Genomic DNA, 144,179 nt, shown 5'->3' on the forward strand with positions numbered 1-144,179 from the left:
GTTTTGAAAATACTTAAAAAATATTTTGAAATTGTATTTCAAGTGAATTTCGAAATTGGTTTAGAAAATATTTAGAAAATCTTTGTAAAAAATGCTTTGAAATTGACTTAAAAATTTTCAAAAACACTATGAAAAATCATTTTCAAATAAATTTGAAAATCACTCTGAAATTGCTTTAAAAATATTTGGAAAATAAATTGAAAATAACTTAGAAAAATGTTTGAAAATGAATTTAAAAAATATATGAAAATTGAATAAAATAATCATTGAAAATATTTTGAAATTGAACTTTGAAAATCACTTAGAAATTAAGATTGAACTTGAAAATGAAATTTGAATGTGAAATTAAAATGAAAATTGTTTGGCAATTGAAATTAAAATTGAAATTTGATTCTGAAATGAAATTTGAAATTGAATTTTGAAATGAAAATCAGAGTTTGAAATTGAGATTTTGAATTGAAATTGAAATTGAAATTGAAATTGAAATTGAAATTTAAAATTGAATTTGAAATCAAAGTTTAAAATTGAATTTTGAAATTGAGATCAGAATTGAAATTGAAGTTTGAAAATGAACTTTAAAATTGAAATCAAATTGAATTTAGAATTTTAAATTAAACTTTGAAATTAAGATCAAAATTAAAATTTGGAATTTTAAATTAAACTTTAAAATTGAAATTGAAATTGAAATTGAAATTGAAATTGAAATTGAAATTGAAATTGAAATTTAGAATTTAGAATTTAGAATTTAGAGTTTAGAATTTTGAATTTTGAATTTTGAATTTTGAATTTTGAATTTTGAATTTTGAATTTTGAATTTTGAATTTTGAATTTTGAATTTTGAATTTTGAATTTTGAATTTTGAATTTTAAATTTTGAATTTTGAATTTTGAATTTTGAATTTTGAATTGAAATTAAAATTAGAAATTAAAGTTAAAGTTGAAATTGCTTTGAATTTTGGAAATAACTTTGACAGACACTTTGAATGATTTTGAATTTTGGAAATGATTTTAACAAATAACTTTGAAATTGAAATTGAAATTCATTTTCAAAAATAACTTTGAATTTATTTTGAAAATAAATTTTTAAAATGGAAAATAAATTTCAAAAAGTACTTGAAAATACTTTGAAATTGAGAATATTTTGAATAATTTTGAAAATAGAAAATATTGAAATGATGTAATTCTATCCTAAGTGATGAATGTATTATTTTATAAAAGATTTTTGAAAGAATTTTATTGAAAATCATTTAAAATTTATGTTAAAAGAGAATTTTGTGCCTTTATAGAATTAAAACAAAAATTAATTTTTCATATATCCATGACTATGGCCACAAATATACTTTGAATTAATCTTTATTTAAATTTTAATAAAGAAAGAAAAGAAATAAATTTTGAAATATGATGATTTTAGAAAATGACCCAAGAGTGTAGGTTAAAATTTTCTTTAATAGAGAATAATAATTCTAAGTATTATTCGTATTCTAATTATGACTATAAATACAAATTTTACTTAGTTTTATTATCTTTTATTAAAGCGGTGCACGTGCCATTTGTGTTTTACCATAGTGTAATTGAAATAAAAATAAAAATGAAACAATTTAATCATGAAAATTTGAAATTAAACTATATGCTCATTCATTTTTAAAATAAGAATAAAATTAAAATTCTTATTAATTGTTTAATTATAACCCTTGAATTAATAAAATAATTGAAAAAAGAAATAACAAAATAAAAATTCTTGCAAAATGAGCAAACTTGTTAGAAATAAATATATGCTTTAATGAAATTTCCTTCAATTATTGAGAAATTAAAGAAAATAGCTAAAATTAGCCTTTTATGGCTTAAAATCAAATAAAAAAAATGCAAATGATGCATGACTTTGCAAAACATTTGAAAATGATGTTTTGGAGTAAAAAATTTTGAAATTGATTTTTGAAATATATAAATTTACTTTAAAATTTATATTTTAAATAAATTTAGTTTTGAAATTAAAGATTTTATAAAGTATAGATTAAAAATTATTGAAAATAAAGGCAAATGAACACCAAAACTTGATTAAAACAAGCTAAGGCATTCTAAGTTGATGAAAAAAATAATTTATAAATATATGAATTGTATTTGAAAAATAAATTTTAAAAGGTTAAAATGCTCAATTTAACTTTATTTTAACAAAAAAATTATTTTTTATAAAATTAGTTTTGAAAAATGCAATGAATGAGGGATAAAATGACCATAGAAATTTATAAAAATTGATATAGAGACTCCTAACAACCTTAGAAATACTCTATAATTGAAAAATGCAAGAAAAGATTGAAGAAAAACTTGAATTAGGGTCTTTTGTCCAATTAAAACAGGAATTTATAAAACCAATATTTATAAAGAAACCTGTCATAGTATTTGGGGTGAATGGAGGTCTAAAACAACTCAAATGAAGCTCAAAATGCATCCATAGATTCAAAACACATTATAGAAATATCTCTTTTTAACAGATCTTTAAAATCAATGTTTCATCTAAGGGAATGAACTTGTTATAAATCTTGAAGCTCTATAACCAGTCCTGGTTTTTAGTAGAATTGAAATATCAAATGAGCATAAAAGTTTAAAAAAATTGACTGGAATAAACTAGACACAAAATAAATAAAAAACCTTTTTACAGATTTTGAAAATGATTTTTCATTAAAAAGAGCTAATCTAAACAAGATGAGATAAAATCTAAGTAATGCTCAATGATGCAAGATAAAAGGGTTCTTACTTTCGATCGAAATGAAATATGAAATATCTATAAAAATGGCTAAAACTTTGCAGAGGTAAACTAGACATGCAGAGTAAGAAAATCTATTTTATAGATGTAAAAAATGATCTCCCATTAAGAAGATCAAATCCAATCAAGTTGACTCAAAACCTGTGTAAATCCTGACAAAGAAAAACGATAGGGTTCTCATTTTTTATCTAAATAAGATATGAAATGTCAATAAAAAATTATGAAAATTGGCACATATAAACTAGACATTTTAAGAAAAAAATTTATTTTTACATATTTGGAAAATGATTTTCCATTAGAGAGATACGACTGAAACAAGTCGATCATGAGTCTGAGCAATGCCTGAGATTGCCTGAGATTGCAAAACAGACAGGGTCTTGGTTTTAAATGCAAATAAAATAAAAATCCACTATAGAAATTTCTAAAAATTTGCAGAGATGAATTAAACATAAAGACGAGAAAACTTCTTTTTACATATTTAGAAAATGATCTTTCATTAGGGAGATATGACTCTAACACAATGAATTAAAATTTGAGCCATTAAAATGACACAGGGTGACAGGGTTATGGTTTCTAATAAAAATAGATGTTAAATGACCATAGAAATTGATAAAAATTGGCATTATTAAACTAGATTCAATGTCGAAGACACCATTTTTTACGGATTGGAGATATCATCTCCGGTTAGGGAGAAATCACTCTGATAATTAGGTTCAGTTTTAGGTAAAATCTGGATGGTTCAGAATGACAGGGTCCGAATCTTGATTTTTTTAGTGGGTCAAACGACCTCAGAATGCAATAAATTTTTGTGGAGATCCCAAAAACATATGAAGTAAAATGTAGTAAAAAATCAGATTAAAATGATATTTAATTATATGCAAATTGATGAATCTAAAATTAGATTATAATTGAAAATATCATCTAAATATGATTGAATTAGACAGAACCCCATTAATGAATTGATCAAATGATCAAGAATGAGATCTATTATTTTAGATCGTGGATGATGATGAGAATGATGCAAAAATAGAATTAAAACATCTAAAAGCAAAATTGAAAGCATTGGGGCATAAATTGAAATTGATTTGCTCAATTGAAAGTGAGATTTGATCTATTGAAGATCAAATGTCAACAATTCTAATGGCTAGAATGAAAATGCAAGAATCAAATAGCAATTTGAATGGATCAAAAGCATAAAATGAAAATTAATACAGAAATGAAGTAGATCTACATTGCTACTTATGAAATTAAAAAAAAATGAAAGAAGAAAAAGAAATCTAACTATGAAAAAAAAATAAAGAAAGAAAAAATCAAAAGAGGGAAGGAGGCTTACCTTGGGCTGAAGAAAGAGACTTTGTCTCCCTAGTTGGCACCAATCCCACGGAGGAAGGAGATAGAGAGAGAATTCCAACTTTTAAAGGAATTCTCCTTTTCCAACTCTCAAAATTTTCAACTTATGAGAATAGGCCCTCCTAAGAGATCTATTTATAGTTGAGCTTGAGGGTAATTTGGGTATGAAAAGTTAGATATTTTATTAGGCTTAGGGCTGTTGTGACATCCATGGAGCACACATGAGGTATTTTTAAAAGGTTTAAATGGGCAAAGTAGGTAGTTTGAGAAAATTTTTACACATGGCACCACTTTGCAAGTGGGTGCCCACGTGGGTTTTTTAAAAACAAAAGGGAGGTTAAAATGAGTTTTAAAAACAAAGGTTTTTAACAAAAAAAAGAGGTTTTTTTAAAAATAAAAATTGATTTTAAATTAAAAATGCTAAGTGGCGCCCCTTTAGAAGAAGATATTTTTTTTAAACTAAAAAAGAAAGATTTGAAAATAAAAGAGGAATAAAATGGTGGAAAACAAAGAAGATTTGGAAATTAAAGATAATGGATCTCAATTGGATCTAAGATCCAATTGGATTTTTTTTCGAAACCCAAATTGAATTAAAATTGGATCTAGATTGAATTTTGAAAGATTTTGTAAAAACATGGAATTTGGATTTAAAATTCAAGGATTTTTTTTGAAATTGGGATAAAATTTGAATTTTGAATTTGGATATGGATCCATTTTGATATTTGAAATCCAAACAGAGTTAAAAATTGGATCCATATTGATTTTTGAAAGTTTTTCTCAAAGCATTGGATTTGAATTTTGAAATGCAAGGATTGGTTTTGAAAATTGGATAGAAATTGGGTTTTGGATCTATTTTGGTTTTTGAAACCCAAATCAAAGTTTAAAAGTGGATCTAGCTTTTAAATATCAATTTTTGAAAGAAGGAGGATACTGGATCTATTTTGAAATAAGATGATTAATTTTGAAATTGAATTTTGAAAAGGATATGGATCCGAGGTTTTGAAAAAGATTAAATTTGGATCTCGAAGGAAGATAAAAAATGAAAGAAATTGGTTCGAAATGATGTTCGAACCCTGGATATGGGTTTTATGAAATGAATTGAAATAAAAGATCCAGGCTTGTGGTGGATATGGGATTTAGATCTTGGATTTGGATATTGAATCAAGCCTGAAAATGGAATTGGATCTTAGATCTGGATCAGAATCCAAGAAGTGAAATTGGATCTCAGATATTAGATGAATCTGAGTTCAAATTGAGAAATTGATTCAACTGTTCTTCTGAATGGATCAGAAGATGGATCCAAAAGGAAGTGGATCTGAAATGATTAATTGGATCCTAGATATCCAATGAGATATTTTGGGTTCAAAAAGATAAATTGGACTCTAAATATGAATTATATAATGAATCAGATGAAAAATCCAGGTTCGGAATGAAAATGGACATCAGATCCAATATCCAAATTGAAATGTGGATTGGATCTCGGATATTAATAAGGTATCACATAACAGAATCGATCCGAGTCCGAATTGGGACTTGTCCTAGTTTGCAAAATTGATAGAAACGATATTTTGAAGAAATTTTTATTTTTTTGTTTTGCCCTACAAGGGTAGAAAACACAGTATTAGACTGGTTTGAACTGACTTGAACTAGATAGGATTGAAATGAATTGAATTGGAAGTCAGTTATACTCAGGTGAATTAAATTTGAAGCTAAAATACTAGCTCAACCGACTTGAGTTAGCTCAATTCTGACTTAAATGAGCTAAAATGAAGATCTCGGGATATGGAGAGTGACTCTGAACTAAAACTCGATCATTCAAACTCAGACTAGACTTGTGGGGATAGGATCTACTGGGTTTAACTGACTCGTAGACAGCTTGGCTAAAATTTGAGTTAAAAATGAGCTCATTTCGCCTGAAATGAACTAAATTTAGCTCGAGAGAACTGACACAGCTTATCGCAAGCTCAGTGGAGCTAGAAATGATCGATATTCTAACTTTTCTGAACTTAAGGTGAGTTTAGCTAAGTTTGACTGACGAAGGACTAAGGGTGACTCAGGGGTAAAATGATAATTTTATTGACCAAATGGGGGTAAATTGACCTCTAGACCGGGATAGACCTAGGGGTGAGACTCTACATCGCCCTACAGGAAGTTGGCATCTGTGAAATGAGGGTGTCCAAAATGAACCTAAAAATTTTGGGGTGTTTACACTTACGCTTTCCCCTACCCTGCTCTGTCCCCGTCCTGATCTCTGCCTTGCCCCGCCCCACCCCATCCTCAATCCTTCTAAGGGATGGCAATAGACCGAGGGGAAATGGGGCTCCACCCCCGTCTCACCCCGTTTGGATCGGGGATGGAGGACATGAAACGGGGATTGAGGCCAGGGTGGAAGTGGAGGTTAAAATTCATCCCTGTGCAAGGATGAAGATAGGGATGGAGGTTCGAATTTTGAGACCGGGTGGGGGTGGAGACCTTGTCCCCCACCCCCACCCGGTCCATTGCGATCCCTATTTATGGGCATAGTCAGGTTTGGTCTACCAAGAGTCCAAGACAGAATAGGAACTAAACCCTAGTATCCTTGACCCGGTATCCATCGAGTGCATTCCTCAACATATTGAGTCAAGCATAGGCCTGCACAAAGTTCACTGGGCCACAACCTGTTTAAGACCAGCCCGGGCTGTTCCGTGAGTGTAAGTGAGTCCAGCTTAGGCTTGACCATTTAAATGAGCTGAACTCGATTGAGCAAACAAGCTTGCTTAAGCTTAGGGATCTCAACCCGTTTAAGACCGGGCCGGGCTGTTCCGTGAGTCCAGCTTAGGCTCGACCATTTAAATGAGCTGAACTTGATTGAGCAAACAAGCTGGATTAAGCCAAAATCATATCTGATTATAATTGGATGTGGATATGGTTTTGATTTTTTGTGACCCAATATAACTGATATCCAAATCCAAATTACATCTAAAAAAACAGATTTGATATGAGCTTTTCATCAGCTGTGCCCAAATCCGAATACTAGTCTAGTTAGGCAACATCTGATTAGTTGGATTTGTTGTTGGCTACATCGGACAGGAATCCAAAGCGTTTACATCCCTAATTAAACGTCGGCCCATTTTCAATTCAATGTAGGGACCGATTTAGACCTATAAAATCTGTTGATCCAGGCCCGATTCAGCATGAATAGGGTCTGAATCGGCTATATACATACATTTTCTGAATTTTACGTTTCTTAAAATTTATTAAAAAATGTTTTAATTGACCGTTTCAAACTGATTGATTCGGTTCGATTCGGATCAATTCACGCTTTTTTTTAGGAAACTAATCATCGTGTTCAAAAAACGTTTCTGACAACATTAGGTCCGACCGTTGAAGGAAGGATGCTTTGCTTTTAGGCATTGCATAGCGGATTCGGATTGACGCCTAGCCCCGTTTGGACCGAACCGAGGATGGAGGTTAAAATCAAAACCACTGCAGGGATGGACTTAGGCTTTTTCCCACCCCGCCGCGTCCACTGCCATCCCTAGTTCGGATCCTCAGTAGAGCATTTTTTTTTTCTCAATAAAACCAACCGAGCTGAGCTCGCCTTGATCATGCCTTGGCCCAAGCTAGAGCCACGTAGCTGGGCTTGTCTCGGCACATTGTGCAGCCTTAAATTTATACAAATCCGGTGGTCTTAAAGAAGAGTTTGGCATAGTGGGGTGGGGCTTTTTTTGTTAGACAAGCGGTCAAGGTTCGATTCTTATGGGTGTCTCCCTTTTGTGCAAGCCGGCACTAAGCATAGGCCTTAAGGGCAGGACTCTTAGCCTCCGAGTTTTACGCCATTGGCTAGGTATGTGACATAGGACGGATCCACGATTTTCGAGATTTTGGATTCTAGGATTCAGGATAATGAACTGAGGTGTAGGATAGTCACGGTGATCCAAGTTCTGAAGTAGATCCCAGTACCAATCCAGAGCCTAGACAAGAAGAGCATATTGGCAGGAGGTCATCGAGGCGGACAAAAGATCAAAAGCGGCGTGCCGGGTTATAAATCACAAAAAGATTAAAATACAAATCCAGCTAAAAAATACCGGGTCTGTCACGGAACCGACCCGTTTCTTACCAACGGCTACGCTACAAAAAGACGTTATCCTCTCCTGGCTGCACGTGTGGGTGAACGTCTGCCACTGCTGCTGCCGCCGCCCCCACCACACCACCCAGAAAGAGGGAGAACTCCCTTCGGCGCTGCATCCATGGCGTCAATCCCGGGGCTTCACGTCGTCGCGACCAAGCACTTCATCCCGCGCGCGTCCGTACAGGGTTCTCTCTCCGATCATTCATCGTTTTCCTTTGTTTTCGTTCGTAAGAGCGTCTCTTTTCGAGTTGTGTTTTTTTTGTGGGTACAGGGGAAAAGAAGAGCTCTGGGAAAGTGAGGGAGGACTGGAGGGAGAGATCCAGACCAATTCCGCCCGGTGGTGTTTATCCCGCTAAGGACCATTGCAGGTTTTTTTTGTGGGGTTCTCTCTTTTTACTGCTGGTTTTCTTGGTGGTTTTGCGTGATTTTGTACTGATGGTGTTGTGGGTGGTGTTGTATATGCAGCCGTTGTGGGTTGTGTGATACTTATTACATTGCCCATGTCAAGGACGCTTGCGCTTTCTTGGGGGATGGCATGTCTAGGATAGAGGTAACCTTTCATCCTCTGATTTCCTGAGTCCATGGTTAGTTATGATGAATGCTTTAGTTTCTTTTTGCTTTTTTATGGGTATGAGGATCTATTGCACATGAGATTTTCTGTTTTAGTATGCTGGAAAGTCATGGTGATGGTAAGAAATGGTAGATTTCGGTGCGAATAAATAGCATAACGAGCAACTTTCATGAGTACCGGAGATACATGTATTCTCTGATAAGGATATTGCTATTTCCTAGAAGAGATTGAGCGGGAGAGATCATGATAACTTCTTAGGGAGTTGGTGACTGACTGACTGTGCCATTAGTGAGTTCAAAGATTGAGAGTTACACATGCCGTTCAATCGGTTGCTCCAAGATTCATGCCCGCGGCACTGAAATAACTGAATTCTTCTCCTAGAAGGGGATGGAGACTTAACCTTTTTTGTGCATACATGCGCCATGCGGATTGGCGTATCTGTCATTAATGGGCACCTCGCTAGCGTATCTGTCATTAATGGGCACCTCGCTAGCGGAAACAGCATACTGCTGTGATAATCCGACATAATATAATAACCATGGATTCCTGCTTTTAATTATATATCTAACCTGTATGCGAGTAATAGAATTTAAAAGAGCCATTTGTGAATAATCAGTATTAGTTTTAAATACGATTAATGTCATTCTTTTTTTTCAGTTTCTTTTACCTTCTAATTGTCTTGCTTCAATTCTTTTAGGCTCTGGAGCCATCTGTGCATGGTAGAGGGAGGAACTTGGGCTCATTGAATGATGTTTATTTCGGTGTGCATGAGAAGTTGTTGTATGCTAAAAAGAAGGAGCCTGTTGAAGGTACTCAAATAATTTTTTCCTACATAAAACCGACTTGATGTACGAGAACATAAATTATTTAGTTATTGAATGGCTAATTGTGTGCCATACTTGTAGCACTTCAATTCTGCTGAAGTTGATTTTTTAACACATTAGGAATTTTTAAATGTACTTCTGTGCAGAATGTAGATTGTATTGATGCTATTAGAATGGCATGCTCCTCCCCATGTTAGGGGTTCCAAAATCCTAGATCTCAATAAAAAAGTTGTAATATGTATAGCTTAGAGTTGATCTGGAAATTACCATTGTTTTCTTTTTCCTTCATGGTTCAACTTTTTGTTAGTATTTATTTCTGCTTATTGTGTATTTTATTAAATGGGCTCAGCCAACTCACTGTCATCAAACTATAAGACAAGATGGAAAAACATAGGGCAAAGAATTTGGGCACATGCTTCTGATACATGAAGCTTAATGGTTCATCTCTCAATCAGCTCCACTGTATGGCTCATGGATGGAAGGTGCTTGATTAGCTTCAAATATGTTAAGGTGCCTAGGACAATCAAAATTGTCATTTATACTCAAGTTTAGTTTTACGAAGAACTCTCTTCTAAAATATGTTTTCTGAGTGCATTAAGTGCATAACATAGAGGTGATGGAAGCAACATTCTCCACCTTCTGTCATCACGCTTGCAACATGATGTTGCTTCATGATAATTACCTAAATGTACATGTGAGGAGAATATTTTGGTTGCAAGTATGATTTGTTTTTTGTGTTTTCCCTACTAGATTTTATTTCCAATAGCCAAGATTTAAGCCCATCAAATATTATCTTTTTGTCTTTGGACTTGAGCAATTAGGTTTTGAGGTAGGAATCATTTAAAGAAGTGAATAGGTTCATCATTTTTTTGTTTTGAATCATTATTTGTTCAAAATGTCGGTGTTAAGTGGTTGAAGACTGTAATGCAGGAGCACAGTGGACTGGTATCGTCACAACCATTGCAATGGAAATGTTGAAGGCAAACATGGTTGATGCTGTAATTTGTGTGCAGAGGTATATACAGAAAGAATCTTTCTCGTGCAAACAGAACTCCCTTATTCTTGAACCTTCTCTTGCTTCTCCTGTTAATATTGGAGATATGGCATGGGTTTTCAATTTAAATGCAGTGATCCAGAGGATAGATTGAGTCCAAGGCCCATTTTAGCCAGGTACTTGCTCACATGCATGTTTTATCAAATTTGAGCGATGATAATATTGGTAAGGTTTTATTGTTTCCTAACACAACCCTTTTGAGTAGGACACCTGATGAGGTTCTTGCGGCAAAAGGAGTCAAGCCAACATTGTCTCCCAATTTGAACACCCTTGCCCTAGTTGAGGTGTCTTTTCTGATGAAGCATAAATACTTTGACTTTAGAATCACAACTGTTGTTAACTATGACATTTAGTTTCTCATGTTTCTTTTAATTCAGTCCATCTTGTTGTTTTGATATTTATGAACAAATAGAAGACATATGTGGACAGAACTCAGATAGAGTTGCCGTTTTGTCAATATGAGGGATGTCAAATCTCAAATTGGATGACAAAGTCCCTGCAGCTATATCACGTAGACACTGAATTTGCATTTTATGTGAAGAGTCTTTTGGAACCTCGGTTCTCATTTCCTTTTCTCTGGGAAGGCTTAATTGTGTGTTCGGGAGTAACTTGCAATCCTTTTTTTTCTACTTCTCATCTTGTGCACCTTTTTTCCTTTGTTTATTGCATAGTTTACTCTGTGAGTGCTTTTTATGTAGTATGATGTGTCTTTCCAGTGGATTTCTTGTAAAAAATGTAACAACGATTTATACCATCATCAGAAGTATATATTCCATAGGTCAAAGCATGTTGAGGTTGACTGATGCTGTGCAAGTCAGGAGCACTTAGATGGCTCCACCAGGCTACTTTTGTTAGTTCTAGCAGATGGATCATTTAGATGCTGTCTCTAAGCCTCCCATGGATTGTGTACCTTGGCTGGTGTTATTGTGTTTACATATAGTGAATATATGCTTATACTGGACTTTCTTGTTAGAAAAGGAAACAAGATTGTACTCCATTTCAAGAATGCATTCCACAGATCAAAAGCTATTGAGGCACATGGATGTTATGCTAGTCAAGAGCTATAAATGACTGATGGACTTTTTTTTTCCCCGACTTTTTACAAAAGACTAAATGTAACCCATATGTTATTAATTTTGCTTGGGGGAGAACTTTAAAGGGTTGAGATTTTTCTTATTTTCCCTTTTGAGACTTGAGTGGTTAGTTTTTGTTGAGAAAGGTGAACAGAGGTGTCACGGTTGGTGCTTGAAAATTTGGACCATGTTTAGGGAAATGAGAACAGGCTCTTTGCAGCAATCCAAAATCATGAATCTACACATCTAATAACCTTGTTTCAGTAGTCTATGATTTTGTTGGATTATGTGGGAGCAACTGATTAGTACAGCTTCTTTTGAATTCATCTAGTTGTCTCTTTCCAGTGTCTTCTTTCCTCTCTTTTTTTCCACGGAGGATATTTTCTTCCAGTCATTGACCTCTTTTGACATATGCAGGCAGCAGGTGTGAAGCGTCTTCTTTTCTGTGGTGTGGGTTGCCAAGTGCAAGGTTTCCTATCTTCTTATCAGGCATTTGGAGATATAATACTTGCTTCTTTGTAACTTCTACTATTGTAATGCAGAATCATTTCTGAAACTGCAGCATTACGATCTGTAGAGCACCATTTGAATTTAGATAAGCTTTACGTGCTTGGCACCAACTGTGGTGAGTGGAACATTGCTTCAAATTTTATTAAGTTAGAATATTTTATGTGGTCAATTTCAATATTTCTGACTTGTTTAACCAATTTGGTAAGTCAAACTATTGAGAATAAATGAGCATAAGTTACAGAATCATCTGTCACATGGTAGGATCATATTGGATCAATCCAGTCGCGAATGCTAGTCATGGTAGTCAAACATCCAAGAGCCTAAGACCGACCAGTGATCAAATGATCCTGTTTGCCATTTGGAAATGACTCCAGTACCATCTGTTGGGTCACCAAATATTGAAAAATTAATGGTCCAGTTTATCTTTTTCCAGATGAATTTTTTTGGAGATAATTCTGTTTGGTTAAACATTTTCTATTTTTAGTTGACAATGGAGCCCGGGAGGGGCTGGAGAAATTTTTAAAAGCTGCGAGCAGTGATCCTGAGACTGTTCTACATTATGAATTCATGCAAGATTACAAGGTACTGTTGGCTTCTTATTTTAAAGAGAGTTAGCTTTTGAATTGCTCACTTGGCATTCTTTTCTTTCTGATATATGATTCATATAAGTCTAGTTACTTAAGCACAGGAATTACTCATATCAATTTGTTCATTGAATTGCCATTCTTGAGTGCTTCGTTTGGGCCTTTTACTTATGAGTGCTTCACCAAAATGAAGTTTTGTCCTTTCACTGCCATTTCCCCATCTTTTTCCTTAGATTATATTGATTCCAAGTTTGCAATTACAAGAGAATTCCTATTTCCTATAGGTAGAAAAGCATTTAACATCTGCAGATGCAAAACCATAAAGATATCCATCTGAAATGTTCCAAGTAAAGAGAATGTGATTTGTAATTAGCTGCCAAATCATGAACAATTCTAATCTTTTTTTTTCTAATTTATTGGCCCTTTGCTTGTTAAGATGTCTTACATGAACATCCACATTTGTGATATTATATAGCGATATTATGAACAATAGATAAGTTTGTTCCTGCGAGAATCCTTCATGATCATCTTTAAACTTTAATGAATTTCTAGTGAACAGGTCCACTTAAAGCATTTGGATGGCCATATTGAGGAGGTATAAAAGTTTGCATATACTTGTTTCCAACAATTAGTCATCCTTCTGTTTTTTCTTCAGTATTTTACTATATTAGTTCATCTTAACTCCGTTCTCTCTCCAAAACAGGTTCCTTATTTCTGTCTTCCGGCAAGTGAACTAGTTGATGTTATAGCACCTTCTTGCTACAGGTTAGATTTTCATTGTTTTTGCCCAGTTCTAATTCTGAAAATTATTTTAAAGCTTTATGAACTGTTATTGAATACTCTGCAGATCAATCATTGTTACATAATGCTAAGCATCGTTATCATTTTTGGCTTTCTTTTCCTGTAATTGTTTCACATCTCTAAGATAGTCTTTTGTGCATGGGTACTTTTGGCTATTTTTTGGCCTAAATGTTCACATTAATAGATATGCCTTTATGACCCCACGTCTCTCTGTTAATCCTCATTTATTGTGCGAGGAATCCAGAGAATCACCTGATTTATTTGGGTGTTTTTATTTTTCTTGGGTGACTGAGGCATTAAGCATGCTAAAATAGCTCCCATCAGATATTCTGCATCTCAAGTACATGTAATAAACCCATAAGATCTATGAGTCCCTGGTGGTTGTCATAGAAATTCCATCTTAAACTCAATTTGATGTTAGAGTGAAGTATTAAAGGAATTTTATCCTTCTATGTTTATGTGTGCATTCTGATTCCTATCTTATCCAACTCATATTGGCACTCCCTATAATAAAACTGCAACAGTGTGCCCAGAGTTTTACTATTTAATAGGGCAATACATCATCGAATGAACATAATGGTTGCTTGTGAAGACGATCTTCATCCCCAGTAAATTTATGATTTGCTCACATACCTCATCCTGTCTTTACTTTAGATTTTACACTAGGTGTTGGTCTGTTTGATGATGAACAATAGCTTCCCTTCACAAAAATATTGTCCATTGTCTGTTTGATACACACTTTCTGATGTTTGGTCACTTTAAACTGCCCTTTCGTTAATTGCATTTTGGATTGCTGTGTTTGCTAAAAATACATGTTTTTTTTCCAACTTGTATCCCGTCTCATTTTCGACCTTGTCCTAACATGTTTGCTTCTTGGTGATGAGTCGTGCAGCTGCTTTGATTACACTAATGCATTAGCGGTAAGTTCTGATCTGATTTCAATAGAAAAAAATGCATTCTTTCATTCTTTGTTATGAGAAATAATGACTTCAATGATATTCTTTTCCTTGTCTTAATCAGGCTTCTCATTTTTCTTTCCTAGATCACTTATGTTGTGGCATAATGAAGTAAGCGGAATTATTAGAACAAAGTGCAAAAGCACATACGGGCCAAGAGTGGACAATACAAAGGCACAATACAAGAACCAAAGTCCATAAGCACAAGTCCACTAAGGGACAATACACAAGCAATTACAGAATAAGAGATTTATTGATAATATGCTTGGAAAAAGCATAGAAGAAAAGGGGGAAGCACATCCCCTATTTATATACACAACAAAGGAAGGAGACCATTGGGAGCTCCCCACATAGAGTCATTGGAGAGCTCCCAACGACTCTATGGTTGGGGCAGGGCCAAAGGTTACACAAAATACAAAAAGTAAAAAAGAAAATTAAAGAATATAAAAAATACATTAATAACTGTTTTAATAAACAATTATTATTACAAGTAAAAAGACTAAAATACCCCTATATAGCATTAACTATTACAATACCTAAAATATATGAATATATATATACATACATATATTTTAACACCCTTCTCAAACTTATGGTGAAATGACCGAAAGTTTCCCTACATAGAGTTGTTGGGGAGCTCCCAACGACTCTATGATGGGGAGGGCCAAAGGTTAGACAAAATACCAAAAGTAAAAAAGAAAAATAAAGAATATAAAAAATACATTAATAATTGTTTCTAATAAACAATTAATATTATAAGTAAAAAGGCCAAAATACCCCTATATGGCATTAACTATTACAATACCTAAAATATATGAATATGTATATATACACGAGCATATATATATATATATATATATATATATATATATATTTTAACACTCCCTCTCAAATTTACGGTAAAATGATCGAAAATTTGCTAAGGAGAAAAATAAAACGAGGAGCAAGAAGAGCTTTGTTAAATAAATCTGCAAGTTGGTATTTCGATGTGACATACGACAACGTAATAGTTCCTCTCAGATACTCATCACGCATATAATGACAATCCATCTCAATATGTTTGGTTCGCTCATGAAAGATGTGGTTACTCACAATGTATATTGCACTCTTATTATTGCGGCACATCTTCAAAAGTATTGAGATGATTACTTCCATATCTCTGAGAAGGCTTCTTAGCCATACAAGCTCGATAGTTGTCATAGTCATTGCAAGATATTCAACTTCTGTTGAAAATAAGGATACTTTTTGTTGCTTTTTGCATATCTACAAAATCAAAGAGTCTCCTAAAAATACACAAAAACCCGTAGTTGAGACTCTATTATTGAGATTTCCTCCTCAATCAGCATCAATATATGCATGTAAATCTAATGAAAAAGATGAGGATAAGAAAACTCCCTTTGTTATAGTACTCTTGATATATCTAACAATTCTTAATACAAAACTCATGTGCATAGTGGTCAGAGCATGCTGAAACTGGCTAATAGAGTGAATTGCATGAGCTATATCTGGCCGAGTGATAAACATGTAAGTAATAACAAATTGGCGGTAAGGAGTAGGAGCTTCGAGCAGAGTATCATCTTTCAGCTTTAATTTAGCATTAATCACTTCAGGGGTTTCTATCTTCTTGTCATCTGAAATATCAGACTTAGTTCAAATATCAGCAACAAGTTTTATTTGAAAAAGAATATACCCTCTGAGAGAGTACGTAACTTCAATGCCTAAGAAATATCTTAAAAGGCTTAAGTCAGACATATCAATTTTTTTTTAAATATTCTTAATATCACTAACTCTCTCTACTTGTCAGTTGTTGTGATTATCATATCATATACATAAAGTAGAAGAATAACAACCTTAGAACCTGTACTTTTGACAAAAAGAGCAGTCTCAATATAACAATAATGAAAACCCAAATGAGTCATTACATTACTAAATTTATCATGCCAAGCTTCAAGAGCTTGTTTAAGACGATATAAAGCTTTCTTAAGTTTAAGAATTTTTTCTTTTTCAATATAAAACTCTGGCGAAGGATCCATGGTAAACCTTTTCATTTAGTTCATCATTTAAAAAAACATTTTTAACATCTAGTTGGTATATTGGTCATTTTTTAATAGATGCAACGACTATGAGTGTCCTAACAGTAGCCATTCTAGCTACTGGGGCAAAAGTTTCTTCGTAGTCAATTTCATATTCTTGAGAGTATCCTTTGACCACTAACCTAACTTTATATCTTTGTAGAGTCCCATCACTCTTGGTTTTAACCTTAAAAACTCATCTACGTCCTATAGATTTCTTCTTTATGGGTAATAAAGTTATTTCCCATGTTTTAGCTTTTTTAAGGGCTTTAAGTTTTATATTCATTGCTTCAACCCATTGTGAAAGATTTTTAGCTTCATTATAATATGATAGTTCATGATAGGAATGTAATGCTATTAGACATGATCTATAATATGGTGTCAATATGTCATAAGATACAAACCTACTTGGTGGGTTGGAGACACGATTGAATCTTCTAAGAGAGGTTTTTCTAAAGACGAATTTTGTGAAAAAATTTCTAAAGCATTTAGAGGATTCTTTTGCTCATGCCGGGTATATATTTGTATGGGTTTATCAACAATATTGTTATTTCTTATAGGTGATTATGCATTCTATCATTTGAATTCACATGATCATGATCATTATCATTTAAGGTATTATCTCCATTATCATTCAAAGAATCTTCACAAAAGGTCAACTCTTCTTGTGGCAAGAGGTCAAATAAAAAAGTATAATCTACTTCATTGTTTTCCTTAGTTCTCTCAAAACCATTTTCATTTTCCAAAAAGGTTGCATCTTTATAAATATATAGTTTGTTACTCTTATAGTCAAAACATCTATATCTTTTTTTGTTTTCTCCATAACTCATGAATATACTCAATGACTTTTGGAGACAATTTATCTCTTTTATGTAAGAGTACAAAACACATAAAACCAAAAATTTGCAACCGCTTGAAATTTGGGTGTTCTTTCAAATAATTTTTCATAAGGAGATACATTTTTTAAGAATGATGAGGTCATTCTATTTATCAAATACGTTGATGTTAGAGTGACCTCGGCCCAAAAACTTTTTTGAATATCTTTAAAAATAAGTAGTGTCCTAGTGGTTTTTATAATATGTCTATGTTTTCTCTTGGCTAATCCATTTTGTTGGGGAATTCTAGGACATGACTTTTGTTGACAAATTTTATTTTGTTCTAAATAATTTTGAAATTCATTTGATAAGTATTCACTACTCAAATCAGATCTAAGAATATAAATGTTGCTTTGAAATTGATTTTTGACAATCATATAAAATTTTTTAAAGAAAGAGAACACGTCAGATTTAAAGTTAAGGAAGCAGATCCTGTTAAAATATGTACATATAAATATATATCTATACATATACTTATATATATACATATGTATATAGATATATATGTATATATATATACGTATTCTCTTTTTTTGTACACCCAAAAACCCGATAGGGGTATTTTGGTAAAATCCATGTATTTTTTACTTTTTAGGTTTTTCACTTTTCTTTCTTTTTACCTTTTTTTTCATAATGTAGGACCACAAGGGGCCCCACTCTTCTAGTCGTTGGGGCTCCCAACGACTAGAAGGGAGCCCCCTTGTGGTCCCTCTCTCTTGCTTTTGATCCTCTATAAACAGAGGGCTTTCCCTCTTGTAATGTTATGGGTTTTTCAACCCACTTCTCTTCTTCTTCAATAATATTTATTTTTGCCGTTTAGGCACTTTACCCCTTAGTGGGTTACGTATGCACTTTAAGTGCTTGTGTTCTTGGCTCCTCGTCTAAAGAGTGCTTTGCATTGTTTGGCTTCCGCTAGTTTCATTACAGATCCATACATATCTAGTGAAATCATCTATTAAAAAAATGTAATATGAATATCCTCCTTTTAATATGATGGGAAAAGGTCTCCAAACATCTGAATGCACTAATTTAAAAGGTCTCTTAGAGACAAAAGCTCTATTAGGAAAAGAAATGGATTTAATCTTTTCAAAGATATAATTTTTGCAAATTAAATCTTTTCATTACAAAAGTTTTCTCCAAAAGGAAGAAGATACATCTTTGAGTAGCTTGGGTGTCCAAGTTTTTTATGCCAAGTTTCAATATCCTTATCTTGAACATAATTACAAAAAGAATCTGAAGGAAAATTTAGATAATCCATGAAGTATAGATCTCCCCTACTATGGCTTTATCAAATATGCTTCCTGAACCAGAGATCCTGCACAGAGCAACCCTTAGATCAGAAGGAGATTTCACATTCATGATCAAAAATTTGAGAAACGGAAAAATGATTTAAATTTAGTTGTGGAACAACCCTAACTTTTGGTACACAAATTTTTTGAAAAGAATCTAAGATTCCAATATTTTTAATTTGCAAAGATGTTCCATCGGCCGTGAAAATATAAGTAGTTTTTGAATTAGTGCATAAATTGGATAGACCATTCTCATGAGGTGTCATATAAAAAGAGACTCCTGAATCAAAGATCCAAGAAGACATACCTGGAGGAGAAGATGAGGCTATCGCAACACCCGATGTAAATGGAGATTTGAGTAATTTTTGAAGTGCCTCCGATAATTGAGCAAGTGAAAAAAGGGTTCTTCCCTTACTTAGTTCATCCTTCTTTGGTGTGGATTCTTCAATGAAAGCCACCTTGTTCTTTAGAGAGTCATTCCACTTGGGGCAATTAGGTCTTATATGCCCCAGTTCATGGCAATGATGACAAATAGTCTTTTGTAGTTACCATTATGGCTATTTTGTCTTTCAAAGTGTGGAAGCTTGTAAGATTTCACATGATTGTCGGGTTTAGAAACAACCAACACTTCATCTCTTTCCTTAATCATACCAAGACGAGTTTATTCTTGGCATATTTCGGCAATGACATCTTTTAAAGAAAGAGATTTAGATCGATGGAGGAGAAAAGATCTTACTTGTTCAAATTTGGGCCTAAGCCAATGTAAAAATTGAAAAAAATGCTCTGTTTTCATTTGTTCCCTTCTTAGCTCAACATCCTCACTAGCAACCCATTTGGGTTCAAGTACCAAAAGTACTAAAATATTCACAGAGATTCATGTCCCCTTGTTTGATGGTACGTATTTTTTCTTGAAGAGAAAATTACCTTATAAGGTCTTTTTTAGTATACATACCCTTTATAAAGAATCATGCATCATTAGCTTTCTGAAACTTAGCAATGTTGGCACATATTTTGAGCTCAACATTGTTCATGAACTATGTAAGAATTTTTGCATGTTTGCTTTCCCAATCTTCTACCTTGATTTAATGATCTTCAATGACTTTAATTTGAGCATCTCCTTCCAACGTTGTTTCTTTACTTGCTTCCAACTTAGTGAGTTTGAGTTGAGGCTCCAAAATAGAGTCCATCACGTATCCCGAAAACTTCTTGCCTTTGAGGTTATTTTCCATAACGGATGCCCACATCATATAGTTGAAACCATTTAATTTGAAGGAGATATATATTTTTTGTTCATTCTCTATTTGGACTTGATAGAAGAAGGAAGAAAAAATATAGAGAACTGTAAAAAGAGTTTCTCTAGCTTGAGTTTCACAAGCATCATGAACATTTTTCCAAAGGACCAAAAGCACTATTGCTCTGATACCATGTAATGAAGTAAGCAAAATTACAAGAACAAAGTGCTAAAACACATACAAGTCCAAGAGTGGACAATACAAAGGCACAATACAAGAACTAAAGTGTATAAGCACAAGTTTACTAAGGGACAATACAAAGACCTAACTAGGGGCAACACAAGCAATTAAAGAATAAGAATTTTATTGATAATATGCTTGAAAAAATCATAAAAGAATAGGGAGAAGCACATCCCCTATTTATATACACAACAAAGGAGAGAGACCATTGGGAGCTCCCAACATAGTCATTGGGGAGATCCCAACTGGCATATTTATGATTGTTGGGGCCCCAACGACTCTAATGGGGCGGGGGAGGGGGGGGGGGGGGGGAGGGCAAATAGACAAAATACAAAAAGAAAAAAAGAAAAATAAAGAATATAAAAAATATATTATTAATTATTTCTAATAAACAATTATTATTATAAGTGAAAAGATCAAAATACCCCTATATGGCATTAACTATTACAATACCTATATATATATATATATATATATATATATATATATATATACAACAACAACTACGCCTACATCCCAAAACAATTGGGGTCAGCGATATGAACCAAAAAAGAAATTCATTTTGGGTCTTCCACATGAATCCTTTTCCTCCAATCATTTCTATCCAACGCCATGTCCTCGGTGAGGTTCAAAGCATTCATATCCTTTCCTATCATCTCCATCCAAGTCTTCCTAGGCCTACCCCGACCTCTTTTAACTAATATATTTTCCCATTTCTCCAACCTTCTAACTGGAGCATCATTAGGCCTTCGCCGAATATGTCCAAACCACCGTAAACGATTCTCTCGCATCTTATTTTCAATGGGTGCAACACCTACCTTCTTACGTATCTCTTCGTTCCGAATCTTATCTTTTATTGTATTTCCACACATCCATCTAAGCATCCGCATCTCAGCTACACTCATTTTTTGAATATGATGTCTCTTGGCAGCCCAACATTCCGTACCATATAGTAAAGCGGGTCTAATAGTCGTCCTATAAAACTTTCCCTTCAACCGCAATGGCATTCTACGATCGCACAGCACTCCAGTAGCACTTTTCCATTTCATCCACCCAACCTTTATCCTATGATTTACATCTCCATCAATTTCTCCATACTTTTGAATGATGGATCCCAAATATTTGAAATAATCATTCACCGGTATATCTTGCTCACCAAGCTTCACTACACTCCCATCACTACTTCGTTGCTTACTAAACCGACATTCCATATATCGGTTAATATATATATATATATATATATATATATTAACAGTGGCTTCCCTTCAGACTTCTTGTGGTTAAAGTGACTAATATCATAGTCACAAATATATGCCATATTTTGAAAGTGTCACTATAAATTCATAAAATGATATTAAAGAAAATATCTCATCATATGTTGAAAATATTGGCAATTTATCTATATGTCACGATAATATCACAATATTATCAGTTAGTTTTACCTTTTTACTTCTTTTCTATATCTTATTTTTTTCTTTTTAAAATTTTAGGTGCCTAGATTTTTCAACTAAACCTATATTATTTCAAAAAATTACCTTGCCGAGAACGATATTTGTGACTATGATTAATGTAGAGACTGTAAACCTATAGGGTAACTTAAAGATCCATTACATATTGTGCCTAGGAAATACATATTAGAAATGTATGATAGGCATACCATGCATAATGTAACTGTTTATTGATACACAGTAGTTTTGTAGCTTATTAATGTGTTAATTGTATAGTCATTTGAAAGTAGAAATGTTAACTTTTGTCTTTATGCCTTTTGAGTGTTGAAATCCCTGTAGGCGCATGTAATGCAGTAATAGTATGAAGTCTCTCTCTCTCTTTAAACAGAAAATAAAGAATATACTTGACCTAAGAATTCTAACAATTGTGACTAAGCTATACGAGAAGCTTGTCATAGTAATCTGTGATAGCACAGAATCACATGCCTGGAGCATGTGTGTGTGTGTGTGTGTGTGTGTGAGAGAGAGAGAGAGAGAGAGAGAGAGAGAGAGAGAGAGAGAGAGAGAGAGAGAGAGAGAGAGAGAGAGAGAGCATGTTAATCTATGGTAGCATCAAAGCACTGCAGCTTATGCTGCATCTCATAGACTCATACAGATATAAAAGGAAATTGTTTAAATTGGATATTTGTGTACCGATATGTTACCTTTTAACTGTCCAATTACTGCACCAAACCCAAAAGAAGTCTTCTGCTTCTTCTGTTCCGTGCTCTCTCACTGCCCCTAAGTCGTCTTCAGCTAATTTGTGAAGTTATGCATTCTAAGTGTTACCTGAAAAAGTTAAATCCATTCTCCTCCTTAATAGTGAGAAAACTGGTCGTCCTGTAGTTTTTTTTTTCTCTTTTCATCTTTCGTAACAGATAAGGATTAGGCTTCTGTTGCGATACTGCATATATGTACTTGGTAATAGCTTGAAAATATGAATATTTGTGACCATTGGTCAAGTTATTATTAAAGAAACTCGAATACCACTTGGAACCTCAAAGTTACTAGAAAAACAGTTAGTGATCTTATTATGGTAGCATCAATCCAAACTCAACGATAATGATCTTCAGTCAATTAGAATATATGTAATGACAAGGAACACATTCTAGCTATGCTACTAAGACTCGCTCTGCTGAAGTTCTTGCTTATACAGATCTTAGATTTTGGGGTCCGAAGCTCCAACTTGACCACAGATGAAAACTCAGAAAAAATCATATTTCATTCAACTATGGCTGCATCCTAGAATGAAGTCTTCATTTGATAAAAATCCTACTTTAGAAAAAGTTCATCTGTGAATTTGACCTATAGAAACTTGTTCCAGTTGATTCACTACGAGTTCATCCTGTGAAGTAACTTCTTTATTCCACATGGATTATAAAAAATAAAAGGCAAAACATGATTTTTGGAATTTCAAAAAACGAGAAAAATGGTAAACAAGAACAACCATGTGGCGTGCTAACATGCCTGAGAACTACACTGGCAAGCCTTGGGCAAGTTCACCTAATCATCATTATCGTCAAGCCTTATGCCAGCTTTGTGGGTCATCAAAACACGGTATTTCTGGGATATTTAAATCAATAGGAGGCATGAATAGACCATTTTTTGCCACATAATATTATATGCAACCAAGTGAAATATTGAGCTTATAAAAAAACAAGTGAAATATTGAGGATATCCCACAAGGCACTCCTTGGACATATTCCCCATATTACTTTGACATCAATGATTTTCTGAGTAAAAGCATGCTAGTGATTTTTGCAGTATTTGAGATGCTTATATATCTTATCATATTAGGATTTTAAACCTGCAGGACTTAGTAGTTGGGTACATGGGAGTACCGAAATATGCAGGTGTTAGTATGAACCAGCATCCACAATATATTACTGTTAGGTGGGTTCCACATTCCTTCTCTGGCCAATTTATATTCTTCCGTTCACAAGGTCATTGATGGTTCGTAGTTCATGATAGAAATGGGTTATTGATTTGTATTGACAGGAATCAACGTGGAAGAGAAATGCTTAGTTTGATAGAAAATCTTTTGGAGACCACTCCTACGGTTAGCAGTGTACGTTCAATACCATTCTTTTATTTTCAGTTTCTGAACAAATTACGTCTCTCTCTCTCTCTCACTTATAGGTCAATATAACTGTTGCATTCCAGGGAAATCGACGTCCATATGTTATGCAGACTGTCATAGCAGATGACCAAGCAAAATCAGGTATACAGTGTTTAGTTTTTAACTGCTTTATGCTTGTATCTCCTATACTTATGCCGAATTGAAGCCAGTGATCATCCAGATGCATACCTAAACGCAAGTGGGACTCTCACGCCAAACTCAGGATGTTTATGGTTAAGCTTGCTAAGATTTTCATTGTCTTATACACATCCTTCTCTGAAGAACTTGTTAAAATGCATAACCAGGTATATAAAATGAAAACCTCCCCAATGAAAACCCTCCCGGCCAATGGAAAATTTTTGGTGTTTTTTTCAAAATTCTGACCGTACAGATGATTGATTTACTATAAATTGACTCTTGGATCATGAATTTTGGATAAAAAAATGGTATTTAGAGCCTCAAAAATTTATGAAAATTGCATGCCGTTGATTTTGAAACATAAAAACCTATCCATACATCGGAATCAAATGTTCTAAGAACTGATTCCTATAAAAAACAAGCATATAGATCACATCTGACTTTTTAAAGTTCTTTCGTGAGCTAGTTTAGAAAGCTGAGTTTGACAAATAAATGGAACTCCAATAATTCTTGGGGAGCCGAACTCCACTAGTTCAGGAACTACTAAGCTCATTGCCACTGTTTTTTACGACAGCTTATGTTTTATTCTGGGCCTGCATTTGGTTATTTGTGACCAAACTGTTTCTTTTCTGAGCTTGGTCCATCATCTACAATGTATTGGTCTCTGTTTTCTGCAACAAATGAAGTCGTTAATCATAACGATGTCTTGGCATTTGCAGGGAAGATTTCTCCCACTCCGAAGTTTGTTGGTGATTTGATCGCCTTCATACTTAATCTGGTGAGTAATCCTTTAGTTAATCAGGTAGATCAATCCATTATACTTCTTGTTGTGGATCCGATTTATGGAATATATATCAGCATGTTGCTAAATACATGGCTAACTGCAGATTGGGCCAAAAGGACTTGAATTTGCACGTTACTCCTTGGACTATCACACAATCCGCAACTTCCTACATGTATACCGTACATGGGGCCAACGCAGGTACGCAAGATTTCAATTATGGACTTGATCTTATGAATGCCATCAACTCTTTGAGAGTAAAATTGCTTTGGTGCGTTTCATGAAACAGAGCAGAGCAGCACATGCCATCGTATGCCAAGAAGCTCGTAGACATGTACAACGACAATGGCCAGATCGATTCAATGCTCTCAAACAAGTAATGGGGAACATCTGCCATTCTTCTGGTGCAACATTAGCTGAAGGCTATTTATATGTTGAGTGCTATAATTCGCCAAGAGAAGGCTTAAATCCCTAGGGAGAATTAGCAGAAGCTTGAAGTGCAAATGTGTAAAGTAGCAAACTTTTAAGTTGCAGAGGTGGTTTGTCCAAGTACTTTCAAATATTTGGTGGTATCAAAGGCATTAGATGTGATTCTGTAAATTTGCAAAACTTATTGCATTCTCAAAGAGTTTTTTCCATGATAGTATTCTCAAAGAGTTGGATGTTTGGTTTTTACATTATCATTGAAATGTGCCTACCACGAAGCAATCCTCCATAGCATCTGGTGATTGAATTTTATCGTACTTGAATTTTATCATACTTGTGGCCTTCCAATTGGAAGTGATTGCCTCAAAGAACAAAGTAATTCAAAACTTCCCAATAAGCTCTCTCTCTCTCTCTCAGTTTGATCGAACGGTAACTATGGTAAACTCTCCCTAAAAAAAACTATGGTAAACAATTTTTTATAGCAAACTGCTTAGGCATAGGTTTTTATCCACAAAATGGACATTCAGACAGGGATGTGCTACACGTGCATATTTACAGTCATCAATGGACAAACCATCATCACATATGACATGAGTATACGACATGCATATCTATCAAACTACACGAGATACAACCTTTTTTTGGAGTCACCCACATCCTCCAGTTCAAAATATACGAGGCTGTGAGCTTAAGCGCACCAACCTAAGTGCATGGGATCGAAGCTCAGCATCTCCTCCCCTTTCCCCCATTCAAAAGATGAGAAACGGTTGTCTTCTATACTCACAGGGAAGCCCTTAGGGCATGTCAACCAACCGGCATCCATCCCCTCCAAAGAAAACCTCACCGCATCGTTGCTGCTCCATAACTCACCATTTCCATCATCTCTAAACACTTCACTACCAAACTCAGGAAAGCTAGCCAGTGAATTGGTGCTGTTACTGTTGGTTGTGGTGATAGTGGTGGTGGTGGAGGTCTCTGAACCGTTGGAGCCTTCATGGTGAACTTGTGAATTGTCTGAATTTTGCGGCTTTACCCTTCGATGCGAAGCTGGCGAGCAAGAGGATGATGAAGACAGAGGATTGTGAACACCCCCTTGTTTGCCATCCTGTGAAAGCCCTGTGGTGAACACACAGGTCTCAGGGAGGTTCAGCACTGCACATGCACCATAGAGTTTGCGGGCTGCAGCATCATAGGCCAAAGCAGCCTGGTGAGAGGTGTCAAAGGTGCCCAGCCACAGGCGTGAGCCTCTGTTGGGCTCACGTATCTCAGCCACCCACTTCCCCCAAGTCCTCTGCCTCACACCCCTGTAGTAGCACAGTGCATTTTCAGGCCCTCCCTTGCCTTTCATGCACCCTTTCCTTGAACTCCTGTTGTTGGTCTTCTTCACCAAATTGGTCTCTCCATTCTCCATTGCCTAGAAGATGAGTGGTAGCTGCAAAAGTGAGTCTTTTTTCTCTGTTGGTGGTGTCTCTGGTCTAGCACTGTGGTCTTCTTTTGCAAGACTAAGATTGGCATCAGAGAGCTAAATAATAAGCAGCTGTTGGTACACGTATAAAGGGACGTTAACTAGTTTTAGAGGTGTGACTTACCACGTGACAAGGGTATGTACACATGGCTAGTTAGGGAATTGCATGGATAACTGTTGCTTCTACGTGGCCTGTAGAGTGCTGAACACTAACTGTGTAATGAGGCTCTCCAAGTCTTGAGAGTGCGAGAAATGATAAGGTGGCGTGCTCCTAGGATCCTGGGGCTTGCTTTCCTGTGGCCCTTTAAAGTGGCCTGCTGCACCATCTATAGGGTCACTGGTGATTGAATCAGCTGACAAAGGGTGTCTGTCTCTTGTTGCAGTGCCTTGTCATCCTTGGCTTTTCAAGTGCCTAATGGGGGTAGCATTTGTGTGGACTCCTGGGGGCTTCATGGTCAGTGTGTTTGTTTGGTTGTGAATGGAAAGTTAAAGAGGTCAGCCCAGGATTTTTCCTTATTGTACTAGTGGTCTCCATGACGTGTAATGGAAAATTAGTAAAAGGTTGTTGCACGGGGTGCATTTTGAGGGCTATAACAATGCTTACAAGATCGTTATGACGATGAAAGTATGATTAAAGTGGTAGTTATCTCCATGCAAACTGCAAGTTTCACTGTACAACCTTTCATTTTAAGGGCACTTGTTGGGTTATATAGGATCAAACACTCTGAACCACCTTCAGTCAACTCTCTCTCAATTTATATATGGTCCTCCTCTGTGTCGCATACCTAAACAAAGAACCCTTTACCAAAAAGCCTCTGAAGTTGAATGCTCTGATAATATATTGCTTGAGAATTCCAAGTCGACAGGAATTGCTTTGTTAGCTTTCTTGGCCATCTGCTAAACATCATCACATATTTTGAATTGATGAAGATAGAGTTCTTATAGATTTGGTCCTGCAGGCTTCTTGGTCATTAATCTCCTGATTGGAATGATGTTGGCCCCACCATGAAATGATCACTCTTGGGTAAGGTGTTCTCTCTCTCTTTTCTTTGTTTTGTTTTATGTGGATTGTGGTTGTTGATCAGATGCGTGTCCGATATCATCTATATACTTTAATTGTATTATTCATGCATTGTTAATTTTTTTACTTTTAAAAAATATTGAAAAACTGTTTTCTTTTTAAGAAAACCCTCACTGAGAACTGGGTCACTTAATAAGCCGCCTTTCTCAGCAAAACAGGTTATATGTTACCCCCAGAAGAGGGCATCTCATGCTCGGGGGTCCCAAAAAGCACCATATATTTAAGCAATCCCCATGTTTGTCAGCATTAATTAGTGTTGGAGTTTGATGCGATTGCAAAGACTTAAGTACCCTCTCCTCCATTGGTGCAAAAAAAATGACGATTCTAGAAAATGAGTGGTCGTAAAGACTTAAGTGCCCCGAAGATGATTATTTAAGACCCAGTCCCTGCACTGCAGGATTATCCGAGAAAGAAATCTCCCTAGAAGAGGCCATGAACATCAACCCTCTCACTCTCTCTCTCCCTTCTCTTTCTGCTTCTGTGCACATCCAGCAGAAGATCCTACATTGCTCCATCAAGCACCGACTGACCTGCACATTGACTGTTGTGGAGCCTGATTCAGAGTTTTTACCCTTACAGGAGGAGGGTTTGGGGGCTCCTCCCAGCGTGGGTAGCATCATTCAACTAAATGAGTTGTGGATCCTGATTCAGAGTTTTTACTCTTACAGGAGAGGGGTCTGGGGGCTCCTCCCAACGTAGGTAGCATCATTCAACTTGAAGAGTTGTGGAGCCTGATTCAAAGTTTTTACCCTTACAAAAGAGGGGTCTAAGGGCTCCTCTCAGCGTGGGTAGCATCATTCAACTTAATGAGTTGTGGAGCTTGATTCAGAGTTTTTGCCCTTACTGGAGGAGGGTTTGGGGGCTCCTCCTAGCGTGGATAGCATCATTCAACTTGATGAGTTGTGGAGCCTGATTCAGAGTTTTTGCCCATTACAGGAGGGGGGTTTGGGGGCTCCTCCCAGCGTGGGTAGCATCGAAACGAACCTTAATCGTTTCGCCGATAGTGATCCGGTGAAACGATTGTGAGTCGACGATCCGATGGTGAGCGGGCGATCCGATGGTCATCTGGCGAAACGAACCTGAGCCATCAAAAATGTTTGTTTAAACTTTTCATCGTCATCTTCTTCTTCTTCCTTCTCCGTAAAATATTGTAAAACCTTTTCTCTATCTAGAGAAGAAATCAATGGAGGCAAAGAGTTCCCCCTGGAGAAAGCCATGAACATCAACCCTCTCTCTCTCCCTTCTCTTTCTACTTTTGTGCACATCCAGTGATTTGAAATATGACCTTCGATTAGGGAGATATGGCATTGACAAGTTGATCCTAATTCGAGTAGCGATTTACAACAATTTGCTTACTGAATAACACTATAAATCGCTATAGTGATTTGTGGAAGACACTACAAATCACTATAGTGAGATCCAACAACACTATAAAGCGCTGTGGGGCTCAATGAAAACCCCAAAACACTACAAATCGCTATAATGATTTGCGGAAGACACTACAAATCGCTGTTGGAAGACCGAATAACACTATAAATCGCTGTGGGACTTGTTGGAGACCCGAAAACACTACAAATCGCTGTAGGAAGGCCTGCCAATACTACAAATCATTGTTGAAAGGCCGGATAACACTATAAATCGTTGTTGGGCTCGTTGGAGACCCAAAAATACTACAAATCGCTGTGAAGACCCAACAATACTACAAATCGCTGTTGAAAAACCAGACAACACTATAAATCGTTGTGGAGCTCGTTGGAGACTCGACAACACTAAAAATCGTTGTAGGGGAGTCATTGAAAAAATCGTGGGAAAGAAACAGAAAAAGGAAAATAGAAAAATCGTGGGAAGAGGTGTTACGAAAACCTCAAGCAAGAAACAACCAAAGGAAACATGAGCCCCACGGTTAAACAAAACGCTTTATTGCTCTTTTTCGATAGTTAAAAGAGGGAAAGAAAATAAAAAAATTATACAAGGCCCCAAAAAAAATTGGTCCGGGGGACGCTACCCCCCGAGCTTCTCGCTAGGGGCGCCCCCCCTGGACCCCCGCCCGCTGACCGCACAGCGGGATCCGCGTCGGGAGGAGCCCCCAGACCCCCCTCTTGTAATGGCAAAAACTCTAAATCAGGCTCCACAACTCATCAAGTTGAATGATGCTACCCACGCTGGGAGGAGCCCCCAAACCCCCTCCTGTAAGGGCAAAAACTATGAATCAGGCTCCATAACTCATCAAGTTGAACGATGCTACAGTTAGTGTGCAGGTCAGTTGGTGTTTGATGAAGCAATGTAGGATTGTCTGCTGGATGTGCACAAAAGTAGAGAGAGAGAGTGAGAGGGTTGATATTCATGACCTTCTCCAGGGGGAACTCTTTGCCTCCCTTGACTTCTTCTCTAGAGAGAGAGGATTTTACAGTGTTTTACGGAGAAGGAAGAAGAAGAAGATGATGAAAAGTTCAAACAAACATTTTTGATGGCTCAGGTTTGTTTCGCCGGATGACCATCGGATCACCGGCTCACCATCGGATCGTCGACTCACCATCGTTTCGCCGGATCACCATCGATGAAACGATTAAGGTTCGTTTCGTTGTGTAGACTTTGAAGAGTCAACATCATTCTCGACTTTCTCGATGGAGGACATGTTTGTCCTTTTTTTGAACCGTTTGTTTTTTCTTTTTTGAATGAAGAGCATTTTTGTCATTTTCTCAAACCATCGTTTTATGAGAAGAATAACAAGAAAGGGTACTTAAGTTTTTGCAACCACACCAGACTCTAATGCTAAGTGATGTCAACATACACGGGAATACGAACCCCATGTGCTTGTATACGTGGTGCTCATTCAGACCCCCGAACACAGACGTGGGATTCAGTGAATCATTGGGGGAGAACATACACCACCCTCCCCTTTCTCAGAGTTGAAACTTTGGGCTTGAGGACACAACCACCCAACCTTACGTACCCCAACTGTGATAAAGTTACAGTAACCCCCATGGGCCAGCAGGATTTGAACCTACTGGGCCTTCTGCTTGACACAAACCCCACTATGAAATGATAGATTATGGTTGGCACCCAACCAACCTAACCATATATGCAAGCTTCACGCTTGAACACGTATGGGGGAGCAAGGATGTAAATGGTTCAGATTTGGGTTAGACATGAACAATCTCAGCTTAAACTCATTAGATGCTGGCTAAATGAATTCAGATTTGAGTGGTGAAAAACTCGTACCAAATCGACCTGCTTTTCTACAAGGTAAAAGAATCCATCAAATCCAAATAATTGTAGGATTCGGTAGTAAATATTCAAAACCATGCCGCATTCAATTATAATCAAATAATGTTTTGGCTTACCAAACCTGACTAAACGGAATCGAATTCGTTCAGATACTGGATAAAATCAGATCTGTTGACATCCCCAACGAGGGCGCATAAACTGGATGAACCACCCAGTACATCACTTAGGGTTCAGTGGGTCCCAGCTCGGACTAAGGAACCAAACTGGTTAGAGTATATGGATCCAATTTTCCATAAACCATACAGAGACCTGCCAGATCAGCATAGAATCCAGATCCCCCAGTCTCCCAACTTCACATCCCATGCACAAAATCTGAAAAAAGTAGATAAAATTAATTGAACAGAAGATTACTGCAATATCCTTGCAAAATGGAGCGCTTTCAAAAAATTCACCCCTATGTTCAAAATTTTGATTCTCGATTTTTTTAGGATATTTTTGTTCCTCCGCAAATATAGTACAATATTTGCAAATCATTGTTGCAAATGTCTCGAAAATGTATGAACCTCTTTTTACTAACAAAAATTGCATAAGAGAGCACAGGGGCAAGAAGACATTCACAAATATAGTATGACCTTCGCAACTCATGGTTGCAAATATATGAGGGCATTCGTAAATGTATGAGTATTTAGTTAAAAGAGGTTCACACATTTTGGGGATATTTGCAACCATGAGTTATGAATTTTCTTTTACTAAAATCGTATAAGGGACACATGCAGAAAGATGCTCACAAATATGAGAGTATTTAGTTAAAGGAGGTTTACACATTTTGGATATGGCTTGCAAAGCTGGTACTGTATTTACAAATGTCCTCATGTTTGTGCCCCTTATACTTTTTTTTTAGTAAAAGAAAGTTCATACATTTTTAGGGTATTTGCAATACTAATTTGCGAATGTCGTATTATATTTATGAAGGGGCAAAAATGTTCTAAAAAAAGTCGAGAACCAAAATTTTGGACATAGGATGGATTTTAGCAAATTGTGAGGCTTTTATGAAAGCTTACAATTTTGCAAGCAAAAAATGATCATAATGCAAGACAAAATGATACATTTCTCAAAAAACATTATAATTTTTTAAAATTCATCGGATGTCTAAAACCACAACTTTTTGGCTATAAAATGACCTTTTCACCCCTTCACACATGCAAATTTTTTCTAATTATGTGAACTTCCCTCTCAAATATCCAAATATTTTGAATTTTCTTCTTTATTTATGAATTTTCTCTCACACATTTGCAAATGTCCTCCTTGCGAATATCCTAACCTTCACATGCAAATGTCATACATTTGCGAACATTCTCCTGCTTGTGCCCCTTATGTGTTTTTTAGTAAAATGAGCTTATTGAAAAAAAACAACACTTCAAAAGTGTGATGGGCCTTTAGCTACTTTTATGAGGTATATGCATTGAGCACTGCATATATGTGACTTTAATCCAATATTTGTGAAGTTACCTGGTTCAATATAACTTTGCATATATTTTTATGTAAACTTCATGAGGTATATGCGAATTAAGTGGGATATTTGCAAGGTTATGAAGTTCAGTTTAACATGAGGTTCACACATTTTTTGTATGAATTTTGTATTATGCATGCAAACTTAGTAAGGTATTTGCAAAGTTTCAAGGTTTGGGTTTAACAAGATGTTCACAAATATGATTATGTGAACTTCGTGATATCTGCAAAACAAACAAACATGCGGACATCCCTTTAAGTGGGAGTTTGAGATACCCGATGAGCATAGCGATATATTACATGAATTTCTCACTTACGAACGATAAAAAAAGTTATAATAAAGTTGGCTATTTCCAATGGATATGAAGTAGATTTCAAAAATTGTGAGACATTGTAGGAAACATGTCATTTTTTGCATAGAGTGGACCTTTTTATATCCGGGTATGGTTTCTCTTATTATAGGTCCAATAGGACCTTTGAGTCCAGATACCATACCAACATCTCAAATCAGATCTGGATTTGGTCTCACCTAGGTCTGAACCAAACATGACCCGTTGACACCCCTACCCTAGAGTAGGGGGGAGTTAATACCCTTCAACTTATCCAACACCCATGATCCAAACAAGCTTCGTTACATCCCCACGCCAAGATGCATGGTTGAACGGATCCCGAGTTGATGATTTGCGCAATGAATCTCTTCCTAAATAGCATATGGATCCCATTTGCTTGGACCACCATTGACATTGTCTGAATTTGGATTTTAAAATAGAATCCTTATACGCCCCCTTCCGGTTGGATTTGGATGGGTATGGACTGTTTTAAGTTGTGTTTAGATTTCAGATTGACATTTCTGACGGATCCGGATCAAATTCGTTTCCCTTGTATTTGATTACGTGTAGAAAAAATCATGTTCTCGACGTAATGCAGCCGTAGTACCATACAAAATTCGGATCTGAATGCACTTTATCAGATCTGGTTTTTGGATGTAGAAAAAGCTTCTTTTTTGAGGAATTTGGATTTCAGAAACACCACTTTTGCATATAAAATGCATGTTCTTAACCTACTTTCTCCGACCAGTAGTACCATATAAGATTCAGGTCCGTACCTGAATCTGCACCACATCTACTTTGATTCGGATCCAGGTCGATTTGATCCGGTTCATATCCGACCTGCACCCTTAATTAGTAGCTTGGTACACAAGGCCAGACGCCACCAGAGAAGAGGTTCGCGGTTCTGCTTCACACATCTCTCCTTCTCTCTCTACATCCCAACAAAAGAGAAACTCTAGAGAGAGAGAGAGAGGGAGAGAGATGGCTTCCTTTGCTTTAGCTTCAACGACTACTTCCTTCGTCAAGGTACCCTCTCTCTCTCTCTCTAACCATCTAAATTCTTTATGTGCTTATCTTCTCTTGCAGAGAGAAATGGATATCTCAACCTCCCTCTCCTCAATTCTCTCGTTTGGCTCCGGTCTGAAGATGGGTTCCAGGAGGAGAGTCGTAAATGCCGTCATGGCTCCGCCACAACCGCAGCAGCGACCCCCCGCCACCACCGGCTCGGTGAGAGGCCTCAACGATGGTTTTTTCGTTTCCGTGGGGTATTCTTTTGGGGGGTTTCGTGGATTGATTTTGTTTTGATTAGTGGGGTTCGCTCAGGTGAAGCATGCGATGACGATGACGGAGAAGATACTGGCGAGGGCGTCGGAGAGGACCAAGGTCGAGCCTGGGGAGAACGTCTGGGTGAACGTAGACGTCCTGATGACCCACGACGTCTGCGGTCCCGGAACCATCGGCATTTTCAAGAAGGAATTCGGCGAAAATGCGAGGGTACCGATGCTTTGTTGTCGAAATTTTCAGTTTCTGATCATTGCCACCATAGTCTTTAAAGTTGTTTGATCGTTTTCTTGCTTTAGTAGGTATTGTATGAGAATATGAATTGTAAATTTAATTGTTGTGGGCAAACTGAATTTTGGTTTTGTTGGTCCTGTTGTTATGTGTTTTATTAATACATGGACACACTTTCGATCCAACAAAGTTCTGGTGTAGAATATCCCAGTTCTTATTCTATCTTTCCTAAAATTGAGATGTTCAACTTTCATACTCATATCTACATTCTCAGGTATGGGACCGTGAAAAGATAGTCATTATACCGGATCACTATATCTTCACAAATGACAAACTTGCGAATCGTAATGTGGATATATTGAGAGATTTCTGCTTAGAACAGAATATCAAGTACTTCTATGATATCACGGATCGAGGGAATTTCCGGGTATTATTCTGATTATTCAGTTAATATTGGGTGATATCCTACCTAATAGTGGGGATGTTTTTTTGTTTTATGCCTTGCAGAGGACGCCTTTTGTCTTGTTTTGTGTATGATATGTTTGCTTACATACAGGCAAATCCTGATTACAAAGGTGTTTGTCATATCGCTCTTGCTGAAGAGGGTCACTCCAGGCCTGGGGAGGTGCTCTGTCTGACTGCGTATAATTTCTTTATTTAAATATATTGAACTCTTCTATCATGGTCCCTGTTGAGTCTTTTGGTTTGTTACCAGGTCCTGCTTGGGACAGATTCCCATACGTGCAATGCTGGAGCGTTTGGGATGTTTGCTACTGGTGTTGGGAATACAGATGCTGGTTTTGTAATGGGCACAGGAAAGCTTCTTTTGAAGGTATTTTCTGATGTCTTGTAAATTTCAAATGACCAGTTTGCCTTCACCTTTAATCTTCTTATTGGAATTGTAATTTCCTGTTTGGTATTTTTTTTTTAAGTTTAATATTGCATGAAGAAAATCCTCTAATTAGAACATTAATGATCTTTTCAACATTCAAAATAGCAAAATGTTATATACCCATCCTCTGGATGATCACATACTCTTGCCTCATCCCAACTTTTCCCTTAACCTTGAATTCATTGCAAATGCTTATAATTTCTTGGTTTATCTTTTATATTTTTAAGATAGCAACTGTAACCTACTTTAAGACTACATCTTAGTATATCACTATATCTTGAATCCATATATTGATATATTTTGGTTGGATGAATTTGACCTGATGCTACCAACTTGTCCTGTTTTTACTGTTTCTCACACACAGAAGAAATGGTAACCCATTCAACCTGGATGTCAACCTATGTTAACAAGTATGGATCATAAATGGATTTGTGTTTCACCTGGTGGTCTGCACACATTGCACCCCAGCTTTCTACATCTGGAAAATGCCAAAATGGAAATAAGTGGTGTCCAATTCGACCTGTGATCCATTTGCATATGCATAACTCAATGTCTTTAGTCTGGATTAGAGTGGTCTAATCTAGTTCTAAGTTCTAACCCAAATATAAAACAGTTAGGAAAATATGGATGGCTATTCAGTCAAAATCTACTTGCATCCTGTATATCAGCACAAAATTTACGCTGTTATGTAATATAAGGGAATTTAGGAATAGAGAAGAATGGCTTGAAGGGAACATTGATAGTGGAGTGAGACTAGGGGATGGCAATATTAACTGTAATAGTGGTCTAAAAGACCAAAGAAGAATTAGTAATTGCCAATTGAAACAAGGATTGCAGACTTGCCAAGTATGAATGACTTACCTAGGTCCTAGATGTAGTGATCTGGGCCTTTAGGAGTTTTGCTTATTTCTCCCCAGTAAGGTTTTCTCTGCCCATTGAGTATACAAAACCCTACTTGCTCATGCATCTTAGCCATACTTCAATATGGTCTTGCATCAATCTTGATGTTGAAGTCCATATTGCTTGAGTGAGACATTTAACAATAAAGATGAATGGAAATTGCTGAAAAGATGGGGCATATGTTAACCTTTTTCCCAGATATTGGCCTGAATGGTGTGATCTGACCAACTAATCATTTTTTTTTTAAAACCAAATATGATACCATTTTAGTACATGATAAGATCGGAACCATTTTGGTGCTACGGAGTTTTGGCTGTCCAAAATCCAGATCCAATCTAGCATATTAGATAATCCGAGGCTTGTCAATAAACCATATCTGATCCACTTGTCTACACCCTTGTCTTGTTTGATCTTCCCTAAAGGGGAAGGTGTTTGATTTTATTGAAAAATAAAAAATAAGCAACTCAGTGGATCTGCCCTGACAATTATAGTGATTGATCCAGTTGCAATGCAGATCTTGGTAAATAAAAGAACCATATATAACACTTATCCAACATTAAAAAGAAAAAAAAAGGACAGTTCATTGTGCTGGTCCCAGTCCATAAACTAAGGAGTTCTGACCCGAATCTTTTCATGTCATTTAAGTTGTTACTCCCACCTAACTAGGGCTGAAAACAGATTGGGCCTAAGGTGCACCTGCGCTAGTTTGAATAGGACCTGATTTCCAGACTGCCACCATCCTCTTCTTCTTCTCCTTTTCTTCTATGTGTGTATGTGTGTGTTTGTGTCATAGTCACCTGTTTCGTTAAAGGTAATTTCTTGGCGAGGTATTTCTCAGAGAGATTTTTAAAAGTTGATAAATCTCGGGAATATCTTGGGAGTTTAAAAAATTGAAAAAAATATAACAACAAAAAAACTAAGAAAATAAGTTTTGCATTATTTTTCTTCAAAAATATAAAGAAACATGTTTTAAAGGTTTTAAAATATAAAAGAAACAAAAAATAAGAAATGCAAACTTAAAAAGAGTTTTTTCCCAAAAATATCACTATATTTTGAAAATATCGTGAGATATTACCTTTAATATCGGTATTTATCTTGATATTTTCCAAATATCACTGATATCGGTGACAGTGGTTTGTGTTGTTGCGGGGAGTGGGTGGGTGTGAGGGCGGGGTGAATTAGGGATGTAAACAGTTCGGATCTAGAACAGCTAAATACATGGGGGAGTCGGTTCTGAAACAGCCAAAAATTGCAAAACCTCCATCCTGGATCCAACCCATTTGCATCCCTATGATGAATAAGATTTATATGATCAATCTGACCCCACAGATGTGTTTCGCACAATTCATTTATAATTTTATATGAAGCACATTTTGGATCAAGTGGTTTCGGCATAAAAGTGCATTTTTTCTGATCATAATATCTTCATGCATGTGTACTGTTGATTTTGTAAGCTCCTAAGAAACCCTCTATAGGGATTGATCTAGCAAAAAAAATGAAAAACCAAGTTGTTTCTAGAGTATAGCCAATATTTTCCACATATATTTATATATGTATGTACACTCTCTCTCTCTCTCTCTCTGATTCTGTCCAAAGGAAGTTCCAGATGCATGATAGAATAATTTTCAGGTACCACAAACTTTGAGGTTCGTCATGGATGGAGAAATGCCCAGTTTTTTGCTTGCCAAGGATTTGATTTTGCAGGTAAGGTTAATGGTTAATAACTTAATACTTTTTCTATGTTATGCCTGATGTATATATATATATATATATATATATATATATATATATATATTTATATGTAAAATCTTTGTTTATTATTGATGAAATTTTTTCCTAGGGTATCTACATAAAATTCAACAATAGCATTAGCTGCCGATGCAGTTTGTTTGAAACATGTCTTAAGATAAATTGCCCAATGACAAGGGTTGACTCTTCATATGCAGATTATAGGTGAAATCACAGTGTCAGGTGCTACATATAAATCCATGGAATTCACTGGCTCAACTGTTGAAGCATTGACTGTAATTACCCTTCCAAGTACTTTTGTATAGCTATAGCTACAGCAGCTTGTGTTTGTGCACACACACACACACACACACACACACACACACACACACACACACACACACGGGCGCATACCGATCACTGCTTGGTGCTTCATTCTTGAGTTTCATCATATGTAATGATTTGTTCTTATAAAATAATTTGTTTCTAATGGAAAGATGGAAGAGCGAATGACCCTCTGCAATATGGTTGTTGAAGCCGGAGGCAAGAATGGTGTTGTTCCTGCCGACCAAACTACATTCAACTACCTCAAGGTAATCTTCAAAGTTTTCTGTACATGGTCAGACAGACCTATGTTTTGTTATTTAATGTCATAATGGTATTAGCTGGCCTGGGGAAAAGGTTCTGCCACCTTCAGGTTCGACTCCCACTGGGTGTGCAGGTGCCTTTCACTGGTGGGCTCTACATGGTCTTGGGTGTCGGTGACCCCACCCAGAGATTACCTGCTTTGGCGGGGAACTTTGTCATCAATATATATATATATATATATATATATATATATATATATATATTGGTATTGATAAATGGCTGTGATGTCTGTCATGATAAATCAGTATATGGATATTTTCAGTATCTGTGTTTACAAAATCTTATTAAAATACCTCAACAGTTTCGGAATGTAGTAATATCAGAGTTTTTAGATCACAGTAGCATTTGTTTATCCTAAAATTATTGATATACTTTTTTTGCTCAGGGTAAGACTTCAAAGGAGTTTCAACCTGTTTATGGTGATGAAAAAGCCAGGTAATAGATATGATATCACATGTTTCATGCATTCATTTACCTTGGCAAGACCATTCACTTGATTCTTTCGGATTTTTATGGTACCTGTTATCGTCGCAAAATTTTTCCGTCTTTCCTTCCTTGCGGAAGAGAGAGGGAAATGCTTTCGCGATTCAAACTTGACCGGATTTTGGAAATTGTTTTGAAATACTCGCCTCCGTTTTGAAAATTGCGGGAAAATTTACGGGATGGGGCTCGACCTGTCGGTACGAGGTTCGACCGTTCCTGCCGCCTTTAACAGGGGTAATCGAACCAAGGACCAAAATTATGCTTAACTTAGTAAAATCATCGGAATTGTATTCTATCCTAAGTGCACAGAGAATTCAAGCATGTGTTATGGGAATTTTGGAAAATGTAAATTGGAAAATATGATGTATGTTTAGAAAACATTTGCAGTTGAAAGCATTTCTCAGGAAAATATGGAAATTAATCTCTCAGGAAACTCAGGCGAAGAAGGTTTGAAAATCTCAGGAAAGTTTATAAAGACTTAGAAAATCTTGAAGAGATGAGAATTTCAAGAAAGTCTGGAGAAAGTTTATAAAGACTTAGAAAATTGAGAATCTCAGGACAATTTTGAGAAAGATTAGAAAGACTTGGAAAAATGAGAATCTCAGGAAAGTTTTAAGAAAATTTATAAAGACTTGGAAAATGAGAATCTCAGGAAAATTTTAAGAAAATTTATAAAGACTTGGAAAAATGAGAATCTCAGGAAAATTTTAAGAATTCTTGAGAAAATATGAACTTTTGAAAAGGAAAGCACTTGTTGAGAAAATGCAGACTTTAAGAATTTTCTTAAGAAAATGATAAGAAATTTATAGGAAAGATTGATTGGAGAAGGAAATTTAGAACTTAGGAAATTGAAATCCTGAGAATCTTGTCTTTGAAATGTCTGAAAATCGACTTTGATTTTTGAGAAAGATGAGAAATTCCTTTTGAAAAGAACCTTAAGAAAATAACATTCCAAGGAAAATCATAGGAAAAACTTTGATTTTGGAAAATCCAACTTCAAATATCATCATAGTTTCTTGAGAAAATCGATTCCATGAAGTGAAAATCTTTTGAGAAAATCATGAGAAAAACAAATGATGCAGATGATATGAATGAATGAATGCACTTTTGAAAAGATTTCTGAAAATTTTATTGGAAAATGTGGATTAAGCCAAAGTAAATCCTTCATATATTCTGACTGTGGCCATGAATATATTCAGGGTTTATTTGAGTTAATTCACAATATTTTGAAAACATTGGAAATATGAGGTGCATTTTCAAGATAGCCTAAGAGTGTAGGCTCAGTGTGACTGGTAGAAAGATGATGGATCTGGGTCTCGTCCATATTCCGACTAGGGCCGTAAATATGGACTCCACCGAGTTCATCAACTCTCTAAGAGTTGGTGTACGTGCCATTCGTGTTCATCCACGGTGAATTTTGAAAATTTGAGATTTATGCATCATAGAATCAGGATATTACTGAAATCAAACTATATGAGATGCGACCTAATCTAAGCAGTAAAAGTAAATCTTATTCCAAAGTTTACATTGGATTGTTACATTGCATAACATAAAGTAAAAGAAAATTGAAATGGAGCCAAGGAATCAACATCTTCTAGATTTTCCTGCAAAAAGAGAGTTAGTACCAGATAACCGAGGGAATGGACATATATACTATATGTAACAAGGATATGCAAGTAAATGTAGAAATACTTGAATTTATGATGAATGATATATGATAATGAAGATATATTCACAAAGAAAAGAAAAGAAAAGAAAATATATGTGATAATAAGTGTACATGAAGGGATATATATATATATATATAAGTGCATATATACATATATATATACATATATATATACATATATATATACATATATATATCCATATATACATATACACGTATACATATAGGTAAATATACAATATATATACATATATATAGATATATATATGCATATAATGAGAAAATATATATGTTTAATGGAAATTCCACATAATGGGTAAAACCAGAAAATACGGGTATATACATTTTCTGTAGGCAATTTTACACAGTCATATTTCCCAAATTACAACATATTTCGCAACAAAATCGAGTATAGAGCTTTTCTATATATCAATAAAGAAGCATGCAAAATATGGTTTATAGACAATGAATGGATATAAAAATATCCATCCGCGAACATGGACAATTATCAAGAATGGGTACCTGCAGCAGAAGAGGGGACAACTTAAAAAAATTGCTTACAAAGGGTTGATGGATTTCTCCTTTTTTAGATATCAATGAATAGTTATATCTACCAATCAACCTATGCAATAGATCCGAGGTATATCTTCTTGAGCACGCGCATATCGGCCAGACTTAGCCTTCAAAAGAAATGCTTCACTAAAAAAAAATAATTTCCATAGATCCTTGAAACAGATTTTCAGCAACTTAAACAACTTTCTGTTAAGACAAGATAGAATGGCAGTAGCTATACCTATAAGATGGGTAATATCTAAGGATAACATGAGATGAGATTGACTATCAAGATAGTCCTTTCAACAGTGAACAAAAAAAATGTGCTGTGTGAAATTTCAGTGAATACCAAGGATTGGGAAACTAAGTGAATACAAAAAAAAGAATATGCTGTGTAAAATTTCAATGAATACAAAGATTGGGAAACTAAATGAATACAAAAAAAAAAATATGTTGTAGGTGATAAAACATATATTTTACAAGCATTACTAGGTAATCAACTATATCAGAGAAAAGTAATTCATCACTAGGAGAATAACAAATAGATGAATATCTTAAGACAATCCAGCTTTGGATTACAACAAGCTAAGTTATAATAAGATCTACAGTAGCAGTTACTGAAAAAGTTGGTGAAGAATGTAAATATAGGAGAGATGCTTCTTATGCTGAAAATGAATCTTCAAATGGCCCTTCATCTTTCATCAAAATCCCACTAACATTATGCAACCAGATTTTATTTTTAACAACTCAGAACAGACATACGTTACCTGTATATCCCCTGTTTCAGACACCCTGCAGAAAACGGATTGGGGGTCAACTTTTGCAGCCTGGCTGAAAGGAATGTACAGCAGTTTTGCAAAGCTTATGCTGGTGGAGCTGAAGAAAGGGGAACTTCCTGCTGGTCCTCTGCTGGCTGAAGTGAAGATGGATGGTATTCAATCGGCTGGTGAGCTAATAAAAAAAAAAATGAATCCGCTGGATTGAATGAAGATGGGGAGCAGCAGTTGCTGGAGGTTCCTGCGGCTGGGCTGAATGAAAGGGGATGGACAGTCATAGGTTGGGCTGTGCTGTGGCTGGAATGAAGGAAGACACAGCCACTTGCTGGAGGTGCCCTGTGGCTGGGCTGAAGTGTAGATGGGGAAACGTTGGCTGGAGAACAAGTTTGGGAAGTGGAAGGTTGAAGAAGGGGAAGAACAACTGAGATCTTTTGTTGATGGTCTGAAGAAGGAGGCGTCAGCTGGCTGGAAGTGGAAGACCTCTGCGGTTGGGCTTGGAGGCAGATGGGAGCAACAGTTGGCTGGAGGTGGAATGTTGAAGAAAATCTGCTGAATGGCTTCTCCTGCGGCTGGATTGAGGGAAAGGTAGGCTGAAGGAATTGTAGATCTCTCTGCTGGTGGTGGAAGACCCTGCTGAAGGTGGATGATGGTGGAAGACCCTGCAAAACCGAAAATCCAACCTTTCTTCAATCGGCTCCCCCTTTGCCCCCAAAACCCAACAGAGCAATTTCCCCTTTTAAATCCCCCCTTGCCAAAATCCAAAAAGAAGACTCTCCCTTAATCGGCCAGGCCCTCCCCCTCGTTCAATGGTTACTCTTTTCTTAAAACTTTCAGCTCCTAAAAAAAAAACGCAGCCCTTTCATTTATGAGGTTCCGTTAAAATTTTTGAAATTTTTTTCAAATTTGAAACTTAATGCTACCGTTTTAAAAAGGGCGCATCTTTGTGATTTTTTCAAATTTTTCATTTCATTTACCTAAGTTTTAGGTAAAATGAAATTTTTATTTTTTTGGAAGTTCGGCTGTGCCATTTAAGGTTGCCTCCTTCTAAATTTTTTTTTAAACAAATAAATAAAAAGGAAATAAATGAGAGGCTTTTATGGAAATGCCACCTCAATCCACTTTTAAAATCCTTTTTGAAAATAAAGCTTTTTTTTTTGTTTTGTAAATCTTTTATTTTCAAGTGGGGTGCCACATGTGTGTGGGCCCACTAAAAAAATAAATAAATAAATAAGAATTTTAAAAAGAAAATTTTGCAAATTGGTATGACCTCCGGGTGGGTCCCGCTTGAGAATAAACAACTTACCTGAGAGTCGGAGTATGATGCTAGTTCAAAGGCGGGTCCCGCTCCATTTATTCGAAAATACGAGATAAAACATTATTTATTTTCAAGAATTTGGGAAAAATTGGGTTTTCAGGGCAAAAAAAATATGGATAAATGTAAAAAAAATTTGTAAAGAGATTTAAAATCCTTTTTGCAAAAAGTTTTGAGATAAAATCCTTAAAATCAATATCCAAATATCCAGATTGTTTTTCTTGAGAAAAATTTTTGTAATTCAAAGTCCTGGGGGTAAAATGGGAAAGACTGGCAATTTTAAAAACCCAGGGTTTTAAAAATCAATTTTGAAAAGTTTAAAAATCAAATCTGGATGGACAATTTTGAAAATCATGAGTTCTGGATCTCAAAATGACATGCTGTGCAGTGAAATGATGCAATGCTATGCAAAGACATATTCTATGAAATGTCACTCTGAGCTCGAACTTGGAAATTTTAGCTTTTTGTCCAAAAAAAGGATTTTGAAATTTTGCCATTTGAAGATGTCTCTGAACCTAAATATGGAAATTTTGAGGCTCAAGAATGAAATTTTGGACTTTCTGCAAGGTTTAATATCGGAAAATAACCATTTTGCCCTTCATTGCTTCAGAAGAACTGAAATGTGCCGATTGAGGGCGATGTCAAGAAGGTGAGTGAAAATTTGGGGTGTTTACAGTATCCCAGTTCAATCAACTGCATTCTATGTCACATGGATACTCTATTTTAACTCCCGTTCTCTACCCCTTATATACTAGTCATATTGGAAACTGAATAGAAAAAAGTTGTATCCCTGTATCCACAGCCGTATCCATGTGACATTGACTGCATGCATGTGAACCTTAATCATGTCACTCTCTTGAGCATAATGCGTCTCAATCCAGTTGCAATAAATTATTATTGAATCAATCGAAGAATAGTCATTGAAGTCTATATTTGATTGTTCAATAGTTGTTATTAGCTTATCATAGGGCTTAGAAATAGTGAATCGATGGGCAAAATAGCAATCCTCATCTTACAAATCATATAAAAAATGGTACTCTTACTATATTGAACCTTCTATTTTGCATCTAATAGCGCCCTTTCTTTCAAAGAAAACACAACTAGTTCCATTTTTAGGACCGATTATATGATACAGAATGTGTTAATTCCTCTCTTGTACTGATTAATTTGAAATATGGATGATCTGCAGTTTTTTGCTAGTTTCTTAGTATCTGTATTTGTTTCAAGACTGGGATAAATGTATTCTCTAAGTCATCAAGTCACACATATGACTAGGGCTTTAGAAGTTTTCTTTGCCTTTTATATGAAATAGATTTCTAGCTGGCGTTGATGTTGATGAACTATAGTTACTAAAAACATGATATTCGCTATGGTAGGCACCAAATGATGCTTGGTGGGCATACCTCTTGGTATAGGGAAATAATTATAATGCTCTTATATAACAGAAAATAGCACTAAAGTTGGTGTTTAACCCTCAGGATATCACCTTGATGCATCCAGAGGTAATCGCCTAACGCAACCAAGGGAAAACAGTATCATTAATATTTTCACATATGCAAAACCAGTTCTGTGTATATCCTATATGACACATCTCTTGGTTCTAAAGAAAGAAGAATAAAAACCACTATTGATGTGCATTTTCTTAATCTATAATAAAAACTAATAATGAAAGCAAAATAAGCCTCCAAAAGCTGCTTAACACTAATGGATCCAGACTTGGTCTGCATCTTCTTCACGAGTAGGAGAAGAATTGTCCTCGAGTCTCTAAGGGATCTTTATCTGGTCAAGGAGACTGTACCCTGACCTTGCATATGGCTGGAGAAAACCACAACCCCTGTATTATGGGAGCCACGGGTTGTTTCATCAAGGCACATGTTGGAATTAGATTCATCAAGGTTTGGTTTGCTGGACCAAGTTCAACCCATTAAGCATGTACGGTTGTGATTTTGGTTGCATATGTCCCCTGGTTCATGTTTAAAGAATCCACCTAACTGAATGTTAACTCTAATCTGATCAAATGCCTGGCTTGACTGATCCAGGTAGGTTAACCTGTGGTTATCTAGCTCTCTACTTTTGGAAAGCTGACCATACTGATGAATATCCCAAATCCCTTTTGGTTCAATCACGACATACTAGGGTCTATCGGACTTGGCAACCCCTGATGGCCTGACCTGCAACCAGCAAACCTAGTGACTATGGGTTGACCCACCTACTGCAACTGATCTGGGCCTGTTCAGTCTGAACAGGTATGTGGCACCTGTCCTAACTCCTCTTGGGTTTGTTATTGAACTATGGAACCTGTTCTCGTTCTGGGTCAGGTTGTGTTGGTCCAAAACAAACAAGTTGCACTCAGCCTAAGTGTTCCTCCCTTCAGCTAAGAACTGGAGCTACCAATCAGCCAGTGGTGTTCTTTCATCCAACAAGGGTATGTTGGGTCCATACATGAATTCAATCTGCCATATGTCAAATCCGTCCAGTATTGATGGGCAAACATGGCCCGACTTGGGCCAGTTGTCTTCACTGATCTGCCTCTTCACAAGGCAAAGGACCAAAACCAAACATGATAAGTTAGATCTAAATAAGGAACGCATTCTGAAAATCACTGGTCAAATAAAAACAGTAAGGACCATAACAAAAATGATGTAAATGAATGTTAAGTTCTCAATAATGAAATTAGCCTAGAGATCGGTTTCATTATCTAGCTTTGCAAACATTAAAAAAAATCAAATATTTGCAAAAAATTTATGAAAATATATAAATCTGAATCATAAGTAACATTCTAACTCAAACCATGGTTAAACCTGTAGTACACCAGACACCTTTACTGGATGGAGGCCACCTAGGCTTGCTTACGTTATTGTCTTAACGAATAAATCTGTTGTGGCATTACAAATCCTTGGTTGATACAAATCTTTTGTGACACTCCTGTTGGATGAATTAGCCATGACCCTGCACAGTCAGAGCCATTCCAACATTAGCTTGTTCCTGGCTCTTGGCCGATCAGATATTAGAAATGGCCTAAACCCCTTTATATTGGATTTTGATATTGGGGATATGTACTTTAACAGCTAATGAGAAATGTTGCAGTTTCTGATTTTGCCAGGGCAGGGAGCAAGCTGAATAGTGGATACAGAACGTCCATAACACTAGACAAGTTTTGCAACTCGACTGATGTGGAAATACTGATTTTTTAGATTGATTTACATTAAGATTGTGAGAAGTTTTTATCTGCATTTGCACCTTGCTCACCATCAGGATACTCATCATACATTTGTTCTGTGTCCCAAATTCGATTTCCTTTGTTTATGTTCAGACCTGATTCCCCATATAATTATATCATGGATTTACATCTTTATGAGAATCAAAGTTACCCACCTATTGGCCTTTTGCAGTATCTTGATTGGTGGATCTGATACATGTTTTGATGCTGAAGAATAAAATGAGATCTTGTTGGTCCTCTTCAATAATGATAATATCTGTTAAAATGTATCTCTTATATATATATATATTACATCAATACCCGATAGGGGTATTTTTGTAATTTCACATAGTTGTTTTAGAAAACAACTTTTTCGATTTTTCATAAAATGTATTTTTTCTTTTTTATTTTTACAATTTTTTTTTGTTATTTTTGAGGTCCAAAAGGGGCTCCAACTATAGAGTCGTGGGAGCCCCCAACGGTCTCCCCCTTTTGGGCTCTCCTTTTTAGGCCTTTGGCCTCTCCTTCTCTCCTCTCCCTCTTGTATATATAGGGGTGAACCCCTTGTATGTTTTTCATTCTTGAGAGCTTTCTCTCTTCTCAATAAGAGGCTTTTTATATTGTTGCCTTCTTAAAGGCTTGTGCTTGTATTGTCCCTTTGTGGACTTGTGATATTGTCTCTTTTATTCATTGTTGTAAGTGCTTGTATGCACTCTTTATATTTCCACAATATCTCATTACATGGTATCATAGCCACTCAATTCTTGAAGGAAAGGTGTGGTTCGTGTATCTCATATTTAGTGGATATCTTCTCACTTCTTGGCAACATCATGGAGGCAAAGATTGACCTATCTTTCAAGCTCAATAGAAAGAATTATATGATGTGGGCATCGGCAATGGGAAATAATCTCAAAGGAAAGAAGCTTTGGAGTTTTGTCATGGGTACCGTTCCGGAACCTAAGCTTATGCTCACTAAGGACGAAGAAGGTCAAGAAAAGGCTCTTGAAGGAGATGCTCGCCTCAAGGCCATTGAAAATCATCAAAAAAAAGTGGAAGATTGGGAAAGCAATCACACAAAAATCCTTGCGTGGTTTATGAACAATGTTGAGCTTAAGGTATGTGCTAATATAGCTAAATTTCGTAGAGTCAATGAGGCTTGGTCTTTTATGAAAGGTATGTATACCCAAAAGGATCTTGCGAGAGCATACTTATTGCATGAAAAGATTAGAACCACCAAGCAAGGTGATTCTAGCATTCAAGACTATTATAGTGCCCTAAACCCACTATGGGATGAATTGGCTCTTTTGGAGCCAAAATGGGTTTCTATGGAAGATATTGATTTAAGGCAAAAACAAATGGAACAAGAGCGATTGTTTCAATTCCTTTTTGGGCTACGTCCCGAATTTGAGCAAGTGAGATCCTCACTTCTCCATAGATCTATTTTTCCTCCTATTGATGATGCTATTGCCGAAATCACTCAAGAGGAGACAAGGCTTGGCATGAGTAAGCATGTTGATGAAGTCCTTGCCGTATCAAAACCGAGTAACAATGTTAGAACCTATAAGCCTCCTCATTTTGGGAAACAAGGAAACTACATTAGAGGAAGAAAAATGATTGTTTGTCATTATTGCAATGAACCGGGTCACATTAAACCCGCTTGTCCAAAGCTTATTGGAACCTTCAAGCCTAAGGTGGCCTCTCTTGAAGAAACCACCACCAAAGAAGATGAAGGCAAGAACAATGACATCAAAGAAACTCTTGGACAAATATCTATGGCTCTCCAACAAATACTAAAAGTTTCTTCCTCCACATCGGGTGCGGCTATTGCCTCGACATCATCACCCGGTACGTATTCTTGGATCCTTGACTCCGGAGCTTCTTTTCATATGACCCCTCATGAAAATGCCCTTATTGATGTTTGCACCAATTCAAAGGACTCTTGTGTCTCTACGGTCGATGGAACCTTTTTAAAAATTTCAAGTATTGGCTCTTTTAAAGATTCTCAAAATTTTTGTGTTCCAAAAGTAATAGTTGTTCCCAAACTAAATTTAAACCTATTTTCGGTTTCTCAAATTGCCGACCATGGATGTGAAATATCTTTCTCATCTAATGGTTGCTTTGTGCAGGATCTCCGGTTCGGGAAGCGGATTGGGCAAGGCCATAGAAAGGGAGACCTCTATTATATGGACCATCTCGATCTCCCTACAAATTATTTTTGTTCTTATGTCTAAGAAAAAACCATGGAAACTTGGCATAAAAGACTTGGTCATCCAAGTTATTCCAAAATGTATCTCTTTTCTTTTGGAAACAAATTTTGTAAGGAAAAAGAAATTAATTGCAAAGATTGCATTTTTGGAAAAATGAAAGTCTATTCCATTTTCAACTAGAACTTTTCTTTCATCAAGACCTTTTCTTTCATCAAGACCTTTTGAATTGGTGCATTCGGATGTTTGGGGGCCTTCTCCGGTTATGTTTAAAGGGGGCTATTCATATTATGTTACGTTTATTGATGACTTTACTCGGTATGTTTGGATTTATTTTCTTAGTCATAAATCAGAAGTATTTACTTTCTTTAAAGATTTTCATAAAAAGGTTCAAAATCAATTTCAAAATAACATATCTATTTTAAGATCCGATTCCGGTGGCGAATACTTATCTCACGAATTCCAAAACTATTCAACCCAAAATGGCATTTGCCATCAAAAGTCATGTCCTAGGACTCCTCAACAAAATGGCCTAGCGGAAAGGAAACATAGGCACATTATAGAAACCGCTAGAACATTACTTGTTTCTAGGAATATTCCAAAGAAGTTTTGGGCCGAAGCCGTTCTAACCTCAACCTATTTAATCAATAGAATGCCCTCTAAGTTAAAAAATGCTTCTCCCTATGAAAAACTCTTTAAATTTTAACCCGATTTCAATCGTCTTCGTATTTTTGGTTGCAAATGTTTTGTCCTATTACATAAAAGGGATAAGTTATCTCCAAAAGCAATTGAATCTGTTTTTCTAGGATATGGTGAAAATAAAAAAGGGTATAGATGTTATGATTTTAAAAACGATAAACTATATGTTTCAAAAGATGTAACATTTCTAGAAGAAGAGAACAGTTTTGATAAAATAGAAGAAACAAATGAAATTGATTATATATTCTTATATGATCTTATTGATGACATACAAGAAGATTTCCTTGGAAACATAGACGATACACGTGAGGTATCCCCTCTTGACATAACACCCTCAAAAGATAGTGATTCAAATATAAATGTTTATGATAGTGATACCAATATAAATGTTTACTCAAGAAGAAATCAAGAAAATCCTATTAGTGCCCTCGAAAAATACTCTCAAATTTCTGAATCCACTAAGGAACCACAAGTTAGACATTCTTCTAGAATATCAATACCCCCAAATAGGTTTGTATCCTATGATTCCTTAACCCCCAACTATCGGGCGTGTTTAATAACCCTACATTCTTATTTTGAACCGGCTCACTATAATCAAGCTAAATCTATACCACATTGGGTTGAAGCAATGCAAGTTGAACTAAATGCTTTAAAAAAGGCCAATACTTGGGAAATAGTTAATCTACCCTCACACAAAAAACCTATTGGTTGTCGTTGGGTCTTCAAAGTTAAAACTAAAAGCGATGGCTCTTTAGAACGATATAAAACTAGATTAGTCGCTAAGGGATACTCCCAAGAATATGACATTGATTATGAAGAAACATTCGCTCACGTAGCTCGAATGACCAGTGTCAGGATCTTAATAGCTGTCGCATCAACCAAAAAATAGCCTATTTATCAACTTGACGTAAAAAATGTTTTTTTAAATGAAAGTTTAAGTGAAGAAGTTTACATGGATCCGCCACCCGAAATTAATATTAAGCAATGTCAAACACTTCGGCTTTTGAAGGCATTGTATGGTCTTAAACAAGCTCCTAAGGCTTGGTATGATCGTTTCAGTGATATCATGGTAAAATTAGGATTTCATTCTTGTTATACTGACACTGCTCTTTTTGTTAAAAATGCATGTACTAGTATCGTAATATTGTTGCTTTATGTTGATGACATGATTATCACTGAGAATGATCAAAATAGTATTATTGATGTTAAAAATATGTTAAAAAATAATTTTGATATGTTTGATTTAGGTTTTCTTAGATATTTTCTTGGAATTGAAGTTGCATATTCTTCTCGAGGATATATTTTGTCACAGATGAAGCTTGCTGCAGATATCTGTTCTAAGTCTGGGATTTCTGATGACAAGAAAGTAGAGACTCCCGAGGTTATTAATGCCAAATTACGGTTGGAGGATGTGGTTCTTCTGGAAGACCCCACGCCTTACAGACAACTCATTGGGTCTCTTACCTATTTAACCATCACCAGACCAGATATCACCCATGCGGTTCACTCTGTTAGCCAATTTCAGCATGCTCCTACAACTGTGCATATGAGTGCTGTTCTCCGAATCATCCGCTACATTCAGAATACCATCAATAAAGGGATTTTTCTATCCTCCTCTTCTTCCTTGAATCTTCTTGCTTATACTGATGCTGATTGGGGAGGTAATCCCAATGATCGAGTCTCAACTACTGTTTTTTTTGTCTTTTTAGGGGACTCTTTGATTGCCTGGCGATGCAAGAAGCAGCAGAAAGTTTCACTATCATCCACTGAAGCTGAGTATCAGGCTATGGCAACCACGACAATGAAACTTGTATGGCTTTGCAGTCTGCTTAAAGACATGGGGGTTGATATTACCGAACCCTCAAAATTATGTTGCGACAACAAGAGTGCCATCTACATTGCGAGCAATCATACCTTCCATGAGCGTACAAAGCATATCGAAATAGACTGCCACTATGTTCGTGACGAATTCTTACGAGGAACTATTGCTCTACCATATGTCACTTCAGAATATCAGTTGGCGGACTTCTTCACTAAAGCTCTTCCGACTCCTCGCTTCATGTTTCTTCTCGACAAACTTTCTGTCATTTCCCCGTAAAGTTTGAGGGGGGTGTTAAAATGTATCTCTTATATATATATATATATATATATTACATCAATACCCGATAGGGGTATTTTTGTAATTTCACATAGTTGTTTTAGAAAACAACTTTTTCGATTTTTCATAAAATGTATTTTTTCCTTTTTATTTTTACAATTCTTTTTTTGTTATTTTGAGGTCCAAAAGGGGCTCCAACTATAGAGTCGTTGGAGCCCCCAACGGTCACAAATGTGACCGTTGGGGGCTCCTAACGACTCTATGGGAGCCCCCTTTTGGGCTCTCCTTTTTAGGCCTTTGGCCTCTCCTTCTCTCCTCTCTGTAATGAAATATGCGGAAAAGAAATGCATGTCCTACAATGGACATTCACACATAGAAATAAAAGAACAAGTCCAAAAGAGGACATACACAAAAGCCAATAATGGCTAGAAAGCATAAAATCTTATAAAGGCACTAAGAGGCTTGAAGAAGCCACACAATACAAAGGGGGAGACCCCACTTATTTATAGGCAAGAGAGGAGTGAGGAAGAGTTAGAGAAAAGAAAGAGAGAGGGACCATTGGGAGTCCCAACAAGGAGTCGTTGGGCTCCCAACGGTCACAATTGTGACCGTTGGGGGCCCAACGACTCTTTGTTGGGGCCCCCAATGGCTGTGCATTTAATGCACAAAAGGTACAAAAAAAACAAAAAAGAAATAAGAAAAAATAGGAAAAGAAAAAAGAAAAAAAGAAGAAAAAGAAAAAGTCTACAATGCCCCTATTGGGCGAGTTTACAGAACTACCCCTTTCGAGTAGTGTATGATAAATATATTTATATATATATATATATAAATATATAGATTACATATATTTTAACACCCTTCCTCAAGCTTTACGGGGATACAACGAAAAGCTTGTTGAGAAAAAACATGAAACGAGGAGCAGCAAGAGCTTTGGTGAAGAAGTCCGCCAACTGGTACTCGGATGTGACGTAGGGCAGTGCTATGGTTCCTTTTAGGTATTCATCTCGAACATAGTGGCAATCCATCTCAATGTGTTTAGTACGCTCATGGAAGGTGTGGTTGCTTGCAATATAGATAACACTCTTGTTATCGCAACACATCTTCGAAGGAATTGAGATGACGATGCCCATATCACAGAGGAGACTTCTAAGCCACACAAGCTCCATGGTTGTGGTGGCCATTGCACGATATTCCGCTTCAGTTGAGGATAATGACACTTTATGCTGCTTCTTGCATCTCCAAGAAATCATAGTCACCTAAGAAAACACAAAAACCAGTGGTTGAGACTCTATCATTGGAATTTTCTCCCCAATCAGCATCTGTATAAGCAATTAAATCAAGGGATGATGAAGATGAAAGAAAAACTCCCTTAGTTATGGTGTTTTTAATATATCTGACAATCCTTAAGACTGCACTCATGTGCACAGTTGTAGGTGCATGTTGAAACTGACTGACGGAGTGAACTGCATGAGCTATGTCTGGCCGAGTGATGGATAAGTATGTCAGAGACCCAACGAGTTGACGGTAGGGAGTAGGATTCTCGAGAAGTGTCCCATCTTCCAGCCTTAGCTTTGCATTGATAACCTCAGGGGTTTCTGTCTTCTTATCATCCGAAATTCCAGACTTGGAACAAATGTCAACAGCAAGTTTCATCTGAGAGAGAATATACCCTCGGGGAGAATATGCAACTTCAATACCTAGAAAATATCTTAAGAAACCAAGGTCAGACATGCCAAATTTTTCTTTTAAAATTTTCTTAATATCATGGATTCCTTGCTCATCACTTCCAGTGATGATCATATCATCAACATATAGTAGTTGAATAACTACAGAGGACCCTGCACTTTTCACAAACAACGCAGTGTCAGTATAACATGAACGAAAATTTAAGCTAGTCATTACATTGCTAAATCTGTCATGCCAAGCCTTTGGAGCTTGTTTTAACCCATACAGTGCCTTTTTTAGTTTAAGAATTTTATTTTCACCAATAGATACTCCTGATGGAGGATCCATATAGACCTCTTCACTTAGTTCGCCATTAAGAAATGCGTTCTTAACATCCAATTGATAGATAAGTCATTTTTTAACGGATGCAACCGCAATAAGAGTCTTAACACTAGTCATTCTAGCTACGAGAGCGAAGGTTTCTTCATAGTCTATTCCGTACTCTTGAGCATATCCTTTGGCTACCAACCTAGCTTTATAACGTTCTAATGACCCATCACTTTTAGTTTTAATTTTGAAGACCCATCTACATCCAATAGACTTCTTTACAGTGGGTAATGAAGTTATTTCCCAAGTTTTAGCCTTTTCAAGGGCACTAAGTTCTAGTTTCATGGCTTCAACCCATTGAGGAATGTTTTTGACTTCATTATAGTGTGATGGTTCATGATAAGAGTGTAATGCAATTAGGCATGCCCTATATTTAGGTGTTAGGGACTCATAGGAAACAAACCTATTAGGAGGATTGGAGATTCAGCTAGATCTCCTTAAAGAGGTTTCTTCTATGTTGGAATCTTGAGAATATTTTTCTAAGGCACTTATGGGAGCTTCTTGACCACGCCTAGCATAGGTTTGAATTGACCTATTCTCAAAATTATTGCTTCTATTTTCAACATTACTAAGAGGCGTATCCTCTAAATCATTAGGAACTTCCTCTTCGTGAGGAGTTACATCTTCTTGAGAGAGAAGATCAAATAAGAAAGCATATTCGCTTTCATCAATATCTTTATTTTTCTCAAAGCTGTTCTCATTTTCTAAAAAGGTAACATCTTTGGATATATATAGTTGTTGCTTTTGGGGTCGAAGCACCTAAAACCTTTTTGATTTTCTCCGTATCCTAAGAACACACATTCAATAGCTTTTGGAGATAACTTATCTTTTTTATGTGTAAGGACAAAACACTTACACCCAAAAATTCTTAATCTATTAAAATCAGGTGTTCTTTCAAAGAGTTTTTCATATGGAGATATATTTTGTAGGGATGAGGATATCATTCTATTTATCAAATAAGTGGAAGTTAAGGCGGCTTCGGCCCAATAGCACTTTGGAATTCCTTTGGAAATGAGAAGAGTCCTAGTGGTTTCCAAAATGTGTCTATGTTTTTTTTCGGCTAGACCGTTTTGTTGGGGAGTCCTAGGACATGACCTTTGATGACAAATGCCATTGGTTTCCAAGTATTCTTGAAATTCATTTGATAAATATTCTCCACCGGAATCGGATCGAAGAATGGAGATATTACTTGAAAATTGATTTTCGACAATCATATGAAATTTTTTAAAGAAATTTAAAACTTCGGATTTTAGATTGAGAAAATAGATCCACACATATCGAGTGAAATCATCAATGAAAGTAACATAATATGAGTATCCTCCTTTTGATATGACCGGAGAAGGACCCCAAACATCCGAATGGACTAATTCAAAGGGTATTTTGGACACAAATGTTCTCTTTGGAAAAGGGGTGGATTTCATTTTTCCAAAAACACAACTCTTGCAAACAAAATGTTTCTCATTACAAAATTTCTTTCCAAAAGGAAAGGAGTACATTTTTGAGAAGCTTGGATGTCCAAGTCTTTGATGCCAAGTTTCAATATTTTTATCTTGGACATGATTACAAAATGAGTTAGTGGGAAGTTTCAAATTGTTCATGTAGTAGAGATCTCCCCTCCTATGGCCTTGCCCAATCCGCTTCCCGGACTGAAGATCCTGTATAGAGCAATCCTTGGTTGAGAAAGAGATTTCACATCCATGATCACATATTTGAGAGACAGATAAAAGATTTAAATTAAGTTGAGGTACTACTCTTACATTTGGCACAAAAAAATCTTTTGAAAAGTCTAAGGTTCCAAAACTTTTAACTTGTAAAGAGGTACCATCGGCGGTGGAAACAAAAGAATTTTTGGAGTTGCTACATACATTAGATAGTCCATTTTCAATAGGGGTCATATGAAAAGATGCTCCAAAATCAAGAATCCAAGAAGGTGTACCTGAAGGAGAAGAAGAGGCAATGGCGGCTCCCGAAGTTGACGGCGATTTGAGTAGAATTTGAAGTGCTTCAGATAGTTGAGCAAGGGAAAATGACTCTTTCCCTTTCATTGGCTCCTCCTTCTTTTGTGAGATTTCTTCAATAATAGCAACTTTACCTTTTGGAGGTTCATTTATCTTTGGACAATTAGGTCTTATATGACCCGGTTCTTGACAATGATGGCAAATGGCTTTCCTATAATTGCCATTATAGTTATTTTGCCTCCCAAAGTGTGGAGGCTTATAAGCTTTCATATGATTGCCGGGTTTAGACACGGCAAGAACTTCATCTCCTCCTTTAATCATGCCAAAACACGTTTCTTCTTGGCATATTTCGGCTATGGCATCTTCCAATGGAAGCGGTTTAGATCTATGAAGAAGGGAGGACCTAACTTGTTCATATTCAGGCCTAAGCCCATGTAAAAATTGGAAAAAATGTTCTTTTTCCATTTGTTCTCTTCGCATTTCCACATCTTTACTAGATACCCATTTGGGTTCAAGAAGGGATAGCTCATCCCAAAGGTCCAAGAGTGCTATAGTAATCTCTTACACTCATTTCACCTTGCTTAATGGTACATATTTTTTCTTGGATAAAGAATTGACGAGCAAGGTCTTTTTGGGTATACATACCTTTCATAAAGAACCATGCTTCATTGGCTAGGCGGAATTTAGCAATGTTGGCGCAAATCTTTAGCTCCACATTGTTCATGAACCATGCAAGAATTTTTGCATGCTTACTTTCCCAATCTTCTACCTTGGATTGGTGATCTTCAATAGCCTTCATGCGAGCATTTCCTTCTAGAGTTTTTTCTTGATCACCATCCATTTTCGTAAGTTGAAGTTGAGGTTTCCTAATGGTGCCCATAACATATCCCCAAAGTTTTTTACCTTTGAGGTTGTTCTCCATGACGGCGGCCCACATCATGTAGTTAGTACCATTAAGCTTGAAGGAGAGATCAATCTTTTGTTCTCCTTCCATCATATAATCAAGAATGGAGGACAAACCAAGAGAGAGGTAAAACTAGATAACTAGCTGTATGAATCAATAGCACAACCAAGGCTCTGATACCATGTAATGAAATATGCGGAAAAGAAATGTATGTCCTACAATGAACATTCACACATAGAAATCAAAGAACAAGTCCAAAAGAGGACATACACAAAAGCCAATAATGGCTAGAAAACATAAAATCTTATAAAGGCACTAAGAGGCTTGAAGAAGCCACACAATACAAAGGGGGAGACCCCACTTATTTATAGGCAAGAGAGGAGTGAGGGAGAGTTAGAGAAAAAAAAGAGAGAGAGACCATTGGGAGTCCCAACAAGGAGTCGTTGGGCTCCCAACGGTCACAATTGTGACCGTTGGGGGCCCAACGACTCTTTGTTGGGGCCCCCAATGGCTGTGCATTTAATGCACAAAAGGTACAAAAAAAACAAAAAAGAAATAAGAAAAAATAGGAAAAGAAAAAAGAAAAAAGAAGAAAAAGAAAAAGTCTACAATGCCCCTATTGGGCGAGTTTACAGAACTACCCCTTTCGGGTAGTGTATGATAAATATATTTATATATATATATAAATATATATAGATTACATATATTTTAACACTCTCCCTCTTGTATATATAGGGGTGAACCCCTTGTATGTTTTTCATTCTTGAGAGCTTTCTCTCTTCTCAATAAGAGGCTTTTTATATTGTTGCCTTCTTAAAGGCTTGTGCTTGTATTGTCCCTTTGTGAACTTGTGATATTGTCTCTTTTATTCATTGTTGTAAGTGCTTGTATGCACTCTTTATATTTCCGCAATATCTCATTACAAATATCACCTTCCCAAGTTCTTGTCATTAGGCATCTGGGGTGATTACTTATGCATCTAAAAGAAATTTCCTTATGATAGCTAGTAGATATTTGATGCTAATAGTTAAAAGTATGGATGAAATAAACCTTGTTAACCTCATTGGGTTTAGCAGTAATGGATCCAAACCTGCTTTACACCAGATATTTTGGATATTCCTGCACATACAAGGCAGCCCCAATGTACTCAAACAGAAATGGTGTGTATTTCAATCATTTATGGGTCTCTTCAGTATCCATGTTTACCATTGTATGCATGTGAAGGCACTACCTCTGGCATCTTGACGGTATAGGCATAGATTTGTGGACTTGTGTCCTGGAAGCTCCAAAGATGGTTCCTGGAAGATGTAGGAAAGCAAACAAGTCTAAGATAATTTGCTGCAGTAGTTGACTGCTGCAAAAAAACAGTACCCACCTGCTACATTTTTCTTTTTCTTGGAAAGATTCTGCATTGGAGTTCTGGCCGTGTTCTTGGCTGTTAATTGAATTCTGGTTAAATTGTTTGTTATGTATTAAGTAATTGATAACATTTTTAAGGATTATAACTTCTATCTGATCTATATTGGTCTGCAGTTACCTTCATGAGTACAGATTTGATGTATCCAAATTGGAACCTGTGGTGGCAAAGGTTACTTATCCATATTTTTAATCTTCTTGTTCTTTGTCTGGACTTTTATTTGCAGTGACATTCAGTTACCTTATTCACCCGATTTATCTATGGAATATCTTTCATTTGAAAAGTGAAAAAGAAAAAAGGATTACTTTTATGGCATACGACCCATATCTTATGCTCACAAAATTTGTATAATTTGAACTTAAAAATCTCCCATTTATCTTTGCAGCCTCATTCTCCAGATAATCGTGCATTGGCAAGAGAATGCAAAAATGTCAAAATAGACAGAGTATATATTGGATCCTGTACAGGTGGAAAGACTGAAGACTTTATGGCTGCGGCAAAGGTTTTCTTGGCTTCTGTAAGTCGTAATTAATTTGGTTGTAGCTAGCCTAGGATGTTTTCAATTTTCTTTTCTTGCTACTCAATATTGGTTGAAATGATTGTACTATAAAAATTGATGTGTCAATCAATATCTGTTCTCCATTTCTTTTGTTCCGTTTTACTGTCCAGTAATATCATCCATAAAACTTTGTGAGACTTGCATCTTCTTCCACCAAGAATTCCCATGCTTATTTTTCATTTAGATATTATTATTTGTTGTCATAATATGTATTGTTCCTATCTTCAATTTATGAATCTGCCTCTACATCACTTACACTTCTTTGCATTTTTAATCTTAACTGGGGGGGCTTTTTTTGAGAAAGAACAAAAAAAAGATACGAGTGGGTGACAAGGAGTCACCAAGTACAAAGGGAAAGTTTCTGGCTATGGTACCCAGACACTCCATTTTTCCCTCCGAACCCATTTCGACACGTGCATCCATGTGTCGACACCTAGACACACCATTTTACCCTTTGTACATACAAGTTTGTATTTAATTTATAATTTATAATTATATTTTCAGTTTATGACTTTATATTTTCAGTATATAATACAAGGTTGTATGTATCGTATTGTAACCCGTATCATTCGGGCCCAAAATAAGATACCTATCGTATCGTATTGTAAAAAAACATAAATTTTGAAAAAATTAGCAAAAATTCAAAAAGATCATAACACACAAAACAATGAAGAAATGCATAAAATGCAACTATAAAATCACATGTGAAGCATTTATGTCTCTATGAGCTACATAACACATCATCAATCATCAAATCTCACAAGAACAATGCAAAATAGTAATATCTTCAATTAAGAACATGCCATAAGATTCATTAAAAAGCAAAAAAAAAAAAAACAAGTTTATGAATACTAAAAGTTACAAATTCTAATGCATAACCAAGTTTTTAAGAAGTATACTATCAATAATCATTATCTTCTTGTTCTTCATCTTCTTCTTTTCCTCTTTCAACATTCAAATCATCTTCAATATACGTGGGGGTCTTCGTCATCTACGTCTTGAGCTCCCTCCACGTTTATCCATTGAATGTCCTCTTCATTCAGGATGTCTGCTTCTTCTTGAACCCATTCATCCAATACATTGAAGTTCTCTAAACTGATAAGATCAAATTGTTCTGTGTGCCTCCTTGATGCCAACTTTTGTATTTGCCTAAAAAGATAACATGAAATTTTAAAATTAGTTGAGTTTTGTATGCATAAAAAAATATTAAATGCACATGAATATGATAAATAAACTTTATAATTTTAAAATTACCTTTGCCTCGGTCATAGGTTGTAACGAATGTACACGAGGTTATTGAGTCTTTTGTGCTCTAATTTGTTTCTTTGCTATGTATGAATCTACTCAAAGATGCTCCAATTTCTTTCACATTCACTTGCACTGCATGTTTGACTTAGGATACAAATAGCAAAAGCTCTTAGGTTTGGAACACCACTTCCAAACCTAGTCCACGACATGTTTGAAAAAAAATGATAAATTAAAAAGACAATAATTGATACTGAAATGAAATGGGGATCTTCGAAACACGAGCTTTGATTAACAAGAGCAAGTGTCAAGAATGACACTAAAGCATAACCCTTAAAAAGGGTATAACTGGAAACAAAATAAAAATAAAAATGTATTCTTTATTGATATGAAAAACCAATTGCTTAAGAAGCATTGGAGTGAAATACAAGAGGGGCTGCACCCCTTTATATACACAGCTGAAAGAGGACTCAATAGAGCTGTTGGGCACAGTCCAACAGCTCTATTAAGAGCTGTTGGACTGTGTCAGTCCAACAGCTCTATTGCTAGTCAAGTCTGGACAGGACTTGACTAGCAACAGTCATTCTAGTTCAAACTGAACTAGATGACATAAAGACAAAAAATAAAAATAAAGGAAAAAAAATACAGAAAAGAAAGAAATTAAAAATGTATTTATATATATATATAATAATATAATATTATTATATATACATATATGTACAGTTTTACATTTTAACACTCCCCCTCAAACTTACGGTACAATGAGCGAAAGTTTGTCTAAGAGAAAGTGAAATCGGGGAGCAGCGAGAGGCTTTGTAAAGAGGTCTGCTAACTGATATTCTGAAGTGACATATGGCAGATCAATTATCCCGTGTAGATATTCCTCTCTGACGTAGTGACAATCCATTTCGATGTGTTTGGTGCGTTCGTGGAATGTTCTGTTACTGGCAATGTAGATCGCACTTTTGTTGTCACAACACATTTGTGAAGCCTTTGTTGCTTCAACTCCCATGTCAGCAAGCAGTCGTCGGAGCCAAACTACTTCCATGGTCGTGGTTGCCATGGCTCTGTATTCAGCTTCGGTGGATGAGAGAGATACCTTCTGCTGCTTTTTACACCTCCACGAGATTAATGATTCCCCTAAAAAGACACAAAAGCCAGTGGTTGAGTGTCTGTTATTGGGATCACCTCCCCAATCAGCATCAGTATATGCAATTAAATCAAGAGAAGAGGAGGAAGATAAGAAAAGTCCTCGTGAAAGAGAGGACTTGATGTATCTGATAATACGCATGACTGCTCCCATATGAACAGAAGTAGGAGCATGTTGAAATTGACTTGCTGTATGAACAGCATGTGCTATATCTGGTCTGGTAATGGATAGATAGGAAAGTGCCCCGACAAGCTGTCTATAAGGAGTAGGGTCTGCAAGAAGTTCTCCATCATCAATCTTCATTTTAACATTAACAACTTCTGGAGTGTCAACTTTCTTATCATCAGTAATACCAGACCTGAAAACAATATCAAAAGAAAATTTAGTCTGAGATAATAAATATCCTCTAGGAGAATAAGCAACTTCAATGCCTAAAAAATATCTCAACAAGCCCAAATCAGTCATTTCAAAATGAGATTTAAGAAGTGTTTTGATTGTTTCAACTCCCTGTTTATAGCTTCCGGTGATGATCATATCATCCACATAGAGAAGAAGCACAATGATCCCTGCATCAGAATTCTTAATAAACAAAGCAGTGTCAGTTAAACAGAATTGAAAACCAATATCAATCATAACACGACTAAACCTATCATACCAAGCTTTTGGTGCTTGTTTAAGTCCATAAAGAGCTTTTTCTAAGCGAAGGACTTTACCCTTAGGAATACTTAGACCAGGAGGGGGTTCCATATATACCTCTTCAACTAGCTTTCCATTTAAAAAAGCATTTTTGACATCCATTTGAAAAATAGACCATTTTTTGATAGAAGCTAAGGCAATTAAGGTTCGGACAGTAGTCATACGAGCCACCGGAGCAAAGGTTTCTTCATAATCAATCCCATATTCTTGGGCATAACCTTTGGCTACTAAACGGGCTTTATATCTTTCAAGAGTACCATCACTCTTGGTTTTAATTTTATAAACCCATCGACATCCTATAGTTTTCTTCCCTGGAGGAAGATCTTGAATATTCCATGTAGAAGCCTTTTCAAGTGCATCTAATTCAACTTTCATGGCTTCTATCCATTTGATATCATTTTTTGCTTGAAAATATGTGGATGGTTCTTCATATGAGTGAATTAATGCAATAACTGCCCTATATGTGGGTGAGAAAGACTCGTATGATACAAACTTTTCTGGAGGCCTCGAGATTCGGGATGATTGTCTAGTTGGAATGTTAGAATATTTCTCAAGTGCACATAGAGTATTAGACTCTTGTCGCCTGGAATATTGAATACTAGTATCTCTATGAACTTCTTCATTTTCAACATTAAGATCAATAATTCTTGGATCATCATCAAAGTTACAATCAAGGTCATATTCATCAGATGTTGATGTTAGATCTAGCAAAAAGGAGTACTCAGTGACGTCTTTTAATTTTCTAAAATCAAAGAAGCTCTCCTTTTCAAGAAAGGAAACATTTCTAGACACATATAGTTTATTATTTTTGAAGTCAAAACATCTATAACCTTTCTGGTTTTCAGCATATCCTAAAAAGGCACAGGGAATCGCACGAGGGGAAAGTTTATCATTTTTGTCAGTAAATATGAAACATTTGCACCCAAATATTCTTAATCTAGAGTAGTCTGGAGAAATGTTCATAAGTTTTTCAATGGGAGTGATATTTTGTAACGAAGAAGATGGCATCCTATTAATGAGATAGGTGGCAGTTAAGGCAGCTTCTGCCCAAAAGTCTTTAGGGACTTGATTTGCTATTAATAAAGTTCTAGTGGTTTCTATAATATGGCGATGTTTTCGTTCTGCCAGTCCATTTTGTTGAGGTGTATAAGGACAAGATCTTTGATGTGTGATGCCATGCAATTTAAGATAATTTTGAAAATCTGTGGATAAAAACTCTCCCCCTGAATCTGTGCGAAAAATAGTAATATCATTTTGAAATTTGTTTTTAACCATATTATGAAAAGTTTGAAAGTATGAAAATACTTCAGACTTATGTTTGAGAAAGTACATCCACGTATGTCGGGAGAAATCATCGACAAAAATAACATAGTAAACAAATCCTCCTTTAGAAATTACTGGTGCAGGACCCCAAACATCCGAGTGTATTAATTCAAGTGGTCTTAAAGAGAAAAAGGTTCTGTTCTGAAATGGTAATCTTTTCATTTTGCCGAGAATACAATCTTTACAATCAAATGATTCAGAGTTACAAAATTTCCCTAGATTTGGAAAATGTTGGATTTTGGCTATATGTGGGTGACCAAGTCTCTTATGCCACAGTTTCAACTCTATTTTTTGAATATTATAACAAAAAGCTTTCTTCGGCATTTCCAAAAAATCCATGTAATAGAGTCCTCCTTCTCTATGGCCTTCCCCAATCAGCTTGCCTGACTGGCGATCCTGTACCCAACAACCATGAGAAGAAAAAGAAATATTACACCCATAATCAGAAATTTGAGATACAGATAAAAGATTTAAATTTAATTTGGGAACATGTCTAATTTCTGGAATAAAAAAATTTTTTGTTTTATAAATTTTTTCAAAATCTCCTATTCCTTCTATTTCAAGAGAAGTCCCATCAGCAGTAAAGACCTTTGACACACTTGTTTTATTTTTAACACATTTGGATAGACTTTGATTATTTGGGGTCATATGAAAAGATGCACCAGAGTCAAGAAGCCAAGAAATTTTACCTAAATCAGAAAAAGATGAGGCTGCTGCGCCGGTTGAAGCTTCAGATGAGGAAGAGGCACCTTTGATGAGAGGCTGAAGGATCTCCATTAGTTGGGCCAGGGAAACTGGTGCATCCTGATCTTTAGGCTCCGATCCAGCAATTGCAGCTCTTTTTTCTCTCAGCTCCTTAAGTTTGGGACATTGTGGCCTGTAGTGTCCCGGTTCATGACAGTGATGACAAATAACTTTCTTCTTATCATAGTCACCATTTTGTCGGTTAAAGTGAGGAGGCCTATATGATCGAACATGATTCCCTGGTCTAGACACGGCTAAAACGGAATCATCTTCAATTTTTAAAGAACCTTTCCGGAGACGATTTTCTTCCATTGTTAACTCTTCAATAGTTTCAACAATAGAAGGAATTTTTCCTCGGTGAAGTAGGGCCGATTTAGTGGTTTCAAATTCCGGCCTTAATCCAGTGATAAACTGGTAAAAATGTTCAACATCGAGTTGTTTCTGACGAAGCTCGATGTCTTCGGCACAATGCCACTTTGGTTCTAAAAGGGAAAGTTCTTCCCAAAGTTCGGACAACCCATTGTAATATTCACGAATAGTTTTGTCTCCTTGTGTCATCATTCGAACTTTTTCTTGGAGGTTGCACACGTGTGCAATATCTTTAAGGGAATACATATTCTTAAGGTATTCCCATGCCTTATCGGCATGATCAAATTTGGCAAGACTTGAGCATTTTTTAATGTCAACGCTATTGATAAGCCATGACATTATCTTCGCATGAGATATTCTCCATTCTTTCCATTTCTTCTCGTATGAGGCAATAGCCTTGATTTTCTCTTCTTCCGATAGAGGGACGTCTTTATCTCCCTCCTTTTTAGTAAGAGATAGCTTAGGTTCCGAATCGGAACCATCCACAATCCCCCATAAGCCTTTTCCCCATATATGGTGCTTCATGATTGAAGCCCATGTTACATAGTTCGTATCGCTTAGTTTCATAGGCATGATGGTGACTTTATCATTGTCATCCATCGATTACAAGGAGAGAAAGAATAGGGATAGAAGAGAAACAAGAAGGAAAATGAGAAAGAAAGAAAAAAAAAACAATACAACAAGATGTGAAATCTTCTCCAATGAAGTGATAAAACACTTCTCTTCAAGTGGCGAACACTTTTGCAAACGGGCACGGAAACCGAGGCAGCTTTTCCTCAAGATTTAGTACTTCCGCGGCTCTGATACCATGAAATGAAATGGGGATCTTCGAAACACGAGCTTTGATTAACAAGAGCAAGTGTCAAGAATGACACTAAAGCATAACCCTTAAAAAGGGTATAACTGGAAACAAAATAAAAATAAAAATGTATTCTTTATTGATATGAAAAACCAATTGCTTAAGAAGCATTGGAGTGAAATACAAGAGGGGCTGCACCCCTTTATATACACAGCTGAAAGAGGACTCAATAGAGCTGTTGGGCACAGTCCAACAGCTCTATTGCTAGTCAAGTCTGGACAGGACTTGACTAGCAACAGTCATTCTAGTTCAAACTGAACTAGATGACATAAAGACAAAAAATAAAAATAAAGGAAAAAAAATACAGAAAAGAAAGAAATTAAAAATGTATTTATATATATATATATAATAATATAATATTATTATATATACATATATGTACAGTTTTACATTTTAACAGATACAAATCATAGAATCATACAAAACATTATAACTAAATAACAATATGAAATTAAAATTGAAATAGACAAATAAATTATCCAAGCGCATCGTGGTATGGTTTCTCATTGCTGCAAGTCTCCCCATATCATACAATGCATTGTCACAAATTTTTGTTTCCTTATGAATATGATCTTGAATACCATAATCAAGGTTCAACCTATCAATTCAATCTAAGAGACCCTTGTTGACTTCCCTGTATATCTTAAATGTAGAAGTCTATCTAAATGCAGGATTTAAATAATATGATGCAACATGAAGAGGTTGATGAAGCTGCCCAATCCACCTATGGTCAATGATGTTCCATATAGACAAATACAATTTTTTTTTCATTTAAATTATTTTTAATGACCTCTTTTGCCTTATCCGTGGCCTCATAGAGATAACCCATAGTTGGTATGTCTTCACTGTCAACCAATCAAAGCGCCTTCACCAAAGGTATAGTTAACTTCACTTCTATTCTTTACAAGACTCTGCATTGTCAAAAAATTTGTAGCAAATCTAGTAACTGCATTACAAATCAACTCAACACCATTAGTATACTTCCTCATTAAGTTCAAAACCCATGTATGATTATAAATAAATTTTATAATTTCTTGATAGCATTCAACTTATGTCGTATCACATCCATGTTACCAATCTCCTCAAGCATGAGGTATATGCAATGGGCAGCATACGATGTCCAAAATAATAACCCATAATTTTTTGTCAGTTCTTTATTTGTTATCAGTAATGAATTGTACAATGTTTTGAGACTGAATCTCTTCCACAACCTGTTAAAAAATCTTCAACAATACATTTGTTGTCTTGGGCATATCAGAAAAATTAATTGATTTTAAAAACATGGTTTCTTTTAGGATAATAGACAAGAAAATTTATCTAAGTCCTCGACTTTTTGTCTATCCACCCATTTGCCATGATGCTACACCCAGTCTCTCTCCATGACTGCCTTATCTCATCACAATAGTCATTCACTTCATTCACATTATTAGCATCTACATTTTTTCTCTCAAAACATCTTGTATCCAAGCCCAATACTGGTTACGATATCTGCCACGACCTGAAAATGAAATTAATTTGTCGCATTGAAATGAATGCAACCATCATAAAACCATCTCTCAGCTGCGACATTTGCGTACTCGACTAAATGCTGAGTCATAGCAGTACGAATGTTGGGTTGCCCCACAAGAGCAGTCTTAGGAGGGAAAAAGCTCCTAATAGAGCTTCTAGCTCTACCTCCTCTCGAAGAACACCCTCCTACTCTTCGTTTTGTGCCCGCGACACTACCACCTAGCACCAACCACACCTTTTTCCTTCACTGCAAAACTTCCTACTTCTGATGTTACGCTAGTGGTTGTAGGATCAGAAGCAAAGAGTTCATCTTCGTCCTCTCAGGGCTGCGCATACCTCATTTCTGCCTCACTCATATCTTTTTCTTGTCTTTTTTCTCTCAAACAAGTAATTGTTGACATTGTCATTTCACGGCATTCGACAGAGTCTTTGACGTGCAAGCCACAACATTTAGACGTGTCCTAGTTAAATGGTGCTTCAATCGAGAGATACCACCTGAAATAATAGTTTGACAATAGTTGCACTTAATTTTCAACTAGTTTTCACTCATTATTCGAGTGCCTCATTGCCATGCTGGATCATTTGATGCCATCTTGCCCAAAAAAAGTTCAATAAGAAGCAATGAATAGTTTTTTTTTTACCTTAACCCACTTGAGTGAAAAAAATAATGAAAATGTACTTTTGATGAAATCGCAAAAGGCCTGTCCCTTGCGCACGGATCAACCCCCAAATCGCTTTCAGGAGTCTTAGGGTGTGTGGATACCTCTCTAATGGCCTCTACACAAATAAGGGAATCGACCTTCAAGAGTTTTTTAAAACCCAAAAATGAAAAAATTATTTTTCAGCCCTTTTTAAGTGTGCCACACCCGTATCGTAGGATACATACGATACAAATACAATATGCATTCGTATTGTGATATGAGTGCATATCGTATCGTTTTTTCATATAGTAATGATATGTATCGTAATGAACAACATCGATATAATATATTTTTTAGATATTGCATATATATTTAGATTATATTTAGTTTATTTTGAATTTATTTTGTATTTATGTGATATATATGTATATATATATGGCTGTGTCCCTGTGCCCACATTTTTGGAATTGCCATGTCGTACCCTCCGTACCCGTATCCATACCTGCACCCGCACTTGTACCCAGGTGACATAGGTTCCTAGAGATAAGAAACAAAATAACCATGATTCAGTAAATCTCCGAACAACAACCAGGCCTATTCTATCAGGGTCAGCCTGCTTTGCTCTTAGTTTGGCCATCTACTAATATCACACTATGGATCACATGTTGCATTTTAATATGTACAATCTCCACCAAATTGCTGGTTCCTTCAAAGATCCTCGAGTTTCTCTTCAATCAGGTAAACCATCATGTATTAAAGCACCAACAGCTTTAGCTTGGAAGACTAGCTAAACTTGAGACTATTTTTCTCTTCATGGATTTGCATCCAGTCTACAAGAATATATGTGGCACTGGATACCATGTTGCATTTTCTAATCATTTGTGAATGCTTGTGAATTAAATCCTGGTCAACAAGAGTCTTGGTTCACTTTTTACTTTTGTTGCTTATGACATGGATAATGTGCCAACTGTTCATTCTCATGAGGATTGACCATGAAATGTTTTGCAAACAGGGAAAGAAAGTTAAGGTGACAACTTTTCTTGTTCCTGCGACTCAGAAGGTTAGAAGTATTGTACTTTTTTTTTGTCTTTTTATGAAAGCTGGAGAACATGCTTCTGAAGTAAAATGTTTAATATGTCTTGCAGGTTTGGATGGATATTTATAGTCTTGAAGTTCCAGGTTCTGGTGGTAAGACATGCTCCCAGATATTTGAGGAAGCTGGCTGTGATACCCCAGCTAGTCCTAGTTGTGCTGCTTGTTTAGGTGGACCTCGAGATACTTACGCACGGATGAATGAACCTCAGGTGAGCTTGCTTGCTCTATATAACATGCAACTTTTCCGAAGTACATGTAATGCATTTTTTCTGTTATTGCTTTGTTGTTGTTATTGTTCTTCCTCTTCTTGATGATTGATGATAATGGTCTTGTTATATTATTATCACTGCTGCTATTGCTACTACTGCTACTAGCGAGTTGGGTTTAGAAGTGTCTTTATTTTCTAAATTTAAGTGGAGAGTAAACGAAATGTAGCTTTGTGGAACATACAAATGATATAACTGGTTTTGCCCTTTTTGGGGGGGATAATCAAGTTGAGATTGGGCAGGCCCTTAGTAGTTCACCAAAACTGTCTAGAAGCTACATATGGTTGAAATTTGAAAACCATTCTTTAGACTTGTTTTCCAGAAGTAATCAGAGTGAAGTCAGCTTTATTGGCAATATACTCAGAAAACCTCATTCATCTCATTGGGGATCTTCGTCGAATCCATCTTCCTACGTGAGAATTAGCTTTTGGGTATATCTTGTTTCTTTGTGTTTGCTTCTTAGAAACTTATCGATCACTCTTTGTGGAGAATTCATGATAGCTAACAATGAAATATGAGATTGCAAAAAAAGCCACCTCTGGCACTTGGAGCTGATTAGTGCTCACATATGCTACAATTATATGGAGGACTGCCTGCAGCCTACTGGACGCCATATAGGACAATTTTTTGTTAATGTATTTATGTAACCATAACAGTCATCTCTTGGTAAGATATGATCCTATGCAGATGCATAAGATTGGACATGCTTGTGCATATTTTTTCTTTGCACATCATTTTGGATACTATTATCTGTTGGGGCTGTAATGGAGGCAGGATTCATCACAAAGGGTAACAATATGCCGATTTTGTTGAGCAGGTGTGTGTATCTACCACCAACCGGAACTTCCCAGGAAGAATGGGGCACAAGGAAGGCCAAATTTACTTGGCTTCACCATTCACTGCAGCAGCATCAGCATTGACTGGATACGTTACTGACCCTAGAGAGTTTTTGCAATGAGCATCAAAATTCAAAACCATCAGATGCCTCCAACAATTGGTGGTGAATGGGGTAATAGCTACACGTCTGTTTTTTGAGAAGCTAGTCACATCATATGCATGCATGAGGAAAAATGTTAATCGTATGTCCCATGAAGGTTGCTATTCTTGAAGTCTCGGGATTTTTTGTTCTTGAAATATGGTTTAATGTATGTACCATGAGGATATTGTTGAGATATTTGGATTCTGTTGTGATTGTGTCTTTTATAACTGCAACTTGCAACATTCGATTATTTAAATTAGTACACAATCCAACAAAAATAAAAACCTTTTCGTTTGCTCATGTAAATGGCAGCAGCTTGCAACATTCAATCATCTTGATTAGTGCAATCGTACAAAATAAAAACGTTTTTAATTAGTGGGTGTTGAAAACTTACAAGTTTTAATAAATCCACTGTTACTGGGGTGCTCTTGTGATTTTCGGAAGCAGACAATCCTGTGATTCTGATTACAAAGCTAAATTAGAGAAGTTGATTTATTGGGAACTAGGCTTATCAACTCAGCTGTGATAATATTGCTGTCTGATCGTCCAGTTTCGAAGCAAAGCACTGTTTGATCCAAGCTAATTGATGCAGATGCCAGGTAAAGAATCCCTTATAAACATCAGTGCATTTTCTGCTACTGCTGATGCCTGTGTTTTACACGGTTTGCAATATGGTCCTGTGTATGGCAGAAAATGAGGTGAGCTGCTCGTTGCTTGGCTTAGCTTGGTTAAGTTATGAGCTTGTAAAATAGGCTGATTTTGAGTTATGTTTAACATGTGAGCATAAACAGAGAGTCTTGGCTCAGCTCGATCCAGAAAGTTAATGCCCCTAATGAGCTGCTCAACTCATTTTCACAAGAGTCGGCTTGGCAAATAAAGAGCTCATGAACAATTTGGCTCATCATCAATCAACTTAATTCGGTGCAAAATGTGTAAAAAAAAAAATTGCTACCCTCGTGGGTAAGGAACCCTTTAGTTGTAACTCAGAGAGAGGCTGTTTTGACCACAGCTGACCTCATGGATGGATGTGTTCAGCATGTACAAAATTGTAGGTTTTGACCCATGAATTGTATTCTTTTAACAAAAGAACATGTTTTTTTTTATGGTTGGTTGCTTGTAGGCCATTGATTTTTCAGCCATCAGAAGATTTTACATATGCATTGAAAATACATGATCTGGTTACCATTAAATCAAACATGTAGATCACATCTGGAGGATTAAACGTGGAAACAAATTAAAAAAAAAAATTACACTAGAGGGTGTTTTACTGGTGTGCTTGTCAGGTATGTTCTTGTTCTAGTGGCACAACATATTATGACCCTTCTTATCCCTAAACATGCTTATAAAAGATTGGTGGAAATTATGCAAAACTTTATTTGAGCTGGGTCGAGAGGGGACAACAAGAAATCATTAGAGAGATGGGAGATCGTTGCAACCCCACAAGAAATTGGTGTTTTGGCATAAGAGATCTCAGGAGGTTTAACGAGGCACTGCTCACTAAGTGATGGTGGATTTTATGTTCATAAGACTATGATTGCTATTATGGTCAGATCAAAATACAAATTGCAAGTATAGCCATGGCAGTGGGGGAAGACACAAGTTGGATAGAGGGTCGGGAATGAAAGTGCAGTAGGATTGAGGCAACGAGCACTAGAGGGGGGGGGGGGGGGGTGAATAGTGCTTTTAAAATTTGTCTGCGGAATTTTGACGAATTTTGCAATTTGCAAAGCAAACACACAAAGAACATAATAATTTATCCTGGTTCGGTCTTTCCCGACCTACATCCAGTCCCCAAGCAAAACTCGCTTGAGATTTTCACTATCAACCTTGTGTAACTACAAGATCATACAGACCAAATCCGGTCCCACTTTCAGTAATAAACCTACTGAAAGAAAACAACTCCTTTAAACCAAGGAGTCCTGCCTTTTACAGAAAATTGAAACAACAACTTACAATACAACCTATGAGCCCTTCTTATGAATGCAAATGAGATGCAATTGGCTTTTGAGGTTGTTGAAATACTCTACTCACGAATTCACTATCTCTCAAAGGAATTTGAGTGAAAAACTGAAGTGAAAAATATCACGTGAGTGAGAAAATGAAGATGAGTGAAAAGCCAAGAGTAATTGATTCAAATTGATTGAATTGCAGTGCTTTTGAGTGTATAATGCACTCATATTTATAGTTGAAAGATTTCATACATTGAGGGTATGAAAGAGTGTCAAAACAATCCATTTTGAACGATCAAAACGTTTGAAAAATGAAAAGACACGCCTTTTTAAAGTTTCAGAAAAAACGACAAAATTAGTCGACTGGAACAGTAGTTAGTTAACTAATAATTAGCTATTAATAGACTGACAGTTATCGTCAGTCGACTGATCTGTTAATCGGGCCGTTTGAAAATCTGATGTTTTGAAACTTAGTCGACTAGAGAAAAGGTTAGTCGACTGATAATATCATCAGTAGACTGAAAAATCTTTCAGTCGACTGCTGCTAAATTTTTCTGAAAAACACAAGTTCTGTCCGGTCGACTGATAAAAGCATTAGTCGACTGCTGCTAAATTTCCAAAAAACACATGTTCTGTCCAGTCGACTGAAAAAGTCATTAGTCGACTGCTGCTAAAATTTCCAGAAAACAGACATTCTGTCCGGTCGACTAATAAAACCTTCGGTCGACTAATTTTGATAAAAATGATATTTTGCTTAGAAAATATGGCGCGAAAGGGTTAGTTGACTGGTGAGTCTATTGGTCGACTAATAAACACAAAAATTTAAGAAAAGAGTTTTCTAAAAAGATTTTCATGAAGGGTTCTTTTAGAAAAGTTTTTCTAAAGACTTTTTAGCTAAAATGCAACCGAAATATGCACTCTAAGTAAGGCTCTTACAAGAATCTAAGACTTTTAATGAATTTTACATTTGCACATTAGTCTTCAAAGATTCTTCATCGAATTCTTCAATGCTTGTCATATTTCTTCATTGCCTTAGCTGAAATGCAGTTGATTCACTTGTTGATCATCAAAACCTTGTACTTGAAGTATCATGTATGACTTCATTGTCGTAACAATCTCCCCCTTTTTGATGATGACAAACTTAATCAAAGATGAAACATTTAGATGCATAGATGGAGATTTTACTCCCCCTATCAATATGTTGCACAACATTAAAAGTCAGTACATTCAAAGCACATATATCACATATTGATTGGTTTGCATTTCCATCATTACTTCATGCATTTTTAAAACTTTTTCATAAATGCAATTTTCAATGCTTTCTCATGATGTAATTTCCATGTCATAATGCAATATTCAATTTCTATCTTTTTCTCTTAATTTCTCATTTATCATGCAAGGTCTATCTTTTTCTCCTGCAATTTCCATGCATGTGTCTATCAAATTCTATCTTTTTCTCCCCCTTTGTCATAATAAAAAAGAGTAAGGGCAGAAATAGCATAAGCAAAATGTAAATTCAAGTTCAAAATATTACAACCCATAAAGTATCAAAGTTCAGTAAAGACAGAAAACAAAGATCAGAAAAGTGAGTTGAGCACGTCCTTGATTGCAGTAATATCTTTCTGAATCGAAGAAAGTTGTTGAGTCACATCTTCACGAAAAGTGTGCTGATGCAGCTCCAAAGCTTCCAGTCGCTGCAAAACTTCATCATTGTCTTGACTAGTAGAAAATTTCTTTTATTTTGCTTAAGATGAAGGTGTCACAGAAGATGGTGAGGGTTCAAAAATTGATGGTTCAGATGGTTCAGTTTGATCAAAGTTTAAAGGAGGCAAATATTTGATTTTCATTCGTTTAAAAATAGTTTGATCAAAACTTTTGCTCAATATATTTTTCATTAATTAAGGGAACTTTGAAATGTCTGAAAATACGAGTAAGAAGACATCCATGAGGAAGAAATGGTTTTTGTTTCCATAAATTAGTAAAATACACGTTGGCCCAATTTATAGAAATATTTCCAAATAAGACATAAAGAGCCATAGATAGATATGTGGAATAGTAATAAAAAGAACCAGTTTTAGGTAAAACATTGTGGGCAAGGATTCGTCCAGCAATGCGTGCACGAGTTTGAAGATTGATATTTTTGAAAGGAGGACAATGAGGTGCACCGGGAAGAAGAATTTGTTCAAAAATTCTTTCATCATTAAGTTCAATAGTATTGAAAAGAGTATCTGAATGTGGAATTTCTAGGATTTGTCCAAGCAGTTTAGAATCAAACTCAATTTCAACATCGCGAACAAGAGAAGAAAGAACTCCAATTTCATGATCAATTTGTAAATTTGTGTAAAACAAGTGGATCAGAAAAGGATAATGAAGGGGGTCTGCACAGGCATAAAAAAGATGTGAAATACCTGAAAATAATTCTCTGATTTTGTAACGAGAAAATAGGTGAAAGAGGACATTTCAGCCTAGTAAAATAGGAAGTGCAGAAATCGATCCAAAAGTATCATATAAAAGAGGATTTCAGAGTAATCTGAGAGAAAATCCATATCGTGCTGGAGGTGTAGGAGGAGGAGAACCTTTTGTGGATGCAGTCTTCGAACGAGGCATGGTTGAAACAGATTCACCCAAAAAAAAGTTCAGTTGCAGAGAATGATTGATCAACACAGTTGTTGAGAGGAACAGTTGAAGATGGTGTTGATGTCGGCTTCCAAATGACGTCCGACGGGAGGAAGATATCCGTCGTCGTGCAACAGAAACACTGTGTGCAAAGTGAACGATGTGCCTTCAAATTTGTTGGTAGTGGCCAAAATAATCAACAGTAACAACCCATTGAAGAGGGATGTTGATTCTCCACATATTTTAGGCAAGAGGGAAGAGACGAGGAGGAGTCCGCGGTGGATGACGGCAGATGAGAAGAGGCTGCCACAAGGGGATTCCGGCGAGAACTGAAGATGCACCGCTCATAGCAAGAGGATTCCGGCGATGAGAGATTCGAACGCCACTTCGAGGGTTTTTTGGAAGAGAGAGAGAGGAGAGAGAGAGAGAGGGTTTCATTTAAGAAAAACGAAAAGGTGCGTAAAAATGAAACAATGCGTTAAAAAAAACCAAGGGGTATCGGGTCCTTTAAAATTTTTTAAAAATATCAGTCGACTAGAATTTTATCGGTCGACTAATAAGGTGTGATTCCTTCTGTAAAATTTTTAAAGCATCAATCGACTAAAAAATTATCGGTCGACTAATATGGTGCGATTTTGAGATTTTTTAAAAAAACCAGCATTTTATAAATCCAAAAACGAGCAAATGCCTAGTTCTCTCCTAATTCTCATAAAATCTTCATTTTTAAGTGGTTTAGTGAAGATATCAGCATGTTATTCATTAGTGGAAATAAAATTTAACGAAATATCTCCTTTTAACACATGATCTTTTAAAAAATGATGTCTAATTTCAATATGCTTAGTTCTTGAGTGCTGAACAAGATTTTTCGAAAGATTTATAGCACTAGTGTTATCACAATAAATAGTTGTTGTGGAGTAATTCAAACCAAAATCTTTTAAGGTCTGTTTCATCCATAGTACTTGTGAACACGCTAAACTAGTCGCTATATATTCTGCTTCAGTTGTTGAGAGTGACACTGAATTTTACTTTTTACTAAACCAAGAGACTAAGGAATTTCCTAAGAAATGACAAGTTCCGCTAGTACTCTTGCGATCAGATTTACTTCCTGCAAAATCTGCATCACTATATGAAACTAAATCAAAGGAAGATGATTTTGGGTAAAACAAACCAAAATCTGAAGTATCTTTCAAACTACGGAGAATTTATTTTACTACAGTTAAATGAGATTGCTTTGGATTAGCTTGAAATCTAGCACACATTTAAACACTAAACATAATATCAGGTCGACTAGCAGTTAAGTATAATAGAGATCCGATCATACCTCTGTAGAGCTTAGTATCTACATTTTTACCATTTTCATCTTTATCAAGAGAAGTAGTTGTACTCATAGGATTTCTTCTTGATTTCGATGAGTCCATCCCAAATCTCTTAAGAAGTTCTTTTGTATACTTAGCCTAATTGATGAAGATTCCTTCTTCAGTTTGCTTTATTTGAAGTCCAAGGAAGTAGTTTAATTCGCCCATCAAGCTCATTTCAAACTCTTCCTGCATAGCTTTAGCAAATTCTTTACAAAGAGAATCATTAGTAGAACCAAATATTATGTCATCAACATAAATTTGCACAACAAGAATATCTGAATTAAGATTTTTAATAAATAAAGTGGAGTCTACCCGACCAATGGAAAAACCAGATTGTTCTAGAAAATTTCGTAGTCTTTCATACCACGCTCTTGGTGCTTGTTTAAGTCCGTACAAAGCTCTTTTTAATTTGTAGACTTTTTCTGGATATTTCTCATTTTCAAAGCCTGGAGGTTGCTCTACATAAACTTCTTCATTGATGTGTCCATTTAAGAATGCACTCTTAACATCAATTTGATATAACTTAAAGTTCATGTAACTAGCAAAAGCAATCATCATTCGAATTGACTCCAGTCGAGCCACCAGTGCATAGGTTTCATCAAAATCTATGCCTTATTCTTGATTATAGCCTTGTGCAACTAGTCTTGCTTTGTTTCGAATGACTTCGCTATTTTCGTCCAGCTTATTTCGGAAGACCCATATTGTTTCAATTACTGGATGATCCTTTGGTCTATCAACTAGATCCCATACATCATTCCTAGTAAATTGGTTAAGTTCTTCAGTCATGGCCAAAAGCCAAAATTCATCATCACAAGCCTCATTGATATTCTTTGGTTCTATTTTAGATATGAAAGCAATATTTGCAATATATTGCAATTGCCTTCTAGTTTGGACATCACTCTTTATATCTCTAATAACCTGTTCATGTGGATGATTGGGAACTTCTTTTCAAACTGGTTGAAGAGGAACATTTTCTTGAGAAGTACTCTCTATCAAAAGTTCTTCTTGAAGTATTACTTCTTCTCCTTCGCTTAGAGGTATAACCTGCTCACAATTCTCATCAAATGCAATATGTAAAGATTCTTCAATGCAAGATGTTCTTTTATTAAAAACACGATAAGCTTTACTTCTAGAAGAATATCCAAGAAATATTGATTCATTTGATTTTGAATCAAACTTATCAAGATTATCTTTGGTATTTAACAAGAAGCATTTACTACCAAAAATTTTGAAATATGAGATCTTTGGTATACGATCATAATATAATTCAAAACATGTTTTATGTAAGATTGGTCGAATAAGAACACGGTTTAAAACATAACATGCTGTATTTATTGCTTCAACCCAAAAGTATTTTGGTAAAATTTTATCTTGAAGCATGGTTCTAGCACATTCTTTCAAAGTTCTATTCTTTCTTTCAACAACTCCATTTTGTGGAGCCGCTCTAGGAAAAGCAAAGTTGTGAGATATACCATGTAAATCACAATACTTTAGAAAAGATTCATTTTCAAATTCACCACCATGATCACTACGAATTTTAATTATAGATGTAGATTTTTCATTTGTAATTCTTCTACAAAGTTTGGAAAATTCAGGAAAACATCATTTTTGCTTTTTAGAAAAATCACCCATGTAAATCGAGAATAATCATCTACTATAACAAAAGCATACTTGCTACCATTCAAACTTTGAATTCTAGATGATCCAAATAGATCTAAATGTAAAAGTTCAAGAGGACGTTTTGTTGAAACTATATCTTTTGCTTTAAAAGAACTCTTGATTTGTTTACTCATTTGGCAAACATCACATAAGTGATCCTTCTTATATGGTATTCCAGGTAGGCCTCTTACAAGATCATTCTTGGATAACTTGGAAATAATTTTAAAGTTAACATGTCCAAGTCTCTTGTGCCATAACCATTGAATTTTATTTGAAACAATAAGACATTTTTCATTAAAAGTGGGTAACTCATCTAGATAAAGTTCATACACATTGTTCCTTCTTTTACCTTTAAAAATGATCTTTTTAGATTGAAAATCAGAAATTAAGCATAAATCATGTTCAAAAGAAACAAGAAAACCTTTATCACATAATTGACTAATTGATAATAATATATGCATTAAACCATCTACTAAAAGAACATTTTCTATCAAGGGAAATTTTGGATTACCAATATTACCAATACCTATTACTTTTCCCTTGTTATTGTCACCAAAGGTGACAGTTCCTCCATCCTTATTTTGGAGAGTGAAAAATAACTCCGGCCTTCCAGTCATATGTTTGGAACAACCCCTGTCCAATATCCATTTGCTCCTTATTTTGTGTACCTACAACAAGATTAGAAGATAAAGCATTTGACCCCTTTCTATTTTTGGGTCCATGAGAGTTAGTCTTAGGAACCCTTATCCATTTGGATTTTGGTTTCGTTTGATAATAAATATTCTTTTTATAAAAAGATTTAGCATTTCTAGAATAATCATGTCTAGACTTATAAACATTATAAGTTCCATGATTAGATGTATTTCTATTATAACTAGAAAATTTAGTTTTATGAACAAATGATTGAGAATATTGTCTTTGATTCTTCACCACATAGTTTGGTCTATTTTGAGTATCAAAGAAGCTATATCCCAATCCGGTTTTATTAACCGAGCATCTTTGAGAACCAAGAAGTCTTTCTAGATTCTCTTGACCATTTGTGAATTTGGTCACTATAGAAAGAAGATCATTTGATTTTTCTTTTAGACTCATTATTTCTTTTTGTAAGAGATTGGTTCTAATTCCAATTTCTTTTATCTCAAATGCTTGACAAGAGTTTTCCTTCTTGAGATCTTCTATCTCTTGAAGTAACACTTTATTTTGAGAGTCAAGAGTTGAATTTTCAGTTTTTAACTATTTGTTTTTAGAACTTAGACTCTTAAATTTAACATATAAATCATTGAATGCTTCTAATAAATCATCATAGTCAAATTGACTTACCGAGTCTTCTTGTGCTACAAAGCACATGTTGGCGACTTCTTCATTTGATTCTTCATCGGAAGAGGAGTCACTATCAACCCAACATGCTTGAAATGCCTTTTTCTTCTTGAATTGGTCCTTGGGCTTGATTTTGAGAAGATGACAATCTTTCTTGATATGTCATGCCTTTTTGCAGTTAAAGCACTTGACTTCATTTGGATTGGAAGAATCCGCTTTCTTTACCTTTCTTTGAAATCTTCCCCTTTTGATGAATCTTTTGAATTGCCTTGTGATGAGAGCAATATCTTCATCTTCATCTTCTTCTGAATTTTCAGAGTCAGAAGTAACCTTAAAAGCAAGAGATTTCTTCTTGGGTTCTTCTTGTCTGTCTTGAAGTTGGACTTCATATGCCATTAAGTTACCAACAAAATCTTCAAGAGTGAGAGTGTTTAAATCATTTGCTTCCTCAATAGCAGTGGTTTTTCTCTCCCATTCAGGAGTTAAACACCTTAGAATTTTTCTGACTAAATCCACTTGTGAATATTCTTTTCCAAGGGATTTCAGAGTGTTAGTGATATCGGTCATTCTTGTTACCATGTCCGATATAGATTCATTTTGCTTCATTTTAAACAATTCAAATTTATGAACTAAAGAAGCGATTTTAGATTCCTTTACCTTTGACGTACCTTCGTGAGTCACGAGAAGAGTATGCCAGATTTCATTTGCTGTAGAGCATTGAGAGATGTGATTGAACTCTACCTTGTCAATGACACAATACAATGCATTCATAGCCTTGGCATTAAGTGAAGCCGTCTTCTTTTCTTCATCGGTCCATTGACTGAAATCAATTGATGACATTTGGTACTTTTCTGAAACAACTCTTCAAATTTCAAGATCCATGGATTGTAAGAATATTGTCATTCTCACTTTTCAGTATCCATAGTTTGTTCCGTCGAAGAGAGGAGGATGAACAAAGGAGCATCCTTCTTTGTGCTGAGATGTTGTAGTTGCCATGCTAGATGATGGTCAAATCAAAATAATAGCAAACTTGCTTTGATACCAAATGAAAGTGCAGTAGGATCAAAGCAACGAGCACTAGAGGGGGGGTGAATAGTGCTTTTAAAAATTGTCTGCGGAATTTTGACGGATTTTGCAATTTCCAAAGCAAACACACAAAGAACACAATAATTTATCATGGTTCGGTCTTTCCCGACCTACATCTAGTCCCCAAGCAAAACCCGCTTGAGATTTCCACTATCAACCTTGTGTAACTACAAGATCATATAGACCAAATCCGGTCCCACTTTCAGTAATAAACCTACTGAAAGCAAACAACTCCTTTAAACCAAGGAGTCCTGCCTTTTACAGAAAATTAAAACAACAACTTACAATACAACCTATGAGCCCTTCTTATGAATGCAAATGAGATGCAATTGACTTTTGAGGTTGTTGAAATACTCTACTCACGAATTCACTATCTCTCAAAGAAATTTGAGTGAAAAACTGAAGTGAAAAATATCACGTGAGTGAGAAAATGAAGATGAGTGAAAAGCCAAGAGTAATTGATTCAAATTGATTGAATTGCAGTGCTTTTGAGTGTATAATGCACTCATATTTATAGTTGAAAGATTTCATACGTTGAGGGTATGAAAGGGTGTCAAAACAATCCATTTTGAACGATCAAAACGTTTGAAAAATGAAAAGACACGCCTTTTTAAAGTTTCAGAAAAAACGACAAAATTAGTCGACTGAAACAATAGTTAGTTAACTAATAATTAGCTATTAATAGACTGACAGTTATCGTCAGTCGACTGATCTGTTAATCGAGCCGTTTGAAAATCTGATGTTTTGAAACTTAGTCGACTAGAGAAAAGGTTAGTCGACTGATAATATCATCAGTAGACTGAAAAATCTTTCAGTCGACTGCTGCTAAATTTTTCTGAAAAACACAAGTTCTGTCCGGTCGACTGATAAAAGCATTAGTCGACTGCTGCTAAATTTCCAGAAAACAATGTTCTGTCCAGTCGACTGATAAAGTCATTAGTCGACTGATGCTAAATTTTTCAGAAAACAGACATTCTGTCCGGTCGACTAATAAAACCTTCGGTCGACTAATTTTGATAAAAATGACATTTTGCTTAGAAAATATGGCGCGAAAGGGTTAGTCGACTGGTGAGTCTATTGGTCGACTAATAAACACAAAAATTTAAGAAAAGAGTTTTCTAAAAAGATTTTCATGAAGAGTTCTTTTAGAAAAGTTTTTCTAAAGACTTTTTAGCTAAAATGCAACCGAAATATGCACTCTAAGTAAGGCTCTTACAAGAATCTAAGACTTTCAATGAATTTTATATTTACACATTAGTCTTCAAAGATTCTTCATTGAATTCTTCAATGCTTGTCATATTTCTTCATTGCCTTAGCTGAAATGCAGTTGATTCACTTGTTGATCATCAAAACCTTGTACTTGAAGTATCATGTATGACTTCATTGTCGTAACAGGGAATAGGGCTGGGAAACAAGCTGAGCCACTTGCGGTTCATCTCGGTTCATCTCGCCATGAACTCGTTTGTGTGCAATTCATGTAGCTGGAAAGCTTACCCATGATCAGCTCGTTAACCAAAATCAAGCCGAGCACAAACAAAGGATGCTCAGCTTGATTCAGCTAGTGTAAGCTCGTAAGATTAAAATACATAAAATTTTAGTGCAATATCTATCGCAAAATGGTAGTTTTGTGTTGTTGGTAATGACATGGCATGTAAAAGTTGGGTCTGCTGTTCAAATTGCAATGTTGTCATTATAAAATACATGATATCTTTTAATGAGCCAGCTGGTGGCTCGGCTCAGTTGACTCAAGTGATTCATCTCAGCTCATCTAGTTATGGACACGAGCCGAGCTCGAGCTGACCTAAATGATAAACAGACCGAGCCTGAACAAGCTAGGCTCGGCTCGTTCAACTCGTTTACCAACCCTAGTAGGGAATATGGAAAAGCTTAATGCATGTCTTCAAAACCTTTCTTTAGGGGTTAAAAATCCAAGTTAGAGATGGTGAGAGCACGTTATTCTGGTGGGATGTTTGGGAGGGTGAGTTGTGTTTCAGAGAGCAATTCTCAGCTTTGTTCCATTGCATAAGAGGAAGCAATAAGTCAGTCTCATCAATACGGTATATGTTTGGTTGGGAGATCCTCTTTAGGCGAAATCACGATGAACATGCTATTTAGGAGTGGTTCACATTAATGAGTAGGCTCGACATATCAATCTTACTCATGGCCAAGACAACGTTCAATGGAGGTTCTCTAAAAACAAACATTTTAGAGTTTCCTTGTGTTCTTGATTCCTATGTTCGTACAATGTTCAATGGCTTCCAAACGGTTGTCTTTGGTGTTGGATATTTTATATGGCCTTGTATAACTTTTGCTGAAATACATGAATATTCAAATATAACTATATGATTATGTTCATGAATTGTTGTTATGATATTATATAATACTATGACTAATGCAAGATCTTATTATGGTTTTACCAATTTGGTTGCAGGATGAGTACATCTAAAAACTTATATATCAGTTATGAACAATTGGACAGAAAAAAAGGTTAGGGTTATAAGTCTAAGTGAGTTGGGATGATACAATGCATCTTTTTTTTTTGCAATAGGGTCTCTTGAAGATTAGGCCTTCAAGAGATAGACCCACTCATGGTGCGAATATGAAGAAATCACTCAAAGACTCAATATAAACTATGAAGCATGTGGTACACATGCTTGCAGTTAATCCGACATTGTCTCTTTGCAAATTAGGCAATTTGATATGTGTGTGAGCATGTAGACCTATTGAGAGGCAATGGTTAAAAATCATACTCATTAGTAGTCTTCGATATAAAGATTGACTATGTTAACTTTGGTCTTACACAATCAACATATCCTATATTGATATTGTATGTCTATGTATTGGGTGAGCAAAGCTTTTCTTACGCTCATAATGGTAATAGTGTGAGCGCATTATATTAAAGTCAGGCATCTAATATAAGTTTTAATGTGGTCTAAGTTATTATACTAGTGAATGCTTATATATTGAGCCAAAGTTGTGATTTACCAAACAAGTTTTTTGTAAATCTTATTTTTGAAACATGTTTATAATTATTGTGTTTATTAAATTTTATTTTTGTTATCCCTAAAATCCTTACAACTGTTAGAGTCTTATTTTAATTAAAAATGTTACTTAATGATAGATGACTTTGTCAATTAAGAAAGTATGGTTGGAGGTTGAAGCCCTTGTACTCTATAAATAGAGGGTCTCATCTTATAAAAAAGTAATGAAGAAATCTTTCTGAGTAGCCTTATATCATATAGCCAATAAGCATGCTCAGGTCTACCTCATTTAGTGTGCTCTTAAACTTAAGGTGGATACAAAAGCTTAAGCCCAAATATCTTTTGATGGTAGTTCAAGTTAAAGTAGGTTGATCTAGCCTTGTGCTTTATTTTTTTTTCAATCAACATGGATTTATGAGCTTTAGTTGGTGAAAAGTACACTTTTTCTTTCTCTTTATTGATATTATTATTAATTTATATATATTATTTATTCAAATTTGTGCTTGGATCATATATATATATATATATATATATATATATATATATATATATATATATATATATATATATATATATATATATATATATATATATATATATGGGTCGGATCATACCCGAAATCAAATAACACTTGACATAGTTAGCTTGTGAAAGCCATAACTTTGCAACTATATATCAGAATTCAGTGATTTTTTATGCATTGGAAAACTTGTTTAATTATCTAAATTTGTGTCTTTTTAAAACAAAAGCAAATTCCTCCTATTTTATGTCTGAAATTTCATGACAATGAAGTTGTTTCTATTTTGACAGATTCGATTACTTATTTAAAAAAGTTTAATCTTATTTATGATCTTAACTAAAATCATATTTATGATTGTTGATTTCAATTACATGTTTGTTATTTAAAATTTGATCCATCTAGATAAGCTTAGATATTTCAATTCATTATTTATGATTATATATACTAATTTAGAACATTGATTTGGTCATGAAGATTTTATTTTGCATATTTAAATTAACATATCATATGGATCATGTATAAAAATATATAGTCTATCTCATTATTATGAATATTATAAATAAATAAAAATAAAAAAATAATATGATTGTTTTTCATAAAACAAAGTAATAAAATGACATACTCGATTGATAATATTCCTTATATTATTTAAATTTCATAAAATTTGTAAGTTATTTTTAAATCTTGATCTACCACATTTTTCGACATTTGGGGAGGTGTTTTACCACTAAGATAGTCAATTTTTGGTTGGCTTGTGCTCTATGATCGGGTTAAATAAAAAATATTTTTTAAAAAATTGGGGATACATTTTGGTTAGCATGTGCCACTTGTGCGGATTGAATGAAGAATCGGTGGACCATTTATTTAGAACATTTTTTTTTCAAAAGGTTGCTGGGGGAGTCATGGTCAAAGTCTGCAGAATTTTGGGAGCATGTAAATTCTATCAGAGATCTTATTCCTGCTACTAAAATGTGGGTCTGGGGACAAAAATGGTTATTTGTATGGAGGTGTTGGCTGCTACTGACTTGGAGAGGGATCTGGATCCAAAGAAATGGCATTGTGTCTCGAGAAGAAAAGCCCAACTGGAGAGCTTTGCAGTCAAGAATACTGTGGGAATTGAAAGAAAGGTTGAATCTGAAATGGCCTAACCAAAGCTTAATCTGGGTGGGCCAGTCAAAGATTAATGTATGATATTACAGGGCAAACTTTGTATTTCCTTACTTTCTCAGTTAGGAATTGACCTCTCATCAATTCCTATTATGTTCCAATTCTTCCTAATTCAATTTTCTTTAAAAAAAATATTAGTTAGTGTTGTATACCAATGACATTAAGAATCAATGGTCTACAACCTCAAACCATAAACCCTTAGATATCAAGCTCATGGGCTTCAAAAGCTTAGAACGAGATCACAAGTTGTTTTCGGAGTTTGAAGTGATCCAGGATGTAAATGAGTTGGATCCGGGTCAGATATAATCGGATGTCAGATAATCGAACTTGAAGTTGGATGCTTGGAGCATATGCAGAACCCAGATCTGATTGGAGTATACACCTTAGTATATCTGGCACACGTATAAATGAGTCAGACCTTGTTGATGCTTGCAGGATATGCGAAACCCGGATCTTATTGGAGTATACACCTTAGTATATCCGGCATATACTTATAAATGAGTCGGACCATGTTGATGTTTGGAGCATATGCGAAACCCGGATCTGATTGGAGTATACACCTCAGTATATCTGGCATATACTTGTAAATGGGTCAGACCTTATTGGACCTGGGTTCGACTTTAAACTCAGATGCACGAATGTTGCAACCTAGTCCATGTCTGAATCCCACTAAACAGACTTAGATTCTATCGAATATTCAATCCAACCCGAACTGTTTTCATCCCTAGAAGTGAGCAAGAACAAGGTCAAACTTTTGTCACGGGGAAATCTTCCCAGTTCCCACAGCTGGCATGCGTGCCCGAGACCACCGAGGGATCATCATTTGCATGAGCCATGTTCCTGATCCAACTGATCGATCTTATCATGGAAAGGAGAAAAGAGGAACTGCAATATAATCCCACTAATCAAGGAAAGAATATGAAAGAGGAGTTGCAGATCCAGGATAGACTCTATCCATCATGAAACAAAAGTTGTTGAGTTTTCTAAACAGAATGGTCAAGATAATACTGGAAGCATCAATCTCGTGAAGGCCTCTAAGAATGAAATTATTCAATCTTTCCCTATGACTTACTTTATTAAAAGTAAGAGACTCTTTAAGAGTGTCCTGTAATGTTAAACCAGTACAAGTTTTAAATAGTAGAAAGCTCTACTGTAAATAGCGTTGAGAGTGGAGTTATCGTGGATGTAGGTAAACCCTTCACCAAACCGCATTAAAATTGTGCTTATGTGTGTGAGCGTTTTGTTTTCATGGTATTAGAGCATCTCGACCTGAGGAAGGGTGAATCAGTGGCCTCGACATCCAGTAAAAATCCCATCAAATTCTCTTACCCATTCAACTTAAACGTGGCAAACTTTATCACGATTAAGCTGAATCACTTCAACTGTTCCCTTGCGACTTACAGTGTACAGTTGCACTTAGAGTCTGTTTTGCTTTTGTTGAGTCTGATGTAAGCTGCCCGGTTCAGGTGAATCAATACCCCGAAGGGGCAACCCGTATACTTGAACTGTAATAGCCTGCGGGCAAAATTGTGAATGAAGTAAATGCGTTGAGCTTTCTTTTGTTCACCCTCGTTGTGATTGCTTCTTGTGATTGCAATTTCTCTCCTTCTATTCTCTCTTGCTCTCTTGCACTCTGATTACAAGCTTCCGCGACCGGCAAGCGAGCTGACGAGTAGGCTTGCGGCGGTAAGGGAGGACCGTCGCGCCGCGCTGGCCCATTGAAGGAAATAGGCCCGTGACAAGTGGTACCAGAGCCCGTTCTCGTGCTGAGGAAGGAACTCCGAAGTCGATGTCGACAGACACGCCGACAGACTGCGATTTGTGAGCAAGACATCGTGACGCCTTATCAACACTTGCGCAACACCAAAGGCAAGGCAGTTGCCGAAGCTGAGGAGATAGGTTCACCTCGGGGCCAAGAAGAGTTGGCTGCAACTGTTAACAAGTTGGTGGAAGATGTGACTTCACATGATGAAGCGATTTCACGCGCATGTGAATCATTCAATGGATTGAATGATGTGGTGGCGAGCCTGCAAGAGTAGGTGAACTTACTAATGGGGCAGGTCACTTCATTGACGACTACAATGACCGATCTTGAGTTGAGGAACCGTACGTTGCAGCGAACGGTGACCCTGAATGGCAGAAATGGTGAGAGACCATCAAGGATTGATGTACCTAGACCCGTAAAATTCAATGGTTCTCGCGACAGTAAGGCCATTGAGAACTTCTTGTTCCAAGTAGAAGACTACTTGGATATCCAGAATGTGACCCTCGAAGATCTGAGGATCAAGGCTGCAGCGGCCTTACTTGATGGTGATGCTATTGCTTGGTGTAGGCGGAAGCGCAATGACATGGAGAGGAGTCAATGTGTGATAGACACCTTTGACGACTTCAAAGTAGAGTTGCACAACTACTTCATGCCAAGAAATGCGCAGAGACAGGCTTACCGGATGGTTCGTGAGCTCAAACATACTGGTTCGTTGCAAGACTATGTCAGAACGTTCCAGAACCTTATGCTGGAGATACCTAACATGCCAGAAGACCACATGCTCAACTGGTTCATTGTGGGACTTCAACCATGGGCACAGTCTGAAGTGGAAAGAAGCAATCCCCGTATTTTGGAAGATGCATATGTGGCGGCTGAGCGCTTAGTTGACACTCAGCACAAGCCTTTTACCCCATCAACCAAAGTTGGGAAGAAGCCTGACCACAGAGGCAAGAAGGATGAGCAGCACAACGATAAAGGTGAGGCGTCAACATGCCATCAATCCGAAAAGAAACAGAACTACAGAAAGCATAACAACAGCAACAAGGGTGCGGTTGTGACATGTTGGTTCTGTGGTGATAGACATATCGCCTGGCAATGCCCAAAGCGCCTTGTAAAGGACGACGGGCAAGCCAATGCTGCACAGGAAGAGTGCAGCGATACTGAATGCAGCGACACTGAGACCATGCAACCGAGGATGGGCGCCATGCGATCGATCAACACAGCCAGAAGTTGTGCAGCTAAAAACATGCAGGTCAGTAAGGAACTCATGTACACTGAAGTTATTATGAATGAAAAGTCTACTTCAGCAATGATAGACTCCGGGGCCACACACAACTTTGTCTCGCGGGAAGAGGCAGAGCGGTTGGGCTTGAAGCATGGGCCAAAGCAGATGACCATTAAAACGGTAAACTCTGAGGCCAAGCCCATTCTTGGTGAAGCAAAGGATGTGGCTATTCAAGTGGGAAGTTGGGTCGGTAAAGCCAACTTCTCTGTGGTGCCCCTGGACGATTTCAAGATGATTTTGGGTATGGAGTTTCTGCGAAGCCAGAATGTTATGATGTTGCCAAAATTCAACACGCTGACGATCATGGAGTCAGACCTGTCCCACACAGTGCAGTGCCTTACGCAGAAAGGCAAGTCTTCAGTGTTGTCTGCAATGCAACTAAAGAAGGGTGTCAAGCATGGGGAGCAAACATTCTTAGTGGCAGTGCGCGCAGAGGAAGGGAAGGTGGAAGCAACAGTGCCACCGACCCTAGCCCCACTATTGGAGGAGTTTCGGGGGGTGATGCCCCCGGAATCGCCAAAGCGTCTTCCGCCAAGACGCGAGGTCGACCACAAGTTTGAGTTGACCCCGGGAGCGAAGCCTCCTGCAATGGTTCCATACCGCATAGGGCCAGCTGAGCTGAAGGAACTGCGCAGGCAGTTAGAAGAGATGTTGGACGCAGGCATTGTTCGTCCATCAAAAGCCCCATTTGGTGCCCCGGTCCTTTTCCAGATGAAACATGATGGCTCTAAACGGTTATGTGTGGATTACCGTGCCTTGAACAAGGTCACGGTGAAGAACAAGTACCTATTGCCATTGATAGCAGACTTGTTCGATCAGCTAGGCAGTGCCCGTATCTTTTCCAAGCTAGATCTGCGATCGGGTTACTGGCAGGTGAGGATTGCCGAAGGTGATTAGCCGAAAACAACTTGCGTCACCCGCTAAGGTGCTTAGGAATTTCTAGTAATGCCATTCGGGTTGACAAATGCTCCAGCCACTTTCACGACTTTAATGAACCAGATCTTCTACCCTTATTTAGACAAGTTTGTGGTAGTCTACCTGGATGATATCGTGATCTACAACAGCAACATGGAGGAACAAGTCGGGCACCTGCGAACAGTGTTTCATGTACTGAAGGATAATGACCTTTGTGTCAAACGAGAGAAGTGTCTCTTCGGGCAGGAGGAGATCAGCTTCCTTAGCGACGTTGTGGGGCGTGGTGTGCTGCGTATGGATGGGCAGAAGATAAGGGCCATCCAGGAATGAGTTCCGCCAAGCAAAGTGCCAGAATTTTGGTCATTCCTTGGTTTGGCAAACTATTATCGGCGTTTCATCGAAGGTTATTCTCTCATTGTTGCGCCCCTCACAGATTTGTTAAAGAAGAATCGGGTATGGCTCTGGACAGGAGCGTGCCAAGATGCCTTCGATGGCTTGAAGAAAGCCTTAGTGAGGGAGTCAGTGCTGCGACTGCCTGATCATTCGAGACCCTTCGAAGTCCACACTGATGCCTCAGACTTTGCCATTGGAGGAGTTATTATGCAAGATGGTCATCCGGTCGCATATGAGAGTCGCAAGCTGAAGGATGCAAAGAGGCGTTACACAGTGCACGAACGTGAGATGACCGCCATTGTGTATTGCCTCAGGACCTGGCAGCACTACCTTTTGGGTGCCGAGTTCGTCGTCAAGACGGACAATGTGGTCACGAGCTATTTTCAGACGCAAAAGAAGTTAACGCCCAAGCAAGCTCGATGGCAGATGTTTTTGGCTGAGTTCGACTTTGCCTTAGAGTACAAGGTTGGAAAAACCAATGTTGTGGCGGATGCCCTGAGCCGTAGGGCTGAATTAGCTGCTGCGCGCGCAGAGCCTTCTGAAGTGCATTTGGAGGGCGCATTGCTGAGCCGCATCCGCGAGGGTACGCAGCAGGATCCGACCGCACAACACCTTGTTTCTCTGGCGCAGGCAGGGAAGACTCGGCGATTTTGGCTACAGGATGGCCTCCTCGTAACAAAAGAGGGACACATCTTTGTACCACGGTGGGGAAGCCTTCGCCGAGAGCTACTCAAGGAGTGCCATGATACACTATGGGTCGGCCATCCTGGTCAGGAGCGGACCTTAGCACTCCTTGAGCACGGCTACTATTGGCCATAGATGAGAGACGACGTTGAGGGGTATGTGCGGACATGCCTCATCTGCCAGCAAGATAAGGGGACAAACCAGAAGGCTGCCAGTCTCCTTGAGCCTCTACCAATTCCAGAACGTCCTTGGGATAGCATCTCCATGGACTTTATTATTAGTCTGCCGAAGGTAGAGGGCCTCAGTTCTATTTTGGTTGTGGTGGATCGTTTCTCAAAGTATGTCACCTTCATCCCAGCTTCCAAGGAGTGCCCTGCAGAGAAGACTGCAGAGTTGTTCGTAAAGCATGTGGTGAAACACTGGGGCATACCAAAGAGCATTGTGAGTGATCGCGATGCTCGCTTCACGGGCAAGTTCTGGCGTGAAGTATTTCGGCTACTTGGCTCTGAGTTTCTGTTTTCAACTAGCTTCCATCCGTAGACAGATGGGCATACAGAGCGTATCAACGGGATACTGGAGCAGTACCTGAGACATTTTGTTAGTGCCAATCAGAAAAATTGGGTGAAGCTCCTTGATGTGGCACAGTTTTGTTATAATCTGCAGGAGAACGAGTCTTCAGACCACAGTCCGTTCGAGATAGCCACGGGGCAGCAGCCACTGACCCCGCACACTCTTGCCACACAAGAAAAGGGAAGGCCATCATTCGCCTATCAGTTTGTTCGCGACTTGCACGAGCAAAATGATTTGGCGAAGGCATTCTTACACAAAGCGACAAAGAGAATGAATAAGTGGGCGGACAAGCACCGTCGGCCCGCAGGGTTCCAAGTTGGGGACCAAGTGTTGGTGAAGTTATATCCTGGTCGCACAGGCATCTTCCACGGGCGGCACCGCGGACTACTCAGAAAGTATGAGGGACTCTTCACCATCACAAAGAAGGTGAGCAAGCTGGAGTTGTCCTTAGACTTCAAGGTGCACCCGGTGTTCCATGTGTGCAACCTCAAGCAGTTCCATCCAGATGATGGAGACCCGGAACACAATGTGTCGCAACGCGCTCTCATCATGCAGAGGGCCCCGGCAGCACAACGGGCCGAGAAGCACCTCAGTCAGATCCTTCGCCACAAGGTCAACTACTTGGGGCAAGCGAAGAAATACTTGGTGTAGTAGGAGGAAACAACGGAACCAACGTGGGAGCCTGCATTTCGAATGAACAGCCGCTACCCGGCTGAAGTCAAGGCTTACCACAAAACAGATGGCGCCGAGGACGGCGCATGATTTGAAGGGGGGAACATGTTCCCTTGCGACTTACAGTGTACAGTTGCGCTTAGAGTCTGTTTTGCTTTTATTGAGTCTGATGTAAGCTGCCCGGTTCAGGTGAATCAATACCCCGAAGGGGCAGCCCGTATACTTGAACTGTAATAGCCTGCGGGCAAAATTGTGAATGAAGTAAATGCGTTGAGCTTTCTTTTGTTCACTCTCGTTGTGATTGCTTCTTGTGATTGCAATTTCTCTTCCTCTATTCTCTCTTGCTCTCTGATTATAAGCTTCCGCGACCGGCAAGCGAGCTGACGAGTAGGCTTGCGGCGGTAAGGAAGGACCGTCGCGCCGCGCTGGCCCATTGAAGGAAATAGGCCCGTGACACCAACCTTCTTCTATGGAATATATGAGTGGTTTTATCAATGGAGAAACACTTGCACCACCTCAGAATTTGAATGGCCTCCCTAATTCTGACTTCATTGTTTGGAGGAAGTTAGATCGTTTCCTACGTGGATAGCATGGATAATAACTGGCGCTCTGTCTCAAGACTAAGTGTTGGGCTTAATTGTTGGACTTCATACACCATTTGTGGTATGAAATATCTGTATCAAGTCTTTTTCTCACGTTTCTAAGGAACGTGAGTTTACGATGATGCAAAAGTTGTAGTCTTACCATAAAAAGAATCTTTTGGTGACCGACTATGTTCATGGATTTAAGAAGATCTGTGATGAACTTGCTGCAACTGGCAAGCCTGTGGAAGATGAAACTATGGTGTTTTGGTTGTTAAATGGTCTAGGCAATGCGTTCATAACCACTATGCTAAAACTGCTGATTCCGTCTTATGATAACGTGGTTGGCCTTCTCCATGGGCGTGAGACTGCGTTTTATGCATAAGGCTTGAACCAAAACTCTGCTTTCTTTGGGCAAAGAATGAACAATCAGTGAAACTGCTCTAATCCACAATTCCAAAGACCGGGGATTCACTCATGCCAGTAAAGTCGGTCCAATCAAAACAAAGAAAAATCAAGTCAGAAGGGAGTGATGTGTCAGATTTGTAACAAAATAAACCGTAGTGCTCTCAATTGTTGGCATTGATTTAGTCATGCTTATCAAGTTGATGATGTTCCCCAAGCTCTTAATGCCACGAAGCTTGCAGATAGCCAAGACCAAATTCGGTTCCCCCACACTGGTGCAATATCTCATATTACAGGTGATTCAGGTAACCTCAAAACTTATTCCAAATATTTTGGATCGAAAAAAATCATGGTAGGTAACGGTGCTAAGTTGAATATTAGTCATATTGGATCTACTAAAGTCAGCAATGGTATCAAAGTCTTCAACTAAAAGAAGTTATTGTTGTCCCTGAAAAAAAAAAAGAATCTCGTATCTGTTAGCTAGTTAACATTTGACATGCCATACTTATTTGAATTTTCTTCGGATGGTTTTGTGATTAAGGACAAGAGGACAAGCAAAGTGGTGGTAACCGATAGTAGAGTAGGCAATCTCTATGATTTCGACAACTTGCAGAATAAGGACTTGAGAGTTCATAGCGTTTTACTCATCAGTGTTTAAAGACTCTAGTTGGGATGTGTGGCACCAACGACTTGGACATGTTCATGCCCAAGTTGTTGATTTATTTTCAAAGAATAAGTTTATTTAAATAAAGTTCAAACTAATTAAAAGTTCTATTTGTGTGAGTTGTTAAATAGGAAAAATGCATTGTCTCCCCTTTCTTCCTATTGATGATCATTGTAAGGAGTGATTTGGTAAGGTTCATTGTGACTTATGGGGTCATGCACCAATTATGTCTCATTAAAAGTTTAGATTTTATGTTGTGTTTATTGATGAATATTCATGATTCACTGGGTGTTTCCTCTTAGACACAAATTTGAGTTATTTTCAAAATTTGTTAAGTTTTACAAATATGTTTAAAATCAATTTAGAACAAACATAAAAAACTTTCAGATAGATGAAAGGGGTGAGTTTGGAAGCAATGAACTTACTACGTATCTAAAGTCACATGGGATCCTACATTATAAAAGTTGCCCTAAGACCACAGAACAAAATGGTATGGTTGAGCGTCGACATAGATCTATAACATAATTGGGATTGGCAATGCTTTTTCATGCTCAAATACCTGTTCATTTTTTAGTTGAAGCATTTTTAACTACTTCCTAGCTAATAAATCGGCTTTCAACACCAAACTTACTGATGAAATCCCCTTATGAGATGTTATTTGGAAAAAGGCTTGATTATACTAGCCTACGGGTGTTTGGGAGTCGTTGTTTTCCTTACCTTTGAGAATATGCTACAAACAAGTTCGAACTCAAAACACTTTCGTGTGTCTTTCTAGGCTATAGTGACCAACACAAGGGTTATCATTGCATATTTTCTGTGTGTATATATCGAGACATGGTATTTGATGAGAACATATTTCCCTATTCCAAACTAGATTCTTTGTTTTCATCTAGCCAGCATGCCAATGAATTAACCAGTCTGCGGGAATGGACAGATCAACTGATTAGTGTTGGGTCTGACACTCGATCCAATCTTGAGCCAAATTCAGATGGATCAGTTTAGACGTTATATGATCAGCAGTCTGGTGAAGATGCTATTGCTCAGCTCTCTCATATGACTAGCATCATGAGACACCCAACCATAGTGAAACTAATCCTGATCAAGATGAGGAGCACCTCATTATCCAGCCCACCAATGAGTTGCATGATGAAAACATTGTGGGTAACACCTCTAGTGAGTCTAATACTGACATACAACCTATGGTTACCTGCCTAAGAGATGGCATTGTAAAGCCTAATCCTAAGTACTTCATTGCCCTAACTGTACCTCTAGAACCTCGATCCCTCAAAGTTGTTCTTGCTCATAGAGGATGGCATGATGCTATGCTCAAAGAAATGAAAGCTCTGCATATAAATGAGACGTGGGACCTTATTCCTAAAGAACCTTGGATGCATGTCATCCGCAACAAATGGGTTTACAAAACCAAATTAAGAAGTGATGGATCTATGGAAGACTAAAGATCCATCTGGTTGCTAAAGGCTTTGACCAAATCTCTGGCATTGATTTTATAGAGACCTTTACTCCGGTCATCAAAACGACAACCACACAGATTGTCTTCACCATTGCTCTTGCCTTTTACTGGGACATCCATCAACTTGATGTCGAGAACACCTTTCTCCATGGGCACTTAAATGAGAAAGTTTATCTTGAGCAACCTCCAAGATTTCTAGATCCCAATTATCCCGACTATGTTTGTAAACTAAACAGGGTTGTATATGGACTGAAACTGGCTTCTCAGGCATGGTATGGTCGGTTTGGTACCTTCTTTCTATCTCTTAGACTTTTCTTAAGTATTGTTGATCCATTCTTATTTATCTGCAGAAATGGGGCACCGGTGGTTATTCTTTTATTGTATGTTGATGATTTGGAATGATGTGAATTTCTTAGCAAAATTTATTACACAAGTAAGCCAAGAGTTTGCTGTGAAAGATCTTCGATTTTTACACTATTTTTTGGGTATTGAGGTACAACCCTTTTTAGGGAGACTTTTCCTAAACCAGAAAAGGTATGCCTATGAACTTCTGAATAAAGCTCAAATGCTTAATGTTAAACCTGTGGCCACTCAAATGGTGACTCATGTCATGAACTCTGAATATGGTAAACGTCATTTTCATGACTGCACATTATAGGAGTCTTGTCGGTGGACTCACCATGACTAAACCTGACTTGCCCTTTAGTGTGAATTTTGTTAGTCAGTTTATGCAGAATTCTACTAATGCTCATTTTTAAACGGTTAAACGGATTCTTGGATATGTTCATGGGATCATTGATCATGGCATAAGATTGTTCTCTCAAACAGACTTATCTTTACATGCCTTTTTTGATGTTGATTGGACAGGGTGCCATCTTACCAAACGTTTGACCTCCGACTTTTTTTACCTTGGTGCCAACTGCAAGTGCCAAAAAGAAACCTACAGTTGCCGGATTTAGCTCTTTCACTATTGCAGAAGTGGTGGCTCACATTTATTCTTTATGATATGAGAATCTACCTTCGTCAACCCCCAGTTTTGTTTTGCGACAATATCTCAACTCTCCAAACCACCATTAAGCTTGCATTCCACTAATGTATGAAGCATGTGAAAATTGACTACCATTTTGTTCGTGATGGGCAATCTCATTACTAAATATGTGGCATCATCAAAGGAGCTTGCCCACGGCGTTACCTTGCACACAATTTATGGATCTCAAAATCAATCTGGGACTCTTTGCTCCACCCCCATGCGGTTTGAGGGGGACTGTGAATGATCCAGATCCAACTGATTGATCTTATCATAGAAAGAAGAGAAAAGAGGAACTACAACATAATCCTAGAGTATGTTTGATGCGCCGTTCCCAACGGAATTCAGACGGAAATCTCGCTGGAAAGAGCGATTTTCAACAAACGTTGGATGTGGCGGACGGCGTTCTGCGCATCCGCCGCATCCATAATAGTATGTAATTTTTTATCCACCTCCTTCCCTGTTACAAAATGAACCTGAACGGAGGGGACGAAAAAAAAAATGCATCGACGAGAGCATCGTGTCCATCGATGCGTCTCTCTCTCAGTGTGGAAAATGGCTCAGGCCATTATCCTCTTCTTATCCGTTTCCCTAATTTTGATCCTCCTCTCCGAAATTTTGCCAGAATCCAACGCTGATCTAGTCGCCGACCTCCTCACGCTGCAGCAGTGGTCCCCTTCAGGCGTCATCCATCTCGATGACCACATCCTCCGCAACATGCCCATGTTCATCGTCGATCGCAACGACCCCTCAAAGCTGATCTTTTTCTACCAGGGCTTTGGAATGCAGCTCGGGGCCGAAGGATTTTAGGTCGGGTTCCTTTACACCATCGTGGGGGTGCTCTTGGCGCTAGTCGTTAAAATCCTCGTTTACGCGAAGAACAGAAATTTGTAGAGGGCATTAATGTTCGTTGCGATGTTGGTGTCATTGTGGGCTGTGAAGAAGGTGATTATCTAGACAATTGGAAGATGGGGTACACGATTCATGCTTTCTGGCCTTCTCCGAGGCATTAAAGGTTATTTTTGCTTGCTTTCAAAATCCTTGTTTCTTGTTTCATCTTTGGATTCAGAATGTTGTCTGAGATTGTAAACAATCTTATGAAGGATTCAGTGAGACGATTTTGTGAGATTTAGTAGCCTCAAAGTTGTAATTTTTATATTTGATGTGCCTTTGTTTGAGGGGGATGGTTTCTCGTATTGAGCTATTGAAATAGAATATACTTTTTCTAGATGGTGTTTGATATTGAATTAATTCTTAACGCCTTGTCACTTAAACATAGTTCCGATCAACGATTTGACTGTCTACTTGTTTCAGCAATATTTGTGGCATCACAATCTTTTCTGACCATTCAGTTGGATCAGAGCATCATGTTGGTGATTCATTCTTTCTTTTTCCTGTAGATTCTTTAGTCTACACTGCTTTCTGAATCTGATCCAACTCTCCCTGTAGTTCAGTTATTAAATTTTTAAATACCCAAATCTGGTGGTCAAGTGTTACACTATATGTTCAGGTTGTAATCTCCTGATGATGAGAATCAAATTGCCAAAGAGGTGGATGCAGCTCTCTGTGATATTGATTAAAGGGAATGAACAAGATTGGATATAGGATCCACAGGAGTAGAGGCCTTTGCTGGGAGCGCTGGGATAATTAAGCATGGTAACCCTTAATTATTCTTACCATGAGTTTATTCTTTATCCAATTGGTGCAGTTCAGATCAGTAAAGAAATAATTGTACAATATAACTAGTAAATTAATCAAAATATATGCAAACAAAGGAATAGCCACTGTAAAATTTTGAGATGTGTATTTGGGTGAGGAATTTCTCTTTTATCAAAGGATTTTGGCTTTGGATGCTGAAAATAGTTGCCTTTTTTCTTTTATTTTGATGCTTCCTTATTTGATGAAAATATCATTGCTCTTGTCTAGGGAGCCTATTATCAATTAGTGAAAAAAAAATTATGCATATAGCTATATACCATAGGCTAGCCATGATCAATGTGAACAAGATTGTTTGAGAAATGTCACCATCTCTTATTTGTAGTTGTGACATTGATTTTTTTTAGTTTTGTAATATGAGAATTGCATCATAAAAAAGAGAACAACAAAAGGTGAATTGCAAACCAGATTTGTTGTCATCAATTGCTGTCACGGGCCTATTTCCTTCAATGGGCCAGCGTGGCGCGACGATCCTTCCTCACCGCCGCAAGCCTACTCGTCAGCTCGCTTGCCGGTCGTGAAAGCTTGTAATCAGAGTGCAAGAGAGCAAGAGAGAATAAAGGGAGAGAAATTGCAATCACAACGAGGGTGAACAAAAGAAAGCTCAACGCATTTACTTCACTCACAATTTTGCCCGTAGGCTATTACAGTTCAAGTATACGGGCTGCCCCTTCGGGGTATTGATTTACCTGAACCGGGCAGCTTACATCAGACTCAACAAAAGCAAAACAGACTCTAAGCGCAACTGTACACTGTAAGTCGCAAGGGAACATGCTTCCCCCTTCAAATCATGCGCCGTCCTCGGCGCCATCTGTTTCGTGGTAAGCCCTGACTTCAGCCAGGTAGCGGCTGTTCATTCGAAATGCAGGCTCCCACATTGGTTCCGCTGTTTTCTTCCACTGCACCAAGTATTTCTTCGCTTGTCCCAAGTAGTTGACCTTGTGGCGAAGGATCTGACTGAGGTGCTTCTCGGCCCATTGTGCTGCCGGGGCCCTCCGCATGATGGGAGTGCGTTGTGGCACACTGCGTTCCGGGTCTCCATCATCTGGATGAAACTGCTTGAGGTTGCACACGTGGAACACCGAGTGCACCTTGAAGTCTGGGGGCAACTCCAACTTGTATGCCAGCTTGCCCACCTTATTTGTGATGGTGAAGGGTCCCTCATACTTTCTGAGTAGTCCGCGGTGCCGCCCGCGGAAGATGCCTGTGCGACCAGGATATAACTTCACCAACACTTGGTCCCCAACTTGGAACCCTGCGGGCCGACGGTGTTTGTCCGCCCACTTCTTCATTCTCTTTGCCGCTTTGTGTAAGAATGCCTTCGCCAAATCATTTTGCTCGTGCAAGTCGCGAACAAACTGATAGGTGAATGATGGTCTTCCCTTTTCTTGTGTGGCAAGAGTGTGCGGGGTCAGTGGCTGCTGCCCCGTGGCTATCTCGAACGGACTGTGGCCTGAGGACTCGCTCTTCTGCAGATTATAACAAATCTGTGCCACATCAAGGAGCTTCACCCAATTTTTCTGATTGGCACTAACAAAGTGCCTAAGGTACTGCTCCAGTATCCTGTTGATACGCTCTATCTGCCCATCTGTCTACGGATGGAAGCTTGTTGAAAACAACAACTCAGAGTCAAGTAGCCGAAATACTTCACGCCAGAACTTGCCCGTGAAGCGAGCATCGCGATCACTCACAATGCTCTTTGGTATGCTCCAGTGCTTCACCACATGCTTTACGAACAACTCTGCAGTCTTCTCTGCAGGGCACTCCTTGGAAGCTGGGATGAAGGTGACATACTTTGAGAAACGATCCACCACAACCAAAATAGAACTGAGGCCCTCTACCTTCGGCAACTAACAATAAAGTCCATGGAGATGCTATCCCAAGGACGTTCTGGAATTTGTAGAGGCTCAAGGAGACCGACAACCTTCTGGTTTGTCCCCTTATCTTGCTGGCAGATGAGGCATGTTCGCACATACCCCTCAACGTCGTCTCTCATCTGCGGCCAATAGTAGTCGCGCTCAAGGAGTGCTAAGGTCCGCTCCTGACCAAGATGGCCGGCCCATAGTGTATCATGGCACTCCTTGAGTAGCTCTCGACGAAGGCTTCCCCACCGTGGTACAAAGATGCGTCCTCCTTTTGTTACGAGGAGGCCATCCTGTAGCCAAAATCGCTGAGTCTTTCCTGCCTGCGCCAAAGAAACAAGGTGTTATGCGGTCGGATCTTGCTGCGTACCCTCGTGGATGCGGCTCAACAATGCACCCTCCAAATGCACTTCAGAAGACTCTGCGCGCGCAACTGCCAGTTCAGCCCTACGACTCAGAGCATCCGCCACAACATTGGTCTTTCCAACCTTGTACTCTAAGGCAAAGTCGAACTCAGCCAAAAACATCTGCCATCGAGCTTGTTTAGGCGTCAACTTCTTTTGTGTCTGAAAATAGCTCGTGGCCACATTGTCTATCTTGACGACGAACTCGGCACCCAAAAGGTAGTGCCGCCAGGTCCTGAGGCAATACACAATGACAGTCATCTCACGTTCGTGCACTGTGTAACGCTTCTCTGCATCCTTCAGCTTGCGACTCTCATATGCGATCGGATGACCATCTTGCATAATAACTCCGCCAATGGCAAAGTCTGAGGCATCAGTGTGGACTTCAAAGGGTCTCGAATGATCAGACAGTCGTAGCAATGGCTCCCTCACTAAGGCTTTCTTCAAGCCATCGAAGGCATCTTGGCATGCTTCTGTCCAAAGCCATACCCGATTCTTCTTTAACAAATCTGTGAGGGGCGCACCAATGAGAGAATAATCTTTGATGAAACACCGATAATAGTTTTCCAAACCGAGGAATGACCACAATTCTGGCACTTTGCTTGGCGGAACCCATTTCTGGATAGCCCTTATCTTCTGCCCATCCATACGCAGCACACCACGCCCTACAACGTGGCCAAGGAAGCTGATCTCCTCCTGCCCGAAGAGACACTTCTCTCGTTTGACACAGAGGTCATTCTCCTTCAGCACCTGAAACACTGTTTGCAAGTGCTCGACATGTTCCTCCATGTTGCTGCTGTAGATCACGATATCATCCAGGTAGACTACCACAAACTTGTCTAAGTAAGGGTAGAAGATCTGGTTCATTAAAGTCGTGAACATGGCTGGAGCATTTGTCAACCCGAATGACATTATTAGAAATTCGTAAGCACCATAGCGGGCGACGCAAGTTGTTTTCGGCTCATCACCTTCGGCATTCCTCACCTGCCAGTAACCCGATCGCAGATCTAGCTTGAAAAAGATACAGGCACTACCTAGCTGATCAAACAAGTCTGCTATCAATGACAATGTGTACTTGTTCTTCACCGTGACCTTGTTCAAGGCACGGTAATCCACACATAACCGTTTAGAGCCATCGTGTTTCATCTGAAAAAGGACCGGGGCACCAAATGGGGCTTTTGATGGACGAACAATGCCTACGTTCAATATCTCGTCTAGCTGCCTGCGCAGCTCCTTCAGCTCAGCTGACCCCATACGGTATGGAACCATTGCAGGAGGCTTCGCTCCTGGGGTCAACTCAATCTTGTGGTCGACCTCGCGTCTTGGCGGAAGACGCTTTGGCAATTCCGGGGGCATCACTGCTGCTTTTACCTTCCCTTCATCTGCACGTACTGCAACTAAGAATGTCTTCTCCCCATGCTTGACACCCTTCTTCAGTTGCATTGCCGATAACACGGAAGACTTGCCTTTCTGTGTAAGGCACTGCACTGTGTGTGACAGGTCTGACCCCATCATCGTCAACATGTTAAACTTTGGCAGCATCATAACATTCTGGCTTCGCAGAAACTCTATACCCAGAATCACCTTGAAATCGTCCAGAGGCACCATAGAGAAGTTGGCTTTGCCGACCCAACTCCACACTTGAGTATCCACATCTCTTGCTTCACCAAGAATGAGCTTGGCCTCAGAGTTTACTGTTTTGATAGTCCTCTGCTTTGGCCCGGTTTTCAATCCCAACCGCTCTGCCTCTTCCTGCAAGACAAAGTTGTGTGTGGCCCTCGAGTCTACCATTGCTGAAGTAGACTTTCCATTCATAATGACTTCTACGTACATAAGTTCCTTACTGACCTGCATGTTCTTAGTTGCGCAACTTCTAGCTGCGTTAATCGATCGCATGGCCCCCATCCTTGGTTGCATGGTCTCAGTGTCACTGCATTCAGTATCGCTGCATTCTTCCTGTGCATCATTGGCTTGCCCGTCGTCCTTTACAAGACGCTTTGGGCACTGCCTGGTGATATGTCTATCGTCGCAGAACCAACATGTCATAACCGCACCCTTGTTGTTGTTGTTATGCTTTGTGAAGTTCCGTTTCTTTTCGGATTGATGGCGCGTCGATGCCTCACCTTTATCATTGCGCTGCTCATCCTTCTTGCCTCCGTGGTCAGGCTTCTTCCCAACTTTGGTTGATGGGGTGAAAGGCTTGCGCTGAGTGTCAACTAAGCGCTCAGCCGCCACATATGCATCTTCCAAAATACGGGGGTTGCTCCTTTCCACTTCAGACTGTGCCCATGGCTGAAGTCCCACAATGAACCAGTTGAGCATGTCGTCTTCTGGCATGTTAGGTATCTCCAGCATAAGCTTCTGGAACGTTCTGACATAGTCTTGCAACGAACCAGTATGTTTGAGCTCACGAACCATCCGATAAGCCTGCCTCTGCGCATTTCTTGGCATAAAGTAGTTACACAACTCCATTTTGAAGTCATCAAAGGTGTCTATCACACATTGACCCCTCTCCATGTCATTGCGCTTCCGCCTCCACCAAGCGATAGCATCCCCATCAAGTAAGGCCGCTGCAGCTTTGATCCTCAGATCTTCGAGGGTCACATTCTGGATATCCAAGTAGTCTTCTACTTGGAACAAGAAGTTCTCAATGGCCTTGCTGTCGCGAGAACCATTGAATTTTGCGGGTCTTGGTACATCAATCCTTGATGGTCTCTCACCATTTTTGCCATTTAGGGTCACTGTCCGCTGCAACGTACGATTTTTCAACTGAAGCTCCCCTACTTCAGTCTGCAAGTCGGCCACTGTAGTCGTCAATGAAGTGACCTGCCCCATTAATAAGGTTACCTGCTCTTGCAGGCTCGCCACCACATCATTCAATCCATTGAATGATTCACATGCGCGTGAAATCGCTTCACCATGCGAAGTCACCTCTTCCACCAACTTATTAACAGTTGCATCCAACTCTTCTTGGCCCCGAGGTGAACCCATCTTCTTAGCTTCAGCAACTGCCTTGCCTTTGGTGTTGCGCAAGTTTTGATAAGGCGCCACAATGTCTTGCTCACAAATCGCAGCCTGTCGGCATGTTTGTCGACACCGACTCCGGAGTGCCTTCCCCAGCACGAGAACGGGCTCTGGTACCACTTGTCACAGACCTATTTCCTTCAATGGGCCAGCGCGGCGCGACGATCCTTCCTCACCGCCGCAAGCCTACTTGTCAGCTCGCTTGCCGGTCGCGAAAGCTTGTAATCAGAGTGCAAGAGAGCAAGAGAGAATAGAGGGAGAAAAATTGCAATCACAAGAAGCAATCACAACGAGGGTGAACAAAAGAAAGCTCAACGCATTTACTTCATTCACAATTTTGCCCGCAGGCTATTACAGTTCAAGTATACGGGCTGCCCCTTCGGAGTATTGATTCACCTGAACCGGGCAACTTACACCAGACTCAACAAAAGAAAAACAGACTCTAAGCGCAACTGTACACTGTAAGTCGCAAGGGAACAATTGCAATGTTGGGCAAAAATCAAATTTCAAATTTATATTTAGGGCAAAAATTCATGATTTTAGATATAATTTCGTAATTAGATCCATATCCGGACAAAAAACCATAATAAACTTGTTAAAATATATAAAATGGTGGATGGATCGGGTCATATGATCCAAAACAAAGTAATTCGATCCATTATCCATGATTGTCGCACATCATCATCAAAAACATACATTTGGAACATAGCATTTTAGTATGGTCCAAACAAACATTGGACTTAAAATAGTTGTTACATAACGTTATTTTTGTTCATTTAGTCCAACCCTGGAGAAGCCATCAAACATACCCTTAAGTTCGATAGACAAAGATAGCACAACTAGGTCTTTCATCCTGTGACAGTTTCTCTTTGTAAATATAAATAAATAAAATACGATTATCGAGTTTGGCATCAAAAGAAAAGAAAAATCTATTCTTATCTCTCACACCTTTTGGAAATGGAATTTTCAAAGTGGCGCCTAAAATTTTAAGACAATTCATAAGTAATGTTAACGTTTGTAACATTTAAAAAAAGGCGCTAGAGTTTGTCTATGGGAATAAAAAATAAACTATTAATGGTTACTTGCGTTTACTAGTAAGTTACTAACCTACTTGGTTGGTAAAAAAAAAAGATTACCCTTTTCTACCTTTCACCAATTAGTTTTTATTAAAAAAAAATGTCATCCATGCTAACGTGGGGTTGGGAGGTTGATGAGTCAGGCAAATATTGTTGTGATATTTTCCTCCTACAAACTTTTTATTTTTTTGCTTTCTATTGATCTTAGATCATTGTTGTCCTCGTACCCCAATCATTTGTTTCATTCATAGAAAAGAGAGATTGCCCTTTAGAGGAAATTAGTAGATTTTTAAATATCATATTTGAGATTTGATACAAATTTAATGTCAAAACTCTTCACTATAACAAAATTTAGTGTGGTTTCTTTGGGTTACAAATTACAAAAAAAACTATAACAAAATTTAGGTTTCTTTTTGAAAAATTTCAAATTATAGTTGTGTTGAATTATGCTGCAAACTCCGCCTGTGTAGTTATACACTGCCGGTCCCAAGCCCGGATAAAGGAGGAGGGTTGCGGTAGGCCTGTGACAGCCAGCATAAAAACTTTGTCATATCCTATGAAAATGAACCAATATGAGAATTTCGTTGGGGCGTTCCCTACTGAGCGACGCGCTGTACTCTCTAGGCCCAGAGGCAGTGATAAATGTGCAAGGGTTGCTAGGTCGTCGCCCAGAAGCGACGCGTCACACCGGCGCCCGGGTGTGGTGTCAAATAGGCAAGGGTTCCCTCACTTTGTTGGACGGGTGGGGGTAAAGAAGTTAGTCCAAGACCATAAAATTAGGTTAGCCACTTGGAACATAGGGTCTTTAACTGGTAAGTTGGTAGAGTTAGTAGATGTTATGTGTAGGAGAAAGATTGATATTTTATGTCTTCAAGAGACCAAATGGGTAGGTGAGAAAGCTAAAGTGATAGAACCTTGGGGATATAAGATTTGGTATACAGGAATAAATAGGAATAGGAATGGAGTAGGGATTGTTATGAGTCGTCAGTTTATAGATAATGTAGTTGAGGTCCGTAGGAAGGGTGATAGAATTTTACTTATTAAATTAGTATTAGGTACGGATATTATTAATATTATTAGTGTTTATGCACCTCAAGTAGGTTTAGATGATTCCATTAAGCATCAATTTTGGGAAGATTTAGATGGAGTAGTACAAGAGACATCTTATGGAGAAAAGCTTTTCATCGGCGGTGACCTTAATGGACATGTAGGCATTAGTAGGGATGGATTTGAGAATATCCATGGAGGCTATGGTATAGGAGAAAGAAATGAAAGTGGAGAAAGGATTTTAGATTTTTGTTTGTCCTATGATATGATCTTAGCAAACACTTGGTTTAGGAAGAGGGAGTCTCACCTAGTAACATTTAAAAGTGGGGTTAATACGAGTCAGATAGATTTTTTCCTACTTAGAAAGAGAGATAGGGGTTGTTGCATCGATTGTAAGGTTATACCAGGAGAAAGTGTAGCTACACAACATAGAGTCTTAATTTTAGATCTTAGAATTAGACAATGCCGCAAAAGGGATAGACATAGGATAGATCCTAGAATTAAGTGGTGGGCACTGAAAGGAGCTAAACAAGGAATGTTTGTAGAGCAGGTAGTTAAGGAAGTTGATTGGTGTCTCGAGGAGGATTCAGAATCAATGTGGAATAAGATAGCGGGTGGTATGAGAAAAGTAGCTAAGGAGGTATTGGGTGAGTCTAAAGGCGGTGCACCACTAGGTAAGGATACATCATGGTGGAACGAGGATGTCAAATTAGCTATTAAGGTTAAAAGAGAGTGTTATAGAAATCTAAGTAAGAGTCGTGATAGTGAGAATTTGGAGAAGTATATGATAGCAAAGAAGGAAGCTAAAAAAGTTGTTCGAAACGCGAGGGCTAAGGTATATAAGGAGGTTTATGACAAGTTGGATACCAAAGAAGGCGAGAAGGATATTTATAGGCTTGCAAAGATGAGAGATAGGAAATCAAAGGATTTGGGTATGGTTAGATGTATCAAAGATGAAACGCAAAGGGTTTTAGTCAAAGATGAGGAGATTAAGGAGAGATGGAAAGATTATTTTGATAAGCTATTTAATGATAGTCATGCTCAAGATCTTGGAGACTTCTCCATTCCTTTTCATGAGATAAATCGTGACTTCATGCGCAAGATTCAAAAGAAAGAAATTGCAGAGGCTTTGAAGAAAATGAAATCAAGAAGGGCAGTTGGCCCAGATGGTATACCTATCGAGGCTTGGAAATGCTTGGGAGAGAAAGGTTTAGAATGGTTGACAAATCTTTTTAACTTGATTTGGCGAACAAATAAGATGCCTAATGAGTGGAGGAAGAGTACTTTGGTGCCTTTATATAAGAATAAGGGTGATATACAAGATTGCACAAACTATCGTGGTATAAAACTCATGAGTCATACTATGAAACTTTGGGAGAGGGTGATTGAGTCTAGGTTGAGGAAGGTTGTCATGATATCGGAGAATCAATTTGGTTTTATGCCTGGAAGATCAACTATGGAAGCTATACATCTTCTTAGACAACTTATTGAAAGATATAGAGAGAGGAACAAAGATTTGCATATGGTTTTTATTGATTTAGAGAAGGCATATGATAGAGTACCTAGGGACGTTCTCTGGTGGACAATGATGAAGAAAGGTGTTTCTCTCAAGTACATTAGTATAATTAAAGATATGTATGAAGGAGTAGTAACCAATGTCCGCACTTGTGGAGGGGTGACAACCAATTTTCCGATAACGGTTGGGTTACATCAAGGATCTGCTTTAAGCCCTTTCCTATTTGCGATAGTGATGGATGAGCTTACGAGATCAATTCAAGAAAATGTACCGTGGTGTATGTTGTTTGCTGATGATATTGTTTTGATTGATGAGTCTAGAGCTGGGGTTAATGCTAAGTTAGAATTATGGAGACAGACATTGGAAGCTAGAGGTTTTAAGTTGAGTAAGAGTAAGACTGAATATATGGAATGTCGGTTTAGTAAGCAACGAAGTAGTGATGGGAGTGTAGTGAAGCTTGGTGAGCAAGATATACCGGTGAATGATTATTTCAAATATTTGGGATCCATCATTCAAAAGTATGGAGAAATTGATGGAGATGTAAATCATAGGATAAAGGTTGGGTGGATGAAATGGAAAAGTGCTACTGGAGTGCTGTGCGATCGTAGAATGCCATTGCGGTTGAAGGGAAAGTTTTATAGGACGACTATTAGACCCGCTTTACTATATGGTACGGAATGTTGGGCTGCCAAGAGACATCATATTCAAAAAATGAGTGTAGCTGAGATGCGGATGCTTAGATGGATGTGTGGAAATACAATAAAAGATAAGATTCAGAACGAAGAGATACGTAAGAAGGTAAGTGTTGCACCCATTGAAAATAAGATGCGAGAGAATCGTTTACGGTGGTTTGGACATATTTGGCGAAGGCCTAATGATGCTCCAGTTAGAAGGTTGGAGAAATGGGAAAATATATTAGTTAAAAGAGGTCGGGGTAGGCCTAGGAAGACTTGGATGGAGATGATAGGAAAGGATATGAATGCTTTGAACCTCACCAAGGACATGGCGTTGGATAGAAATGATTGGAGGAAAAGGATTCATGTGGAAGACCCAAAATGAATTTCTTTTTTGGTTCATATCGCTGACCCCAATTGTTTTGGGATGAAGGCGTAGTTGTTGTTGTTGTTGAATTATGCTGCAACCTTACTTCCAATTAGCATATTTTCCTCGTAAATAAAACACAAACATGCAACTTGGCATAGAGTAATGTCATGACAAAGCACGCTGCTCTAAGCATAGTGTGTCTCAAATATGAGCGACATCCATGCTAGCCCTCTCCGACAGAACATGGATCTCATCATTTGAAATAGGATGGTTCAATCATACATTCAATCTTAGTCATCCAACATCCAACAGAATTATCTAGCCATTGATTGGATGGTTAGGATTGAATGTATGATGGAACTCATCCTATTTCAAATGATGGGATCTGTTCGGTCTGACGTCGCTGCTCATTTTGGAGTACTGTTGGCATAGTCAAAGGGGTGGAGCCCATTTGACCCTGAGTGTAGTGGTGCCTTTCTCTTATCCCCAGCTCCCCTATTTTGGATCGGGTGCAATCACATGGCACAAAAATTATACATTAATCACCTGATTGCCTTTCATCAAGCCTTGAGCGCCACAACTGACAGGCCTGTCTTCAAGATAGAGGGTGATCAGGTGCTTAATGCACAAATATTTATGCAATCACATTGCCCCCCCCAAAGATGGGCGGTAATTGGCTGTCATTGATCTCAAGATAAACGACATCCAAACCTGTAAGAAATGAGATGTCCATAGCTTGGATGGATCCCACTCTTTTTTCTGATGTCGTTTGTGTTTCAGATGAACATCTGAATGGTCTAAAATGAACACCTCAAAATTAGTCTTATTCACTTTTTGATGAGCATCATTCATTTTTTAAGATGAACAACGTTCAAAGCTTGTTACCCATGCCTCTCAACTTGTAAAACCCATGATGAAAAAAAAAGTATTCAGATCCGGATCCAACCCAGACCTGCTAACCCATTAGGGTTAATACCCACAGTGCAGGGGCAAGGGTTTTAATTTTTTTTAAAACCCTTCTCAACCCCTCCCCCCCCCCCGTGTTTTAAAAACACGCGAGGGGAGAGGAGGCCCTCACCTCACATCCCCTCTCCTCCTCCGTCCTTCTCTCTCTCGCTCTTTGCGATAATGCCAACAGACGACGTTGACCCTCCCAGGTACTCCCTTCTTCTTCTTCATTATTATTATTATTATTATTATTATTATTATTATTATTATTATTATTATTATTATTCTTGTTGTTGTTGTTGTTTTTTGCTTGACGGAGGGCCGACAGGAGGTCAACGGCTCCCTGCAGTGCCCTCCACCTCTCTTTCTGTGTTCACCGGCAGGAGGCCGACGACCCTCTGTCGTGCCCTCCCCCTCTCTTTCTGTGTTCGTCGAAAGGCCAGTAGGAGGCCGACGCCTCCCTATCATGTCCTTCCCCTCTCTTCTCTTTGTCTTCTTCTTCTTTGATTTCCCCCATTCGGCCAGGGCCTGGACCCCTGTCGCTTGGATTAGCAGAGGGCAGGGCCTCCCCCTGCCTCTGTCTAGCTAGCAGGGGCTTTGCTCTTGCCACTTGAGCCTTTCGGCAGGTAGGGTGAAGCCATACCTCCCTCTCTCTCTCTTCTTGTGTTCGTCAGAGGGCTGACAGCCCCTGCCGCGCCCTCCCTCTCTCTTTATGCTTGCTGGAGAGCCGACAGGAGGCCGATCCCCCCTGCTACACTCTCCCCCTCTCTGCCTTTCTCGATCTTTCGACCAGCAGGGGGCAGAGCCCCTACCTTTGTAGATTTACGGCAGGCAAGGGGGCTTTCCCCTCTTATCTCTCTCCCCTGTCTATGTACCTTTGTGGCAGACAAGGGGGCTCTGCCTCCTGTCTCTCTCAATTCTCGATCGGCAGGGGGCAGAGCCCCTTCCTCTGCAATTTTTGATAGATATAAGGGGGCTCCGCCCCCTGTCTCTTTTGATCCATCAAGGGGCAAGGGGCAGAGCCCCTTGCCTCTGTGTTTTTTGAGAGGCAGACAGGGGGCTCCACCCCCTGCCTCCTGGTCTTCCATCATGCAGAGGGAAGGGCCACTGCCTCTGCATAGTCCATCAGGAAGGGGGGGCTCTGCCCCCTACCACCTTTTTGGGTTTTCTAGGTAGGGGCCTAGCTCCTGCCACTTTTCCTTTTTCTGGAAGGGGCAGAGCTCCTACCTTGTTCCTTGCATAAGCCGGTGGGGACCAAGCCCTGCCACTGACCCCTTTACCGCTTTCAAGCGAGCAAGCGGGCGAGGACTGCATCCCTGCCCCTTCGCTATTTGTTGATGGGTGGGCAGTGGTTGTACCACTGCCCCTTTTTGTTCTTTATTTTGACTATATCATACTAAATGTTTACACTTTTGTAGTTTGCATGATGGATCCCGCTCGTGCCCCGTAGCTCAAACCCTACATCAGCTACACTCGTAGGCGCACACAGTGACGTAACCTCTCGAGGTAGGAAAAAGTTGCACGAGGACTTTGGATGAATTAAATAAAGTATTTGGACATTGAGATAATGACAAGTGATATTTACATGCATATGACTTTGTGGTCTTCTGTTCTTTACTTGTCTTTATTGTTATAAAATTTTTATGTTTTCTGTATTCTATATGCATAGGCATTGTATAGTAAATTTATAATATTACATATTTTCACACTTAGTTGTTTTGAGATTTTTTGAAAAATTAGCTAAGTATGGGATAAAAATCGTTTGAACCTCGATTTTAGATCGATGCTTTTGAGTTTGGGCTTGGCTCAGGTCTCATCAACTAGTTCTAAACAAGCCACTTAAAACGTAAAAAAAAGTTTAATTTTTGACTTTTAAATTCGAGCAAAATTTAGGTTATTTTTGGGCGAAACTCAGAATTTGATATTCGTGTAATATGTCGTTGGATGCGTCCCGAAATGTTGAGCGCAACGATATGTTATTTTTTTGAATTCGAGTTCTGGTTGGCCCAAAATTTGCATTTTTAAAAAAAAGAGCAGTTTATCAAACTTGATCTAGATTTGGATCAGACTGGATCCAATAGTTTTGATCCAAATTAATATGAATCTGGACTCTATCCAAGACCCATATTAATATGGATTTGGTCCAATCTAAATTTCATTTAGATTTGGATCCAGATCCAAATCCAAATCCATGCTCAATGATTTTATAGCTTTAAATTTATTTAGGAGTTTTAAATTGGAGTTAATTAAGGTTAAAAGTCTCTCTAGTTAATTTGGCTATTTTTAGAAACTTTTAAACATTTATTGATTATTTAATACTAAATAATTAATTAATTCTATATAATTTTGAATTTTTTAAAGGTTGTTTAGGACTTCTTAAAGGAGTCCTTTTTCATGCCTAAGCATGCTAAAGAAAGTTTAGAAAGACCTTTTAAAAAAAATTGAAAACTTTCAAAAAAGTCAAAACATGAGTTGAATTTTTTTAGAAAGAGTTGAGAGAGAGTCCTATGGAGGAAACTCTTCTTCTCCATCCCATTTAGAAAGGGTTGGAGAAGGGGGGGGGGGGGGGGGTCATCTCCCTCTCACTCTATTTAAGATCAAGAAAGGAAAAAAGAAAGGAAAGAAGGAAAAAAGAAGAAAAAGGGGAAAAAGAAAGAGGAGAAGAAAAGAGAGGAAGAAGGATGAAGAAGAGGAGGAGTTGAAGCCATTTTCTCCAACCCACCCACGTTTTTCAACTTTCACTCCTATTGGTTTTCTCTCTTGAATCAAGTAAGAAATTGATTATAGATTGGATTTCATGCAATATTTTGATGAAAATTCATGGAGAACGTGTAAATCTGAATGTTTATACTAAAATACATGGAGGAGGATTCATGGATCCTCTTCCATGAATGTATTTATGATTCTTTTAATATTCTCTCAAATAAATTTCTCTACATGGTGTCTTTTTGCTAAAACAAAATTTGATTTCATGTTAAAGATGGCATTTATGCACTTATTTCATAGAAGATTTGATTCCTACGTTTGTGCCCAATATATATATATATATATATATATATATATATATATATATATATATATATATATATATATATATATATATATATATATATATATATATATATATATATATATACAAATGGTGTTGGATGCATATATGGTTATTATGAAAGAAAAGTCTCTGTAAGCGTGTATATTTTCAAAAGAAGTTTGCATAAGCATGTCACATACCAATGCATACTTAATTTTGATTGTGATATAAATGTATATCCTATGGTGAATTAATCTTCCATGAAAATCAACATATAAATCTGCCAAGTGTGTGTTTTGGCTTACAAATCTGTGCAACTACAAAGGTATACATATTCTTGAATGTGGGTATTCACATTCATGTTTATTTTGGTTGTGAATCTGCATGCATAATCATAGTTGTCGTAAGACTATGCCTACATGAGAAGTCTTTGCATATGCATGTGTGAAACCCTAAAAAAATTCTTTTATTGTTGATCTGTCATAGCTTGGTAGACCTGCACAGGTGCAGTCTATGCAGGGCTACTGCCAGTATGAATTGTGAAAAAAAGAGAGGTTTCTTTGGGTCTGGGCTGACTGGCAGCCCAGCCGAGTGACACTCGGCTGGCTGCCAGGCCTTGGCAATGTGCACAAACCTGGTTTGGGCATGTGTATTGGCCAGGCCCAGCTGACTGAGCTCAACTGGGCTGAAGCCGAACCCAGTTGGCCAGGTCGGCTGGTACCTTTAAAAAAAAAAGATTCCTTGGGCTGGCTAGCAGCCAGTTGAGTGGAGCTCGACTGACTGCCAGGCCTTGGCAGCCTGTGACAGGCGGTGCACAGGCCCAGTCTGGGCCGTGTGTCACCCTGCCAGGTGCTGACATGCCATTAGCAAAAAAAAACCAATACATGCATGCACATAAAAATGAAATTCTGCATATGCAGGACTGTTAATGAGTATTCATATGCATATTTGAGCATAAAGTCTAAAGTCACATGATTATTGGCCACATGAAATTGTCATGTATGTATATTCAGGTTTAATTCATGTACATTAAAGTTTTATGCATGTTTTTATATCATTACTGGGCTGGCTGCCAGCCCAGCTGACTCAGCTGACCTGTCATGCCTTGGCAGACCTGCACAGGCTCGACCTGTGCAGGGTAGTGCAGGGTTTTGAAGACCCCAGCCGACTGCTAGTCGACTGGGTGTTTATGTTTTACATTTACCTTGGGCCGACTGGTAGCCCAACCGAACCGAGTTTGGCTGGCCTATCAGGCATTGGCCTCTCGGTTAGCCTAGTCATTTGTTGACTGAGCATGATAAAAAAAAAGTATATATATGTATACAAGATTTATTTTTGAAAATCTGGTTCTCTAAGTGCCCTAGAGAACTTATTGTTGGCTAGGAAACTGACCCTACCAAGGCCCAATCAACTAAGTTGGTTGGGTAGGGGAAATTGACCCAGCCAACTGAATCAGTTGAGTTGAATCAACAAGCCCAACCACTTGTCGGCAAGACATGGTATTAAAAAAAATTTAACAATAATATAGTTTTTATATATGTTCAGTTTATGATCGTTTTACATGCCTAATAGAATTCAACATGAAAGTGTATGTTGCAAATAAAGGGTTGAACCTTTATGGTGAAAGTTTTGCATGTGCATAATGAGTATATCATGCTTAAGCAAGTGTTGCAAAATTGTTTGTCATGTGCAAGTACATAATGTGTTGATATGCTTTTGCATGATCATAATGCTACACATGGCTTCATGCATGCAAAAGAATGATATTTCTTACATACTTATGCTTGTCATGCGATACATGTTTATGATAGTAATGCATAATTGTTTCCTATGCATGTGTATACATGAAATAGATATGTTTTGCATGCACATAATTGTATGAATGTTCACATATTTTAAGTAAAGTGATTCATGAATGAAAGCATGTATTTGATATAAACATGTGACTAAATAAAAGCGTGTATTTAACATGAATATGTGAACTCTTGTGCATGCATATGAATATTATTGTTGTTCATGCACATCTCTATATTGGCATGCATGATTGTGCATTGAAAGACTTGTGACATGTAATGAATGCATTGACATGTTCCTAATGATTTTTGCCTATGAATGCATGGATGATCAAAGTGGATCATCATGGGTAGTGGAATGCCTTGAGTTGGTATGCTCCTTGCTTTACTTGTTTATGCATTTCAAAAGTCATATTGGCTATTGTGGTTTTAAATTGCACTATTCTGTATTTTTTCTACGAGCTGGAGTCCCATGATGAGCCTCGTATTTGGAAATGTGAATTTGTGACATTAATTTGGCATGCTAAATTGCAAGTTAATGAAACAACTATTAATAATAATATAAATTTAAAGAACAGTGTAATATACTTTCTGAGATGTCTCATCGAGAGTATGAGACTCTTGGAGTTACGATTTTGGGGAAACTGAAAGGATACAAAAACTCTATGTGTGGTGTTGTTGCCCTGAATTCGATATTGAGGTTCTTTCTCCTGCCCATAGTTTTAGAGAGTTTTTGTCACTTTGCTTGGGGGTGATGTGTAAACACAACTGTTATTTTGGTATACCAAGAAAAGTGACACTTGTGGATGGGTTGTCCCTGGTGTTCCGACATTAGATGGGTGGTCTAATATTTCGAAAGTCGTTTCGATCGAGAGCTAAGTTTGGAACCCAGTAACAAAATACAGCTTATGTGAGAAGTTATCCTGAAAACCCTACTTGACCTTAGAAATTCTTACCCGTTTGGTGTATCCGCAGACAACTGTAATAAAAAAATAAACTTAAATTGTGTGCATCTTAATAAGGACATACATATAATAAGAGAACTTGATAAAGATAATAATTTATTCATGTATGTGCACTGACATTATGCATCTTCTTTTTATGCATTAGATCATGCATATTTATTTGTTTTACTTATGATGCATGGTTGAATTTTATGATATTGCATCATGTTGCATGATTAATGCCTTTACTGCTTATGAAATTATGAAAAGTGTTATAGTAGCATCCTCTTAATTGTTGCATGAATCCTATCTTTATTCTTTATGCTCATTTGTTTCATTAGAGAGATTCGTACGCAAAATTTCTTGGATTCTAACACCCTACTTTTGGTATTTTTTGCAGCTTCAGATACCTAAACTTGCTCATAAGAGGAGCTACGAGGGGATCACATGACTGTTTGACAAACTTCGATGGACAACAGGGCTCTTTCTTTTTATTTTTCTTTTTGCATTCTGATGTTCTTATTTGTTTGTCTCATGACTCTATCATTTCTTAATTAATAAAGTTGATCAGTTTGAGTTTGGATTGAAAGATGGGATGTAAGATCCCTTGTGGTGTGTCGAGTTTCCAATTTGTTGTGGAACTGTAAAGGCCCCGGGTCTCTGAAAAGATTTTTGTAATTAATTTAAAAAAAAATCTGCACTTTTTTCAAAGGTATAAGTTGGGGTCGTTACAAAATTTCTGTTACTGCTTTCTTCTACTTGTTTTCTGTGGCCATTGCACCGTAGATACTTAGTTTTGCTAGTACATGTTTGTTCTTTTACCGCCCCCAGGCAAGCCTCGCAGGGTGTGCTGGTGCGCGTACAACATTTCACACATTTCAAAAGGGGTGCAAAATTGAGTACAAACACTATAGTGTTGAGAAGAGGGCCTTCTTGGTGCAAGGCTCAACTTCTCGAGCACAAAAGCCTACTTTTAAAGCTAGTGTTCTCTCTACGAGTTGCTAGATGCAATAATTTGTACCCCAAGTCGGTTACTCGAGAGAGATACACGGATCCACGGTGATCCTGAGACCTGTGTTCTTATTTCGTAGAAACCAAGCTTGCTAACTTAAATCACTTGTACTACATCCTACAAAACACAGTGTTGGGTTATCTTTCAAGAAACCCACGATTTACCATCATAGTCAAACCTTTAGACATGTACGATACATATACTACAATGAGAAGTATAAGAGGTCGTTGAGCACCTCGAACTGTGCAATGAGCACTCTGTTGAAATAAATAAAGATAATGATGTTCGCCTCTATAGGCCAGATGCTCAAAGAGCAATGCATGTTAAATTGGAACCAAATGAATTGCAACATATTAATTATTACCCTCTCATCGTAGTCATACCTTTAGACAAATACGATCGTACTTATGAACAAGTATTACGATGTTTGGATGATGAGGTTGTGGCAACCTTGAAGCTTGCAATGCTGAGATCACATAAATGGTGTTAACTCGCCTTCAAAGGCTAGATGCTTGACTGAGTCCAGTAGACCGGAGCATATAGAATGGGGCGATGGTTAAAAAATCTCCATCGTGCCTATTCAACTCTCACGGTTCATCAAGGGAGAAGATGGATGATACAAAAACTTTGATGGATAGGTTGTTAACAACCACCCCACGGGCAAAAGACTCGGCTTCCCCAGTCATCAGAGTTAGGAAAAAACAAACTACCATAAATTATCCTAGGCGGTAGCTCCCAGGTATTTCTGCAGAAGTTGGATGCATCCATGGACCACGAATGCCTTTGAGGATTTACTCTCTTGGTCACCGACCGTCTGTGAACACCTCAAATTTTTCAAAGATTTACAAAATAACCCTTTTGCCCCTGACTCCATCTTCTGAGAAAATCAAAGCGATTTCAAAGCTAAATTCCAGTCATTCTTCAGATTTTTGGAAAGAATTCCATATTGATATACTCAAAATTCAATTCTGAATCCGAACCCAGTGTTTTAAATACAAATTTGAGCCTCGTTGTCCAATTTCCAAATTAAAAGTACAAAAATACCAAAAAAATGGTTCTAAATGGCTCAGGCAATTCATCTGAAACTCTGTTGGATCCCCAATCCTATATTTCTCAGTTCGAGGTTGTAAACCTTGAATATTTCTTAAAAATTCGGATATAAATCCGTTTTCTGAAAAAAATTCTCAAAAATTGCCTTGAGTTCTTAGAAAAACCCCCTTGTGTAAATATTTTACAAAAACACAAAAAAATTAGTTTTAATCTTTGTTTTACCATAAGACTTTAGGATCTTACTCCAAAAGATACAAAAAAATGAAAAATAAACACAAAAACCAAAAAAATGGAAAAATTACGAAGAAAACAAATGGTTTTGAAACCTTTTAAGTTGATTTTTCTAAAAACCTCACTTTTTAACCATTTTACAAAAATTTCCTAAAAGGGAAACCTCTTTTTGAAAAAAGGGAAGATTTCCAACAGACTCCTCCCGCGCTTCCCTCCTCTCCTCTCTCCATCGCAGATCTCAAACTGACCCTCTGTTCTTCGCCTTCCATCTTCAACGAGTTTTCCACTCGAACCTTCCACCTCTTCTTTAAGAAGAGGCCTTCACCCATGATTGAGGCATCCATTTTCTTTCTTAACATTTCATACAACCCATCCTCAGGCTGGAAGTTCCCCTTCAGCATCCATCTTTTCTTAACATTTCATACAACGATCCTTCCTCATGGAGCAAATTATCATTCAACATCCATCCGACATCAACCTTCATCATTCCCCATTCTTCCGCTCAATCCTCTTCTTCAAATTCTGGAATCTCTGCAAAACGAGAAGAACTAACAGATCTCCTCCCCGGTTCCACTGAAGGAGAACGAGCTCCCTCTTTCGGGATTCCTATAAACAAGGTAAGATTTCTCTCCCTATATCTCCAAATATAATTTATTTTACTCTTATCATCATCATCTGTCTGCTATATTTCCTTCTCAATATTCACCTCTGTTTCAAAGTTCATGGCCAATTTTCTCCTTTCTTACTGAAGACCGACGATGCCTCACAATGGCATCGTTGATCCATCAGGATTTGTATTCCAATCCTATCTCTACGTTTATGTTATCTTTTTCCCCTTAGTATTTTTTTTTGATCTTCTTCTTTTATTTTACAGAGGTTTAATCTTAGCATTTTGATTCTGTTTCTCCCACTTTTTTTTGTATCATAAAGCACCGCAGGTGAGATTGATCTGCATGTAGCAAGATCAATCTGCCTGCTGCTACAACAAAAGGGATGACTATAATTCGACATAGCATCGATGAAACCACTACTTTATTCCTCTATCTTCTATAATTCCCTCGATTTAGGGAAGTTTTGATAATCTGTTAGTGCTATCTAGATTAAATATCTTCTTTGTAGTTTACCAATAGCTAATCACCACATTTTGTGATTCTTTTTTTTTTATCTTCTATCAAATATTTGATTATCGTTTTATTTCAATTTCATTAGCTTGTTTAGTGTTGTCAATCTGCATTGCATCATGTGTGTTGTTTATTTTTCCATATATCTATATCTCCTTCCTGCATTTTAGCATTCCAGTTTGGTTTCTTCATATCATTATTTCATCAGTCGTTGCATTTCAGTACCCATTACGTGCTCATTCATTATGATTCATATTGGTCGTTGCATAAGATCTGTTTAAGTCCTATGAGTAGCAAAAAACTGTGTCCACCCCTTGGCTATGAGAAATTGCTAGAGAAGCTGCTGGATCGCTGGTGCTGTTTTACAAGTCCTTTGTACCCAAACTGACATGATTATTTTGAAGGAAATCTGTCCCTCGCAGGAAAGTTTAACTGTTGCTGGGAAATACCCATGTAAATGGTATTTGTTCTCCCCTTTTGTTCTTTGCAGTAGAAGGAAGAGATCGCTTGATCCCGATATACCCTATTTGATCCACGCTGGTGGCTCACTACACCTGGGAGCTCACCCTTCTGTATATTTAGCAATCAAACACTGATCTGCTGAGCTGAATCATATTCAATCTCAAAATCGGGTCGGGTCTAAGCGAAGTTGAAAAAGCAAGACTCATCCAATTCCTTAAGAAGCATCAGTAAGTATTTGCCTGGACTTACAAAGATATGCCGGGATTAGATCCCAAGCTGGTTGGGCATCGACTCAAGTTGAAACCAGAAGCCAGACCAATCAAGGAGAAACTGAGGAAGTTAGACCCTCGAATTGAGCAGCAAGTCAAGGAAGGACTTGAAGATTTATTAAAAGCAGACTTCATCCGGGCCATTGATTATCCAGATTGGTTAGCAAATATCGTAGCAGTCCCTAAAAAGAACGGAAAAGTTCGGATCTGCATTGATTTCAGGGATCTCAATAAGGCTACCTCGAAAGATGATTATCCACTTCCTAATATTGACCTGTTGATCGATAACACAACAGGTCATGCCATGTTTTCTTTCATGGATGGATATTCAGGCTATAATCAGATCAAGATGGCCGTTCGTGATCAGTCGAAGACTTCATTTACTACCCCATGGGGAACCTTCTATTATACTGTTATGCCGTTTGGACTCAAAAATGCCGGGGCGACTTATCAAAGGGCAATGACCGTTATTTTCCATGATCAAATGCACAAGAATATGGATGCATATGTGGATGACACTTTGGTTAAGTCTAAAGAAGATAAGGATCACCTTGATGCTCTTAATCAAGTTTTTGAAAGACTTATCCTCTACAAGTTAAGACTTAATTTTCAGAAATGTATTTTTGGAGTTGAGTCTGGCAAATTGCTCAGCTTCATTATCAACAAGAAAGGAATCGAGGTGGATCTAGCCAAGGCAAAAACCATTATTGATATGCCGCCTCCAAACAATCTCAGGAAACTGCGAAGCCTTCAAGGGCGTATTCAGTTTATTCGCAGGTTCATCTCCAATTTGGCCATGAGATGTGAACCTTTCAATCATTTGCTAAGAAAAGGAGTTAAATTTGAATGGGGATCAGAATGCCAACTCTCGTTTGAGCGCATCAAGCAATATCTCCTTAATCCACCAGTTTTGAAGCCGCCTAAGTTGAGGAAACCTCTCCTACTATACATTTATGTCAATCAGAATGCCTGTAGTGGATTCCTCGTGCAGTATGAAGAAGGCAGCCTGATAGAGCACGCCATCTACTACGTGAGCAAAACTTTCATTGATTATGAAAAGAAGTATTTTCAGATGGAGAAAACTTGTCTATCTTTGGTTTGGATGTGCAAAAAATTAAGACATTACTTGTTGGCTTCTAAAATCAAGTTTCTATCGAAACTTAATCCTCTCAGATACATTTTGGAACAACCATTTCTCACTGAACGGATTGCGAAGTGGCAAGTCCTTCTAATGCAATATGACTTAGAGTATGTTTCTCAAAAGCCGATTAAAGATCAAGCTATCACAGATCAGTTGGCGGATTTTCCTCTAACAAAAGAAATTAAAGCAGAAGATGATTTTCCTGATGAACACATCTACAATGTCCAACAACCTCTAGTTTGGAACCTTTTCTTCGATGGCTCTAAAAATATGTCTGGCATAGGGATTGGAGTTCTGTTAATCACTCCAGAAAAAGAAATGATCCCTTATTCCCTCAAGCTTGGTTTCCAATGCACTCACAATATGGCCGAGTATGAAGCTCTAATACAAGGCCTAAAAATTTTGCAAAATTTCAATGTCAAGATAGTGCATGCCTTTGGCGATTCCTTACTTGTTGTCAGTCAAGTTAACACTGAATGACAAGTGAAAGATTCCAAACTGATTCCGTATCAGAAGATCGTCTTAGCTCTTGTGGATAGCTTCGAAGAATTCCAGCTCAATCACATAAGAAGAGAACACAATCAGATAGCCGATGGCTTAGCCAGTTTAGGCTCCATTTTATCCTTCAAGGGCAGTGAGTCAAGTCGTTCTTTCAAAGTTGGCAGACTTGAGCAACCTGCTTTCACTTCAACTATGCAAGTAAACCAGGTCAATTAGAAGGAGAAGCCTTGGTATCAAAGCATCAAAGATTTTATTGAGACTGGTGAATTTCCACCAAAGATGCCAAAAAGGGAGAAGTGTGCAATCCAACGCATGTCTACCTGTTATTTCATTCTTGCCAATGTCCTCTACCACCGTGGTTTCAGTTCTGAGCGTGCCAGATGCTTAGACAAAGAAGAAGCTATGGAAATTATCCAAGAGGCACATGAAGGGATTTGTGGTGGCCATGTTGGCTATCAGACTCTCGTCAAGCAGATCGTTCGAGCAGGGTACTATTGGAATACCATGCAGCAGGACTGTCATAGATTTGTGAAGAAGTGCGTCAAGTGCCAAATGCACGCGCCTTACATTCATGCACTAGCCACATATCTACAATCAATTGTTTCTCCTTGGCCATTTTCTATGTGGGCTTTTGACGTCGTGGGCCCAATTACCCCTTCTGCTTCCAACGGCCATAAGTACTTTCTGGCTGCTACAGAGTATTTCACCAAATGGGTTGAAGCTGTCACTCTACACACAGTAGAAGGCCGCCACGTGGTTTCTTTCATTCATAAGTATATTCTTTACCGCTTTGGCATACCCCATGATATCGTTTCAGATAATGGGAGCCATTTCAAGAATGAGAAGATGAAAACCTTCTATTCTAAATTCAGAATTTCCCATCATTTCTCAGCTCCCTATTATCCTCAAGAGAATGGCCAAGCAGAAGCCACCAATAAAATCTTGATCCGTATTCTGGAAAGGACTGTGAAAATAGGTCGAGATTGGCATGAGAAAATTCATGATGCACTTTGGGCATACCGAACCACCATTCGGACTCCGACTAATGTCACTCCTTCAGAACTTGTTTACGGAATTGAAGTGGTGTTACCTCTCTATGTCCAAAAGCCCGCTCTCAAATTTGCCTCTCTTATAGAATTATCACTCGATCAGTATCAACAGCAGAGATTGGTACAACTAGATTTACTGAATGAAAAAAGACTCAAGGCAGCAGAGCATCCTCAAGCTTATCGACAGAGGATAGCTCGACACTATGCCAAGTCCGTCATTGAGAGAAAATTTCGAGTTAACGATTTGGTGCTTAGATCGACAGCTTATATCAAGCATCGACCACGGGGCAAGTGGTCACCCAATTGGGAAGGCCCTTATGTGGTTAAGGAAGCATTGCCTTGCAATTCGTATCATCTGATCAACGCGGATGGGGTAGAAATGCCAAATCCTGTCAATGCTCTGCATTTGAAGAAATTTTATACCTGAAATGTTCATTATAAAACCTTTTTTTACTCTTCAAAGAGTCATTTCAATAAAAAATGATCTTTTATCAATTCTTACATTCTTTTCCATCATACTGGGGCATTTTATTTTGATCTATAATCATCTTCTTTCATCATATGCAGGCAGGATTAGACGAAAGCTCTTTTCCTCAAATTTTGTTAATTCTCAATTGATCTTGTGGTCTTTATTTTTATTTCATTTGATTAACTTTTGGTTTGATCAAATTTTCATCAAGCTATTGCACAGTTCTGTCAAGTTTTAACAAAATTTTCAATCTTATTAAAATTTCATCTACTTTTATCTTTAAAAATACCCTTTCAGGTTAAGGGATAAACCTGATGCCTCCTGTCAATGAGGTAATTATCTTTGTTATTTCCCTCGTTCAGGACAATGGGACAAAATCCTGAAAGTCGACCACATGCAAATAAACTATGATGGTCCATTAATTTTTACCAAAGAATCTTTATTTTCTAAAAATTTCACTTTGTTTAGCTCATCTTTACAACCCAGTCCTCGCACTAGGGTATTTCTCAAAATCTTCAATCATATATTGAGCTCATTTAGAGGATTCGATCCTCGCACCAATAACTTTCTACATTCAGTCTTTTGATCAAAATCTTTCCTTCTACAAAATTCAAGTTCTGACTTAAATCTCTCAAAATTTGATGGATATTTCAAAAGATCCAACACTCGTTGGTCATGTATTTCAAACGTTCCAGCTTTTTGTTGGTCAGGTATTTCAAATGTTCAAACACTCGTTGGTCATGTATCTCAAATGTTCCAGCTTCTTGCTGGTCAGGTATTTCAAACGTTCCAGCTTCTTGCTGGTCAGGTATTTCAAACGTTCCAGCTTTTTGCTGGTCAGGTATTTCCAAAAAGATCCGACACTCGTTGGTCATGTATTTCAAACGTTCCAGTTTCTTGCTGGTCAGGTATTTCAAACGTTTCAGCTTTTGCTGGTCATATATTTCAAAAGATCCAACACTCGTTGGTCATGTATTTCAAACGTTTCAGCTTTTGCTGGTCAGATATTTCAAAAGATCCAACACTCGTTGGTCATGTATTTCAAACGTTCCAGCTGTTGCTGGTCAAATATTTCAAACGTTCTAGCTTCGCTGGTCAGGTATTTCAAACGTTCCAGCTGTTGCTGGTCAAGTATTTCAAACTTTCCAGCTTTTCGCTGGTCATGCACTTTAAACATTCCAGCTTTTGCTGGTCATGTATTCCCAAAAAGGACCCAGCTTTTGTTGGTCATGTATTTCCAAAAGACCCAGCTCTCGCTAGTCATATATCTCAAAAAGTCCCAGCTCACAATTGTCGAGCTCCCAAATCAACCTATCCCACAAATCGAACCTTCAGGGTGCAATTTCTCCATTCTCTCATTTCCAAACCTTCGGGTTTCAATCTCTCAAATCTATCATTTCCAAACCTTCATATCTCCAAATCTCTCAATTCTATCAATTCTCCAACCTCTGGGTGCAATTTTTTTCTCAACCCTCGGGTTATAATCTCCCAATTTCGATCATTCTCAAAACCTTCAAAACCTTTTTTTTAAAAGCCTAGTTTTTCATAACTAGTCAGGTATTTCCAAAAGATCCAACACTCGTTGGTCATGTATTTCCAAACGTTCCAGCGTTTTGCTGGTTAGGTATTTCAAACGTTCCAGTTTTGCTGGTCAGGTATTTCAAACGTTCCAGCTTTTGCTGATCAGGTGTTTCAAAGGTTCCAGCTTTTGCTGGTCAGGTATTTCAAAAGATTTCAACATCTATTGGTCATGTATTTCAAAGGTTCAAGCTTTCGCTGGTCATGTATTTCAAAAGTTCCAGTTTTCGCTGGTCATGTATTTCAAAAAGGTTCCAGCTTCTGCTGGTCATGTATTTCAAAGGTTCCAGCTTTCGCTGGTCATGTATTTCAAAGGTCCCAGCTTTTGCTGGTCATGTATTTCCAAAATTGAAGATACAGGTAAAGGTTGCATCAAAATCTATATCGAGTGAATATTTCACACATAATTCATGAAAACTTTGCCAATTTGCTAAAAGCATTTGTTGATTCTAAATATTCTTACTGCACAAAAGAATTACCTCAAATTACCTCTAGTATTCTTTCCAAAATGGTGAAACTTTTTGCAAAAAGAGGTAAAATTCAAATCTTTTCCTGTTGGTCAACCGAAAGGATGAAAGAAATATTCTCGGTATGATTTGTGAAAGAAATATTCAATGACGTTGAAAAGCCAGAAGCGAATTGATAGTGATCTTGGGTATGGCGCATGTTTTAAAATGATTTTCTGGCAATCAGACAATGAAAATATCCTGAGCTATAAAAGAATCCACTCATATCTTCTTATCCATTCAAGCCGCAATCAAATATCCACAAAAGGGATCTCTCAACTGTCGTCAAGATGAAGACGCATATGTGAGCTAGACCCCCGGGGCCAAAGAAGATTTTGATCAGCTCCGAGGTGAAGGAGTTTGTGAAGGATCCTTCCAAAGAAAGTTCAGATCATCGTTGAGGTGAAGGCGAGTGTGATGAACCTACCGACAAACCCTAAAAGATATTTGATTTCTGCTATCATCTAAAGACCCTTTGAGTCTATATAATACCTGAAACAAAAGAAGGATCAGAACATCTCCAAGATGAAGGAGTTTGTGACGTACCCTTCCCTGAAAAAGAGAGAAAAGTCAAGACATCTCCAAAATGAAGGATGATGTAAAAACCCAAAAAAGTTCAGTGACTCAAAAGGAGTGCAAAAGGATCATCATGGGAAAACACCCAGATATCAAACTGCCAAAGTTGCCAGAAGTCATCTTTTTTCATGTGAAATTCTTTTATCAATATCTCTTTATTACTTGCTTTTATGAAATTAAGAATATTTCTTCTCTTCTCATATCAGGGAAATGGATAACTTCCTTGAAGAAAATCATCAGCGCTAAAAATTTGAATTTGACTCTTAGGACCGAGGAGTTAACCTCAATGGAGGAAATACTCTAGGTAAAGAGGGAATATCTTTCGCACATACGTGTACATTTTCAAGCCTTTTGAGTCAACTATAATCTTATCTTATTAGCAAAATTTTCTAGCTATTCCAAGAATGAAATAAACATTCAATATTCATTTTGACGAAACCTAGCGTTGTTTATATCTTCCAAAAGGGTTGCCTCATTTAGTTGAAGTATCTCTTCCCATCCCATCACGGTTTTTTTTTTCATTCGAGAAATCCGTATGGTAGATTTTCCCACTCAGGTTAAGGGTCAAACCTGAACATTCTGCAAGAGGTCATTAATTTCAAAAGCTATTACAGTCTCAGCAATGAGACGCCCCATTCCTTCCCCTTTTCAAAGCTCTAGGGAACCCTATATTTCTCTTTTCGCAAAACCCCTTTCGGATTTGTTCGTCCAAATTCCGAAGGTCCCATTATGGTTTCTCCATTTGAGAAACCCGTATGGTAGATTTCCTATTCAGGTTAAGAGTTAACCCGAAACCTCACTTCATGAGGTATCTTCCTTGCAGGTTTGGGTTAAGACTGAGTCTCGTTCCAAAGAGATTCCTCGTTCTGACGAGATGTTTCCTTTCAGTCCCATCATGGTTCTTCCCATAAAGGAACCCATGCTTTATATATCCATCCAGAATAGGATCCTATTTGAGCTTCATTTCACGAGGCACTCTCCAAAAATGTCCCATCCAGGTTAAGTGCTAAACCTGAATCATTCCAAAAAGAGTATCTTGTCTCACCCATGAGACCTGATCAAAATTCTGATTTTCCACCATTTCGAGATTTTCACCTAGAGTCCCATCACGATTTCCTCATTTTCTACTCAATCGTATCATTTTCGAGGATTTTGTCTCCCAAAAGCCATTCAGGATAAGGTTGTAAGCTTGAAGATCCATATTTTTCAAAATAATTCTTTCACACCCAGTTCAGATCTGCTGACTGGGGCATTTTCAAAATTTGGAGTATTATCTTTGCCACTAAGCTCGGCTTTCAACCGACTTAGTAGCAAAGAGGGGCATCTGTGAACACCCCAATTTTTTCAAAGATTTGCAAAATGACCCTTTTGCCCCTGATTCCATCTTCTGAGAAAATCAAAGCGATTTCAAAGCTAAATTCCAGTCATTCTTCAGATTTTTGGAAAGAATTCCATATTGATATACTCAAAATTCAATTATGAATCCGAACCCAGTGTTTTAAATACAAATTTGAGCCTCGTTGTCCAATTTCCAAATTAAAAGTACAAAAATACCAAAAAAATGGTTCTAAATGGCTCAGGCAATTCATCTGAAACTCTGTTGGATCCCCAATCCTATATTTCTCAGTTCGAGGTTGTAAACCTTGAATATTTCTTAAAAATTCGGATATAAATCCGTTTTCTGAAAAAAATTCTCAAAAATTGCCTTGAGTTCTTAGAAAAACCCCCTTGTGTAAATATTTTACAAAAACACAAAAAAATTAGTTTTAATCTTTGTTTTACCGTAAGACTTTAGGATCTTACTCCAAAAGATACAAAAAAATGAAAAATAAACACAAAAACCAAAAAAATGGAAAAATTACGAAGAAAACAAATGGTTTTGAAACCTTTTAAGTTGATTTTTCTAAAAACCTCACTTTTTAACCATTTTACAAAAATTTCCTAAAAGGGAAACCTCTTTTTGAAAAAAGGGAAGATTTCCAACAGACTCCTCCCGCGCTTCCCTCCTCTCCTCTCTCCATCGCAGATCTCAAACTGACCCTCTGTTCTTCGCCTTCCATCTTCAACGAGTTTTCCACTCGAACCTTCCACCTCTTCTTTAAGAAGAGGCCTTCACCCATGATTGAGGCATCCATTTTCTTTCTTAACATTTCATACAACCCATCCTCAGGCTGGAAGTTCCCCTTCAGCATCCATCTTTTCTTAACATTTCATACAACGATCCTTCCTCATGGAGCAAATTATCATTCAACATCCATCCGACATCAACCTTCATCATTCCCCATTCTTCCTCTCAATCCTCTTCTTCAAATTCTGGAATCTCTGCAAAATGAGAAGAACTAACAAATCTCCTCCCCGGTTCCACTGAAGGAGAACGAGCTCCCTCTTTCGGGATTCCTATAAACAAGGTAAGATTTCTCTCCCTATATCTCCAAATATAATTTATTTTACTCTTATCATCATCATCTGTCTGCTATATTTCCTTCTCAATATTCACCTCTGTTTCAAAGTTCATGGCCAATTTTCTCCTTTCTTACTGAAGACCGACGATGCCTCACAATGGCATCGTTGATCCATCAGGATTTGTATTCCAATCCTATCTCTACGTTTATGTTATCTTTTTCCCCTTAGTATTTTTTTTTGATCTTCTTCTTTTATTTTACAGAGGTTTAATCTTAGCATTTTGATTCTGTTTCTCCCACTTTTTTTTGTATCATAAAGCACCGCAGGTGAGATTGATCTGCATGTAGCAAGATCAATCTGCCTGCTGCTACAACAAAAGGGATGACTATAATTCGACATAGCATCGATGAAACCACTACTTTATTCCTCTATCTTCTATAATTCCCTCGATTTAGGGAAGTTTTGATAATCTGTTAGTGCTATCTAGATTAAATATCTTCTTTGTAGTTTACCAATAGCTAATCACCACATTTTGTGATTCTTTTTTTTTTATCTTCTATCAAATATTTGATTATCGTTTTATTTCAATTTCATTAGCTTGTTTAGTGTTGTCAATCTGCATTGCATCATGTGTGTTGTTTATTTTTCCATATATCTATATCTCCTTCCTGCATTTTAGCATTCCAGTTTGGTTTCTTCATATCATTATTTCATCAGTCGTTGCATTTCAGTACCCATTACGTGCTCATTCATTATGATTCATATTGGTCGTTGCATAAGATCTGTTTAAGTCCTATGAGTAGCAAAAAACTGTGTCCACCCCTTGGCTATGAGAAATTGCTAGAGAAGCTGCTGGATCGCTGGTGCTGTTTTACAAGTCCTTTGTACCCAAACTGACATGATTATTTTGAAGGAAATCTGTCCCTCGCAGGAAAGTTTAACTGTTGCTGGGAAATACCCATGTAAATGGTATTTGTTCTCCCCTTTTGTTCTTTGCAGTAGAAGGAAGAGATCGCTTGATCCCGATATACCCTATTTGATCCACGCTGGTGGCTCACTACACCTGGGAGCTCACCCTTCTGTATATTTAGCAATCAAACACTGATCTGCTGAGCTGAATCATATTCAATCTCAAAATCGGGTCGGGTCTAAGCGAAGTTGAAAAAGCAAGACTCATCCAATTCCTTAAGAAGCATCAGTAAGTATTTGCCTGGACTTACAAAGATATGCCGGGATTAGATCCCAAGCTGGTTGGGCATCGACTCAAGTTGAAACCAGAAGCCAGACCAATCAAGGAGAAACTGAGGAAGTTAGACCCTCGAATTGAGCAGCAAGTCAAGGAAGGACTTGAAGATTTATTAAAAGCAGACTTCATCCGGGCCATTGATTATCCAGATTGGTTAGCAAATATCGTAGCAGTCCCTAAAAAGAACGGAAAAGTTCGGATCTGCATTGATTTCAGGGATCTCAATAAGGCTACCTCGAAAGATGATTATCCACTTCCTAATATTGACCTGTTGATCGATAACACAACAGGTCATGCCATGTTTTCTTTCATGGATGGATATTCAGGCTATAATCAGATCAAGATGGCCGTTCGTGATCAGTCGAAGACTTCATTTACTACCCCATGGGGAACCTTCTATTATACTGTTATGCCGTTTGGACTCAAAAATGCCGGGGCGACTTATCAAAGGGCAATGACCGTTATTTTCCATGATCAAATGCACAAGAATATGGATGCATATGTGGATGACACTTTGGTTAAGTCTAAAGAAGATAAGGATCACCTTGATGCTCTTAATCAAGTTTTTGAAAGACTTATCCTCTACAAGTTAAGACTTAATTTTCAGAAATGTATTTTTGGAGTTGAGTCTGGCAAATTGCTCAGCTTCATTATCAACAAGAAAGGAATCGAGGTGGATCTAGCCAAGGCAAAAACCATTATTGATATGCCGCCTCCAAACAATCTCAGGAAACTGCGAAGCCTTCAAGGGCGTATTCAGTTTATTCGCAGGTTCATCTCCAATTTGGCCATGAGATGTGAACCTTTCAATCATTTGCTAAGAAAAGGAGTTAAATTTGAATGGGGATCAGAATGCCAACTCTCGTTTGAGCGCATCAAGCAATATCTCCTTAATCCACCAGTTTTGAAGCCGCCTAAGTTGAGGAAACCTCTCCTACTATACATTTATGTCAATCAGAATGCCTGTAGTGGATTCCTCGTGCAGTATGAAGAAGGCAGCCTGATAGAGCACGCCATCTACTACGTGAGCAAAACTTTCATTGATTATGAAAAGAAGTATTTTCAGATGGAGAAAACTTGTCTATCTTTGGTTTGGATGTGCAAAAAATTAAGACATTACTTGTTGGCTTCTAAAATCAAGTTTCTATCGAAACTTAATCCTCTCAGATACATTTTGGAACAACCATTTCTCACTGAACGGATTGCGAAGTGGCAAGTCCTTCTAATGCAATATGACTTAGAGTATGTTTCTCAAAAGCCGATTAAAGATCAAGCTATCACAGATCAGTTGGCGGATTTTCCTCTAACAAAAGAAATTAAAGCAGAAGATGATTTTCCTGATGAACACATCTACAATGTCCAACAACCTCTAGTTTGGAACCTTTTCTTCGATGGCTCTAAAAATATGTCTGGCATAGGGATTGGAGTTCTGTTAATCACTCCAGAAAAAGAAATGATCCCTTATTCCCTCAAGCTTGGTTTCCAATGCACTCACAATATGGCCGAGTATGAAGCTCTAATACAAGGCCTAAAAATTTTGCAAAATTTCAATGTCAAGATAGTGCATGCCTTTGGCGATTCCTTACTTGTTGTCAGTCAAGTTAACACTGAATGACAAGTGAAAGATTCCAAACTGATTCCGTATCAGAAGATCGTCTTAGCTCTTGTGGATAGCTTCGAAGAATTCCAGCTCAATCACATAAGAAGAGAACACAATCAGATAGCCGATGGCTTAGCCAGTTTAGGCTCCATTTTATCCTTCAAGGGCAGTGAGTCAAGTCGTTCTTTCAAAGTTGGCAGACTTGAGCAACCTGCTTTCACTTCAACTATGCAAGTAAACCAGGTCAATTAGAAGGAGAAGCCTTGGTATCAAAGCATCAAAGATTTTATTGAGACTGGTGAATTTCCACCAAAGATGCCAAAAAGGGAGAAGTGTGCAATCCAACGCATGTCTACCTGTTATTTCATTCTTGCCAATGTCCTCTACCACCGTGGTTTCAGTTCTGAGCGTGCCAGATGCTTAGACAAAGAAGAAGCTATGGAAATTATCCAAGAGGCACATGAAGGGATTTGTGGTGGCCATGTTGGCTATCAGACTCTCGTCAAGCAGATCGTTCGAGCAGGGTACTATTGGAATACCATGCAGCAGGACTGTCATAGATTTGTGAAGAAGTGCGTCAAGTGCCAAATGCACGCGCCTTACATTCATGCACTAGCCACATATCTACAATCAATTGTTTCTCCTTGGCCATTTTCTATGTGGGCTTTTGACGTCGTGGGCCCAATTACCCCTTCTGCTTCCAACGGCCATAAGTACTTTCTGGCTGCTACAGAGTATTTCACCAAATGGGTTGAAGCTGTCACTCTACACACAGTAGAAGGCCGCCACGTGGTTTCTTTCATTCATAAGTATATTCTTTACCGCTTTGGCATACCCCATGATATCGTTTCAGATAATGGGAGCCATTTCAAGAATGAGAAGATGAAAACCTTCTATTCTAAATTCAGAATTTCCCATCATTTCTCAGCTCCCTATTATCCTCAAGAGAATGGCCAAGCAGAAGCCACCAATAAAATCTTGATCCGTATTCTGGAAAGGACTGTGAAAATAGGTCGAGATTGGCATGAGAAAATTCATGATGCACTTTGGGCATACCGAACCACCATTCGGACTCCGACTAATGTCACTCCTTCAGAACTTGTTTACGGAATTGAAGTGGTGTTACCTCTCTATGTCCAAAAGCCCGCTCTCAAATTTGCCTCTCTTATAGAATTATCACTCGATCAGTATCAACAGCAGAGATTGGTACAACTAGATTTACTGAATGAAAAAAGACTCAAGGCAGCAGAGCATCCTCAAGCTTATCGACAGAGGATAGCTCGACACTATGCCAAGTCCGTCATTGAGAGAAAATTTCGAGTTAACGATTTGGTGCTTAGATCGACAGCTTATATCAAGCATCGACCACGGGGCAAGTGGTCACCCAATTGGGAAGGCCCTTATGTGGTTAAGGAAGCATTGCCTTGCAATTCGTATCATCTGATCAACGCGGATGGGGTAGAAATGCCAAATCCTGTCAATGCTCTGCATTTGAAGAAATTTTATACCTGAAATGTTCATTATAAAACCTTTTTTTACTCTTCAAAGAGTCATTTCAATAAAAAATGATCTTTTATCAATTCTTACATTCTTTTCCATCATACTGGGGCATTTTATTTTGATCTATAATCATCTTCTTTCATCATATGCAGGCAGGATTAGACGAAAGCTCTTTTCCTCAAATTTTGTTAATTCTCAATTGATCTTGTGGTCTTTATTTTTATTTCATTTGATTAACTTTTGGTTTGATCAAATTTTCATCAAGCTATTGCACAGTTCTGTCAAGTTTTAACAAAATTTTCAATCTTATTAAAATTTCATCTACTTTTATCTTTAAAAATACCCTTTCAGGTTAAGGGATAAACCTGATGCCTCCTGTCAATGAGGTAATTATCTTTGTTATTTCCCTCGTTCAGGACAATGGGACAAAATCCTGAAAGTCGACCACATGCAAATAAACTATGATGGTCCATTAATTTTTACCAAAGAATCTTTATTTTCTAAAAATTTCACTTTGTTTAGCTCATCTTTACAACCCAGTCCTCGCACTAGGGTATTTCTCAAAATCTTCAATCATATATTGAGCTCATTTAGAGGATTCGATCCTCGCACCAATAACTTTCTACATTCAGTCTTTTGATCAAAATCTTTCCTTCTACAAAATTCAAGTTCTGACTTAAATCTCTCAAAATTTGATGGATATTTCAAAAGATCCAACACTCGTTGGTCATGTATTTCAAACGTTCCAGCTTTTTGTTGGTCAGGTATTTCAAATGTTCAAACACTCGTTGGTCATGTATCTCAAATGTTCCAGCTTCTTGCTGGTCAGGTATTTCAAACGTTCCAGCTTCTTGCTGGTCAGGTATTTCAAACGTTCCAGCTTTTTGCTGGTCAGGTATTTCCAAAAAGATCCGACACTCGTTGGTCATGTATTTCAAACGTTCCAGTTTCTTGCTGGTCAGGTATTTCAAACGTTTCAGCTTTTGCTGGTCATATATTTCAAAAGATCCAACACTCGTTGGTCATGTATTTCAAACGTTTCAGCTTTTGCTGGTCAGATATTTCAAAAGATCCAACACTCGTTGGTCATGTATTTCAAACGTTCCAGCTGTTGCTGGTCAAATATTTCAAACGTTCTAGCTTCGCTGGTCAGGTATTTCAAACGTTCCAGCTGTTGCTGGTCAAGTATTTCAAACTTTCCAGCTTTTCGCTGGTCATGCACTTTAAACATTCCAGCTTTTGCTGGTCATGTATTCCCAAAAAGGACCCAGCTTTTGTTGGTCATGTATTTCCAAAAGACCCAGCTCTCGCTAGTCATATATCTCAAAAAGTCCCAGCTCACAATTGTCGAGCTCCCAAATCAACCTATCCCACAAATCGAACCTTCAGGGTGCAATTTCTCCATTCTCTCATTTCCAAACCTTCGGGTTTCAATCTCTCAAATCTATCATTTCCAAACCTTCATATCTCCAAATCTCTCAATTCTATCAATTCTCCAACCTCTGGGTGCAATTTTTTTCTCAACCCTCGGGTTATAATCTCCCAATTTCGATCATTCTCAAAACCTTCAAAACCTTTTTTTTAAAAGCCTAGTTTTTCATAACTAGTCAGGTATTTCCAAAAGATCCAACACTCGTTGGTCATGTATTTCCAAACGTTCCAGCGTTTTGCTGGTTAGGTATTTCAAACGTTCCAGTTTTGCTGGTCAGGTATTTCAAACGTTCCAGCTTTTGCTGATCAGGTGTTTCAAAGGTTCCAGCTTTTGCTGGTCAGGTATTTCAAAAGATTTCAACATCTATTGGTCATGTATTTCAAAGGTTCAAGCTTTCGCTGGTCATGTATTTCAAAAGTTCCAGTTTTCGCTGGTCATGTATTTCAAAAAGGTTCCAGCTTCTGCTGGTCATGTATTTCAAAGGTTCCAGCTTTCGCTGGTCATGTATTTCAAAGGTCCCAGCTTTTGCTGGTCATGTATTTCCAAAATTGAAGATACAGGTAAAGGTTGCATCAAAATCTATATCGAGTGAATATTTCACACATAATTCATGAAAACTTTGCCAATTTGCTAAAAGCATTTGTTGATTCTAAATATTCTTACTGCACAAAAGAATTACCTCAAATTACCTCTAGTATTCTTTCCAAAATGGTGAAACTTTTTGCAAAAAGAGGTAAAATTCAAATCTTTTCCTGTTGGTCAACCGAAAGGATGAAAGAAATATTCTCGGTATGATTTGTGAAAGAAATATTCAATGACGTTGAAAAGCCAGAAGCGAATTGATAGTGATCTTGGGTATGGCGCATGTTTTAAAATGATTTTCTGGCAATCAGACAATGAAAATATCCTGAGCTATAAAAGAATCCACTCATATCTTCTTATCCATTCAAGCCGCAATCAAATATCCACAAAAGGGATCTCTCAACTGTCGTCAAGATGAAGACGCATATGTGAGCTAGACCCCCGGGGCCAAAGAAGATTTTGATCAGCTCCGAGGTGAAGGAGTTTGTGAAGGATCCTTCCAAAGAAAGTTCAGATCATCGTTGAGGTGAAGGCGAGTGTGATGAACCTACCGACAAACCCTAAAAGATATTTGATTTCTGCTATCATCTAAAGACCCTTTGAGTCTATATAATACCTGAAACAAAAGAAGGATCAGAACATCTCCAAGATGAAGGAGTTTGTGACGTACCCTTCCCTGAAAAAGAGAGAAAAGTCAAGACATCTCCAAAATGAAGGATGATGTAAAAACCCAAAAAAGTTCAGTGACTCAAAAGGAGTGCAAAAGGATCATCATGGGAAAACACCCAGATATCAAACTGCCAAAGTTGCCAGAAGTCATCTTTTTTCATGTGAAATTCTTTTATCAATATCTCTTTATTACTTGCTTTTATGAAATTAAGAATATTTCTTCTCTTCTCATATCAGGGAAATGGATAACTTCCTTGAAGAAAATCATCAGCGCTAAAAATTTGAATTTGACTCTTAGGACCGAGGAGTTAACCTCAATGGAGGAAATACTCTAGGTAAAGAGGGAATATCTTTCGCACATACGTGTACATTTTCAAGCCTTTTGAGTCAACTATAATCTTATCTTATTAGCAAAATTTTCTAGCTATTCCAAGAATGAAATAAACATTCAATATTCATTTTGACGAAACCTAGCGTTGTTTATATCTTCCAAAAGGGTTGCCTCATTTAGTTGAAGTATCTCTTCCCATCCCATCACGGTTTTTTTTTTCATTCGAGAAATCCGTATGGTAGATTTTCCCACTCAGGTTAAGGGTCAAACCTGAACATTCTGCAAGAGGTCATTAATTTCAAAAGCTATTACAGTCTCAGCAATGAGACGCCCCATTCCTTCCCCTTTTCAAAGCTCTAGGGAACCCTATATTTCTCTTTTCGCAAAACCCCTTTCGGATTTGTTCGTCCAAATTCCGAAGGTCCCATTATGGTTTCTCCATTTGAGAAACCCGTATGGTAGATTTCCTATTCAGGTTAAGAGTTAACCCGAAACCTCACTTCATGAGGTATCTTCCTTGCAGGTTTGGGTTAAGACTGAGTCTCGTTCCAAAGAGATTCCTCGTTCTGACGAGATGTTTCCTTTCAGTCCCATCATGGTTCTTCCCATAAAGGAACCCATGCTTTATATATCCATCCAGAATAGGATCCTATTTGAGCTTCATTTCACGAGGCACTCTCCAAAAATGTCCCATCCAGGTTAAGTGCTAAACCTGAATCATTCCAAAAAGAGTATCTTGTCTCACCCATGAGACCTGATCAAAATTCTGATTTTCCACCATTTCGAGATTTTCACCTAGAGTCCCATCACGATTTCCTCATTTTCTACTCAATCGTATCATTTTCGAGGATTTTGTCTCCCAAAAGCCATTCAGGATAAGGTTGTAAGCTTGAAGATCCATATTTTTCAAAATAATTCTTTCACACCCAGTTCAGATCTGCTGACTGGGGCATTTTCAAAATTTGGAGTATTATCTTTGCCACTAAGCTCGGCTTTCAACCGACTTAGTAGCAAAGAGGGGCATCTGTGAACACCCCAATTTTTTCAAAGATTTGCAAAATGACCCTTTTGCCCCTGATTCCATCTTCTGAGAAAATCAAAGCGATTTCAAAGCTAAATTCCAGTCATTCTTCAGATTTTTGGAAAGAATTCCATATTGATATACTCAAAATTCAATTATGAATCCGAACCCAGTGTTTTAAATACAAATTTGAGCCTCGTTGTCCAATTTCCAAATTAAAAGTACAAAAATACCAAAAAAATGGTTCTAAATGGCTCAGGCAATTCATCTGAAACTCTGTTGGATCCCCAATCCTATATTTCTCAGTTCGAGGTTGTAAACCTTGAATATTTCTTAAAAATTCGGATATAAATCCGTTTTCTGAAAAAAATTCTCAAAAATTGCCTTGAGTTCTTAGAAAAACCCCCTTGTGTAAATATTTTACAAAAACACAAAAAAATTAGTTTTAATCTTTGTTTTACCGTAAGACTTTAGGATCTTACTCCAAAAGATACAAAAAAATGGAAAAATTACGAAGAAAACAAATGGTTTTGAAACCTTTTAAGTTGATTTTTCTAAAAACCTCACTTTTTAACCATTTTACAAAAATTTCCTAAAAGGGAAACCTCTTTTTGAAAAAAGGGAAGATTTCCAACAGACTCCTCCCGCGCTTCCCTCCTCTCCTCTCTCCATCGCAGATCTCAAACTGACCCTCTGTTCTTCGCCTTCCATCTTCAACGAGTTTTCCACTCGAACCTTCCACCTCTTCTTTAAGAAGAGGCCTTCACCCATGATTGAGGCATCCATTTTCTTTCTTAACATTTCATACAACCCATCCTCAGGCTGGAAGTTCCCCTTCAGCATCCATCTTTTCTTAACATTTCATACAACGATCCTTCCTCATGGAGCAAATTATCATTCAACATCCATCCGACATCAACCTTCATCATTCCCCATTCTTCCTCTCAATCCTCTTCTTCAAATTCTGGAATCTCTGCAAAACGAGAAGAACTAACAAATCTCCTCCCCGGTTCCACTGAAGGAGAACGAGCTCCCTCTTTCGGGATTCCTATAAACAAGGTAAGATTTCTCTCCCTATATCTCCAAATATAATTTATTTTACTCTTATCATCATCATCTGTCTGCTATATTTCCTTCTCAATATTCACCTCTGTTTCAAAGTTCATGGCCAATTTTCTCCTTTCTTACTGAAGACCGACGATGCCTCACAATGGCATCGTTGATCCATCAGGATTTGTATTCCAATCCTATCTCTACGTTTATGTTATCTTTTTCCCCTTAGTATTTTTTTTTGATCTTCTTCTTTTATTTTACAGAGGTTTAATCTTAGCATTTTGATTCTGTTTCTCCCACTTTTTTTTGTATCATAAAGCACCGCAGGTGAGATTGATCTGCATGTAGCAAGATCAATCTGCCTGCTGCTACAACAAAAGGGATGACTATAATTCGACATAGCATCGATGAAACCACTACTTTATTCCTCTATCTTCTATAATTCCCTCGATTTAGGGAAGTTTTGATAATCTGTTAGTGCTATCTAGATTAAATATCTTCTTTGTAGTTTACCAATAGCTAATCACCACATTTTGTGATTCTTTTTTTTTTATCTTCTATCAAATATTTGATTATCGTTTTATTTCAATTTCATTAGCTTGTTTAGTGTTGTCAATCTGCATTGCATCATGTGTGTTGTTTATTTTTCCATATATCTATATCTCCTTCCTGCATTTTAGCATTCCAGTTTGGTTTCTTCATATCATTATTTCATCAGTCGTTGCATTTCAGTACCCATTACGTGCTCATTCATTATGATTCATATTGGTCGTTGCATAAGATCTGTTTAAGTCCTATGAGTAGCAAAAAACTGTGTCCACCCCTTGGCTATGAGAAATTGCTAGAGAAGCTGCTGGATCGCTGGTGCTGTTTTACAAGTCCTTTGTACCCAAACTGACATGATTATTTTGAAGGAAATCTGTCCCTCGCAGGAAAGTTTAACTGTTGCTGGGAAATACCCATGTAAATGGTATTTGTTCTCCCCTTTTGTTCTTTGCAGTAGAAGGAAGAGATCGCTTGATCCCGATATACCCTATTTGATCCACGCTGGTGGCTCACTACACCTGGGAGCTCACCCTTCTGTATATTTAGCAATCAAACACTGATCTGCTGAGCTGAATCATATTCAATCTGGAGATAATTCAAATCCATTGGAGTTGCTTATGAGGTTTCTTGGTCAGTGACACTCATCTCAAATGAGGCAGGATGCTGGTACAGAGTTTGTTTCGATGATTGCTAAAAGACCATCTATTCAAAATATTATATTGCTTAAAAATCAATATGGTCATGAATGATTTCATTCTCATATAGGCATTGAAGACACTGATTTTGTATATATTTCTCGTCGCTTCCATTCCTTCCTGCATAGTCTCTTGGGTGTCTTGTACAAGTCTTGTTTGTATTATTTTAGTAAGGGGTAAATTTTTTTTGATCAATTTGAATCATTCGGCTTTGATGTCTACTTTCTCAGAAGCTTGTTGGTTTGGCACAACAGGAAATCTTAGGAATATCAGTCTTCTATGTATTTTTCATACCCAATAAAAAGCATTTGGTCTAATCTAACATTTGTGATCGGTTCCAAGCCTCTTGTATTCTGTCCAAATTTTGTTGGATTTTCAAGAAACATCTGAATATTAGTTTTCTTTTGTTTAGATGCACGAATATTTCTGTTTATCTTTTCTGTTTTATAAACTATCAATTCTGAAGTCTGGGGGTTTGAAGTCTACTTGTTATCATTATCTGTGCTTTCCAGTATAGTATTGTTTTCTGGTTGGAAAAGATGTCTGACCCTCTGAAAATTTCTGTACATCTAATGGACATTGGCACTCATTGTTGCCTACATCTGCACATCGTTGGCAGCATTCCTCATTTGAACACACATCATGCTAGAGACATTTTTTTTTCTTTTTCATAACTACTTTGATCTACTCTGAATCTTTGCTCTGCATTGTTCTTATCCACTATTCATATACTGTTTATCACTATGTTCACCATCCTCATCCTCCAAACTGTGCTTACTTCTGGCCCTGATAGAAGGATCATTGTAATCCAGAAGCCAGTGAAGGTATTTTGCTGTGTGGCATTACTTGCGAACCACCTGTAAAATCATCTTAAAATGCTGCGTGGAGTCACCTGGGCCGAAACCACTGTCACTGCATGAGGTACAACACATCTAGTTCAGGATCCAATCTCTGATTTAATATGGATCATCTGCTTATTAATTCAAAAATTAAATTTCTGACTTATAAGCTAAAGTCTGGAGTCCTGTTAATTTCAAAATCAGATATCGACATGCTGTGGAATCTCTGTTTTATAGTTTCATAGTAAGTCAAAAGGCTGGAATAGACATTCCCTTAGAAAACCAGTTGCATTGAAAAAGCCAGGAGAATCTAGAGCGTGGCCTTCCTCGATGCCTTTAGATTATCACATTCATTTTTCCTGTAGTTAGTTCTTACTTTCATCCACCACCATTCATATCCACAGCAGTTGCTGTAACTTCCCACTGCAGCATCACCATTCAGCACCCTGCTTACACCCATTCCCTGCACTTCTCCTGTGCACAACCCCTTAAATTGCCACTTTCAACACATCATTCCAGCGACTTCAGCTTTAACATTGGCACAACCACATACTGTGTATAACCAAGGCATATGGCCTGCAGTTGTCACGACACTGCAACATCACCATTCGATTCTGCTACCATCCATTCCCTGCAATATGTATAATAGTGGCCTTCTCACCATTATGTCATTCCCAAATCCACAAAAGCCCATGCCTAAATAGTATATCCTCATCTACATTATAGCAAAATGAGTCATTAGCATACCCTTAAATATCTAGTTATTTTTTCTGTTTTGTATTTCATTTACCACCTATCAGTCATTATATTGTTGCAAGCTCATTCCATGTTACATATGTCATCCATCTCTACTACCTACAACCCCTTAGCTCATCTCCTTCCTCATACCATATATATATATGTATATATATACATACCTATATATATATATATATATATATATATATATATATATATATATATATATATATAAGCATATATATCATTCCCTCTATCTTTTCATCATTCATATGAACATTTTGTAGATATCCAAATGGTATATGCTATTTTTTTCCATTTTCATGCTAATCCAGTTGTTTTGCAGGGAATATGAAGAGAATATCATCACTTGAGATTTGAATTTTCAAAACTTGTAATAAGTTAGGACTTAATAAGAATTTACATTTCCTGTTTTAGATAGAATGAATGAGCATTGTAAACATCATGAATTGCTTATTTTTCATGCTTTTTGCCTGTATTTCTCAAAATCTCACAAATGGAAACACGAATGACACGTGCACCATTTCGTAAGAGGTAATTAACCCTAAGTTGATGATTTACATCAATGGCCATAGTTAGGATGTAAACAAGACTTAGGATTATTATCTTTTATAAGATAACACTAGATCCACATTGGATCCTCTTCAAAAATCATCATATTTTCAAATATTTCATTCTTTTATCAAAGATTAACTTAAAATTAATTCAATATATATACCAATGGCCATAGTCAGGGTATATTGAGAGTTAATTTCATTTTAAATTCTATAAAAGCACCAAAATGTATTTTCATTCTTCACTTGAATTTAAATGTGGTTATTATATAATATATTCAATGACCATAGTCAGGGATATATTATATCTTCAACCTCATTCTTAATTCATTTAAAGAATGGAATAACTTTTTCAAAATCCAATTTCAAAATTATTCAAATTCATTCATCATTTAGGATAGAATTACATCATATTTTTAAAAATTCTTTCCAAAAACTCAAGTGATTTTGAACATCTTTCTTCAAATTTCTATTTCAAATTCCAAACTCTATCTTAATTTCAAAAGTCCAATTTGACTTTGGAATTTCAAAATCATTTTATATTCAAAATTCCAAAATTCTAATTCAAATCAAAATTCAATTTCAAAGTTCAAATTAACTTTGAAATTTCTGATTCATTCTCAAAAACAAAATCAAGTTCATCTTCTTTTCTTCAAATTCAAAAAACAAAGTTTGAGATTGATTTTGAATCTCAAAAACTTGGTTCTTCTTAAACTTTAAATTCAATCTAGGTTTCCAAAACCCAGATCCATCTTCAAAAGCCCCATTTGGGCTTTCAGAATCCAACTTCACTTTGAATCTCAGATTTCAGATCCAAAATCCATTCTAGGATCTAGAAACCAACCTCATCTTGGATCTCAGATTTCAGATCCAAAACCCATTCTAGGATCTAGAAACCAACCTCATCTTGGATCTCAGATTTCAGATCCAAAACTCATTTTAGGATCCAGAACCCAACTTCATCTTGGATCTCAGACTTCAGATCCAAATTCCATTTAGGATCCAGAATCCAATTCCACTTTGGATCTCAGACTTCAGATCCAAAATTCATTTAGGATCCAGAATTCATTTCCATTTCGGATCTCAGATTTCAGATCCGAATTCCATTCCTTCGGATCCAATTCCATCCTAGATCTCATATTTCAGATCCAAATTCCCCTTAGGATCCCAAATCCAGAATTCAGTTCATCTTGGATTTCAACTCTATTTAGAGTCCAAACTTTTGATTCAAAATTCCATCCTGAACTCTAAATTTCAAATCAAAATTCTATCTCCGAATCTGAATTCCATTCCAAGTTTACCTTGAAAAAATCAATTCTATTCCTTAATTCTATTTTGATTTCTCAAATCTTATTTCAAGCTTTACAATTGAAATTCAAATTACATCTCTATACTGATTCAAAATCCTAATTCAAAGTCCATTTATGATTTTGAATTTTCCTTTCTTCTTCTTTCATCTCAACTTCGAAAACATTTCTTCTAAAGTCCAGATTTATCTTTCAAAGCTCTGATTATTCCAAAACTTGGAACTTTAAAAATCTTAAGTTCTAAAGTTAAAAGCCATTTCTTCACTCTATTATCAGATTCATCTCAGAAATACTTGGAGATTTCCAAATCATTTTCAAAAAGAGTATACATCTTCGCATTGCACAAGCATGATTCTTTGTATATTTTAGACTTAAGATAAATTCTTAGATAATATTGAGGCAAAGCAAAAGGCATGAATTCGACCCTTGGTTCGATTACCCCTGGTAAAGGCGCCAGGAACGGTTGAACCTCGTATCGACGAGCGGATCCCGTCTCCCAGTTTTCCCGCAAATATTTCAAAAATGGAGGTGAGTTATTTTCTTAAATATTTTCAAAAATTAAGGTCAAGTGAGACCCCGCAAAAGAGTTCCTCTTCTCTTCTTTTCTTTTCTCTTCTCTCTTTCTTTATGTCTTTTATTTTCTCCCTTTTCAAAAAAAGAGGAAATAGAGATTGGAAAGAAAAAGAGAAGGAAGAGAGAGAATATTACGAGAGGAAAATTTTTGCGATGATCACACCGTCCCCTTAGGAGCGGACTCAGTCAGCCACCCAGGTTAATAAAAAATACTTGACATAATAGACCCTCGGATCGGTCTCGACTGTTTCTACGTTTCACATCTGTGCGTACCCACAAACCAGTTAATATCAGAACTTAAAGAATATCCTATTCACAATAGTTGTTGATTAATGAGATTCATACTGCTTACGATGTAGTTTATATCTTGTGATGAATATCTCTTTCAGTACAATAGTTCTTTGTATATGTTGGTCATGCTAGAATAGATTTACTTTCTCACATTTCAATTACGTATTTTAGTTACTGCTTCTAATGAAATAAATTGCTTATCTTATGAATGCCTTACTTTATTTATTCTTCTTTGTCTATTGATGCACCTACCAATTTGTTATGAAACTGACCCATTTCATGGGCAGGTGATGAGTAGCACCTTACAGATAGCCGATGGTGCGATGCAACTTGGATCAAGTTTTTTCTTTTTTCTACTGACGTCCTGGCTCGGTGTTTTGTTTTTTTTTTAGATTTTTTGGATTGTGCGAGAAATGCTTATTTTTGTAATAAACTACAAATTCTACTAATAATCTATGATTTTGTTTCTCACTTTCTTTGAGTAGTTGTTTTATGAATGATAATGGTTTTAAAGCTAACGTGCCCAAAATTTGTCAACTTGTGTTCCTTTCTAAATTACTTCCGCTGACGATTTTTAAAAAGTCAAAATCATGAACCTTGAAAGGTTTTTATCAATGTGTTTCAAAATCACAAGTTAAAATTTGGGGGCGTTATACAACTGATACCCTCTCCCACCCTCTTCTTGAGAGATTAGGTTTGAGGCACCTCTGATCGTAAGAGCATCAGAGGTGGTTTGGATGTTGTTCATCTTTAAAATGAATGGCACTCATCAAAATGTGAAGAAGGCTCATTAGGTTTTTAAAGGGTTTTTTTTTCATATTTTTTTCAAATAAGTACAAATATGTTCTACGTATTTGATTTTATAAGAATTGACTCTTGCATCATTCTATTTTGATGCACAATTAGGTTTTTATAAGGTTTGAAAATTGACATAGAATTTTTATAAATATCATAAATATTCAAGGTTTAAAAAATCATGTTTTTTTTATCAAAAAATATAATTCAAGTGTCATTTCCTAGCAAATTGACCATGTCAAATGCATGTGTATGGTCAGATTTGAGAAAAATAATTCAAAAACTTCACTCATCCATGGTAGGCTGTCATAGGTCGCTATTCCCTTCTCATAAATATATATATATATATATATATATATATAGTAGAGAGTAGTTGCCTACGAGTGAAGGGTTTTTTTACATGTTTTTCTCAAATCTGACTATACAGAAGTGTTTTACGTGTTCAAATTTATATGTATGAACTTTTTGATTCTGACGCAAAGGTAGGTTTTTATAAGGTTTGAAAATCGATAATATATACATTTTTATAAATATCATAAATATTCAAGGCTTAAAAATCATTCAAAAAAACACAATTTAAGTGTCATTTTCTAGCAAATTGACCATGCCGAACACATCTATGTAATCATATTTGAGAAAAACAATTCAAAAACTCCCCTTTGGTTGTGGTAGGTTGCCATAGGCAGCTACTTCATTCTCATCTATATAAAGTAGAGAGTAACTACCTACACTGAACCGTGCCCACGAGACTTTTGAACGAGCTTTTTCCATGTTTTTCTCAAATTTGGCCATAAAGATGCATTCTAAGTGATTGATTATATAGAAATGAACTTTTGTATGATGCTCCGATAGGTTTTTATGAAGTTTGAAAATTGAGTGTAAATTTTTTATAAATATCATAAATATTCAAGGCTTAAAAATCATGTTTTTTTTATTAAAAAACATGATCCAAATGTCATTTCCTAGCAAATCGACATATGTGTGGTCAAATTTTTGAAAAAACAACTTAGAAACACCCCTTCGGTCGTGGTAGGCCGCCATAGGCACCCATTTCCTTATGATATATAGAGTAGAGAGTAGCTGTCTACATAAATCTGTACCTAATTTGTACCTACAACTGCCTATGTGGCTTTTGAAGGGTTATTTTCTATGTTTTTCTTGAATCTGACCATATAGATGTGTTTTAAGTGTTTGATTTTATAGGAATAGATGCGTGCATCATTTGATTCTGGTGCACATATAAGTTTTTACAAGGTTTGAAAACCGACAGTGTAAAATTTTAAAAAATATCATCAATATTAAAGGCTTAAAAATTATATTTTTTTATCGAAAAACATGAATCAAGTGTTGTTTCCTACCCAATCGATGTCAGATTTGGGAAAAACAAATCGAAAAACCCCCTTCAGTTGTGATGATGCATGAAATGCATATCATATTAACAAGTTTTTCATGCATTTTGTAACGAGTTTAAGGTTTTAAACCCATGTTTAGATGCATTTTGATAGTAAGGGGTTATGGTTCGAATTTCAGAAAAATTGGAGTTAAAATGAGAGAGTTATGGCTATTTCAGTATTTGGGCACGAATTTCGAGGTGGATCAAATCCATATCCGACCCAATTAGGCTGTTTGGACCTTGGATCAATCTTTAGGAAGACTAAAATCCAACCCGCACGCATATCCATATCCAATTCAAAAAGTTTTGCAGACCCCCCCCAGAAAGTGGCGCCTAGCAAAATAGTTTTTTTTAACCCTGTTTCTGAATTTTCAAAAATGTATAAATAGACTTTTTAGAGGAACCCTAGGCGTCTTTGGCTTGGATTTGACGCCCTCTACAGTGCCTCTAGCTCCAGCACCTTCTTCCCCTCCATTCTCCCACGTTTTGGCCATTGAAGACCGGTTTATGCTTGGTTTCCAAGCATATTTCGATCTCCCTTGTGATTTCTTTACATTTCTTCCTTTTTCCTTGCTGCGTTTTCACCATTTTTCTGTGTTTTTGTAGGTGTAGCAGAGGTGGAGACTACTAACCTTGCTTGATAGTGCGAAACACATCATCAAGGTGAGCCGGCCCTACCTCCATCCGGTTTTCTACCCCCTCCGATCGAGAATCGGCGCACATTCCATCATCGGTGGATCTCCAACATGTTGCAGCTGCAAAAGTGCTGTTCTTGGTGAAGTTCCAGCATCCTCGAACCGTTCGGGACGTCAAGGTCAAGCCACGGTCCGCTCTTCTTCATCCCCACGATCGTCGGATCACCCGAGAGGTAGGTCTTCTTCTTCCTTCTCTTCTAGCTAAAACAGAATTGTGTGTTGATTTTATTTTATTAATTTTCTGTGTGTTTCTTGTTTTTCTCTTTGTTTCAACCTTAGAGTAGACCCCGTGCACAGACCAGCATGTTAGATTAGGTTTATTTCATTGTTTGATTCGTTTGAGTCTTGATTTTCAACATTTTTCACCCAAATAGTGAAAATCGGCTAGATCCTCATCTAGCCGATCCTTCAAGTTTGTTCAGTGTGTTTGTGGTTCTGTTCTATAGAAAATCCAATACAAAATTTGTTTTAAACAATTCATTTTGATTTATTTTGGGCGTGGGTTTGGAACAAAGGCGTTTTTCATTGAAAACCCATAAATCGGCTAGATCCATTCTAGCCGATTTTGGTTTATTTTTAATTTTAGCCTTAGTTCGGTTTTTGGCAGCAAAGCTGGGTTAGTAGACCTTACATAGATCAGATTCTAGTGAGTTTACTGCAGATCTATTTTGGTTTGAGTCTATATTGTCGTGTGAATTGTTTTTCAAACCCTCTTCGATTTAGAAGTGCCTTTTTGTTAAGTGCGTGTGCTTAGATCAAGCAATTCGTGTAATGTGTTGTGTGTAATGCGGTTTAATAGTTTCATAAAATTGTGTTGGTCAATAGCATTAGATTAGTATTAGTTTAAATATCGTTTGAGTCATTTTATGTTGTGGGTGTTGATTGTTATTGAAAATATAAAAATCGAGTTATTGTTTCCTAGTTGTGGTGTTGTCTCTTTTTGGTAGAGTTTTTCATAAATTGTTATCATAGAAATTCATGTCCTTTTAGTTCTTCATGCTATGATAGTTTAGATCTTGTTTATAGAATTGATTTTTCGTAGTTTTAATTTTCTATGCTTTGTTCATTAGAATAATTGTTAGAAAAGTGGTTGTTTTATATTATTATGATTTCCAGCATCTTAGATAAAGTGTTTAA

General features: G+C 37.5%; 2 protein-coding genes across 4 annotated transcripts; both read left to right on the plus strand.

Moving 5' to 3' along the window:
• The first annotated feature begins 8,257 nt into the window (after positions 1–8,257).
• On the plus strand, positions 8,258–25,481 carry HCAR (coenzyme F420 hydrogenase family / dehydrogenase, beta subunit family). The gene is made up of 19 exons (XM_089995851.1): positions 8,258–8,406; positions 8,493–8,589; positions 8,687–8,771; positions 9,490–9,601; positions 10,547–10,631; positions 10,745–10,786; positions 10,876–10,954; positions 12,161–12,212; positions 12,306–12,368; positions 12,738–12,835; positions 13,397–13,432; positions 13,541–13,602; positions 14,531–14,558; positions 23,603–23,682; positions 23,788–23,857; positions 23,953–24,010; positions 24,766–24,824; positions 24,934–25,028; positions 25,117–25,481. Exons 1-19 carry the CDS (start codon positions 8,340–8,342, stop codon positions 25,205–25,207), a joined length of 1,359 nt encoding a protein of 452 aa, XP_089851977.1. The 5' UTR covers positions 8,258–8,339; the 3' UTR covers positions 25,208–25,481.
• Positions 25,482–33,747: 8,266 nt separating this feature from the next.
• LOC149845591 (3-isopropylmalate dehydratase large subunit, chloroplastic-like) lies at positions 33,748–69,587 on the plus strand. Of its 3 annotated transcripts, none has more exons than XM_089995854.1 (15): positions 33,748–33,891; positions 33,952–34,092; positions 34,175–34,359; positions 34,652–34,804; positions 34,934–35,002; positions 35,093–35,209; positions 37,799–37,873; positions 38,116–38,193; positions 38,395–38,490; positions 38,931–38,980; positions 57,985–58,039; positions 58,254–58,385; positions 67,976–68,023; positions 68,109–68,267; positions 69,142–69,587. In XM_089995854.1, exons 3-15 carry the CDS (start codon positions 34,201–34,203, stop codon positions 69,280–69,282), a joined length of 1,332 nt encoding a protein of 443 aa, XP_089851980.1. In that variant the 5' UTR covers positions 33,748–33,891; positions 33,952–34,092; positions 34,175–34,200; the 3' UTR covers positions 69,283–69,587. The 3 variants fall into 3 exon arrangements, with proteins under 3 accessions (XP_089851980.1, XP_089851978.1, XP_089851979.1); XM_089995852.1 differs by having other exon boundaries at positions 33,751–33,891; positions 34,189–34,359; XM_089995853.1 differs by having other exon boundaries at positions 33,754–33,891; positions 34,012–34,092; positions 34,189–34,359.
• The last annotated feature ends 74,592 nt before the right edge of the window (positions 69,588–144,179 follow it).

This window comes from Nuphar pumila, chromosome 2 (genome assembly GCF_984573655.1).
Source record: "Nuphar pumila chromosome 2, dmNupPumi1.hap1.1, whole genome shotgun sequence".
Taxonomy (NCBI): Eukaryota; Viridiplantae; Streptophyta; class Magnoliopsida; order Nymphaeales; family Nymphaeaceae; genus Nuphar; species Nuphar pumila.

What these genes read in the sequence shown, in the direction of transcription:
- LOC149845591 (XM_089995852.1), top strand. Translation starts at nt 33,847, where the DNA reads ATGGCTTCCTTTGCTTTAGCTTCAACGACTACTTCCTTCGTCAAG. An exon ending in CGGATCGAGGGAATTTCCGG is followed by an intron (nt 34,805 to 34,933) that starts GTATTATTCTGA and finishes GCTTACATACAG; the next exon opens with GCAAATCCTGATTACAAAGG. An exon ending in TATGGTGATGAAAAAGCCAG is followed by an intron (nt 38,981 to 57,984) that starts GTAATAGATATG and finishes ATTGGTCTGCAG; the next exon opens with TTACCTTCATGAGTACAGAT.
- HCAR (XM_089995851.1), top strand. Translation starts at nt 8,340, where the DNA reads ATGGCGTCAATCCCGGGGCTTCACGTCGTCGCGACCAAGCACTTCATC. An exon ending in CCAAGGCCCATTTTAGCCAG is followed by an intron (nt 10,787 to 10,875) that starts GTACTTGCTCAC and finishes CCTTTTGAGTAG; the next exon opens with GACACCTGATGAGGTTCTTG. An exon ending in ATAGCACCTTCTTGCTACAG is followed by an intron (nt 13,603 to 14,530) that starts GTTAGATTTTCA and finishes TGAGTCGTGCAG; the next exon opens with CTGCTTTGATTACACTAATG.